This window comes from Anguilla rostrata, chromosome 5, assembly GCF_018555375.3.
Source record: "Anguilla rostrata isolate EN2019 chromosome 5, ASM1855537v3, whole genome shotgun sequence".
Classification (NCBI taxonomy): Eukaryota; Metazoa; Chordata; class Actinopteri; order Anguilliformes; family Anguillidae; genus Anguilla; species Anguilla rostrata.
In genome coordinates, this window is record NC_057937.1 from 12901957 (window position 1) to 13046135 (window position 144179).

A 144179-nucleotide genomic window follows, 5' to 3' on the forward strand; every position below is an offset into this window, starting at 1 on the left:
GGCACCTCTTTTGAAGGCCATGATAATTCATCATAATGCATACCATAAAAGGCAGACTCCACACATAAAGCTACCGTGAGGACTGTGACATAAATGCAGGGCTATCTTCATTCACAGAAATAATCTGATCTGCTCTGACAAACAATTAAACAAATTCAGATTGTGAAAGCAACTGAATGGGGGTGACCAATCATCTTAAGTCAGCTGGACTGACGTGGACCAAATATTTCACACATCAAATCATGCATTCAATCATACAAGCAAGTACGTACTTGACATGAAAATACAATAACACTCAAAGAGAATAGAATGGAGGAAAAACAATAGCAATGGTCATAAAAGTGAGCACGCAACACTTTTTAAAGTGAAGTCTTGTTCAGACAAAGCAAGAAAATAATGGATCACTTGACTTTAAAAAACCACTGTCAAAACCACAGGTTTGGGCAGGGTGTGTCATGGACAGAACAAAATATTTTTTTTCAAATTGACAAAAACAGAAAGCTTGATGAATCACCAGCAAGAGTTATTTGAATGCTTATGGCCACATTGAGAGTGACTTATATCATATGGTTAGTACAACTCTGATAGATAGATAGATAGACGGACAGACAGACAGACAGACACTAAATTGTCCTCCTAAGAGGATATTCCTTCCACAGCTGTGACCAGGGATTTAATCAACATAGATTTGCCCTTGTATACACATATAATATGCAAGAATTTGATTTACAACAAATGATCTTGTGCAAACACAGTTTCAAATTTGTTACGTTTACTGTTTAAAAATGTTTTGGTAAATGGTGTGCAAATGATATGAAACCAATTTGCCTTTATTTCCTTCTGAGCGTCGCTCGCCATTAAAAAGTAAAGATTGATTAATAACTTGCTAATTATAGGTGGAATTGTGTTTTAGTTCTTGATGAAGACACAGTAAGTGGTATGTCAACGTGTCTTAAATGTAATCTGTTATCTGAATGTGTTTTGTCACTTTGTGATAAATGCATATGCATATTGAATGACAGCGATTTGACTAATATCACAGCATGAACAAACCAAATAAGGCTGCCTAACAAGTGCATTTGCATGACAAATGTTTCACTTCACAGAGTAAACTCTGGAATTACATCTGTCAGGGAAAGATCATATAATTGCCCCAAACAACATGGCTTACAACAATGGTTGGTTTATCCAAACAATGGGACAGAGGCCTGCTAGGAGTTTAGATAAGCAAAGCACTGCTCATACAGAAATTTAAATCTTCTCTCAACACTGCTTTACTGTGGATTACATCCTTCAGAGATTAAATCCCCAAAAAAACCTCCTTCTGGCTTAGACCATAGGTCAAACTGCGAGTGTCTTGAAAATGTCTTACTGTCATCTTGTGCACACATCCCTGGAGGGTTATTATTAGTGCAAGCTCCTCTGCTTGGTTGTATACTGAAAGTGCTGAGGGTTTTGGTTCTAGTTAGAATTCTGCCTGAATAAAAGTAAAGAGTGTCTGAGGTCTATGGTGGAAACAACTGAGTGGAATGCCACAAAACATATTCCCTAGACAGCAGTGAAGAACAGAATGTTCTTTTGTGCTTTACTGCTGGTCCCACTATTTCCTAGAATTTGCATTTACTTAAATAGCCCGGCCTTGTGGCATGTATATTTGAAACATTCTATTAAAAATAACGTAAATAAGCACTGAAATTGCTTTAATCTAAATGGAAGACAGATACTACAATTTAAAGATAATCGAATTAAAGGCTTATAACAAGAACTTCAAAGTGCATTGACTTGGTTACCTCAATTATCATGTTACAGGCTAAAGCATTTTTATCATAATTATGTTCTCTTATTCCAATATCTGATCTAGCTTACAGCTTGTGGATTAGTGTCACAGATTCATATGTTACCAGAGCATGTTTAGTATTAATGTTCATTAAAACAATGTTCAAAGAGGAAATCTAGACTTTGAATGCCAAGTAGCTGAGTGGGGATGTATGCCCAGTCACGTAACCACATATTCTGGCAAGGTAGTCCAGAGTTCAGTACATGTACAGCAGCCATAAAATGGAGTGACTCACATAATCTCTAGCTGCTAACATCCTTGGATCGTGGAGCCTGTCACTCAAACAGACCGAAGATCATCGCAAGGGGCTCACATTTTGAAAGATACTATTCAGTATCCCACACAACACCGCTGCAGCTGTAGATTTTTCTACGTGAAATACCACAGCAAAGCATTCTATCACTGCCTTCTTTGATGGGAATAGGCGATAGAATGGCATTGGTATAGTATGTGTGAAATTTTAACGTGATATTATGTTATGTGTACGTACGTACTTTAACCATGCATGCAGTTCAAATAAACTGATCTGATCAACAACTCTCAAAACATTAAAAAGGAAGCAATTCAGAATAAACCTGACCAATCTGTGGGTCTCTTTTTGGACAGCAAGAAATTGTATTTTGTCAGTGTGTTTGATTCTGCTTGTCGTAATTGTTTCTACATGATCCTTTTGTCTTTATTTAAAGAAAGGAAGCAAAACTCTGGAATATTTGGAATGTTTCTCCTCAAAAAATTAGTGCCTGTGTTAACATGAATGTGAAGCTGAATCTAGCTAAATTGGAAAAATATGATTAATCAAACAAAAAACACCTGTTCTGGGAGATAATTGTGTTTTAGCGATAGCTCAAAGCTGCTGTAGTTTCAGGCTTGCCATTGGTGCTTTGGAAATAGGATTTAATTCCAGATTGTGATATGGTTCAAAATTATTATTATTACTATTATTATTAGCAATACTCAAAAAAAATCTAATGATTAAGATTCTTGATATGGCTTGGAGAGATTCCATGTTTTGTTTTGAAGCTGCCTCCACACCGTCTGTCAGTAACATGCAGAAATTTACTGTTGACCTTTGATACAGCTGGATGGAGTCAGGGCTCTGGTACAAGAAGGATAATAAAAACAAAACTGCCAGATACTATTCTGAACTGTTCCAATACGATGCGGTACAGACCCAGCGGGTAATGAGAACGTGGCATGCAGAGAACTCTGGCTTTTCTTATTTGTCTAAGTGACAATTTACGAAGGGCTTGTAACGGACTTATGAAATTACGTTTTCGATTATGATACGCATTATATTTTCAATGGCACAGTGTAATGGGATCTGATCCTCTGTGACTGCCTGCGCATTGTTGCTGGCCTTCGCCGCCCGCGATGCACGTGCGCTCCTTCACTAAATCTTTCATTGTCTGGTAATTCCTCCATGGATCACTGGACACGGATGTAAATACCCTCAAATTAGAGCTGACAGTCTGCACTTTAGCCTCATATTCAATGTTTCATGTCGCATCCAATGTGCTGGAGCACAGAGCCAAAACAACAGAAATTGTGTCGTTGTCCAAGCACTTAGGGATGGCGCTGTTTTTCCGCACAGGCACCGCCCAAAGAACGTCATATACTCAGCGCTGTCTAGGCACGAGTGTCCCTCTGTGCAAAACCCTCTCTCTAGTAAAATTCTCAAAACCGAACGCTCTGCTTTAGTCTGTGTGGAATGTCAGACCCCTGTAAATTCTGCTCTTGTGTCAGCATATGAGCAGGAACCACTTCATTTTAGTCTCTCAACAGATGGGCCCCAGCCGACTGCTGTGCCAAAGGGAAACAATCAGCTAGTATGTTTGGACCTTCAACTGTCAAAGGTTTCAACACACACAAAAAAAAAAAAAAACACTGAAGAAATCCCTTTCAGCAGGACTGAAGAAAATTTTGGGTTACAAGTGAAACTGAAGCACTGTTGTACATAAATACAGAGAGTGGCCTGGAAATAAACTATTGTTTTTACCCCCCACATTTTCAATACTTGTGTTTCAATTCATCAAACGCTGTATTTCCATCAACCAAACACTGCTGCATTATAGATATTATACACTCATGAAGATCCAATTTGACAGGTAAGTACTTGGTCAGACAAGGCTACTTTAGATTTGTGTGTGTGCGTGCGTGCGTGTGTGCGTGCGTGTGTGTCTGTGTGTGTGTATGCGTGTGTGACGCATACGTTAAAAATGTTCAAACCAATGCCAAATTAATAATTCTGCTAATAATTCTACACAATAAACATCAGACTGATGCCTATTTCATATTTCAATTCATGAAATTACATTTCCCAGGAAAAACATATTGTTAATTTAAATGAACCCATGTTAAAGCAAACATATTATATTATCTGACTTGAGAACAGCATATGCAGAAACCAGCTGTTGTCTCTCATAATTGTGGTAAAATGTCGTCCTGTTACAGAGCTAAGTTTTCAATTATATTTACACTGGGAGTTATGAAAGGCTTTCTCTGTTTCCACAACACTGCTTCATATGTTCATTCCTCGATTGTTGTGGGTTTTTAATGGCAATGCTTATTTTCATAATCTGTTTTACATTTCACTCAAACAAATTCAATTAGTGCAAATAATGACCACTACTAATTGACATCTGTCATTTTTTTCCCATTGAATGTGTGCACACACGCTCAGTGCTACATGGTATCTTCAGGCTTTCTCTGTTGCAGTGAACTGACCTAGAAGTGAAATGACTTGTATTTAATACCTGATGAACTAGGTTTGCAGCCTGATGATTCCCAAATTGTATATATATAATACGTGTGTGTGTGTTTGTGCGTGTGTGTGTGTGTGTATGTGTGGGTAACAAGTTAACCTTATTATTGTGATAGCAAAGAACACCTGTAATTTAAAAAAACACCGAAGGACTGTCTCAGGGAAGGCCATATGCTTCAGAAAATGTTGGTGTCTATCTGTGCATGTGCCAGTAGACACTCATTCTCACATCAATAAAAAGAGAGGAGAAAAATACATTTTTAGAAAAATTTATAATTTCAGATTTTTCCTTCATTATTACAATGATAAATTAAGACAATTGCAGTCTGAAGGCATTGAACATAAATACAGGAATAGCTGAAATACATTAAGTTGTTCTTCTTTTTGCCTCCGCTGAGTCTGTTTTCCTTTTAAATTCTGTTAATTAATGAAACCGCAATGAATACCTGCTCATTTTTTTTCAGTTGTGCTTATAATGAGTAACATTCAAAGACCTGTCTTTCAATATATTTTATTGACTAAAATGATGTCACTGGCTAATGTCTGTCTCTGACTGTCTCTGTGGGTAACATCAGTACAGTATGTGCTTGCATTACTGTTAGGTTGCCATCACGACTCTGTTTGTTTGTGTGCGGGGTTAACACGGCTGTGCTTGTTTGGCTAAGGGCTTAATATTGTTCTGTTGTTGTCTATTGGTTTGATTTAACAGAATCTTTTCCCACTGAATGCATGTATGTCAGTGGAGTTGATATTTCTGTGTGTATACAGGGATAACATCACTTTATGTTTGTCTAATGGGCTGACATCACTCTATATTTTTATACGAAACTGCGGACAGGTGAGTCACACTTGTGTTCAAATTCTGATTACACACAATTCTTAAACGAACAATGCTCTCCATTCACCTCTCACATTAAATGCATGTATTTATTTTTACTCAGCGATCCCAAGCTAAAATAGGAAGAAAAAAAAAAAGACAAAGCCTGGTTCAATTTCATCCCCTCCACTTTCACATCCGGACCTTCTGATACTTAGAAGGTAATGACACAATGGTGCAGGATTGTGAAACACATCAAACAAAAACATAAAAGAGCCATTTAACTAGAAGGTTTATCTTCTCATTACTTTTTGCTGTATGCCTACTGTGTGTATGTGCGTGCGCACGCGCGTGTGTGCATATATGTGTATGTGTGTGTGTGCGTGTGTGTGTGGGAGTCTGTTTGTGTAGCACCAGGTTCCCCTGTTCTGCTCACTTCCAGAGGTAAACAGACCTGAAATAATTACCGCTATTTCAAATCAAAGCAGGAACAATGTCCAACACAAATACTGTGAGATCTCAAATGACAGCATATCTAATGAAATATGGAAACTTGAGACTTCCAAGAGTCTTCTGTGAAAAAAAAAAACAATGAATGACATCACCATGCTTCATAAACAGACCAAAAAAGGAAGTCATAGGTAAAAATGATGCCGACCATCTTTAAAACATAAACCTGCGATCCTATACAATTGCATATCTTTAATGTATAATGTCATTAGGTTCTTTGGAGAATCTGAAAGTCATTACTTATGTTTAATGGACTTTTTAGGTTTGTGTACTTACAGAACAAGAATCAATATTATAGAATGAGAATTTTTTTAGTGTAAATCAACTAAAGAAGAACATTAATCTGAGGGCTTGTCTGCCCAAATCAACCTGACCATGCACCTCAATACACTTAAATGCAACTACAAAAAAGCACTGATACTGAGAGATAAAGGGTATATAAAATAAGAAACTGATTAAACAGCATTTCCCTGGAATCTGGAGGCATTCTGTATTGTTTTTCATCTAACTGCCCTCTTTAGTTCAGATCAGTGTTTGACTAAACTGTGAGCTACCTGCACTGTCAAGAGAACTGTCATGAGAACTGAACTCAGACCAGTCCTTGACTCAGTGGTGAGCTACCTGCACTGCCAAGAGAACTGTCATAAGAACTGAACTCAGATCAGTCTATGACTGGGCTGTGAGCTACCTGCCCTGCCATGAGAACTGCGTTTTGGCTGGGCAGGGCAGGCGGTAAATACAATATGTGTGTTCAGCATGTATGAATTGTTCACTGTTTATTTTAAAAATTCAATGTATGGACGTGAAAACCCTGGTAGAGCTCAGCAATATTTTGAAAATTAACAGTAATGTTCTATTGTATTCTTTTATTAAGCAGAGCAGACAGTACACCCCATAAAACATTTTAAACACTAAAATATTTCAATAAAATTGCATCAAATTTAATATAAGATTGGCAATCATTAAGTTGATACAACAGAAAATGTAAAAAGTCAATGCTTCTTCATTAATAATTAGTCCTTATCCATGTGAAAATTTACAAAATATAACTGTCAATTCCCATGTTGCTACGTAGTGCTATGAAAAAGCAACAGCAATTGCATTAGGCGAGTATGGAAGCTGTTGATCATGGTCATACTGTAGCTGTGGTCATGGTTGAAGTTGTGGTCAAGGTCAAACAGTGTCTGCCTTGTGTTTACAAAGAAATCACCGCAACCATGGCCGACCATGCAATAAACAGAAGCTGGGTAGTGGCTGGTGGTCAAAGCCAAAACATTCTGTGGCCTTGCAGAAGGTGAGAATTTGTCTCCCATATGAGCAAGCCAATTCTGTACAGCCAGTGAATGAAAATTGCAGCCAGATCATGAGTCATGACAGGGATAAATTCACTTTTTGAAAAAACCTTTTCCACTCTGTGTTTGAAGACCCTGAATGCCTACCAAACCAATATTTGCATGTAACAATTTCGATTGCTGTGATTATAGCATTGTGGTTCTTTGCCTGAATCACACAAGCCACATTACTTGGGGACTGGCCAGTTGGTTGGTCAATGAGGCATTGTACGAATGGGGAAAACAGGGGACACCATTGATTTAATGCAATGCAAATGTATTTTTTAAAAAACAAACATAAACAACAACAAAAACACATTAAAATAACACCTGTTGATCTGTAAGGGAGAATCATATTCGCCGTTCAAATCTGGGGTCATGATTAATATCTGAAACCACAACTTATGAACCTTTTGAAACCTGTGTTTTCATAATAACATTGAAAGGCAATGAATGAAACTGATATGTTTTAAAGAATGTAGCCCTCTTATGCTTCCTTTCAACTTGTGAAATGACAGTCATGTGAACAAAGTAGGCAACACAATCTCACAGATACATTTTCCTTCCAGGCATATCCTGTGTTCATGAGCATCTGACATGGCAGGGCATGAAAGTAGCTCAGTTTCTTTATTTTTTCCACAGCAACTGTTTCCAGTGAAACTGCTTACACACCCCCTTGCATCTTCAATAAACACCTTGGCATGGGGTGCACTGTGTAGTGCAATCACAAGGCTGTGCCCTGTAGTTGAGGGTACAGGGCGGGGGGTTGACCTAATCCGGTTTTGCACTGAGCATATCACTCCATTTAACCTTGAGCTCATTTGCTGTTGGAAGCAGATGAACAAATGTTAGTGTTTTCTTGTTCCCGAGTTAATTACAGCACAAAGGTGACCTCTATGACACGCACAATAGAAACAGAGCCAGCACATGAAGATATATGCAGTGGGACTTTTTTTTTCAAAGCAACCACTGATTTCCCTGAGGGTGGTCCAGAAAACTACCGATGAGTACATAAACTCAGATAAAAATCATATCTGCCGGCACTGTCAGATAATAGGCTCCTGCTGCACAGAAAAAGAGGTGCCAGTGTGAGAAGTCTACTATCATGCGCTTGTTCTCTCCATCCTCCTCAGTTCAATTCAATGCAATTTTATTTGTATAGCGCTTTTTTGCAGTCACAAAGACACTTTACAGAGTAGCAAGGCAAGAGACAGAGCAAAAATAGCAAATGGAGCAAACACCAGGCCTGAACCCCCAAATAGCAAGAACATGAGGTAAAACAAACTCCCAGTGGGGAGGAAACCTTCAAACAGTGGTGAGAAAAAACTCCCCAATGAGAATAAATCTTGAGAGGAACCCGGCTATAGAGGGGGAGCCCATCCTCTACTGGCCAGCCTGGTGTAAAGTAGCAGTAGAATGGAATGTAGCAGAAATGCTACAAGGGATCTATCACAAATTAAATGTCTGGCACCACTATAACTCCAAGAGATTCTGAGTTCCATTCCAGGTTAAGATACACAATCATAATAATCATCCTAAAAATAAGTATTTCCAGATATAGTATTCAATATGTACTAGAACATTTGTGGAATATTGTTCATACTGTATTTCTGATGAGTCCTTAATGTAACTAATATAGTGTTTTAATTTATATCTGATACACAGCTCTTTTCTCTGAATGGTCCCTTCTCAGCAAGAAAAAAGGACTCCATAAATGACTGAAGGTGCAGTCAATATAATCTACATATGAGAAAATATACCAGCAATCAAATGTTTTTCTTTCTTTTTTTGACGTGCTTGTGAGTGAAACTAATCACTCAGAAAACAAGAAACTCCCTCCCGAGTCCCTCATCCCCCGTCTACCTGTCTGTCTGAGTCCACGCCCTCTTCCTGCCCTCAGGACACGTTCTCCTGGGGTAATAATGATCCTTTGTTTCCTCAATCCAGGTAGGTAGCAGAGGGGGAGGTTCTTCCCAGTGTTGGGCAATGCTTAGAAGGTGGGAGAGAGCAGGATGCTTGCATGTGGGCCAGGCACAATTTCTCCCAGGCCCAAAAGCAGAACTCCTCTCTACCGAGAGTAAAAAGAGTCTGACCGTCGTGAAACAGATGCGCTCTTTGATCCAAGCTGTCAGCATCGTTTGATGTGTGGCACTCATGCCCTAAATAAGATACCTTTGTATCTAGGCAAAGCTATGAACTAATTTTTTTTTTTTGCTCATCCCCCTTGCTTTTCAGAGACTGAACTTCTCAACAAAATTGTGCTGAATGATGTTCTGTTCAGCCTACTGCTCCCACAAAAATAAATTAAGTAGTCTGCGATTGTCTGTGTATCTTTATTCATGTTTACATTAGAGCTTCTGCCACAGTTCCTAATTTAGAATGCCATTAGTTTTAAGTCAAGAATGGAGATGCGAGTGAGCACTGCGTCTTCGTAGGTGAAGACCTCTTGTAGATTTTCTTTGATTATTTTTGTATGCAGTCCTGCTGGTATGTACAGTGTACATTGTGTTGTACCGCTGTAGTCTGTTTTTCCTGAGAAGCATATTCTTTTATCATGAATGGCTTTGAATGCAATGCAAACCAGATGGATGGAGGGAAATTGAAGCTAAAGGCAGCTAAATCCATGTAAGCACAAAACCCATTGGTGGAAGGGATGTCATTATTATATGTGGCACACAAAGGTCACAATGCAAGTGCATGGAGAATTGACAATAAGGAATAAAATATGTCATGTTAAGCATTCAACCAGAAAGGGACTGGACAGGACAGTACATAAATGATCACTTAAATTACCAATGATCATTTCTCATATCTGAATCCCATAGCAGCTATAATATGTTGGCAACCTGCACTAGATCCACTGACCTTATATCTGGTATGCAGACAGTATACAGTACCAGATTATTAGTGGCATCTGAAAGACTCTATCCCGAGGTACGCAGATGAGACAGATGATGTGAAATCATTCGTAATAGTGAACTGTGAAGAGCCTGCAATTAAATGAAGATGCCTGGGTAATTTGTTGGAATTCAGTTGCATTATTGTGTGTTTTTAGCTTGTATTTGTTATTTGATACAATGAATAACAGAGAAACCCCATGTCTGCTGAGGTGCACACAGTGCGTACTCTGCATACAGGTGTGTACCTAGGGAATTGGCAGTTATGATGGATTGATTACATTTAATTCATCCTTAATTTGGTAATTAAGGTTTTCAATTCAGGCTTGTAATTCTTTTTGTGAACAACTTGTTAATTTTTCTGTGAAACAATTATTTTAAAGATTAGAAACATTATATAAATACAATTTTTTAAAAAATTGAACAGAATTTCCAAAAGGTAAAATGTGGGAGGGAAGTAGCCTCAAATTGAATCAAACAAAACAGTAGTGATATTACAAACTAACCCTTTATAGCGCTGACTTTGGATTTCTTCCCGAGTGTCAGAACGAACCATTTTACACACTGTGCGTCTAATAAAAATTCCCACAGCGGTAGGACAGTGAAAAGGTAGGCATCCCCAAGACGTTTCTTCATGTTCAACATGCAGAGTCCTCTCCCTTTTGAAGTGGTGTCAATGTCCAGGCTTGATTACGATTTGAGATTCAACACAATTTGGCAGAGACAGCATTGCTGCTGGCAGGTTTCTACATTACATCTCAGGAGGCTGAGCAAAAAAAAAAAAAAAAGTAAGAACGATCCAGATCTCCTCAAGAGGGGACTTATTTCATGGCAGCGATTAACCCTCTGTGTTACACTTAAAACTGCATCTGGGAACCACCTGGACTTTTTCCTCACCCCCACCCTCATATAGCAGGAACCAGTAAGCATTTATTAATACCATACATAGCGTAGGTGAGCACAGTAACATTTTACAGCAAGTATGGAGTCGGGGCTACAATTGCATATGACAGCAATGTGTCCAGCACAAAATTTGTTTGGTTTAAGAGCTGTACTACAGCAGTACTGATCTCATCAGGATCTGATCAGACAACAGAAGTTGGAATTTTGGAAGTTAAAAGGTATAATAGAAACAACCTTTGCTATTCCATATGTAAAATCTTGAACACTCATTGGACATCCCCTAGCAAAAAAGAAATGTGAAGGACTTGTGAGATAGCCAATCAGAGATGTGAAGAGAATGGGAGTACCATTTAAAAACAAAACTTGAGTCCTTAAAGAGAGATTTGAGTAGGTCTTGAACATAGTAGTAATCATATTGGTCTTCCAGTCTACCACTGAAAATTAAACAACCATGAACACTTTCTTTTTAAAAACTCCTGCTGTTTTAGTTGTTTTTACTTGTGCAGTATGAGAACTTTACAGATAAATATTTCCAAGCTGAACTTTGCACCCACTCCAAATTTCAATATTAACTGGCAGTCCAAGCTTCTAGAACTCAAATTGATACAAGACGGCATTAAAATTACATGTGGGGAAGTATATAGTAAGGTATACAAGAGACATTTTTGAAAGATTTGTGGCCATTACCCTGATCATTGCATTTTTCTAGAGTATGACATTCAAGTGTTTTGTGACGTATTATTAACGTCAACTGGAATGCAAATGAATTATCATTTGGGAGAGTACAGTGAAATGCAAAATGGAAAATCAACAACGCTGGATACGTTTGCTAGGAATGATTTAATAGAGAATAGAAGTACAATAGTGCTGTCAAAATCTGAAAGCTTTTACAGTCACATTGACAGTAACAACAAACAATATGAAATCAGCTACATAAACAAAGTGTACAAACTTTGAAACAAAAATAAGCCGTAATACTCAGGTTAAAAAAAAGGAAAGACAAAGAAAAAAGATAATGCATCTACAACCGTCATGTAAATAATATAACCTAATGCCTAATAATAACTAATTTAGGCATAATGTTAATTTTAATTGACCAAGGGATATTATATCATTTAAGCCTAAAGCAGTTTTGCAAACAGGCATTAACAAACTTCACCAGTATGCATTACTTACACCATTGGTTCACAGGTAGTCTCCATTCTCTGAATGAGGCATGTAAAGACATGTTCAATTCATAGCATTATGGTTTATAACAGAGATAGCTACTTCCACAATGGCTGATAAGAATCTGTGGCATTAGATCTGACACCGACCACAGACACTGGTAGTTCACAAAATTTACAGTTTTATCACTGATTTCTTCCACTAGATGCATCAACCCAATTTAATGCTGTCACAGCACCCTCAATTTTTGTAACATGGCAATGGGAGCTTCCTTTAGGATAAATGGTATATCGGCATTGATGTGCAAAGACAACATCAATTTCAGGCTCAAATAGTAACGTGTGCAATTTAGGTAATGCATGCATAAATATGCAAAATGTCTTTTATTTTTGTAAAATCACATTTAAACAAAATCTTTTGATTATTTATACACTTTCGTCATTCAACAACAACAGGACATTTTCCCACAATATTAGCACTTTCCTATTAGTATAGCTGGTTCTTGAAATGGCATAGCTTGTTTCTGAAAGGGAGCAATGGCAATAACAAGTTTCCAGGTAACAGTATAAAACAGGAAGTTATGACATTCAGGGACCAGTACTTCAGCTATGAGTGCTGGCATATTCCAGGTAACAGCCGATCAGAAAGCCCCTTACCATTATTATTGCATCATTATTAGGGACAATACAAAACAGTCCTGTGTGAACACAATTTCACGACAGGAAGCTTTTAAATTATTTACCATTAACACAGTCCGACGGAGGTCCACCAAAAATTATTAACTGGCCTGACAACCTCTGATAGGATTTTGTACATCAGTAAATAATGCAGAAATCCGAGGCCAAAGTTATTTTTCCAAGCACTGATGACACACAATCTGGTAGCAGTACACTTCTAGGTCGTCTCCTGCCAACATGCTTTTTACATCAGTGGGGAAAACAATGCTTGTCATAATAAATCAGAGCATGATGGTGCTTACACAATGAAAACGTTGAAATGTAAGCTTCAATCAAGACACAAAGCTCTAGATAGTACAGTATCTCACAAATTTGATAAAAGGAAGAAGCCCGCCCCTCGAAAAATATTTTCTTAAAAGCAATGATTACACAATGAACCGTAATTCCTTTCACCACAATGGTGTAATTAAGTCACTTTTTAAAATGGAAAAATATATATGCTGCATTGTTTTAAATAACATCCATAAAACAGTACTTTTTCAGTGCCATAAGACGAAAAACAGTAAGTGTAGCTTTAAGAGCGACTCTTTGCACTTTGAGGTTGACTTCAACATATAAGTCAACAAACATTACATGTTGGATACAAGTCAACAATCATAGAAGTCAACATACATTACATGTTTGAAAGCAAATGCCAATGTGTCTACCTAGAATTTTGGTTCCACACTGAAATACAACGATTTTTGTACATGTGTCTGGTTAACATGTATTTCGAGATAAGAACACTGATTTTTTCATTGTAAGTTCACTGTACTTCAATATGAGTTTTGACATAGTGCTAAATTTGGCCGGGGAAGTTCAAATTGTTTATTGTACGCACATTTTGCGCGCATTTGCAATCAAGTATGGCATGAAATATCCTATACAATACATGAAAAACAGCAGAGTGGTGGAAACGGTTGTTGGGTGGTCCCAGCTCGTTAACCTTTAAGAATCGGCTCGGCATTTTTAACGAGGTTTAAGCCTTTTCCAAAGTCTTGTAGTACTCTTTCAGCACCGTCCAGGCCTTGGGCGCCATGAAGCCTTCCGGAGGGTTCTGCCCCTCCCTGGCCATTTTGCGCATGCGTGTCCCTGAGATGAAGTCAAAGTCCTGGTGGCTGAAAAAGAAAAGGACTTCAGAATTAATTCACTTTAACAACGTACAGACGAAACGCTCTGAACTGTGACACTCGGCTGTCACCGCAAGAAGGTTCTAGACAAAACTACCTCAGGGCCAGAAACAAACGACGGTCTGCGGAGAAGCTCCATGCTGGTTTCCTTTCAGCGTGCATGAAGTGAAACAAACACGGGAGGGGGGCTCAAACGGCTGCTCTTTGCTTTAAGGCAGCAGAAGAGAGGCAGAAATCTAAAACTCTCAGACTTTTGCCTTTAAATTCAAACCTTCTGCTACAACATGTTTTAGCTCTTACAAACGGCTCGGAAATAAACACTGGAGGAAAACGTTCAATAAACACGGCTAATCAAGTCTCTTCAAATCAAATTCAGAAATCGCAATTAAAAACGCTGCAGTCTAAATACTAATCTTCCGTGGCTCCATCGTATTAATGCATCGCATGAGGTAAATCACATATTTGATCCCCCCATTATTATACACTCTTTCATGGAAATGCTGAACATCTTTTAACTAGTCTGTAATGTCAGTGCGCTGCCATAAGGACATGTTTTGTTCATCCAGATTAGACTATTTTCTGGGGGCTTGCACAAGTGTGTCCCAAGATTTCTGGTTCCTTCAGATGTATAGCATACACTACTTTTGGTTTTAATAAAATACTTCAACAGGTAGCTCGATTCAAGGTTCTGACCGCGTTGGGGGAGCATTCCCTAACCTCTCTCAAACACAAACCTGGGTTTCAAACAGGAGCCACCTGATCAGGCTAGAGCTCAATATCTGGCCTGCTTCCTGTTAATACATTCATGTCTTTATTTGCTCTTATGACCAAGTGGTAATGTTTTAGTGCCGTAAACAGCATTTTCCAGCCTCCGAGCCTGTGCTCCAGGTTTTGGCTGGCGGGTGGCAGGAAGCTGCTGGGAACGTCCCCGGGTTTACGGACGCGTCAGGGGGCGGGGACTTCTACAGCCACTCCTGTGACTTTCAGGCATTACGGTGGGCAGCCTTCCCCCAGAGTAGGTCCCCAGGAGCGAAGGGGATGAAAAACATACTGAACGTATCGATTAGCATGTATCCATCGATTTACGGCAACTGCGAGCACGCCTTAACAAATTAGGTCCTGCGTCTCGCTTAGCCGCTGTAGCTACCGCTAGCTCCAAGTCACTGGGTTCTTTAGTTTTAGGAACGTCGTTTTTTTCCCCTTTATCAAGACTCATGATTAAATTAAACTTTAAAAAAGAAATTTCAAAACATCAAAACACTTTCAAAGGAGGGGACACTCCCTTATGGAAATGTATAGTCTCCGCACTTGAACCTCACCAAATACTTGCGGTTTGGATCAAATGGGGCAGTGCTCCAATAGCGCAGACTCCAATATACGTTCAGTGTATTCCATTTTCACGAAGGCTCTGACAGAAGAATGGCAAAGTGGGGAAACTACAGCACATTGTTCTGATGGTATTAATTGCATGGGGGAGAGCAGACCACAGAAACCGTATTCCACAGAGACAACTTAGCATGCAGTCCAACGCGAAACAGCTTGGCTTGATTTGAGCCATTAGTCTACACTTAAAGGGAGACTTTTTAGGGGGATCGCCGGCAATTAGCCTTGGGATTCATATTAATTTTAAATTTGGCACGGCCCAATAACGTGCACCAGAGTGGGAGCTGGGAGACCAGACGGCCTGCCATAAATTCTGCCAGACGCCAAGTTGGAGCCCTTTGAAATTCAGACTTGAGTGTTAGCCTTTGCTCCAACCAACCTCGGCTCCAAGCGAGCAGAAACCGCCAACACACAGCTACGAACCCAAGTCACACAGTAACAGTTTGTTTTATATTTCAAAAGTATATATATATAGTAATAATTCATTCAAAACAGCCCATTGGCACGAAGCACAGAAAAAGAACTTGAAAGAAAATGTTGCTTCAGAAGTGTCATGTTAAACACACAGGCTGAAATGTCTTTCGTTTTTTCATTTCTTTTTTGAAAGTGTATTTAATTTTTTTTTAAATGTGGCGATTACAGGACTCCTTGCTTACAAGAAAGGAGCATGGTCAGCCATATTGTGGCATAGAGCAATATGACCTATGCTGCTATAAAAGGCCTACTCATCAGTACTTCCTAAATTCTGAATCCACTTGAGTGAACAGATTTCTGAGAACAATTCATCATTAAATGGAGCCCGAGATGTTGATAAAAATAAAATGTTTTTTTAAACATCTGCATGCACTGTCTAACTGTTACAGCATAGCCTATTTACTAAGCACAGTTTAACACTTCTGGTGTGAATGTCAAAGGGTATTATATAAAATAAAGTATGTTATTTTCCCACATGTATCTTGCGACCCGCCTCAACCTCTCTCACAGCCCACAGTTTGAGAACTACTGCTACACAAACTCAACCTCAATTCTCCTGTTCAGTACTGAGAAAGAGCACAGAGCATGCCATACTGGCTCAGCACTGGTGCTATGAAACTGCTCCAAATGGTCAGCCAACCATATGTGATGGAAGCTGAGAGGGAGCAGTGCGTGGAGGTGTAGCCTGTTACACACCAAGACAGGCCCATACTACACAGTGAGCAGAGTCACACACTGGCCACGGATGGCTACCAACCCCAGGACAGCAGAGCTGTCTATATTAAATAGAGTTTATCGTCCAGCTTTAACAAATTTCTGAAGTTTTTTTTTTTTTATCCTATTAATTATACAACACCTGAATACCTGAGACTCCCTCTCATTGTAATGAAGCACCTCCGGCACTGCACCTGCATTCCCCCCCCCCCCCCAATCGGCCTTCTGTTTCCCAAGCAGCCCTTTTAGAGACTGAACTGATACTATGAAAAACATCTCCTTCCTAAAGCACGGCAGCACGTTCATATCCAGCGCACTATAATTGTATCTGGCCGTCTGCAATGCCTAGACAGACCTATTGATTGCGCAGCATGAAAAATGTGACAGGAACCTCCTGCAGGAAGTCTGCTCCGAGGATGTTTTTAGTCATCGTGATCCGTGCTAAACACGGCTCATTAACTTTTTCACTTGATAGCGCTGGCAATAGTTAGCATCAGAGCGCTGACAGATCGCATGTTCTTCTGGTACTCGCAGTCCACTGTATCGGAACTCAAATGTGTAATTAATGCCAGGTTCATCTGATTTTCATAAGACATCAAAGCTTCTGGAAAGTTGGGACTCTGTGGGAAAGGCTAAGAAAATAAAAGACTTCCTGTTTGTTGCGTCAGTCTAATTCCCGTAGATCAGGAAATAGAGAAAGAAAAACACAAGTTGATGGCGCACTTCAGGAGTTAAATGAACGACTATTTCCATTAACTAAGCCACTTAACCGTTTGCATCCCAAATACATGTTTCACTGGCTACACTCTGTGACCTCAATTACTCCAAATTAAATTCCTCCTATGATCCATTACACCAATGTATGCTCCTCTTAATTCCTTATACAATACAGCTAATCCCCAGAGTTTTGTGGATTTCCATTCCAGTGTTATTATGGAAACAAGAATGATGGATACCCCTAGGCAAGCTCTTTGGTGCCCTTCCAGTCCCTCTACTGGCAATGGTGCGGAATGACACCATGGTGCTATTGTAAATCTTGTCATTTTCAGAAACTAAGGATGGGTTTATATTGTTATCATCATTGTTTTTGTGCACAGGACACCCACAAACCCACGTAATGCTGTGGATGTGGGGACCCGGAACTGGGCAGTCAAATTCACAGTGACATTGCCGTGGCGACCGCGAGGGATGCTTACTTTTTGGGGTCATAGAAGTCCATGCACCTCTTGGCTTTGTTGTACGCCGCGACCTTGAAAGGCACGATCTCCAGGGTGATGAGTCCGGGCGCCATGGTGAGCACCTTGGCCCCGTGCGAGGGCTCGTACAGGTCCTTGCCCGTGTTGGGGTGCGGCATCCCCGCGGGGTCCCGCCCCACGATGTAGAAGTTGGCCCCGGCAACCATGCGGGCTCTGCAGTGCCACTGCACCTGTGGAGCATCAGAGGATTCAGCCATTAGCAGGAACCAGACCTACAGTCAAAGGTCATTCCCTCAGATTCAGATTGTGGGGTAATGTTAGATAGCCACTGGCAACAGTCATAATAAAAGAAGGTATAAATCAGAGATAAAAGCAGCTTTGTGTGTCGTGCGAAACGTACTATCACTCTGAAAAAACCTTTAAATTGGATGCATATATGTGGTAGGGTGGGCGTGGTTTTGCGTTGGCTGCAGAGAGAGAGTGGGCGGGGCGGCTCTCGGAACTCTGCGCCACGGCTGTTGGGGATTATTAATCAGCACTGATGGTTAATTGTTTGATTGACGGACAATGTGCTGATTACCTCGACAGTGAGCCTGGACGCTTAAAAGCGGGTCGACAGAGAGAGGAAGGAAGAACGGAAGAAGAGCTGACGGACAGTCAGCTGGGAATTGTGTATTGTGTCTTGTGTGTTGTAAATTGCGAACAGAAAGCCGCGTGGCGGCCGTAAAATAAAAAAGACGCAGTCGCGTCCAAAGAAATCAACTCGTCTCTCTCATCTCTTAAACGAGCAGTGGCACTCAGTTGTCACAATATATTTTTTTGTCTTGCCGTTCTGTGAATTTCTCTTTTTAATGTATTGAATGAACCTGCAAAGCCTGTACATTCTTTTCAAGTAAACATTCCAGCATTCATTACATTTCAGAATGGATTACAACTAGGGTCAAAAATGGGTCAGAAACTTTCAGGAAATTTTCCATGGGAAGTCAAGCTCGGGAATTTGGGAAGTTTTGCTCAGTTTCAAGACAAATTTGCTATCGGTTGCTCACGAGTGATGAGCATGGTGCCAGATCCAAATGTGATCATTTCATCTTTGGGGGCAGCACATGCCTGGACATCCCGCTCATAGTCACACAGGCTAATACCCGGCTTTTCTGCGCACTGTGGCCGATTAAAACAAATCCAATTCCTGCGATTGGAAAAAGGGCCTCGGGATTTCAACAGCTGACTCCAGAAGCACTCCGCTCCAACACTGGCAGAGGACTGACGTCGGCGCAGATGTTTCAACCGACGCAATCCACCGGTCAACGAGTTCCTAGTTTCCGCTCTTCAAAGGGTTTCGCACAGGATGGGAATCTAGTGGACAAGCTGGTTTTGTTACGAAACATCTCGAGAGGCACATTACACCTACGGACTGCAAACGCCGTGACAGAACAACCTCTCGGCAGGATAATGAAGGTTTCCACTTGGAAGCGGACCCCTCTGGTGCGCTACGGAGCAGACTTCCACACAACTGCTGGATCCTCCGTCTCACAGGCTGCAGGCAAAAACGACCAGCCTCGAAAGGATGAATGGCCTGTTATCGTCTGACGTACTTGTTATCTCACCTCATCTATTTTGCATTTCCATTATCTGAGCCAGTGAATTACGGCCCGTCCAACGACCACTAATCTTTCAGACAAGTTCCAATAATAATAATGCCGAAGAACGTTTCTCTGGAAAGAAAACAAAGTACTTTCCAGATAAACCTCTTTCCAGATCATTAAGATTATTATTCAGATCATTATTTTAAAAAAAGAAAAGAACAATGGAGTTTAAAAAAGCGTCGACGGAAGCGTCCTGCAGAGGGCGCCGTTTACCTCAGTGGGGCCCGCGTACATCATGGGCGAGGGGAAAATGGCCACGATGGTGGAGTCGGGCCGGAGCACGCCCTCCTCCAGCACGGCGGCGTGCTGCTTCATGCGCCAGGACAGCGGCACGTCGTCGTCCTTGGTCCAGCCGCCCAGCGGGTGCAGGAGCAGCACCGGGCGCCGGTAGCCCCGTTCGATCAGACGCTTGTGGGTGTCCTGCATCAGCAGGGCGTGGCCGTTGTGCACCGGGTTCCGCAGCTGGAAGGCGAACACCGCGTCTGCGGGGGAGACGGCGTAAGTCAGATTCCAAAGAGCTGAAAATCAGCGTGACCACCACACTGCACGACAGGCCAAAACCGCAGCAGGTCACAGTAAGAGCACCGTTACACACGCTGCTTTGCACATGTACACATGCATTGACCCATCACCTCTTGTCAAGCTAATAATTTGTGTCTTATTCAACATGAAAACTCTGATCCAGCTCCGCGTTCGTAACGACAGCCAGATAAGCTTTTCATGTGTGAATCGTGTTTCATGGACAGGCGAGGTCCTTGCACTGCATGCACAGTACACTGATCCCCAGCGTCACTCCTGAACTCCTGAAGAAATACGAGCAATGAACGAGGGGATGAGGGGGGGGTCTGGACTCGTACCCGCGTTCATCTCTTTGAATTTCTGCTTCAGCTCGGTGGGAGTGAGGCGGTAGTGGTCCAGCCCGTCGTTCCAGTAGATCCGGTCCAACACCTGCAGGTCCCCCCCAACCAGCCAATCGCCGCTCTCCATCACCATCTGAAGGAGGGAAAAACGTTTTTCAGGAGGACCGTTATCTCATCGTCATCAATTCATTGTTCTTGGTAAAGTCCATCCATTTCTGAATACGCTACTTAAAATAATCAAATAAATAGAAATGCAGCAAAAAAATTATTTTTTTCCAGGAGTTCATAATATGGGTGGGATATTTTACAATTACGCCCTCACATTGCTGATTTGCCATAGGGTTGAAATTAGGGTTAGGCTTATGTTAGGGATAGGAAAATGGTAAGTGTTAGATTTGAAGCAAGATTAGGGTTGTGTTTGGGAGCTTCAGAAAGAGTTAACACAACGGTTAGTCCTTAATTTTTTCATGGGTGGGATGTAACACTATAGCCTTATACAGTTAAATGTATTGGTACAGAGACACAATTTGTTTCGTCAATGAACTCCAGAACTTTGGATTTGAAACAATGAATATAAGGTTACAGTAGACAGTCAGCAAACATTTGCATCCATATTGTACTTATATGGCTACAAAGTGGTTTTCAATGACTGTTCCATGACTGGAATTTTACTGCCATCTATGAAAGACCCAGCCAAATACAAAACAATATTCCACACACCTAAAAAGGCATTAGATCATGACCACAATGAAACCAAATTTCCCCTTACAGGTGTTCTAACATCCAAAAAGTATTTTAGTTGCAAGTAATTGTTTCAAGTTATAATTACCTGACTTCAACAAAGTCTAAAACCACTGACTGGCACTCAGTGAAACATTAGCCTCGGCCAAAACGTTCAGAAAGGAGATGTTAACGTCTTAACACTTATTAACAATGCTCAGGGTCAGAATCTGTTTTTTTTTTTTAAATGATACACTACCAAAAAAAACGTTCCATCAAAGGCAAGCATAAAACATTGGTGAAATCGGCATGAAGTTGGACATAAAAGCAATTAACAGCCACATAATTTGAGGTATTAAGATAAACACATAAAAGTGGAAAATGACGCTGTCTGATGCAATTCAGGAGTCTCTGGCACTGGAGGGTCTTATCCTCCTTCTGTCTTTGTTCCCTCGTGACCCCTTTCAGCGTACCCAGCGAGGGCGTGTACACTGCGCATGGCCCTTTCTTTGCTGAACGTGGCAAAGTTGCACAGCAGAAATTCAATTAAAAAATGGAGTGAAATGTGGTAGAGGGAGAGAGAGAAAAAAATTTATATATGTACCACAATCGGTCTTAATACTTTTCCCAACATGTAACGTTTCAGTGTGTTCCTGTGCCAGAGAGCGCCGGGTCTGCTTGTTGGCTTTGGAACGGTCCGCCATGTTACGATCCGAAATCCCCCTTCAACTGGCGTGCATGAGTGCGTTAAAAGAGTGACGGGACACCTAACAGCCATCAGGTCTACCTGAAAGGATTGTCAACGCATGCACATGGAAGCAATTGTTCGGTATTTACTCAGAGATGCTTGGCCAGAGAAGGTGGGTGGCTATTGGCAGCGCATTTATTGGAACACAAAAGATCACAGCCAGGAGAACATGCTCATGCTCTAAATGCTGTGCTGACAAAATACAGTTTTTGGGGGGGATAAGGAGAAAAATCTAAATAAAACAGATGTGTGAAATAAAGGAGATCCGGGGATGGAGTCGGCACGTGCGGCTTCTTAGCGTACAAATAACGAGTCAGCTCTGGCCTGACGGGCGGGCAGGGCCAGAGCCTATCCCAAGCTTTATTTACACGTGACATATCAGATTTCTGGACAAATCAGATGTGCCAAATTTAGAAACTGAGGATTAGAACTAAAAAGTTATTGGATATGGGCTGTATGTGTCTGATACATAATGAATCGCATCTGGAGGTAGTCAGGGTTGGATTTCACCGGTATCGGACCTGGATGTGAATGCTCCAGCACGCATCAACTCCAGTCAACGACATTCGACTGACGAATAACATCCCAGAATGAGAGTACGCGGGATTCGCGAGATGCGCCCATCGTAGACCTGGCCTTCGGACTGGACGGAACACAGAGCGGAAACGGAGAAACCCCATCTCGGACTAATGGATTCGGATATGCAACAAATTAAGTGCGCGACAAACGATCGCGCAGATCAGATGCACGGAAATCCATTTTCCGTTTATATATCTCTTCCGTCGGATATGTATATGAACGGGACCCTGCGGGGAGAGTGCGCGCCCGGCCGCGCTCGCGACCCTGCGGCTGACCTTGATGTAGGGGTGGTCCTTGCAGGTGGTGCCCCACTGCCTGGCGCAGCGCTCCTCCTTCCGGTGCTCGTAGAACTCGGGGTTGCGGAGGATGGCCACCCGCCGCCCGTCGTACGCCAGGGCGAAGGCGGTGCAGCCGTCCAGCCGGTCCTTGTCCTCGCCGGAGACGGGCAGGACCACCGGCACGGACAGGTTGATCACCCCGCCTGCAGGAGGAAGGCCAAAGCGGTCAGAGCGGCCAGCCCACTGAAGCCCTCGCTGTGTTACGCAGGGAAGTCCAGGGACTTAAGCGGACAGCATGGAAAACGACCCGATGTTCAGAGGTAATGGAGACGCACCTGCATCACATGGAGTGTGTCACGTAGTCCTGATACTCATGCGTCTGGCTTTGTGACACCAGATTTTTCAGTGACTGAACAGCTCAGCTACTGACTTGTTAGACAGCTAGGTGATTACTCTTCATGTGATATGAAAGGACAATTTGGACAACAAAGTTAAAAACGGGTAACAGTTTTGTTTCCAGGTATATATAAAAAACATCCACGAAACAGCATGGAAATAAAAACATGCAGATAGGCTTATCTTCTGAAATGGCCTGCAAGTGAGAACATTCCTGGCTAATACCGTTCAGTCCTACACAGTCCGACAGAGTTCTCTCTCCCTAAAGCCAAGCTTTTCCGTTGAAGACCATGGTGTTGACACGGCCTGGCTGACTCACTTAGTTCTACACCTCGACTAAACCAACATGGCCGTGCACGTCAGATCCAATACAAATCACACGGCAAATGAAACCATCCTCTGTCCTCAAGCAGTACTGCCAGTTGGTTCTCATAACATTGAACCCGATGAGCATCACAGTTCTGCCAAATTCAAACGCGATTCTAACATGCAAGTGTCCTCACATTCAGGAGCCCAGCACTTCAGTGGAAGTACTTATTTGGACCTTTTAAGTCTTGATTATATCTACTTTGCCCCAAATTCACCCCAATATTAAAAGCAATCATGTTCTCAACAACTGGGGAGATTCATAAGCTTAGGAAGAATCTTAATGTTTGATTCATTTCACTCATCAAATACAAACCCTATTTACACAATACAACACTGAGACAAACGAGTCTGTGATAGTGATTAATGGTAGCAATCTGACTCCAACACTTGAGTTTCTTTGGAACCAGTATTTTCAAATACTTTTAACTCTGATAATCTAAACATGAAGCTCAAAAACGGTTCATCAAGGAAAGAATTCATTCTTTTGAGAGCATGTGCTTGGCAACTGTCTTAGTTTTAACTGCAGTAGTTAAAGTCAATGCAATACAAGCCCAATCTTTAAAACACAAGTGGTAGCTTGAGCAATTTACTTAAAACAAGTAGCAACAAATTAAAATTCACTCCTCCTGGAAGGAAAATTCCTGCTTTATCTTGCAAATGGTTATTTCATAGTTTGCTAAAATGTAAAGGATTATAGGAATCAAGGCTTCAAATACCATGAACAGTGAGTCTAGATACAAACATTATTGCTCAAAAGGACAAATGACCTTGAATTTGTCTATCAGAACCATGTTAAGATTATCGTGTCACTATCTTTGTTTGTGCTTTTACTTCCTCTCTTAACCTTCCTGTAATACTTCTGCCCTTTCTGGCCCTTTGCAAGCTCATTGCTCCCCCTTGTGGTGTTTTGTGCTCCCAACTCATTCTACTCATTCTGTCGTTGTGTTAAAGGGACAGTTCACTTTCTGTTTTTTAATACTACTTCCGTTTTAGGGCTTTATACTTTCAATTCACCAATTTTTGAGTGATGAAGGATAATTTAGATATTGAAGTTTCTGACTAACCGGTTTTAAAATGACTGCTAAAAGGGTATTTTCAGGCTTCTGGTTTAAGGGAAAAAAGAAAAGATACACTTAACTCCAAAACAGCCCTTACAGTGAGGTTATGCCTCTTGAGGTTGTACGTATCCAAATTCCCCAATTATTTAAAATATAAATAAATTACAACACATTACGTTTCATTTTATTTTTGGTAGGAACCATTTTCTGTAGCGCAAATGCCAGAGACTTCTGTTCTAAATGAAAGACGTACTGCTAAAATAGAATATAAAAATTGTCTCATTTTCTCCCCCCCCCCACACTGAGCTCATTTGTAGCATATTCAAACATTAAAAATACTAATTAATTAATACTTTTACTGGTTCATTCAAAATGTAAAGACTTTCATAAGAGTCTTGGTCATACTGCATTTTTGTAGTCCTGAGAATAACACTGATGCATGTTCTGCACTAATGCACATCGCTCTGAATAGGAGCATCTGCTAACTGATTAGAATGTGATATTGTAATGTCCATGCCTTGACGCTCTGTCAATTTTGACTTTTTGTGGATATAATAACTGGTATCAGGTCTTTAAGTATACAGCTTCTTGTAAAAGGACAGAATTTTCAATTAAGGGGAAACACTGACTGTGACTGGTGAAGTAGTGTGCCGGCTGAAGTAACCAAAGGCAAGCTTTCCACAGGAAGTGGAGACGAAGGCACCTCTGGGCAAATTTTCGTAAGACTCACCATCCAATAGGCAATCGAAATGCAGACACTGAAGGTATTCTCGCTCACTCATGAAGCCATTCAGAGGAGTGGCCCAGCCTTCCGCCAGAACCTGAACCCACTGCATGTCAACCTGCAACACAAAACAAACACTCATATTCAGCAAGAAATAAATAAAATTTCCAATGTCAATTTTTCAATAACATACTCTTGACATGTCGTATTGTCAAACAGAGGAAGAAATCCAAGAAGGCTACCTTGTTTATTTGTACGGCTGGTAGTGTTTCAGCGTCAGCCTTGGCCAGGTCGAGCTTGTTCTCTGGCACATACAGCTCCTTCACCTCATAGGAGGCGTCCACTGGCACAATGTCCTGGTGTGAAATGCAAATCAATGCGTCAGGGAGACACCACGCTGTATACATTTGGATGACCTTTACATTTCACTAATTGTTTCAGATTAACGTTCTCATGCTCTTTTAAGAGGTACTGTGGTGTTGTATTTTAAATCTACTGCGAAAATACAGTATTCACCAAACGGTGCATTAAAAACGTTTCCATTAAAGGCAGAGGATTAGTCATAGGGCCACAGTAAACGAACAATAAACTGAAACTTCGCTTGCTTGTAAATATCAGGTGGTGCTTTTTCAGACTTGGCCTAATTTGTTGAAATATTGCTCACATACAAGAGCACATACAAATTACAAGTCAAAGGCATCAGCTCTATGGGCCACGTAACGTCATATTTATCCATCTCGGGCTGAAAACCTGGCCACTCTGATGTGACTGTGCTGTACTACGCAAAGCCCTTTACCCTTTCTTGTAGGAGGTCAATGAGTTGCTGTATGCACTCATTCACACTGCATGAGTCAGTCTTCAGTACCAGCTCTGGAGCTTCTGGTCTCTCATACTCCGAGTCTATCCCTGTGAAACCTGTGGAAGAAACAATGGAATGGCACAAAAGCCCAGAGATCAATACGCTACCAGCCTGACAATAACCATGGCCACAGTCCTCATAATTATGACCATGTCATTAACCAGAAAGTTCCTTCATGATATGAGTGTTTGTAGACAAAATGAGGCTGACAAAACTGTAGGTACCAACTATGACAGTACCATCTTCACTTTATCCAACAAAGACTGCTTTGGTCAGAATTGTGCCCCTCCCAACTGTCCAATAATATTATCACATTCTGGAAAAACAGTAGCATACAAGTACTATTTCTTTTGATCTCTGAATTGCACTTAAGTTATTACATTACAAGGTAATATATACACCTACTGTACAGTACAAAAAGACTTCACCAGTGGGAGGGCTTGGACAAACTGAGATGTCTTGAGGTTAAATTCAAGTCACATAATAGAATGTTTTACCTCTAATCTCTCCAGCTCTGGCTCTTTTGTAGAGTCCTTTCACATCTCTCTGTTCACACACATCCAATGGCGCATCCACAAATACCTCAAAGAATGGCAGGCCGGCAGCTTCATGGATCTTTCTGGCATTCAAACGATCCTGGGAAACATAAATATGGACACCGTTGTGATCTTTCTGCAAGAAAACAAACTACATAGACGGCTTTGGTTCTTTACATAGTGGCTCACCCTGCTGTATGGGGAAATGAAGCTCGCGATGCAAACCAGCCCGGCGTCGGCAAAAAGACGGGCCACCTCCGCGATACGACGAATGTTTTCCTCGCGATCCTCGGGGCTGAAGCCCAAGTTCTTGTTCAGGCCTTGGCGGATGTTGTCTCCGTCCAGTGTGTAACAGGGGATTCCATGACACACCAGGTACTCCTCCATGGCCATACTAACTGTGGTCTTACCAGCCCCTGATAATCCTTTGTGGTAGACATTAGAAAACATGTAATTACAACAGTCAACATAATAATTCTCCATTAAGTTAAATAATTGCTTTATTGACGTGTCGAAACATTACCCGATAGCCAGACGGTGCATCCCCTGAAGCCTCCCCTTGTTCCGACCACTTGTCCGCGCTTGTTTCGGCTGACATGGTGTGCTTGGTACGTAACATTTGTGGCTCTTTGCATTCCCTGCAATGGCAAGTCATCAAAAAAAACTGTCTTCTACCGGAAGGCATTGCCACAGCAACACGTTTATCGCTAGCTAGCCGAGATACTTAAGAATGCATATGAAGATTGTTCAATTACTGCGGTATTCGTTAACACCTCAGACCAGGTCGTTAGCTTACCTAGCAGGTTTGATAACAAATCAATGCAACCAGCCAAATGTTAGCGCTATACAGAAAGTGGCAAACAGGCTAAAACAGTAGTAAGTAACCTAGCCAACCTGCTAAAGCTGGTGTGAAATAGACTGCGCTCCGTGAATGTAGCGTTAGTTATTTGGGTTAGCGAATGATTCATAGTATTTGCACAATGCATACACGTTTAGTTAGGTACAAATACGGCTGTTTTGCGAACAAGCAGAATTTCTAAACCATGCAGTTTGAGAGTAGACACATCGTCCAAGTGGTGGACGTGGCACAGACGGGCTGAATCGCAATAGTGAACTCACCCAATTCTCCGCCGCGTTACTCAGTTTTTGTTTCTTGTGCGAGCTTCCAGAAGTCTCCATTGAAGATTGATGTCAAGGCTCCTGTATAAAATTATGTTTGTATAAAATAGTTTAGGTAATCAATAACCAAAATCGTATCTATACAATCAAACAAGCGCCTTCATGAATAGGGGAGGCTCGGGCAGATTTAGCCAGCTAGCTTTTTCAGCCGACACTTCTGTGAGCTCGTCATCGGAAGTGATGCTTTACTGGCCTGGCAAGGTGTCGCTATGACAACTTCCACAATGTGTCGGAAAGGAGAAGGTATGGACGTGTTTCTGTCGCAGTCTGCAGTTCCGCATTTTAACTGCGGTGCCCGAAACAGCTGCTTGCTTGCCTACTATTGAGTTGTTGTGTACAACCTAAAAACAGCTATTACATTTTTTTCTATCAATAAAAATTTTTTTTTTCTTTAAACCAAAATAGCCACCATTGTAAAAATGCTGGAAAATAAGCTTTTTTTGGAAGAAGCTTTCAGCCCATCTAGACTGGCTGTTAAGACTAAAATTGACAGTCAGGATAGTGACAATGGAGTTTTTATAATTGAAAAGGGGAGAATACAGTTGATAAGTGTATTTGCCAGACCCTGACTGTGGCAAACAAGCCTGCCACAGGCCACCAAAGTGTCTTTCCATGGGGCCCTCCAGCACAGAGACACAGGGAGATGATGTTCAAACAGTCCACGTTTATTTATGAGGGTGGCAAGATGTTACAGCCGACTGAGCAGATGTTAAAAACTGTCATGACAGAGGCTCCCCTTTGTGTGGGTGGGGATGGCAGATTTAACCTGTGCGCACTGATTGCCTCACTACGCACCGGTGTAGCCACCCCTGTTCCCGGGTCCAATTAGCCTGGCCAATTATCTAATTCCTAACCAATTATCTAATTAGCCAGGTCTAATTAGCTTGACCCAGGGCAGGTGTGGCTGCTTAAACCAGCCATCCCCACACCACACTGACTAAAACAACCAAATTCTTATGAATTTTTCAGTCGTCAGCTACTTTACTAAGGAAAGTAGCTAGATTCACAGCTTTTTGCAAACCTACAGTGCCATGAAATGCATTTGCCCCCTTTCCAAAGACAGAACGTCTCAAGTTACGTGTTGTCAAACTGTCTACTGTAAGGGGGAACAGCATCTAACCTGCTGGCAACACGGTAGTTTACAAATAGCCTAGTCTAACTAGCTTGCTAACTAGATAATTATGGCTAATGGTTATAAAGGCAATCCCATAGTTAACTTGTACATAATAATGTTATGGGTTCATATCTCAAGTTAAGTGTTGTTAGACTATAGCAAGCGACAATGAAAAGTTTTGTATCAATATTGCTAGGATATTTACTTGTGGGAGTAGCCTAACCTACAGCAGGTTTGTTGGTTAAATCCATTACGCCTTTGTTCACACAGCATTTGTGCCAACTAAACAGTTAAGAAGCTAAATAGAGGTTTAACGAAACAGTTATTTCAGCAACTTGCTGTTCCCGGCTCATTTCTCTGGTATCGCGAGAGCGTTTTGGAATAAAGTATTGAAAACAAATTATGCACATATATAGCCCATCACAAGAAATTAATTCACTGCAATCATGTGATGAAGGTGATAAAACCTTTAGGGTGGGGATGAATAATTGTAGACGCTGGAGTTACAGAAATGATAAGACTTCAAACTCCGACGAGGTAACACCACTAATATACTTTCGGGTTTTCACTGAAAATGAGACTTTGAATAAACTAAATAGAGTGCCTAAATGGTGACTGTGTGAAATATAACCCGACTTGAGTGTGTGTGCTCACACCAAAGCTTTGAGTTGTTCTGTGGAATTGATACGTTGAGAGCGACAGTGTGTAGGCTATGTAAAAACACACTCCAAGGAGAAGGGAGTTATGCTCTCATAACTGAAAGACTTTCAAGATGCAGTTATCAGTTAAATTCCATTTTATTTGAATTTCAGTTTTTACAGACAGTTGGCACCAGGCCTGAACCCCCAAGACAACAATCAAGTAAGATCCCCAGTGGGATGAATAACAATCAAAACTGTGGCGAGAAAAAACTCCCCAATGGGAAGAAATCTCGGGAGGAACCCGGCTGTAGAAGGGGAGCCCATCCTCCGCTGGCTGGCCTGGTGTCAATGTAAAGATAGGCCTACAGGTAACAGAGAACGGCTGCTGCATGGAGAGATGCAATCAAGTGGTCACACTGTGCCATAGATCCCCAATGCCTCAGAGCTCATAGCAATGACAAGGAACTGGAGGAAGTCCAGGGAGGCGTAGTCCGACAGCGTCCCACTTGGCGGAGTGGCAATGCTATGCACCCTGTGACAAAGGACAAAGTTTGGGAGGGTTTGACACTGAGGGATGTGGGTTGGCATGAGTGTCTCCTGTGTGAGAATGGAAGGGATAGACAGGTAGAAACAAACTTAGCATCTGCACAAGGAGTCATATGGACAGCTCTTAACTTAGCCTGGCTTACCTAAAGCTGTCTTATTGTAACCCAAGTATCAAACTATGCACAATATATTTTGGAGCAATTCAATACAATTTTTGAGACTCTTTCCTCACCATCTTCTCCATCGTGTAATGCTTCTTGTGCTGTTTTCTGGCAACTTGACTTCTTTTTGCTCCTCAATGAGTTCAGATAAGTCCAGAGAGCTGGTGATACATCCCAGTGTCCTGGTAGCTCTGCTGGATCGCCCAGGACCAAATTCATAACTGTAGGCTAGTGGTGATCTGGGATCAAGTTGTAGCCCATTTCGCCTTCTTTGCCCCAATCAATGGTCAAGGCCGGGCTATGGGCCAAAAAAAAAACAATCCCAAATCACCACTCCTAGAGGATGAATATGGCCCCTGGCTGTTGTCCATCCCTGTGAAAGGATGCTAAAAAAATCAATGGAACAACTGGTCATGCTGTTGGTGGAACAAATACATGTTGTACTCTTCGTTGTCTGCGGACAGCATGCTGAAAGCTTTGTCCTGCCGCAAAGAACATGACTTTGTACAAGGTAGGCTACAACTACCTGTTTTTGTATGAAATTTATTTTCTAATGGTTTGATGACGTAACAATGCGCCATATATTTTCCACATGGACTTCTATTACGTCACATGCTGGTAGTCATAACTAAAAATGCATTCCGTGAATGGAAAAATTAAGCAAAAATGAATTTCCGATAAATAAATTAAAAAAAATTATATATTTTTATATTAAAAATTAAAATTAATATTTCAGTTGGAAATGTTGCTTTAAATGCGTTTGCAAACGAATATTGGTTGTATTTTATTAATAAAAATGGCCTATTTAAATGTTTTTTTATTATGATTTTAACTATTTCGAGATTTGAATTCACCTATGATTGCATTCAACGGTTAACATAGCCGACACGTTTGCGCTTCACAAAGGTACGCACTAGACAGGGGAATTTCACTGCAGAACAGTTTTATTCAACAATCCCAAATCTTATACAATTCAGTGAACAATTCTTTACTTATTTTTTATACACTTTGCTTATTTTTTGAATATATAAATTCAATTCCCGAATATATAAATTCAATTTCTGAATATATAAATTCAATTCTGGATATATAAGTACAATTCCCGAATATATAAATTCAATTTCCGAATATATAACTTCAATTCTGAATATATAAATTCAATTTCTGAATATATAAATTCAATTCTGGATATATAAGTACAATTCCCGAATATATAAATTCAATTTCCGAATATATAACTTCAATTTCTGAATATATAAATTCAATTCTGGATATATAAGTACAATTCCCGAATATATAAATTCAATTTCCGAATATATAACTTCAATTTCTGAATATATAAATTCAATTTCTGAATATTTAAATTCAATTCTGGATATATAAGTACAATTCCCGAATATATAAATTCAATTTCCGAATATATAACTTCAATTCTGAATATATAGATTACAATTCCGAATATATATATAACTCGGTTTATAATCAGGCATATCAAAAGACAGCCGTTTTTACTTTTTGAATAATTTCTTTTTTTTTATTCATGGGCTACTGAGTGAGAAAAACAAGTTTAATATTAGCATCAGTAAAATTTGACAGTACAATCAAGGATAAGCAAACAAAAACGTTAAATAATTAAAATTTGAATGAGGCAATAATTCGGACTTCATTAAAGGGTCCTTATTTTCTTGGTATTAGGACCTTTCAAGTAGGGGCACCAAATTTCACAGGGAATGGCCCAAAGAGCTAGAGAAACAGAAAATAATCTCTTAACCAGCGAGAGTTTCATAGAAACCCTTGCTGCAGCATGCGACAGAATACCGTGTTATGGCTCAATGGCAAGCTCCAGCGCACACCAAACTACGGAGGAAGAGGTCTGCACGCTATTTCGCCGAGGCTCTCAACCAGGCGAACGTTTCCCTGCTCCTGTTTACAACCTGAGGCAATTCTCCAAACCGCGCAAAGAGTACAGGTGAGCTGCTTAAACTATTTGAATAACTTGCGATGTTGGTGTTTGAGGTGCTTGGTCCAAGCCAGAATTGTACGAGATCTCCAGTTCAGTAGACAACCACCAGGAAATTTTGAAGTGCAGCTGAAACTGCTTGACTGTCTCTCAGTCTCATCAAAAGAAGAGCATGTGTATCGCGTTAGTCTAAGTAACTACACCAATTAGTTTGTGAAGTTACTTCTAAATTTTAACTAAATCAATGTATAATGCCTCATTTTAATTTTCTTGTCACATTCACTGATTGCTTATACTTGGGAGTTTTCAGACAATGCTGTTTACTAAATAGGCCTACAGTAAATTGACGTAAACCTTTCAGTTTAGATCTATCTTGCGTTAACGGTCGGTTAGCGCTGTTTGTTTTTCTGAGGTAAAATTAAAAAATGTATATTACCCCGTAGTTTTCTATTTAGCAATGGCAAAGATAATGACAGTATTTAATCGGACCATGTTCAAAGACAATGTTTAATCTGGCCGCATTTCTTTTACATAAACGGTCGCTAGCGATCGATAGCCACCGTTGGTTGGCTAGCCAACATAAATAAAAGCTGCTGGCAACGGGCTAGGTAGAGCGAGTGTAACTTAGATCACTTGGATCAGATGTATTTTTGTCTCGTTTTCTTAGTTTTTTTTAAATTAAATTGTGTTTCAGTTATATCGTTTGCATAGAAATGTCGTATTTTTAATAATATTATTGATTATTTTCTAAATGTCCTCGAAATCACTGTCCACCCTGTTATATTGCAGTTATTACCACATTTAAAAAAACAAACGTTTTTCCAGAATGATGCCATAAAGAAGCTGTGTCACATTGGTGGGAAAAACAACTATGGTGAACTAGGTCAGTATCCAGCCTGCTTACTATCTAACTTTAATAATTGTTTTGTTGTTAATATCATGTGGGAAAGCCTAACATGTCAAAACTGTTATATGAAAAGGAAGAAGAAATTGACACAATTTCATAGTTTCAAAATATATGTATATGAATTCCGCCACGATCCCGTGGAGCACAATGACAAATTTTAGCTCAAAGTGTCCAACCTGTCGTTGTCCACCCTGTTATCTTTGTACACATAACAAGGTAGACATCCCATTAATTGGGTGGACATATTAATGCTTGACAGCAATGGGTTGCAAAATATGATGCTGTTACGTTTACAGTAGTAATGTATTGTCCAATTAGAGTATGTGTAGCACATACTACAGTATATAGCTACTATATTCATTATATTACAGTAGAAATAATATATAAATTAATCAGGTTTTTTAGGGATGGCACTACCACTTAGTACTGCTAAAAGACAATGGTAGTATAGAGAACGCCATGATGTAAACCCTCAAAAGAAGAAGGCAGTATTTTAATAAAGAGAGTGAGATGGGAAAGAAGGTAATTAATGAATGGAGTGAGAGAGAGCAGCTTGCAAAAAGGTAGAAGTGGAGAGAGTCAGAAAGTAAATGCCAAGCTGGGGCTAAGGCTAGTGACTTGGTACTCCGGTCCCAAACACCCACCCATCTCTTGAAAGTCAGCCTGGGGCAGGGCCTTCCAGGTTAGGATATGTATAAGATAAGATTGTGAGTTGTACCATGTTACATGATCCCTAGAGTACTCTATACAAAATGAGAAGTGCCAAATTTCCACAGATCTTGGAACCACTCAACCAGATGATAAATAATGGTGTCAAAGACACTGAAACTGGAAAAAACTGTTAAAGTATGGCTGACTAAATTTTAGTGGCAATGTAAATAATAACAGCATTCACTGAAAGTTACTAAAGGAAACTAACAGGCTGTTTCGTTCTTGTGTAACATATCAATACATGTTGTTAGCACATAATAGTAATTCACTGTTTGCAGTTGTGAATTATTGTTATGTGTTAACAAGATCATAGCCATGACTCCTCTCACCACTTACTCTTTGATGTGTTTCCTGTGCTTTCCGTCTCTCTGAACTCTACAGGCTGCTGTTGCTGCCCTCAGTGACGACAGCCTTCTTGCCCCGGCACCCAGAAAAGCAGGAGACAACTACGCATCCACCTCCTCAGGAAGCCTTTGTTCTTCGGGGCTCCTCTTGAGCGTTCAAGACCAAAGACTCCATGGACCTGACACTGCTGCTTGCTTGCGGTCAGCCGACTCAGCAAATTCTTGTTCTTCAGAACCTTTCTCAAGATCCTCCAAGATGCTGTGGGCCAGTTCCAGCTCACAGCGCGAGGGGAAGAGGGTCCGGCCGAGGGCCATTTCCCCCATCACGCAGGCTAAAGACCACATGTTGATCTTTGCTGTGCAGGGATAGACCAGTAGGACCCCAGGAGCTCTGTCGAATCTGAAAGAGTAAACAATTGCAGAGGTAGACAAATTATTTTTAAAACAGGAAGTCTGCATTTTCAGAGCAAATAGCTGTCCTCAGTCCCCGTGCCTACTTCTACACGCAATTTCCACTCAAGATGCAAAAATATTATTGCATATCCAGGTTACTGTTTTGGACTAAATCGTGTTTTCATAGTAAAGTTTCATGCTATTTTTCTTCACAAGTTGGGAATGTTCAATCGTACACAGTGGAGCTGAGAACACATTCTTCATTTATTCACAGCTCTATTGCGCCTCCATGAGTTTAAATTGGGCCTGTCCTAAACTAATACAAAGTGGCCCACATTGTAGGCCAGCGTAATGCTTTCCACATTTTCAAGTGTTTGATGTAAAACATCTTAACTTTTGTAGCTTTGTGGTCTGAACACAATTAGCCTACCCAGGATAACTGAAATCCCAATTTAGCTTAATTTTCTGTACGTACTGCTAGCAAAGTGAGTTGTTTATGTCAAAGAATAAATGTTCTGACATTTACAGCAAATGTCATGCGAACCTGGGCTGAATGTAGGGCATCCACATTGAAGCCAGGTCATGGGCAGTTTTGGCGGAGCCAAAGTCCACCAGTTTTACTCGTAATGGCTGATGGCGCTTGATGTTTTCCTGCTTGATGTCCGCGTGAACGATACCCATATCTTTCAGTTTGGCCAGGGCTGTGACCACTTGGCGAACAACCATCCCGATGTCCCGTATTTTAAACTTCTTCAGCGGCTTTCTGGAAGGCATCCAGGGTCTGGTCCATTACCTCTTCCACCAAGTAAATGTGAAACTCGTCCGCGAAAGCTTCGTAAAAGCGAACGGTGTGGTGATCGAAAGCATTCTCGACCGTTAGAGCAGCGAGAAGTCGTGCTTCTTGAATGCATATCCTCATGTGAACATGGGGTATTCTCTTCACGCCCACCATTTTCTGGTCACTCCGACGCTGGAACCTGGCGACCTCGGCGAACATACCATGGCCTAAGCTCTCTACAAAATCGTACTCTTCGGTGTCTGAGGACAACATGCTGAAAGCTTTGTCCTGCCGCAAAGAACGTGACTTTGTACAAGGTACAAGTAACTTTACTTGTTTTTGTGTGAAATTTATATATGGAATTTCTAACGTGTTGATATTCCACATGGACTTCTCTTGCGTCACATGTTAGTTGTAATAACTAAAAAATGTATTCAATGAATGGAAAACATCAAGCAAAAATGAACTTCCAATATATAAAAAAATCTGTTAAAATTGTGTACTGCTTCTTGGACTCCTGGATAGCAATTTAATTTAACTAAATTAGTTGAGAATTAAATCACTATTCCTACCTATGAATTGTGCCTGGGGTCCAAGTACCACCACCAAATGCTCACATATCACTGTGAATGTCAAGTTTAGAAGTACAGTAAAAATATGCCTGTGACCCCTGCACATGACATTCTGACATTTGGATGTCAGTGTATTCTCTCTACTACCAAATATCAAGTTTTTGAAACTGTAAACGATGCTGATGCACCTTTATTAAAAATAAAAGAAAATGCTTCCAAATGCCTTTTGTCCAGTTTTAATCAGACATGATAAAATTCAAGCTGCTAAAGAAATAGTGCAATGTTTTGCGCATGCTGCATGTGTGTAGAGTGGTGTTGACGTAGTTCAGCTTCCTGGCTGTCCGCTAAGAAATCTCAGCACACCCAGACTGGTTGATAAATAGATTAAGTCATATAAATGTGAGCCAAAATAATTCTGTACACTCAGACCTACAGAAAGTTATGGAAGACTTATTTATAGCAGAGATATTAATTGGGATCGGCAGCAATCAAGGAGGAGCTCGACCAATAACAAAACTCATCAGTAACACGTGGAACAACACCAGTGTTAATTGGTAGTTTCCTCCTGGCTTAAGGGCTGTGTCTGAATCAATTTTTAGTATGCACGAGCAGGATGTGAAAAATATTCTCCAAACTTTTTTTTTAAATATAACTGCACTGTGGAAGTGTCATTTCAAGATGTTCTGCCCATGCGACCATGCTCATGTGTCATTGTTGAGGGAAAACAGTGAATGTGCGCATCATATTTTAGGGACCAAAATGGCCTTTTCCTTCCTGAGAAGTATGGTCCTGAAATACTCAGCGAAACCACAGGGGAAAAAAAGTATGTCATTCTGGAATTTTAAGTACACTACACTTAGAGAAGATTGCACCTACTTCACAACTTTCTCATCTAGTGTACTCCGCACTAATAGTAGGCAAGTGCACTGATTCAGATATGGCCATGGGCTCTGAAAGTGTGGCCAGAAAATATCCACCAATTAGTTTCTTATTACCAGCATACTATAGAGCTCCTCTTCAGTGCATATGAGAAATGGTCACATACAGTAAACTCCATAATGTTTGGGACAAAGACATATTTTTTTCTAGATTTGGCATTGAACTCCATGAAATTCAAAGAGGGACATGTTTGAAACTGATATGCATTCTGTTTTATGGAAAGACAACAGTGCAGCGTTAGCAGTGATTAAGTGGCCAGCCAAATTGAGCTAACGCACGGGTAAGGTACCAGTGTTGTATTTGAACTCAGCTACTCTTTTGCATAATTCTCGAGTGTTCTTTTGTGGCGCAATGCTTACTGCATAGCTTTTATCTTCAATTTGTGTTGTTTGGAAAAGACCTCTGGTCCTTTATTGGTTTGCCAATATTCTCCGATGTTTGCAGTGAAGGTGCACGTGCATCAATACATGGTCAGTTTCGACTTTGTGCTTTAGGCACGATTCAGTTAATCCTTTAACTGAACGGGGTAGCAAACCAGCCATGGTAAGTAGGCTACTGCATGATAGCGAGTGAGCATTGATTATCTTATGGATGGCTTTTATTATTGTGCCATTTGCGTGACTGCTATCGTTGCGGGGATATAACTAGAGCAACTGAGATAGTAAGGATTTTGTATAGGTTTTGAATTGATTTATAGAAAATAAAAGAAGATGGGTTGAGCAGAATTCATCTGAACGCATTTGTTTTCTTCATCCCCTTCTCATGGCAGTTGTAATCCAATTTATTTGTGCATTACTGCCACCTACTGGACTGGCGTGTGGATAAGTTTATTTGGCAAAAAGAAAAGGAAAATTAAATTCTACTAAACTTTCAATTAGACCAGTTTAGAAAGTGAATGATGTGACAAAATATTTTACTTGAGGACCTTTCCAGAAAATTATCTAACAACATAGTATTGTGTTTTGCATCTCTCAAAGACCTAAATAAACTGTTTTGCGCTTTAGTGTATTATCTACATTGAAATATATGTTCCTCTCTTTCTGGCTCATTACATTCTATGCAATTTCCTGTAGGATGCTTACCATTTTTATGTAATTTTTTAACAAGTTACAATGTTTTCTTCCTTCCGATTCCAGACCCTCATTCTCCCAGCACCAATGTGTTTTTCTATTCTGTATAAGTGTTTACCTGTTTCTCCATCGTTGCAGTATTCTTGCCAAGCTTTGTGAATATAAAATTTGATATAACCCTTAGCCTTGGCTCCACCTAGTGGGATTTCAGTGCTTTGGAGCCTTCTGTTTGGCCAGTATATCTACCTCTTCATTTATCTCTACATCAACATGGGCAGGCGCCCAGAGAAAATGAACGTTTGTGCCATTTATTTGTAGTCCATACAATATATGGAAAATATAAAGCACAATATCTTGCCTGCATGAGGATTTGCTGGGTCTGAGACTAGACAGTGCTGAGAAGCTGTCAGAGCCAATTGCCACACTGTTTGTTCTGTTTTCTTCTATCCACTGTAGAGTTGAAATTATTGCTAGCGGCTCAACAGTATATACAGCCAGATGATCCGATACCCTCTTTTTTATAGCTACAGCATGTTTTGTTAAGGAAAAAATACTGCAGCACCTGCATGCACAGAAACAGGACCCTTAGATTTGTCTGTTAATATTGTCAACAGTTTTGCTTAATATATCTCTAAACTACATACATAAGGGTAGAACACCAGAATTTTCTTTCAATTCCTCTTGTAAATTCAAGTCAATGCTTGCCATTTCGAATAACCAAGGAAGAATTATAGAATTTGGAACTGTAGGGCTATACTGTAAATTGAGCAATCTTAGATTGCCAGCTTTCGCATTCCCTACCCACCCAAAACTTCTGAAGACGGGCTTATGTTCCCAGCATTCCTTTAATGCCTTAGTAGGATGAGAGTATTTTTATGCCCTTGCAGATTAACCCAGTACAGAAGCATTGGTTTTACTCACCTGATTCTTCAAGGTATTTCCCTCATTTCAACATGCATTACTGATACAGGGGAAGTTTTATACAAACCAGTGCCAATTCTAAGAGCCTTGGAGAGCACCTCATTTCTCAAGGTTCGTTTCTGCTGCTGACAAGGGTTTCTGCTATGCACCCGTTGTGCCCAGTATATGTCTAGGAAAGATGTTCGATTTGACATCAACCTGAGCATGATTTCAAGTCGCTACTTGGCTCAGATTATGGTCATTTGTCCAATTACTTTTGCTCCTTTAAAATGGGGGGGGGGGGGGGGGGGCTATGCATGGAAAGGGCTGTACAGATCACCCAATATGGATGTAGATACCCTGACATTAAAGCCGACGGCCTGTATTTTAACCTCATATTCATTGTGCTATTACAAATCTAATGTGCTGAAGTAATGAGCCAACAAAAATCTTGTCACTGTCTAAATACAGTGAACTCCATCATGTTTGGGACAAAGTCATATATATTCTTTGTTGATTTGGCTTTGTACTCCCCAATTTTAGATTTGTAATCAAATACTTCATATGTGGTTAAAGTGTAGATTCTCTGATTTTATTAAAGAGTGTATTTGCACATTTTCATTTCAACATATTGAAATTACAGCACTTTTTATGCATGCCCCCCCACTTCAGGCCACCACAACATTTGGGACAAATGGCTTCACAGGTGTTTCTGATTAGTCTGGTGTGTTCAATTGCTTCCTCAGTTCAGGTTTATGGTAGATTTCAGTATCTAATCTTGATTCTAGGTTTTTGATTGCCTTTGGAGTTTGTTATTAGCATTTGTCAGGATCAGAGTTTTGTCAGTGAAAGTCAAGGAAGCCATTATGAGGCTGAGAAGTAAGAAAAAAAATAGTTGAAGACATAGGCCAAACCTTAGGCTTATCAGAATCAACTGTTTGGAATAGTATTAAGAATGAGAGCACTGGTGAGCTCAGCAATTGCAAAGGGTATGGTTGCATATATCTAAATGCAAATGTCACTTTAGTCACTGTTCAAACTTCAAATTGAAATAGTTGAGCAGTCTTTGTGACTGCAACTCCTGCCATATGTGCCCCAATAATGAACCCTCTTTCAAAGTCACTCAGATCTTTTCCTCTTGCCATCTTAATCCAAAATACATACCATAGAGCATGACAGGAACTGCTTAATTGCAGTACACCTGTATGGAAACATCTGCATTCCCTATATTTTTCTGCTAATTTATTCAGGTTTTTATTTTCATTTGTCACCCGTCTGTACATAGGCTAGTGCCACACATGTCTATTCCTTTAATATTTTCATGAATTTACATGTGTAATTTCTTGCCATGCTTAGAAGCATTAAAAGGTCTTTCCTGGATCAAAGTCTTTCCTGAATTTAAATGTTGTCCAAAGTGTGACATTTAGCTTTTCATGCCTCTGTGCGTGAGTAACTTTCAAAGGCTAATTTTGAGTCCCAAAGTAGAAATGTTGCTATTTTCTTTAGGGTAAGGCCAAAATAATGAAACAGTGATATATCGAATAAGGATAAATTGCAACCTGCGGATTCTTTTTACACATTTACATTTATTTAATAAAGACTATTTCAAGCTAACCTATTTTTGCCCTTATAAAGACTTGCGCATGATTTTCGTGTAGGCCTAACTTGTGAAACCTTTGTCCGCCATCAGCATTCGAATATGATGACTCAGTGTCTCACATGTATAGCCTACGTCGTACATGTATCCACTTATGGATTGCTGCATAGTCTAGCTACTGTATTTGTATTACTCATTTGTTTTTGACAGAATTGCGCAATTAGATGTTATGCACCAAAATACGTCTTTCTGTAAAGTAAGTCCAGAAAAAAAACTGCTTTCAATTCAAGCATATTATTATTTGTTAAATTACTTGAAATATGGTAAAAAACCGGCTCTGTGAGATGGATATATCATGCAGCGCTGAATGGGAGAGTGTAGAAGTGTGATGTCAAGCGTCTGGGAGGAGCACGGAGGTATTAGGAGCGCAGTTTCTTTCCTGCTATGTAAACACCAGCAGGAGTGGGAACACAGAAAGGGCCGGGCACGGCGCAGGTTAACTTGCTCACGGTATCAAGGAAGTATCTTAAGGTAAGGTGTCGATCAAATCGCAAGCTGATTGGGTTTTTATTAAAGGCATATTCAAGGGTTTTTGTTTGCGAAACTGTCTTCAGATTTTTTAGTTAACATTTTTATGATATATTGTCGAATAAAGCCTAACACTATGCATTATTCGGTGCTATATAGAACTAAATAGTAGCCCAGCAAACCTCGTAACTTATTTCGCTTTTCTGAACGCAAGGAGTGTCATTTATACCTATCTTTTCTGGGTGTGTTAGCATATGGCTCGGCTACCTAATTCCCATTAATACCAAACAAAATTGGACGATATCACAGTATTTTTGTGAAGACGTTCATGGGACTGTACTATTCAACCACAGTGAATCTGGACAGTACTACAAATGTGAGTACGTTTTCAGCCTGTGCGAACATGTTGGAGGGTGAGATTTGTTCAACCCAAATCCGCTTCACTGAAGGCGATTCTGTGGATCGTATTTGTAAGTATTTGATTTACAAGAATATCCTCGTTCGAACGATTTTTTTTTATTACGGATGCATTCAGTCTGGTACACAACAGTTGAATGTCTCACGGTGCTGTTCTCGCGGACTCGTGTGAATCATTGATAGTTTGTCATATATTCTCTTTACGAATGTGTGTGGTAACTTTTGTGTGGGAGTGCGCTAGCAAACATTCAGTGCCAATGAATGACACATTCTTACAGTTATCTCTTACTGATCCGGAAAGTTGATAGTTCCAATTAAATCAAGTAGATTTTTTTAAAAACTGCATTGCAATTTAAATATTACTGTAATTAGAAGAAAATGCGACATACGTTCTGTTCTGCGCATTTATTTATTGCTGTCTTTATTGCTGATTAAATACTTCGGCACAGTAGGGAAAGATGTCCTAGTCCTACCAAAAACATCTTGGACATTAAATTGCTCAAAATGTTTAGTAGCCTACAACTATAGTAGGCTATATTTTTTCTAGCTGTAATGAGTAGCGGTTATGCAGGTAATGGATGCTTTGAGCCTCCTTGCACTCCTTTTTTAGACTGTGGTAATGACACATGGGGCTTCTGTCCCGTTCCTCAAAAGTAAATGTTTAGACCTCCTGTTGACACACCCTCTGGGCTCTGTAATATCCCAGATGGATGTTCCCACAGCATGAAATTAGCCGTCCTACTGCGGTTCGCCCTTCAAGACGCTGCAGAGCGGCTTCATCAGGGAAACGGTCTTTTCAGCCTTCAAAGGAAGCTAAAGCCACCTCATACAGCACCTCTCGAAACTAAGAGATAAAACACACAAACGTTTTTTTTTTTCGTCCTGTGCTGATGTTGATGGATAGGCACACGTTTCCGTTGTGTACAGTTGTAGCATGGCGTCAAGAGCTTCCGGGCCTTCTTTGGACAATAGCCGAAGGGCATGCAGAGCTCCCTCAGAAAAGACATAGGAGTGTTGCACAGAAGATAGTTTTCTATTCTCAATGCATTGTTTATTAACAACTAAAATTATTTATCACAATATTACTAACTTGCCCCCATTCACAGGACCCCCCATTCACTGCATACAGTCACAGCTGTTGCTTTAATCTGCATCATAAGCTAAAAGGTTGGCCTATACCCTATACTCGACTCTCCTCAGCCGAAATCTTTTGCCAAATTTTTTTCAGTCACATGTTCTCTCTCAGTATATTGTATGCCTGCCAATTGATATTGAATAATTATGTGTCACTTATGCTCAGTCAGACTGTTTGCCCAATAAGGATGCATTTCATCAGATGGGAACTTCAAAAGCAGCATCTGGAAATAAACTGAAAATCTGCTGAATAAATCTTAGGTTGTTTAAACCTGTAGGACTTTATAAAAGTTACAGTTGCACAAATTGCAAGAGGATTCATGCGTTTGTAAGTTATGAGATTGGTATCTTAGGAGGGCTCCTCCTTGATTCTTCTGTTACTTTTGCATTGGGCTGGTCCTAGCATGCTACTCTGCATGTTTATTTTTAATCCTTCCTTTGAAGCTGGGATTGGAACTCTGAATGAGGAAAATGACTGGACAGTGCACTGTAGGCATGTTATTAGGCACACATACAAATTGGTGTGTTCACAGCAGTATGCAGTTTTCTTGGGTTAAATATATGTCCTTGAGGACAGTTGGGTGGCCGCTCAGAATAGCAAGATCAAGACAGGTCCAACAGAGGCAGCCAAGCCATATATTACCCTCTTTGGTCCCATGTGGAATAAAGCTCAGTGCCAGTTTTCCACCGCATTCTGTATCCCGTCAGCAGGACTGGGTGTGGGACTGTTGGGAAAGGGAGGAAAAAAACTGGGATAATTTGCAGTTGTAGCGCACTGTATTACAGAGGACACTGTGGGCTGCCTAATTTTGAAAGAGGACTGCCATTACAGAGTCTCCTGCTGTGAAGCAATAAAAACCTTACTTAGGTTTCTTAAGGTACGGTATCCATATTTACAGAGTTTGAAATAGGCAAGAACATACAAGGTACACTGTTCAAAAAAAGAGCTGTGTTGTTTCTCAACAGGTGTATGTCTAGTGATTGCAATGGCTGGGTATACCCAGTGCATCATTTTATGAAAAGCTTAAAGCGTTTAAATATTTTACTTGCAGCTCCGAAGAGGCGGTCCTTTAGTGCATCTGACTCTCTCACATTGTCCTGAGTGTCCGTTGCTTCGCAGCGAGCGCCCTTTATGGATCTCAAATGATTGTGGCTGAAATACATTTAGCGACACCAGTTAATGGGCTTTTAAGTGGACCGATGCTTTTTGAGCATCTCAGAATGGGAAATAGATTTTCCTGAAAAGCTCTGATGTCATTAGTTATGAAGGTTCAAAGGGAGATTGGGTCAGAAGGACCTGTGTGGAAGAATGTATTTTTGTGCTCGAATCTATGATTTGAGGGGTGGATCAATATGATTAATGAGGCTGTTATGAAAATGCATTCCAGGAATTTATAAAAACAGAGTTCAGTTTCTCTTCTTAACCCTGTGCATTATGGATCTCAGAACCGTATTATTTAATTAGAATAAGTTAACAATAAGTTCTGATGTATGTAGTTAGGCGTGTTATGTCAGAAAATAAATATGAATGAAAAGAATATCTTTGTGTTGCAAACAGAAATGTGACCTAAGAAAAAATATTTTAAAAAATAGTTTATAAAATCTATATATATTGAACATCAATATATGAGTGGAAGTGGAAGTATGTTTATTTTTCTTTCAAAAATGAAGGGATAACTACAGCTGAGTTTTAAAGCCAGAAGTTGGAACATTGGCTCCTTGCTAAATAGATAAACATGTCCCTCCTGCCTAAATGGATGTACAGTACAGTACACTCAACTTACTGATAATACCAATACTTTGTCACAGACCATATTTATACTTTTGAGTCTACCATGTGTGTGCAATGGTGGCAGATCACAGTATGCTTTAGAATGTGCTGTCTGGAAGGCAGTGGTGTTGTTTTCACCACTTCTGTGCTCTTTCTGAATACACTCGAAATTCGCAGTTTTCAGGAAAACATTTTAAAGTAAGAGCAATTTGTTACACGTACAATGGTTTTTTGTTTTTCAGAACCATGTAGTTTTTTTTTCCCCAGAAAGTTTTTTGGCAGGTGCTCTGCTGTGAAGTCATCGTGGATGTTTGCATTTCAGTACAGTGAGTGTTGAAAGGAATGTGAGACATTGGGGTGTGTTAACAGGTTTCAGTGCACATCAGTAATGACTCAGGCATTCATATGCCTCTGCATATTCACCTGTAGCTGTGTGTAATTTCTTGCTGTATGAATAAATTGTGGTGGATCAAGGTGAGTCTTGACCACGTGTAGCATTTTGCTACATGTTTTACCATCTTAGAAGTTATGTGTACTTGTAAATTAAATACAGGATGTAATGCTCCATTGAATAGAAAAGGTGTCCTGGAAGATAATGTTGATTAATGTGTTTATATATACATTTGCCTGGGGCATAAGATATTTAAGCTTTTTTTGTCAATCATCAAAACCACGGATCTTAGAGGGAAGCACATTGGAGCATTCCGTATGATTCTCCCATAATTCCGTGCACTTGTCCAGGAAGCTCAAATATCCTCCTTCCACTCACTTTGCATGAAAGGGAACATGAGCAGACAAGAGACCACACTATTAAATGCACTCAAGCTTTGTGGCCATTTTTCTTGTAATGCACTACATTACGTTCATTTAGCAGATACTCATATCCAGAGTGACATACCGTATAGAAGAATGCCTTCACATGATTTATATAAGCAGTAGTGTCAGGCTTGGATAACAACATGCCCAGACCAGTGTGTACAGTTGCAACATTACTACAGCAATAGTGACAGTTAATTATGCTAACCAAGAACCAAAACAGAAATTCTGAGTGTATACAGCCTACGTATATACAGACCAAGTGTGCACAGCTCCGGTCCTGGAGGGCTGGTCTGCGTGCTGGTTTTTGTTCCAACCGATTACTTTAGTTTTAGTTTTCAGACTGCTCCCTGAACTATGCTGGTTCACTCCTGTATCTGAGTACAGTAAAATGTTTAGGATACACTTGCAGTCTGGCTGTAGCTGGTGCTTATGCGGATCAGTTTTGTAGATATGATTTAGATAATTAAATAATTAAGAGCTCAAGTTGGCCTCAAAACACTGAAATGGATAAGCCCTTGTTGTGGACCCCTTCTATAGACTATGTCCACTGCATGTAATCCAGCGAAACATAAAATGTATGTAGCTGAGAAGTGAATTGGGTAAACAAGGCTAACATTATGGTCTCTAGATTTCATGATCAAGACATTTCAGGATATTTTCTGAAATCGACAATAGTCTCATCTTACAGGGAAATGGAAATGTAATTAGTGGATATTAGTTTAGTGTACTGCCAGGTTTCCTGAAGAATGGGAATTTATCAGAATGACTCATTATTTTAAGCAGACTAGGCTACAGAGATATTGAGCAAGTCAGGCTATTGATTGTATTAAGCAGTGACCATCATCTGATAATTGCTTAAATTTCGGTCTGCATATTATTACTTTTCCATGGCCCAAATTATTTTTTTCATATTTTCACTTCATAAAATATGTTAGTAATTTCCTGTCCTTTTTAGTCATGGAAATAATTTAGTTTTTTTTTAATGTTGAGCTAACCCCATTGAAATGGTTTTCTTCACTTACAGTATCTGTAACAATGTAGGGTTTAAGCTCATATTAAGCTCTTTTTTTGGCTTTAGACTGCATTGTCTGTAGCTGCCTCTGGTTCCATTGAAACGCAATTTGTGTCAGTGCTGAATTGTGATTTGCAGCCATAGATGGGTATTGCCAAGCACAAAATTACAGGGTCATTCCTCTGTCAGACGAGCAGATTGATCCACAAGCAAGTGGCCTCTGAAGCTGGCCAATGAGGGCTCCCCTACGCATTTTCTGAAGTCTAGCTTTTTCAGATGAAATTTAAAGTAACAGATGCATACCTCCCGATTGTGCGGTGGCCTCTGGCATTTTAGCCACAGGGAAACAGCATACCAAAATAGCACCGAGTGCAGTGTTTGTGTTTCGGAAACGTGGCTAATTTATTTCTGTTTATTTTAAAATGACCATTGTTATTTTTACCCTCTGCCACCACGTTCCCCTCCTCCTGGGCAGTCTTTAAAAGGTCTATTAAACGGTGGTATTGTGGATTAAAATAGTTGGCAGTTTGGAAGAATACATGTTCACATAAGCTTACTATGTCATTTGAAGACACAGTTACATTATGCAAGGACTTGGTCTGGGAGTTTGGATTTTCAAAATTATATTGATATAGACCTTGTGCAGGTAGAGCCTGGTAGATCAATGGCATTAGAGTTTTAGAGGCATCCCTGTGTAAAGTGGAGGCTATTCTGGGTTAAAGGGTAAAGGAACTTGTGAAGCTGCTTGATTACTTCGCTTTGGCATGAGCTTGACGAGCAGCATCACGTCATCTGCCTCTTTGTAGAATGCAGCTTTAGGGGATGATTCCAGCAAAATATTTCAAGCACTTTAATCGCTGCTTTTTCTGTTATTACCCCATCTCATTGTTATAAATGAATAATTCATGATGATTTCTCTTTTAATTACCACCCTCTGACTGCGGTTTGTGTTGATTTCAGGGACACGCTCGACTGCGAGACTTCAAGTTAGCTTGCCAGACCGATAAAGCGCAAGACAGTTTTCCGCTTGTTTGGCCGGGCCACTGAGAGTCCAGCGGCTAGGCGTCCCGGAATCATTTCCATTTCCTGGCCTCTTTTTTGTCATGGCATCGCCGGAGCTGCTTGGTGAAAGAGATTTGGTGGAGGCCCGTCAAGACATACACGTGGAGGAGGACCGCGCCGAGCTGGCCAACGGTGTGCCCTGCTCCTCCCTCAATGCCGCCGGCGAGGACGGCAGCGGGGGTCACCACAGTAAGCGGGGTCACCGAAAGGGCATCCGGAAACACCGGGACTACATCAAGATCTCTGTGCCTGAGAGCAGGGGCACCAACCTGCCCCTGGAGTGGTGGAAGACCGGCATCGCCTTCGTGTACGCGGTTTTCAACCTGGTCCTGACCACAGTCATGATCACGATCGTGCACGAGAGGGTCCCAGCCAAAGAGAACAACCCGCCCTTGCCGGACAAATTCTTTGACTACATTGACCGTGTCAATTGGGCGTTCTCTGTGACGGAGATCAACGGGATGGTGCTTGTGGGAATCTGGTTTGTGCAGTGGCTTTTCCTCAGATACAAGTAAGTGTCGTCTGACTTTGGCAGGACTGCACACGTTCCTTGGTGTTGGCACATGCCCGCAAATGGTACTGAAACTGTGTCAAATCGAAGGGTTGTGCTATAGCAGCGTAGCTGCTCATTACTCCACTATTTGTTTGTATCACTGGAAAGCATTTGGCCTTGAAATAAAACTAGGGCAGAAAAAGTAGGCCTTATTGCTACACTGAGTGAATGTAGCTGTTCTTAGAGTAAACATTCGGTTTTATCTTTTCCATGGCCTTGTGACCGATTATTGCGGTTTCGTTTTAATTTTAACAGATTATCTCAGTCTGAATTGCCACTAAAGTTAATCCTTCCTGCAAACCTGCTTCTTTCTCCCCTCTCTTGGTTTGGACTTTGGCTGCTTTATGGTATGACTTAAATATCTTCAAATTGAATTTGAAAATATATCAGCAGGACTGGAAATTCCTTGAACCTTTGCCACCAGGGGTCTTAAAATATGAGTCCTGCTCTTGCAATGTTCCTGCTCTTCATGTCCTTGAAGGCCTATTTTTTACTAGCCTATTTTTACTAATTTATTGGATGTATTGGAGCTATTTTAGGAGTTGGCTGTTGCAAGTTCGAGAATGCAGTAATGCCACAGTCCAATGAACAAAGGCTGAAATGTTCTGAGATGATATATCAATATCTGTGATAGAGAAGTATAGTTTCAACATGAGCAAGCACTTTATTTTTGTATTGTAATAGCACATAAGTAATATAGATAAAAAAGCCTGCTACAATGGCTAGCTAATCTGTAACTAATTCTATGCACAGTCTAATCATTATTGCCTCCCGTAATTGCTGTTTTATCCATAATGCTTCTGTTTTATCTGTGAAAGTGGTATTCCTGAGATTCTGTGGCATTGTCACATACAGTGCGCACGAGGGCACTTCTGAACTTTTACCCTACATTTTCAGAGCGATCGTGGGCAGACGTTACTTCTTCCTGATGGGAACCCTTTACCTGTACCGCTGCGTCACCATGTACATAACCACCCTGCCTGTGCCAGGCATGCACATGACCTGTGCCCCAAAGGTGAGAGCTGCCCAGAGGGGTCTGCAGCTGTGGTGCTTTAAAACGCATCATTGCTTATTGCATTTATCCACCCCTCCGTTGCAGATTTAATATCGAAGCTTGTCACGTGACCCAGTCCTAAAAACGGCATTCATTTTTAACAGCCTGGAACAATATCCACAACAAAAAGCATTTTCCTGGATAAATCAGAGAATATTGAAGCCTTATCTGTCTTTTGGGACAAATCAAAAAAAAAAAAAAAAGAACCTAAAGAATTTTGTTTTAAATACGGCAAATATACAGGAAAGTATGCAGTGTAAAGTAGGTTATGTTTATGGAGCTGTAAACTTCTGTTTATTAATACAGGTTCTGTGAGATGACTGACCCATTTTGATATGTAGTTAGAGTTCAATATGTCACTGTAGAACAACATTAAATGACTCCTTTCACTTTTGTAAGGCAGTGAAGGTAGATTATATTTATATGTCAGGAGACTTGGTGATTCCATTTGATTCAGACAAATCAAATTGAAATGTGAATCAAATTGATCCTAGATCAGTGGTGATCAGGCTATTAATATCTGGAGTTACGTTTTCTAAGCTGTAAGGAACTGATTCTGGATCAGCAGGGATCAGGCCATTAAACACTCTTCTCTTTCAGCTGTATGGAGACGCCCAGGCCAAGGTGCACAGGATCCTGCAGCTGATATCTGGGGGTGGTCTGTCCATCACCGGCTCGCACATCATGTGCGGCGACTTCCTGTACAGCGGCCACACGGTCATGCTCACTCTGACCTACCTGTTCATCAAGGAGTGTAAGTGCCTGACTGAGAGTCAACCCCTCAGAGAACCTTGACTGAAGCACCACTATTCACCACTTCTGCTTTTCCCCACCCCCTTCTTCCCACAGACTCCCCTAGAAGCTTCTGGTGGTACCACCTGATGTGCTGGCTGCTGAGCGCGGTGGGCGTGGTCTGCATCCTGGTTGCGCACGAGCACTACACCGTTGACGTGGTGGTGGCCTACTTCGTCACCTCCCGCCTGTTCTGGTGGTACCACACCATGGCCAACGTTCAGGTGAGACCGTAAGCCGCCCTGTGAGTACGGTTGCATCCCACGGGCTGGTCGGAAAGCGAGCGGTCAATGAATCACCCTTCCTTTGTAATGATGGGGTGAAACAATGGATTGATTACATTTCATATAGAGCTTTCTTCTCTGCACCAACAATCAATTTGTTTTATGGTGCTGCTCTTGGTTACCGTTTTAAATCAGCAGAGGAGGAAAAAAACAACGCTAATGTTGGAAGCAAAGTGCATAGATTCAGGGAACTCTAACTGTATGTAATAGGAAATTATAGATGACGTTACTCTTTTTGCTCCATAAATACATTTTTAAAATCACATAATCTTATTATGTGGCAATACACCCATAAAGTTGAGCACCAGCCAAGTATTATTGAGAAAAATCATTTCAGGAGCTACAGAGTAGTCTGGTCCACTGGACCCACACTGTCACCTGGCTCCAGATGAAATGACGTGGCTGTCTGTATTCCTGTGAATGGTTGTGAAGGGACAGTTTTAGGCTGAGGCAGTCTGGCGAACAGGAGTTTGTTTATCAGCCCTGTGCTCAGACACGCGATACACAGCTATCGTATGTTGGGCGCTGCGAAGGAAGGACCTGAGTGGATTTGCGCTTTATCTCTTTTCTGAAAATAGTCTAAATATTTCAGCATCCCACATCCATCAGTCCCACTTTAACGACAAGACCGAGACGCTTTCTGTGTTTACCGGCAGTGCTGTGTGTGAGTGTGTGTGTGTGTGTCAGCTGAGTATGCTTTTAGCGGAAAAATCTACACGTTCCCCATGGCGCAATAAAACCGAGAACACAAACACTCTCACAGCCTCCTCCTAATGTCTGTTCGTATGACAGGGGCTGCATTTTCACCCATTTTCTCTGTGGCTGCCCTTAATGAATTCTGTGCAGCACGGCAAATTACTTTGAGAAAAAAAAGAGTACAAGGTAAACTATAAAGAGCACTTGCCCTGTTTGCTTGCTCCTGATGAAATAGCTTGATAATACTTCTGTGTCATCGATCTGCTGCAAATATGGACAACTTTGGATGTGAATTATAAGTGCATATCATATGATTATATGACTATAAAAATATGAACCATTATGGAAATATGTGTGAATATGTATTTTGTGACTTTATAACAAAACCAAAACAAAGACTGTAACTGATTAATCATTAAGCTAAAACAATTGTGCCATTCCCTTCAATATTTTCAAACGTCTACCCAGGATCCAAAGTCCAGACAGGAAATACTTTAACAGCCAACCGAGTCACGTTCTCTTAATTACTGCCCTCTACTGGTTTCACAAGTACATCACATGTTCTGCATCTTAAGCACTATGTTCACATGTGCACGGAACCAGGGACGTTTCAGTCATTCAGATGGCTCAGTGTGTTGTCTAAGGCGTCTTTAAAAGCCTGTTAGCCTTGAAGATCAGTGACTCTGACACAAGCATGATTTGATTTGTGCTTTGCATTCTCATATTAAATTCAAATTTCTTGATGGCTAGATGATATTTATCTTAGATCATATTTATCTGCCCTGGGGCTTTGTGGCAGAAAAGCATGACTTGAGGTCTTTGTGCCAGTAAAAGAGAAAATGCAAAAGTACTGATATTTTTGGTGTGAATAGCATTAGGAAAAAATATCATGTTCATGAATGAATTATAGTTTCTGAATTAATGTTTATATATAATTATTTATATCACTTTTATAAAATATTGTTTTAAGTTTAATGAACTGAAACATTTGTGTTGAGTTCAAGGAGCAGGTATTAATTAAAGAGGGCGGCACGGTGGTGCAGTGGGTAGCGCTGTCACCTCACAGCAAGAAGGTTGTGGGTTCGAATCTTGGCTTGGGGCCTTATGTTCTTCCCATGTGGGTTTCTCTGGGTACTCTGGTTTCCTTCCACAGTCCAAATGCAGGTAGGCTAACTGGAGGCTCTAAATTTCCCACAGGTATGAGTGTGTGAGGCGGCCCGTCTAGTGTGTATTCCTGAAAGCGGGTATAGATAATGGTTGGGTATTAATTAAGTCTTTCCTGCAGAAAGTTCGCTTACACTTTTTGTCATACAGATAATTCATTTGCAGATAACTGTCACAAAATGGTTCATTTGTTTCAATTCTTGCAGCAATGAGGTGGAAAGGTGATCTCCTCTGCAGGAGCAGGATTTGGTTTGCTTCTGCTATTTTGCAGTCTTGTGATTTGACTTTCAGGGAAATGTTGTGTTTTACCTGGCTGAACTGTCTTTTAAATGAGATTACGCTAATGTCATTTGTATGAATTGAATCTGTGCCTTTGCTAATCTGCCCTGTAATTAGTTTATTTGTGTATCCATTCCCATTGTTGAATTTCAGTCATTTAGAGGTTTGCTTTCATGCCTGGCTAACATGATTTTAGACTTCCATAGTTTTTCCAAATGCTTTGTATGAAGAACCTAATGAACAAAACATCTACCACTACAGATGTTTTGTTAATTCCCTGTTTTTTGTTGGGTTTTTTTTCTGTTGACAGACCCTGAGATGTTCAGCATACAACTACCTCACAAACACGTGGTGGAACCCTGTGTTTAACTTCTTCGAAAGGAATGTCCAGACTCAGGTGCCCTGTGCATTCTGTTGGCCAATCACCTGGCCTCCTGCCTGCTTTAAGAACTCCTGCAAGAGATACTCCATGGTCCAGAGCATACGAGAAGAATGAGGAAACTACACATTGAGGCCTTCACTACCAGTGTTGCAGTTAGCACGAAGCCTTCTTTGTAGTCAAATCTCTATGATCTACGGGACAAAAAGGTACAGGAGGGCTGCTGAAGCTAAGACCAAAGACAATGCGAAAAGGTATATATTTGTGTACCATTAGAGGGTACCTGTCACATCATGTGAAATTAGCAGTTTTATCATTCTCGTGTAACCCAGGATCCTTTATCTGTTCTATTTTTGTTCCAAAATGAAAACTGAGAGTGTTTTATTGTTTAAAATTTGTTAATTATTTAACTACTGTAACTCAAGTGAACGGGCTTGGCTGCAAAAACAATCAAATTAAACAACAACAACAACAACAACAACAATAATAATAATAATAATAATAATAATAAAAACAGAAGAAAAAAAAATTTAAAAACAACCACACTGTCACATTGTTTACTGAACTTTGCTTCAGAGTTTGTTGTCTTGTACAAAATCTCTTTGGCTGAGCCTGCAGCCACCTTTACTTGGTGCAGTTTGTACAATTATACTATAGGCAAAAGGAAGACACCCCTGTGTATTCTTATGTCTCTGAGTTCTGCAGACAGAAAAGCTTTCAGATCTGTGACTTTCTAACATAAATCAAATAAACAGCTGTGCAATAAGTGGTCTGTGACAATCATCTTACAGCTGAGGCTGATCGTAAGTATAATCATCACAGCCTTGGCAAGCCTCATTGACAACAGAGCAAATGCATCTTGTTTACAAGAAGGCAGTGCTCATAAGTTGTTTTTTAAATGGGGAACACAGAACTGAATTCACAGATCTGTGGCTGAGCAGAAGTCACTCTTTCTGATGCTGTGGGTGCTGATCAAATCCATGCAGTATCTTGCTGGCATTTTTACAATGGAATTGAAGGAACTGAATTCTCATTTATGAATATTATATTTCCTTTTTGTATGCATTTTTAGTTCAGATTGAGAAAATTTTGAACTTTCTCTTGTTACTGTTTCCTTTGTTTTATACATTTTGTCTGAATTTTATTAATTTGCCTTGTTAAGGTATGAATTTGAGTCTGTGTTACATGTTTATAAGTGTTGACTTTAAAATGACCCTTTTCTATAGATGAGCATTTACCTTTTAATTGGCCAAAACATTTGCCGTGTGTCATTTGGTACCTGTATGTTAATATTGATTAACAAACTTCACTTACATCAACATTTTTAGGGAAACAAAAACATGTATTGGAGTTCAGTGTTTTTATAATTTAGTTTTGTCTTTTTGGTATTTAATGAAAACTGTTCAAGCAGTTTGAAGACTTTGGCTAGGAAAATAGTCAATTTATATGAAATGAAGTGCTTTTTACGGACATTTTGGGCAGAAAAATGGCTAAACAAGCTGCACAATTAGGCTTTGGATATTAATTCCTAATGCACATTGCTTATGCCCAAGCTTTAAATCACAGGCAAGTTTAACTTAGTGAAACATTGCACTGGATCATAACATGGTAGTGTATTACTGTGGGCTTGTTGCCTCTGAATCTGCTGCGTCTTTTGACAGTTTTTTTTTAAATATTGAACCACATTCACATAGAAACAGCGCTTATGAACTAATAGAATGAAGCTCTAAATTGTATATTTATTAAACTGTCTGTTATTCACTGCTACAGATTACAAACATACAATGACTATAGTTTTACGCGTGGTGGAGGACTCCATAGAAACCTGAAAAATTCCAGAAAATGAATACTATGTCTTAAGACTATTTTTTAATAAATCTCTTATTTAACATTGATTTTATCTTTTAAGAAAGATATAAATCAGGATCAGTGTTCATGTATTATGTGCCTTAAGAGTTGTCAAATAGTGAACCCATTCTATAAATGAAACTATCAATAATAGTCTGAATTTTTTGTGTCATCAACATACCAATGTGTCATTGCCATTATTGTATGTACTGTATGCCTGAAAAATGACTGTTATGAATAAAATATATATGAAAAGAACCAAGTTTGATTAGTTCATTTTGTAAAGTATAACAATGAAAATAAGTGTAACATCATTGTTTCAGTTGGAACCATGCGCTATAGCCCGATGAGGCCTTGAAGAGCAATCAGAACTAGATGCTCAACTGAGGAACAAGGAAAAGGTCCAGAGATTAAGCTCAAGCACAAAATGAATGTATGCAATGAAAATAATGGCCAATGAATTTGCCCTTTGATTTATTTATTCATTTATTTTGTCAGAATAGTGCTTGAAGTTACATTTTGGATAGCAGAATAACAAACACATATAAGCTTGCTAGTTGGTAACCAAAGCTCTTTCTCTCTCTTTCTCAGTCTCTGGGTACTCAATTTTAGATTTGTATTCTAATCACTTGTGGTTAAAGTGCACAATCTTAGCATTTATTAAGGGAATTTTTATAAACTTTGGTTTCACCATGTAGAAATGACAGAACTTTTAATACATAGCCTCTGGTTTCAGGGTATCACAATATTTGGGACATATTGTTATGTAAATGAAAGTACTTTGTCACTTGTTCTTTGCAAGCAACGAATGCTTGAAATCTGTATTACAATGAGAAACAGCACAAGAACACAATGTGAAATAATAACAAGAAATACCAGTACTATCTAAAGGACTGAAACACACGTCAGAGTGCAGGCCATAGGTATTTTGACAGTGACACAATTTTTGTTTTTTGTTTTTGGCTCTGTACTCCAGCACATTGGATATGAAATGAAATTATGAAAATGAGGTTTAAACAAACAATGTTGGTCCAAGTATGCTGTGCTTATTATGATGAAACAATGAAATCACAAGGTTAAAGTGCTTGCAAGTGCTAAATAAGCTTTTTTAATATATGATTTAAGCCAACCTTTTTTTCGTCACTATATTGGTCGTCCAATGAGCGTTACTGTTTTTCCTGACCAATCAAAAAGCAGATAAGATGCAACGTAGCCACTGCACAACCAAAACAGACATGTCTGCTAGGACTGGAATCCAGTATCTTTTCGATAAACTGATTTCTAAAATATTATACGGATATTAGATATTAGTATTTTAAATCGTGACGTTGAGTAACGTAGTCGCTATGCTGAGGCAGCTATGGCAGCAGCTGCAATGTATTACTTTATTCTCGAGTGTATACTTGGTGGCCTTGGCCGTGTTTTTAGCAGTGTTTTTCGTGTCACACAAATTTAAAAAACGAACATTCTCTAATGTTCCTCCCGGTCCGAAACCCTGGCCTTTGATTGGCAATTTTGGACAGTTTCTTATCCCAAGTTTTGTTTTGAAACGGCGCGGGGGTCGTACTGAAAAACGCGAACCAAGGAAATCCGTTTTTGTATCCCCACAAGTTTTTCTAACGGAACTGTCGAAAAAGTATGGCAGTATCTACAGCCTTTTTATTGGTAATCAACTGATAGTTATATTGACAGGCTACGAAGTCGTCAAGGACGCCCTCTCAAATCGAGCCGACGTATTTTCTGACCGACCTGATGTTCCCGTCGTAACTATTATGACAAAGCGGAAAGGTAAGTACTAAGTAGTCCTGTAGACACCTGCGAAATAGATCTGCTGCTATACGCAAGAAAAAAACGTTATCTGCAGAATATCTGGATTATGTCTACTTTGAATTTCTGTAGTGCACTCTAGTAACGTTTAAGCAGTCCTATCTGCTGTTGACCATTGTGTCGCCTTTGTCAGCTCTGTGAATATGTCCAATTCCATGGCACTACCCGGAATGTATATACATATTGTTTAATAAAATGTAGATATACTACTTCAGGTGTTGCCCAAAAGGATGGTAAGGCAATTTGTAAACACATGGAAAGCAGAATTATGTGAGATGGGACAATGTTGTTCACTTGAAATTCTGCTCCTAATTTCAGGTATAGTGTTTGCCCCCTATGGTCCCGTGTGGAGACAGCAGCGAAAGTTCTGCCATGCAACTTTACGGAGTTTTGGGCTGGGCCGGCTGAGCCTAGAGCCCCGCATCCTGGAGGAGCTGGCAGTAGTGAAGAATGAGCTGCTGAGAATCCACGCAGAGGGAGAGGGGATGCCCGTTGACCTGACACCGCTCGTCAGCAACGCGGTGTCTAATGTGATCTCCTCCATTAGCCTCGGTCAGCGTTTCCACCACGGGGATTCCCAGTTCCGCTCGCTGCTGGAGCTCATGTCCAGGGGCCTGGAGCTCTGCATCAACAGCCCGGCCATCCTCATCAACGTCTTCCCCTGGCTGTACTACCTGCCCTTCGGTCCCTTCAGGGAAATCCGGCAGGTGGAGAGGGACATCACGGTCTTCCTGAAGGAAATTATCGTCCAGCACAGGTCCAGTTTGGACCCGGACAGCCCCCGTGACCTTATCGACATGTACCTGGTGGAGACGGCCCAGCAGCAACAGAGCGTAGGGGCGGGGGAAACCAGCTTCTCGGAGGATTATCTCTTCTACATCATTGGCGATCTCTTCATCGCCGGAACTGACACCACCACCAATACTGTGCTCTGGATGCTGCTGTACATGAGCGTATATCCAGACATTCAAGGTGTCTGACCCATAGTCTTATACTATGCATATTGGAGGCAGTGATTTGCTATGCTATTCTGATGTATTGTAGGTACTGTAGTTTTGGATGGAGATGGATTGCAGCAGCACTAATTTTGTCATCAGCATTTTGGATCTCTTCTGATTGGCACAAATGGCTGATTAGATGTGATGTATGAATTAATGGCTAGTTTGCAAAATGGTGAGAAACATCATATCCTGGTTTGTAACTAAATAGACACGCAGAGGGGGTTGCTTACCTTCCTTGGATGTTTCTCTTTGCTTCACAGAGAAGGTTCAGGCTGAGATTGATTCAGTTGTGGGGACAGACAGGGTCCCCTCGCTGACAGACAAGGCTAGCTGTCCTTTTACTGAAGCCACTATTATGGAGGTCCAGAGGATGACTTCAGTTGTTCCCCTGGCAATACCTCACATGGCCTCAGAGACCACAGGTGAGCACATCTACAGGGTTGCAGTGATAGGACACACAGTGAAGGGACAAATCAATCACATGTCATGAGATACATTTTTTTACAAACCCTTTTGTAATATATATGGGATGTAATAAAATAATACTTTTGATATATCAGAATATGTGAAAGTTTTTAAAGATCATCATTTAAAATCATGCATTTTTGCTAGCAAACAATTATTAGTCTTGTGACTGCACTTCCCTTATTACTTCATGACTGTGACTTTCTTAAAACCAAAAGTATCAAAGTGAAACAAAACTTTTGTAACCTCATCCCATTACATCCCGTTGTCTGTCATTTGCTGCACAGCTGTACAGGAAGTGAAAGAAGGTCTGTTTACCCTGCGTACCCTCAATAAGAATTTTCTTTTGGGGGTTTCCATATAGTGTTTCGAGGATACACAATCCCCAAGGGAACTGTGATTATCCCAAACCTCTGGTCTGTCCATCGAGATCCGACTGTGTGGGAAAACCCAGACGACTTCAATCCCGCCAGGTTCCTGGACAAAAATGGACAAGTTCTGAGAAAAGAATTTTTCATTCCATTCGGAATAGGTACTACTTCCGTTCTAGTTTCAGTGCAAGATATAATGAGCTGTATGATGGTACAAATATATTATCGTAAGCAAGGTAATTTAATTTCTGTTATACAGATAAAAGGTAATGTATGCTTGTTTACAAAAAATGTAAATAAATGAACAAACCTCAGGGTAACCAGAGGTGGAATACTGCAGGTTAGAGCCTGGATTTAATCTTGACTATACCTGTATTGACTAGAGAGCAGTTCTACAGTGTGACACTTAATTTGCAGTCAAGGAAAAAAAAACGTAGTAACAACCCCTCACTTGAATTAAAAATAGTGTTCTCATGACAGAGGTGTAATTTCCTGAACGGTCACAACCTATGCCTAATATTAGTGATCATTCACCACGATAATGGCCTTTTTAAATGTCATCAGCCACAGAAATATTAAAGGTAAATGACGTTTTAAAATGGTAAATACTTTTGAATGTTGGTCATGAGGCCAGACAGGATCACACTGGTGTTGACGCATCTTCTGTTTCCAGGCCGCAGGCTGTGCATGGGCGAGCAGCTGGCTAAGATGGAGCTCTTCCTGATGTTCTCGAATCTGATGCAGGCTTTCACCTTCAGGCTCCCGGACGGCTTGCCACCACCCTCCATGGACGGGCGATTTGGACTTACACTGGCACCTTGCCCTTACACTGTCCATGTGACTCCTCGTCGCTGAGACCTTGTGACTGCTGTTAGTTACGGCAGTATATAATTATATTATTATTATTATTATTATTATTATTATTATTATTATTATTAGCACTTCTAGAAGTATTGGTACATGGTTGCAATTGCCACAAACTAGAAATCAATCAACATTACACTTGCACCTTACCCTTGGAAAAAAAAAGTATTTTCGCTACTTTGAACATTGTTACAAATTTATCAAAACTAGACTTTTCATAGCAGTAATTCATGTGACACTGCTGCCAATTTTGACCTGCACCGACTTATTTATGATAGATATGATTTTCAAGTTGTGTTTTCACATAATCTTGTAGCAAACTTACTTTCTGGGCTGGTCCGTGGGTTATTCTGTGAATACCGATGGCTTATCTGGGAAGTGATATAACGTGTAGTGGACCAAACCGGGGGACTTTGTAGCAAGCAGGAAGTTACGGAGTGAAATCAGACAGGAAAGTATCATATTGACAAGTGGTATGAGTAGTGGCCCTGTCAGATGAACTTTCTCCAGAAATTCTGATATGGTCCAGGTGACCAGACTGAAATATTCAGATTTACCATAAGACTGTGGGTCTATAAGACTTTCAGTTTGGTTTGGTATTCTTGCACTTTAAAGCTGTGTGATTGTGATATTTTTTTAAAGATTGTTGCAATCACTCTGAATGACTGTTTGACTGATGACTCCTAAGGCTCATTGTTTTCAGTTTATACCAATTTTACCGCAGGACGGCTTGGAACAAGCTTCCAGAAGTAGAAAATGGAGAGAAAAATTAGGAGAGCTCAAATGAGCTGCTGAATATGTGTTGAAAAGCACTACATTTTCAGTGTTTGGAATTAAAATCAAAATTTCACCCTGATCTTGGTGTTGTTATTTTTGTGATATGACTTTCTCCTGAATTTTTGCATTAGGCTATTTTTTCAACTGATTTTCATCCATTTTTTAATATATAAAATAAACTGCTAAATTCTTATATTTATTTATTTTATGTTTTTTGAAAAAACAATGAGCCTTAATGGCACCTTAGACCACCTCAAGACTGAAACTTAAATGTGTTTGGGTTAACAGGCTTTAGTGAAACCATTGCTGTTTCATTTAGAATTCTGTTCCACTTTGAATGTGCTCAGGGAAAGTGGTATTGTTATCAATTAAGATTAATTGAAATATTAAGTAATATTTCATTCTCAGATGCTTTTGTTTCTTAATGTACTTTAATATATTTTGGCTTTACTGTTAAGTTCAGCCAGATTTGCTATTGAGTGAAGTAATGATCTGCCTCTCTACCAAGTTCTAGAACTGCTTTTTCTTACCTAAGGCCGTAGCTTTTAATAAAGTGTTGCCCACTTGACTACCAGTTCAATGATTGGTCATTTTACTATGACATTAAAATTTTGAATATTTAGAAAATTAAACAATTAATTTAAAACAGCTACGTACATGATTGTATAGCTCTTTGTAATCCCTCTTTTTATGTAGTGCTGTGCTGAACGTCTCCGTGAAAAGATCGTAATTGGCTAAATCTGTCATTTAAAAGAAAACTGCTGTATACTGCATATAAATTCAGGTGACCCTGACAAATTATTTTCCTTACATGTAGTTTACATATAGCATAGTTTAAAATAAATAAAAAAATAAAATAAAAGAATATCTTGAAATATTATACGTCTTTACGGTTTAGCCTAAGTTGTTAACAAGGTATTGCGAACTTGCATTGGTCACCAAAGGACAGTGAACTTTGGGTTTTTGGCATGTGTTCTGCTTTGTAGAAACAGCACCGTCCTACCTAGTCTCTCAACACGATCAATCGCATGTCATGCCTCAGGTAATATAATGTGAATCGCTCACAAAATTCCAAAACACAACAGCCACGTAGCTAGCACATTTTGGTTGCATTTTTTTTTTTTGTATCATCGATTGTCTTTGATATAGCATTAATGAACTGTCATACCAACGGGCCAAAAGTAAAGAGGGATAATTTTATAATACTGAGGCTTGACTGAGAACCAGATAAGAAAAGCATAACACGTAGTTATTTCTATATATCTTTTGGATAAAAAAGATGACACTCATTTGGGACAACTGCTGTCTAATGTCAGCCAGCGATCACATTTTAGAATTGTGTTAAAGGTCATGAATGGGATTTAGAGATCACGTGACCAGGAGTTCCGTGACCTTCTTGAGCAGAATAAACGGCGTGTAGTGTGTGTAGCAGTCTTCCGTGCCGTTTGCAGCAGGTTTACACTCAGTATATCATGGCTTTCGTGACACATCGATTTATTAGAACGATCTCCTCCACCACTGTACGGAATGCGGCGATTAAACATGTTACGATCATTGGAGGTGGACAGATGGGCGCAGGCATTGCACAGGTACAGTCATATTTGGCTAACTTTTCACTAGATCTAGTTAGCTCACTTGATAAGAATAACGATCAGAAACCATCTGGCTGCAGCCCAAGCATGTCTTAAGGCCGGCTTGCATGATCTCTGTATTAGCTAGCTAGCTACTTTGCTTGCTTGCTTGCTCGTTCACAAGTTTGCCAGTCGCTAAGTGAAAACGTAGTTAGCTGGCTAGCCAGCTAGTTAAATGTCACGATCTGCCTAAATATTGTCATGTCTACGGATTATGTCATCAGTCAGTTTCGGTAGATGTGATTCCAAACTTTTGTTTTCGTGTTCCATATTATGTTCCTTCATTGTTTTCGTTTGCTCAGATATCAAGTTGGCTAGCTAAATATCAGTAACGTTAGTCTAGTAAGACTGAGTGACAACGTTAGCCTTTAGTCGACGTAGTTTAGATTTGGAAGCTGTGATTTCTTGAATGGATTATAATTGATCTAACGTCTGATCATACGTATTATTATAACTGCTGAATATAACCTTATCCATGCATTTATTCGCAAGCGTCCTCACAGGGCTTTGGTAGACATTTGACTTGAACTCACTGCCATTGCTAAGCTCAATTTCCTTGTATATTTTTGCTGCACGAGCACAGGTCACCTTATTTTCATTAGTTGGTGGCGTTCGCTTTTATGAATGAAGATAATATGACATTGACCGTGAATTATTTAAAAACATGTGCTTTGCATGTGCTTTGAAAGAACACTGAAAGTTCTGAGTCTAAGATGATGATAATGGGTTTCCAATTAAGTTACACATCTGACATTGAACGCCATCCTTCTTTGTAAGGTTGCTGCAGCCACAGGCCACTCGGTGGTGTTGGTGGACACTTCCGAAGAGATCTTGAAGAAGTCCGCCAAAGGCATTGAGGGCAGTTTGAAAAGAATCGCCAAGAAGAAGTTTGCAGACAAGCCAGAGGTCAGTTTCTCATGAGCACATGAACATAGAGCTTTGGCCCAGTAATAACCAGCAATGATATGCCATATTACTTCCTTGTTACTGTACTCAACCATCTGACCCTATTTATTTATTTATTTATTTATTTATTTATTTATTTATTTATTTATTTATTGTGCATGATTATCTTTTAGCTCTTGGCTTTTTGGATTTCTGAATTTGATATTAATGAATGGGTGTCTGCTCTCGGTGCTTCTCTGGGTGCTCCAGGCAGGAGAAGAGTTCATTCAGAAGGTGATGAAGAATGTGACGACGAGCACAGATGCCGCATCAGTGGTTCCTGGCACTGACCTGGTGCTGGAGGCCATAGTGGAGAACCTCAAGGTCAAGCAAGGCCTCTTTGGTAGTCTGGACAAAGTGGCCCCTGAGTGAGTCCCCTTTTTCTGTTCATCTTTCTGGAAACTTCCACGTAATGTTCATGCAGTCCCATGCAATGTGTGTGATTATCATGGTACAATGCACATACTATTCAGAGTAATTAATGACACAGTATTGGTTTAGATAATGGTTATATAGGCTACATGAGGTTTCTGAACCCTGTGTAATACTTCAGTACCTTTGATTGTACTTGTATGTGATATTTCTTACTGTAATGCATAACATTAGAGTAGAATGCAGTAAGCTGTAACTTTTCAGACACCTGACATCACAGTAATACCTAAGATAAATGTTATATGAGATGTTTCTGAGACAGAAAGATAATCATGGTATATTTGACTTGTATCCCCATAATCCTTACTATATTTCAGATGATAGTTGTATAAACTATGTTTCTGACCAGCTGTTGCATTTATTTTCTGCTGTTCGTCAGGCACACTATATTTGCAAGCAATACCTCATCTCTCCCCATCACTGACATTGCCAGCTCCACAGCCAGGCTGGACCGGTTTGGAGGTCTGCACTTCTTCAACCCTGTTCCCTTGATGAAACTGGTGGAGGCGAGTTTTACCTTTTCGAACATATACACAGGCAAATCTCAAAAGATTTTCAATAAATTTTTTTATTAAAAAAATACCCAATTTAGTTTTCATATTTGCCACCAGCAAGGATAAAAATAAAATAAAAACGCTATTGAAGAAGTTTACACAGACAAGGCTTTCTCACAGACTTGGGTTCAGACCAGTTGCACATGAATGTATGAACCCCCGTGATGAGTGAAGTGTTTCCCACAGATTGTTACAGTGACCAAAAGATATTGATGTTATTTTAAGTGCAAGCAGATTGATGCTTGCTCTGTTTAGGTCGTCCAAACACCGATGACGAGTCAGACAACCTTCGATGCTCTCCTTGACTTCAGCAAAGCTTTGGGAAAACATCCAGTGTCTTGCAAAGTATGTATATATTTTTAATTAAGATATGTTCTTAAAACACCATTATCTTTTTGTCATGTTTATTCAATTAACTGCACGGGTGTTTACCTCTGTGTGCTATATGTGATCATTTGTATTTTGGAAGGACACTCCTGGATTTATCGTGAATCGCCTCCTGGTGCCTTACATGATGGAAGCGATCCGACTACACGAGAGGGGTACACTTGGCTGCTGATTGTACTTTTTGTATTTTTTCTAATAAAAACACATTTATTAAAAAGCACCTCTTCACAGAACGTTTCCATGCATATATCTGGTCCCTGTGTCAATATGACATTCTTTTTAGCATTATTGCTGTTGGTGCAGTTGGCCTGTTAGTGCGAAATGTGTTTTTACCACTACACCTACAAGGCCTGAATGTGCAAGTGAAAAAAAAAAAAAAAAAAAACATTATTTTCCTGCTGAATCTCTTCTTCACTCAGGCCATGGGTCAAAGGAAGACATTGATGTGGCCATGAAACTTGGTGCCGGCTACCCCATGGGCCCGTTTGAGCTCCTTGATTACGTTGGACTGGACACTGCAAAATTCATCATTGACGGTGAGTTGTAGTGGATATTGTAATTACCAACAAGAATGTGATGTTACTGTTGCCTTTCCCTGAAAGGAATAGTGATAATAGTGAATAGTGTATTTATACTTATGTTTAACCTTAAATGCAAAAGGTGCAAATAAAACTGCCAAATACAATTCTATTTGTGTTGTAAGAACCCCCTCAGCTATGCCAAACAACAGAAGTATTATGGAGAACCAAAAGTTTACATAATGCTGATCCAGTAGGATGTTTTGCAACTGAGCACGGTCTCTTTATCACACCTTGTCATCACCTTGTTTTCTTTTGGGGGTCTGATATGGGGCACCTTCTGTAAACCACCCTGCCTGTACATTGCATTGCATCAGTATCAGAGTGCAATGTTCAGAGCCTTAGCTAGCATTTTTGGTATGTGGCAACCGTGTTTAGCTATTTATCTTAAAATATACTTTGTGAACGCTCAGTGATTTATTTTGCAAGGATTGCGCAAATTGAGTCTTGGGATTTCCCATAATGATTTTTTTTTTCAGATTTGAAGGCTGCTTTTGTTGATGTTATCATCGACTGAGAAAGAATGTTGTCCTCATTCCAGTTTTACCTCTTACTGATGTTACTGCGGTGTGGTCTCCATTCCAGGCTGGCATGCTATGGAGCCTGAAAACCCGCTGTTCAGTCCGAGCCCCATGTTGAACAAACTGGTGGAGGAGGGGAAGTTCGGGAAGAAGACCGGCGAAGGGTTCTATAAGCACAAGTAACACTATAAGGCACGACCAGCTGCTGAGCATTAGTGATCAGCCTGAGGTAAATTTGCACTAGCCCACAGCTGGAGGCCAAGGAAGTCAAAGGCTGTATTGTTGAAATAGTGAAAATTCAGGTGCAACACAGAGTGCCTTCCTGAACAACGTAACTGTTGTCATTTGGTACACATGTATGAGAATGAGTCTTTCTATCATGAAATTTAATATGAAATTAAAGGGATTTTTTTTGTCAAATGTCTACTGCTTATTGTTAGTAATGTGTCCAGATACGCATACACTCAGACTACAGTGAAAAATGTGATCCTCCACAATTTGAAGAGGAGCACAGTACATGATGATAACACAAGAGGGAGTCAAAATACCAAAATGTGAACTTTTTTATTTACCCAGGTGTGGGACGTTTTTGCAAATGCGTTGCTTTTTTATTGTAAATGTATACATACCAAGATACTTTAAATGTACCGTATCACAGTCAATCTTATCATAAATATATTTCAAGAATTACTTAAAGAAGCTGCTTTTGTGACAGTGGAGTTCGGACAGTTGTGTGATAGAGGGAATAAATGTATAACTTGTGGGAGGAGGGAACTGGCATGATCTCTGAAGTTAATCGATGCCAAGCTTGTGCATTCAAAGTTAACTGTCAACCGTTTTATAACTGGGTGTGATGTGAAAATGACTGCAGTGGCAAACAGGTTTTTTGATACAAATACATTGCCAAATATAACCAGCTGTGGTTATGCTTCACTTTCACACATGTGCACACAGCTTATTTTTGTACTTGGTTTGGGTGCTTTCAAAATGACTACGCAAAATTCAAAACAATTACTTTGCAATCATTTCCCCCTTTTCCTCATTCCTTCATGAAGGAAGCATATTAATGTATTTCCTTGTAAATGCCATCCACAATAAAACGCATAAATTTGTTACTGAGCCTATCATATCCTGTAGATCTCTTCAGATGTATTCCAGGCAACAATAGCCTTAGAATTTACAAAAGAGAACGGTGCCATTCTTGGTTTAGACCATTTCGGTTAAGCACACCTTTTAAAACTGAGGCTGTAGTCACTCCCAGTCAATGGCTGGACTCCTGCCAATTCTGAAGACAGTCAGACTCCTGTAATGTGTATGGAAGGATTTAAATCAATAATTGTGTGAACCTTTCAGGAGTTGCTGTAGTACTGCACACTTTCCTCTTTTGGGTTGAATGACCAGTCCAGCTTCTCATAGTCAGCGTCTCCCAGCATCATCTGTTATGGGTACTGCAAACAACCAAAAGAGCTCTTTTTGGAAGTAAAAGTAGGCTGAGCTCAAACAAGAAGGGGTTCTTAATACTTAATATCATTCATATTAGTGAAGTGTGCTATTTACTCAATTATTCAGGTAAATTGTTTTAACAGTTATAAATGAATTTCATAGCAAATGCACTTAAGTGCTATTAATTTACCGCTAGGCTTTGAATTCAAACCTGGTGCAGCATTAAACAGCATGATGCCCCAACGATCAGCTGTAGCACAATGAGTGAAATATTTCTACAATCAAAAATGTAATCGGTTATAAATCCTGTTAGGTAAAGAAAACAGTATTTTATTCTTTTGACAAAATTGGACAACCCAAAATTTACATAATGAGCTCCCTCAGGTGAGCAAGAAAGGCATTGTTGAGAACAACACTAGATAGTTTTTTTTCACATTATGATACTAATTAATGGAATAGTTTACCAGAAGAAATAAGCATAGACCTCCGGCTTGTTCAAGATCAGGATTCAGTGCTTGGCCCCCTATTGGATATTGGTAAAAATTCCTGGCTGTGTGGAGCAGAATGGCCTGCTCTTGACAATGAACTGTATTGGGTTTTTTTTACCACTAGATGACACTGTTGACACATAAAATAATGTGCTACGTGTGACCCTATTGATGAGCACAAGATGTCATAATACTGAACATTTAATTATGTGTGAGTGTGTGTTGGTTGGAGGGGCAGGGCATATTTAATAAAACTGAGGAATACAAATTACAAAAACTAAACCCTTATAAGCAAAAGTGATAGATTTATGACAAACATTTTGAAGTTCAGAAATAACTCAAGTCAATGCTGCCTCTTTTATTTTTTCTTAAAAAAACAAAACAAAACATGTTTAAACACATATCAAATGTGACGACTTGGGAGCAAAGTGCTGTACCAAGGTGACAGAGATTCAAAAATAAGACATAGGGTAAAAATGCATTAATCAGTAATTAAATCAGTAAGACATTACAGAAAAGCTTGCATGGAATAAACATGGCAAAAGGACCACACTATTAACTACCAGAAAGAGAAAAGATGTACATTGCAATAAAATAAAGGCAGCCAAGTGCTGGGGTTAATATATATTTATATATATTTGTTTCATTTTCAGTTTATAACAACAAAATATAGGCTTCTGAACACCTACTTCCTGTCTTTGTCCAAACATCACCTGCAAAAATACAAACACAGGTAACCAACATATTCTGAAATGTTTATTATTTTTTTAAAAGTACACATACTGAACTCTATTGTACATATATTCAGAAGACTCAGAAGTCACTATTTGTTACAAATAGTTTTCAAAAGGACCCTTTTTTCATTTCTGCAATTATGCTTCAATTTGACAGGAAAACGAAAAGAAAAGCTTTTCTCCAAAGCTTATTTTAAAATATTCTGATATAAAAATAAAAAATAACAACAAAAACAACAACTGAAAATATACATCAATGAAACAATAAAAAAACAGTTCAAAAATACAAAAAAAAAAAAATCATTAAAACGTTTGAACCTAAAATAAAAGCTTGTCATTGGCAATGATCATTTTGTGCACCGATGTGGACTTTTAAAATGTAATTTTTGGGTTTTGGGTCTCCTTGAGAGTACATACATTCCCGTGTTCCCCACGACGGTCTCGAGAGCTGAAACCGAGATGGGCGGAGCTTCTTGGGCGTGATTTCAAAAGTCCAGAGGGAATGAGGCTGACGGGGCGGCGTGAGGGACACAGTGGGACCGAACAACAGGACAGAGGTGTCACATGACTTAGAATAACACACAAACAGCCCTGCGGACTGGACAGAGACTCCGGGGGCTGTACTCAATGAGGACCAGTGACTGCGAGAAAAAAACAAAGCATTTCCTGCGAACGTGTTCGCTCGTGCGTGTGTGTGCACTAGTACGGGTCTTTATAGCTGTGACTGTCTTTGTTTAGCGCGGGGTGTCCAGGGCGACGGCCACAGGAGGAACGTGTCGTCGATTGCGAGGGTCCTCTCGGGTTGGTGGTCGTGTGGGATCTAGCAGGCTTCCATCTCTGGAAGGGGGCCCGTAGCGGTTGCCTTCGCTTTGCGTGATGGGAAACCATAGCATTTTGCTCCTACAGGACAAAGAGACATACGAGATAAACATATATAATACATTATAAAATATTAAAATAGATGGGTTAACAAATTCATGACTGTCCATGACCCTCTCTGCAACTGTGCAGCAAAATGTCAACGGAATGCATGAAATATCTCCAGGACACCAATATAGCAGCACACACAATCAGAATCAGAGGGGCAGGCCTCTTCCTCAGAACCTTCCTGCCTTTAATGTCTGATGTTTTGAAAGGGGAGGGGGAGGGAGGGAGGGAGGGTCTGGCAGATGGAACGGTTGCGGTTTTTGGGGGTGTGTGCTCATTGCTTTTCTTCTGACTGGGAAGACGGTCAGTGTGACACAGACAGGATTCTGTTCTGAGACACACCCAGGCTCCCTTTTTGCATTCACATACTGATATGGGCCTTTGTGCCTGGCACTTTCACAATACAGCAACTAACAGCAAACCACGTTCAGTTAATTTCCATTAAAAAACCCATTGATTCATTTCCCCAATGTACTGACAATCCAAAAGCCAAAAGCCAGTTTTACTTAATGATCTTATCTATAACACATGCAATATGAACTCAACTTGACCATTTTCAGCTGCTAGACTTTAACTTGAAGAAAACACTTGATCAAAGTCAAAAGTGAAGACCACGCCTGTCTGTTTCAGGACAACAGCTTTGATTTGACACTGTAAGTGGCAGTACTACAATTCAACCCCAGAAGAACCTGCGCTGACACAGGGGTCACATGTTTCAAGAGTCGGTCATGAGTTTTTTAGAGACCAGCTGGTTCGTTCTGCTGCCCCCCCCCCCCACAGTCTGGATGAAAGGGGCCAGCGCCAGGGCTACCGTTCCTAGTGGGAGCTGACCCTGAGCCGTGGTACTCCTCTCTTCCCACGTGGTGATCGCCCCTCGAGCGGCACTTCCTGGGAATGCTGACCCTCCGCCGCAGATGAAACAGGCCGGACTTCCTGTCGGGAAGGAGGTCGGGGCTGACTTCTCTCACCCTGCCCGACGCTAACGGCGGGGCCCGAGGGCTTCTCCCCATTAGCGCTCAGGAATGCCGGCTGCCCGCGCAGGAAGTGGAACGCTCCACTGCATGGTCCTCCCGCGCACGCAAGGGGGGGGGGGGGGTTAAGATAACCGGCACACCCCATGTCTCTCCAACTCATGATTCACCTCCACCGGCGAATCAACCAGCTAGACCGCTCCCTGCCTCCTGTCTCCCCTCTCTCTCTTCTTTTCTTTCCTTTTCTGCTGTCTTTTAAAAAAGCTCTGGTCTCCTCTTTGGTTAAAATGTGCCGAGAAAAGCTTTGTAAATAAATAAAATAAGGGAGTAGCCCTTTAGGTGTTTCAGCATGTAATGGAATTTATGATGAACCACCATTTATGATTTGGGGAAAAAAGGAGGGAAAAACATTTTCTCAGATCTTTCCAGAAAGGAAATACCACAGCATTTATATGTTGTTCCACTTTTCATGCTCAGTCATCATGGTTCACATTTTCTTCATTCCAGAGTAATTTCTTTTAAAAAAAAACCCACCAAAAATAAAGCTGTGAAATGAGCAGGTCATTCATTCCCGACAGGAATGCAAAGTGCTGAATGTCAAGTGTGATATTTATTATTTCTGAGCCATTCGGAAAATGTTCCTAACGCAAAGCAGGGTAAACCTTCCTGGGATAAATCTTTACAAGATTCTTCAATGTCAGGAAAGAAGTAAACAGCACTCAGATATGACATTCAGACATTCATATGCATGTACAGAGCCCAGATATTTGGTAACCTCTTAAACCTCATGCTGAACATTTATGAATACCTCTTTAATCATCCGCCTCATAGAAAGCATAGAGCACTCTCAATAAAATATAATCTGTTCTGAACCAGGAGAGACAGAGAGCAAATAAATGGAATGATAAAAGTGCACCTGGAAGTTGATGTTTTAAAACAAGATCTTTTAATTATCTCAGACAGTTAATTACAGCCTGAAGACACAAACACTGAAGGGGAAACCCTGAGCCACTATGTCTCGATACCTTAACTCCTAGAACAAAAGTCACATGGATCCAGGTCTCGGGGCCTTGGAAACTCTAGCAGACTGTAATGGGATGAGGGGGAGGAGGAGGAGGGCGGGGGGGGTGTTGAAAGGAAAGCAGTAATCCGGGGCTGAGTCTGAGGAGCGGCGACGCCTCGCGAGCGAGGATCCGTCCCCCCCCCCTAACCACAGGCATGCGCCGGGGAGGCAGGGGATTGCCCACATCTGAGGTCCCTCTGGGTGGGGGGTGAGGGGGGTGGAGTGGGGCGGGGTGGCGAGGCCAGGCACGGCGTGTCCCTGCACAGCCCGAGCTCCCAGCCCACAGCCGCACAATCAAAGAGCGCCGCGGCGGCTCTCTCTTCTGCGCCCCGGCTTCAAAGGCCCAGGCCGGGACCCGCAAGGGGGGCGGGAGGGGGAGGGGAGGGGAGGGGAGGGGAGGGGGGCGTGGACCCGGGCACGGAGTGGAAGCACTGCCCACTTTTACAATAGGAGACAGATTTGTTCTGGAAATAAGCTACAATCGCCAGAGCAGAGCACTGCTTGCGTTTTCTCCTCCCTTCTCTTTCCCTTTTCCTCTCCCTCTACTCTCTTTCCTTCTCCCTCCCCTCTCCTCTTTTCCTCTCCCTCTGCCCTCCTTCACCTCGGCCCTTTTCATCCATGGACAGCAATAACAGCGGGGTGCCATGGGGTCAATCCACAACCTGATGCTCACGGCTTGTGGAGCCGCTGGCGTGGGCGGTGGGGGAAGCGGGTGGTGGAGGGGCGACAGCACACACACACACCCAGGGGCTGTACCAATCGCTACCAGTGCAGACAGTCCACTTCACAGCACAGCTGGATTCAGCCACAGCGCAATAAACCCCACAGAATTCAAGTAGGAGATACGACCACAGTTGGCTTGCAGCTACGATATCTCTGCGCATGGCATATAGGTGCTGGGGCCAGATGAGGTGAAACTGGAGCAAATGAGAGGTCAGAGAAATAAGATTGCCAGGTTTGTCTTAAGAAGGTAAGATCTGTAAAATTCAGCGCTAAGGGTGGCTCCATACTCTTTAAAAACGGGTGCCAATATTAAATTCATAACCCTCCAATAAGTCAATTGACACAGATGACACAAAGAATTAACAGCCTGTTACATATGGCTACAGCCAGCTAGAAAGAGAGCTAGAAAACAGACGTGTACCAAAAACAAGCCTTAATATACAAATATAACAACATGAGGGGCATGCCAACATAGAGAAGCTCCAAAGAACAGATTTACCCCTCAAACAATGTACCTTCAGATTAATAGCTTTAAACCAATGTGAAACCAAAAAAACAATTCTACCTCATTAACTCTCTGATATGGCAGAGGAAGAAATGATGACATTTAAATGTTTTCGAATCAATAAAGGCAAAATGCTTTATTATTTCTTGTTCATGAAACATGACTTCATCTTCGTCCCATCTATCAGAATTCCCTCACTTAAAAAGCAGTAGACAGATTCAATCACAACCAATGTAAAAAGAAATCTGGCGTGATCACACATCAAAACATAATGCACTGCTGGAAATTTTTGTCCAACTAACGCTCACTCATTTAATGTCCTGTGTCAAGTTTATTGTAACCCTGGGAGGAGTCTCATTTTTTAAAAACTATATGAATTGTATTAACATGGATACGCACCATCACAATGACTATGCCACAGACCTTAGAATGAAGGAGGACAAAGAGACAAAAAAAGTTCATTTAGGGAGGTTTTCTGGAGCCTCAGCTAAACTAACCTCAATCCAGCTCATAGGATATGCATAAATTGAGAGCTTTTGAATTGCTCCAGCATTCTTGGCATTATGCATATGAGTTTAAGGTTGTCACAATGAATCAGCTAGGTCCTCTCTCAAGACTCGACGAGGTATTGCTAATTATTGGATCAGAGCTGGGGTGCTTTGAGTTGAGCTTTCTTATTTAAAAAAAAAAAAACAGAATCTAAAAACTGCAACTGTTCCAATTTAGGTTCAGAAGGAGTCACTAGGCCATCTATCAATAAAGCCTCCAGCCATCCTCTAGCTCCCTTGATTTAATTAAAGAAGCAGACGTGTCTCGTTGGTGCGACTTTAGCAGGAGAGGGAAATGGAACGGAATGCATAAAAAAGCCCCTGGCTAACCCGGCCAATTATGCAGAATCTTGATGCTCAGCTATTTACTTCACTTTAATCAACTAACGCCAATGTAGGAGAAAAAAAAAGGAAAAAAAAACACTAATCTTGGTGGCTCCCTGATTCACATTTAGAGTTAATCTACTCTGGAGCAAATCTACTCTGCCCAATAACTTGATGGGTTTTTTAGGAAATAATCATTTACAAGAAGCGTTTTGCTGGCATTGAGCTACACAGTTTGGACTGGCAGCGATTTCAGTTTATACAGATCAATTCTAAGGGGCTTCCAGCTCTCCTAGAAAGGACAGATTTCTTACACAAGAGAATAAAACTAGTCAAAATCACCAAAACATGGAGGTACACACCTTTCCTCAGGAAAACGATTATAATAACGGTATCCTTGGTTTTCACAGCTGGAATTACAGTTCTGGACCATGGATTTTTGCACATCATCACACTTAATCTGATATACTGTGACACAGTGTGCATGTCACTAAAATCTCTAAACTGCCTATATACCAATTGTTTTGTTTCTAAGATATGAAAAGTATTTGAATCTCATTTTATTAGTGTGCAGTTTATATTATTTTATGATGACAATCATAACCCCATAATTAAGGTTCTCTGATTATTAATTTAGTGCTTAACCACAGACCAAACAAAGACAATCCTTCACCCACATCAATGGCAATTTCCAGCCATGCAAAGCCATCACAAGGGCATTAACTGAACATCTCTCTACAGTACTTACCCTGAGATAAATCAGTCCACTTAGCGGATAAAACGTAGTCATTACATATTTAGTTCTTCAGACATACAGCCAGGCCAATTATTACATAGCCCACTGAAACCATTGACATTTGCCGTCCTAATATTGACTTACCACACATTTCAATAGGATGGATTTTAAGGTGGGCATTTAGGATTAGTCTGGAAATGTACATTTGTCACATTTAGCATTTTGAACAACGCATCAATTTGTTTAGGTTATTAATCTAAAGCAGAGTGAAAGGTAATTGACGTTGCTTCTCTTACCACTGTTCAGATGTACGCTGTTTTCATTCTCTGTCCGGTACCTGCAGAAAAGTGGATCTTTAACATCTGCTGCCTTTCAAACAAGTACAGTACATGTTCTGCAAGGCCTACTGTGCAGAGAAGAGGAGCCGGGATGTTCCCAGTGACAGTCAACACGTTAACACATGACGCTAGGCTAAAGTCACACCACAGAGCTACAGGGCTCAGAGCAAACAGAATACACACTTCCGTGTGGTGGCCAGAGGGCATCGGTCGAGATTTTGGATGAATACGGTGTGAGGCCTGTAGCAGCAGACTGGACTGTTCACAGACTGATCTTGAAGTCAGTGCTGTGGCACAGAGGGGGGAGATGGGGGAGGGCAGTGCACTAAAAATGGACCAGGGTGGTAGTAGCAGGGTGGTACACTCCTGGCAGGACCCAGCAGCACAGTGAAATCTATAGGCCACATCCATGCAGTTCTTATACTGGACACTGCTTCTTCTGCACCCCCCCAAAAATGGCAAGGCAACACACTAACATGGCAGTGCTGCAATGCACAGCATTAGCTCACTGTTAGCTCACCACTTGAGCTAACGGCCCAGCCTGCAAGCACACATCGGCCCACTGTCGGCACATCTGTCGACACACTGAGCATTTTGCAAATATGGCGGTTAGCCATCAAGGTCATAATGAGGATGTTTGGAACTGTTTAGTGAAGACAAAGGAGTTGTTGACTGGTCTTGCCGCTGCTCGAGCAGTGAACTTAATGCCACTTTTTGGTAAACACTGGTGCACCGACAGCTGTTACCAATGGTGGTTTGATAGGTGCTGGCTTGCTGGGACTTTTGAGGTTTAGAAAGGGGAAAAGTAATAGCAGTCACCTGTGGCCGCCTCCTGGATCTTCTCCCTCTTCCGCTTCTTCTTCTTTCCCTATAAAATATCCAGGTGAACGCTTAAAGTGTGGCTCCAGCACTCACATTCACTAGACCACTTCCTGCCGTTTGCCATGTTTACTTGCTTACCCTGCTGGACACCCTGGGCACTGACACCTTTGCATTTTGACTACTGACTTAATTGGAAAGAGTATGGAGACAACAACCCTTGTGTGCTGACTCTGAATCCGTGCAATTCAAATAATTGTTGCTATGATTAGCATTGGATTAGCTGATCTTGGGTCAGTGATTATGAGACGAATGCCTTCAACGCTTCAGCTTTTTTACCTTCAGCGCTCTATGCTAACATCAGATTTGACCTATTTAACACCCTATGCAACTGATACACTGAACAAAACTATGCAACTATGATTGCCAATATTAATGATCATAACAAAAAGGACAGGAACGCTGGTCTTAACTTAATTTCCATGAAGACTCCCAAAATGGGTCTAGCAAGCCATCTAATTTATTCTGGATTTACAGCTTACCGCAATCCACAGGGAATAACTATAGGTGTAGATAGGAGTACACAAAGTCACGTTTAGTAAAATATGAGGCACGGTTTGGTCTCCTGCTGCAAATTCTGATAATCCACTTATTCTGGAGTTAATCCGCGTTGCGGTTGTGGTACTCGTCAGACAGCATGAGCGGCAGGTTTGTACTGTGTATAAAGCAGCAGCGATCCGTGCAGTCTGCTTGGAGAGCAGCACCAATACTGTCCGTTTCTGTTGCTAGGCAATCACTTTCAATAAAATAAGCTGCTTCTCTGAGTTCATTTTTGGCTGATCTGTACGTGGCGCAAAATATTGAAATATATATCAAAGTGAAATATTGTTTTTGTGTTTCCACATGATTGTTTTATTAAGTACTTGCAAAAGCATATCCTGTGACGGAAATATGGGAAGTGCAATAGTTGATCATTTTCCTTCGCTTCATTCGGTGAGGTAAAATTTGAACATAGGTGCCAGTCAGGAGATTCCAGGGGTGTCCAAGAAGAGGCAGATAAACACCACAAACCACGCCCTCCGATGGAATAGTGAATGTGAGTGCTGGAGCCACACTTTTAATAACGTCAATCACTCCCACATACTCTCCCAAACACACACACACACACACACATAGCATTCAGAATACGAATAGCTCTCTCCTCTCAAATTCAAAATCGTGCACGCTCTTATCGGCGGGGCTAACGTTTCTGCACGCGCTCACAGTTCACACACCTCTCAGCTGCCGGACTGTTCTGTTCATACTTACATAATTGTCTCTGGCGGACCAGCCAGGATAAAGCTGCATGTGAAGCTGCCTTTCCTTGCGGGCTAATTCATAATACTTGGCCTGCTCTTCGCGAGATAAAGCGTGCCACTGTTCCGTACAAGAGAGATTGGGAGAGGGGGGAGGAAAAAGAAAGAAGTCAATTACTGGCATGCACTTTCAAGTTCCCTCCAAAGAGACACGTGCCAGTATTTTGGTGGGGGGAAAAAAATCCTTTTTAACTTCTAAATGATTTGTTTTAAAAAAAAGGGGGACATGATGAAGAGATTAACAAATGCAGGGAAAACTTTGATTTCATATCAAAACACTGGTTCCAATTTAACTGAGCGATTAAACAAAAAAAAAACCAAAAAAAAACGAAAGAACGATGTCAGCGAGCAATTACTCTGCGTAGCCGCAAATTGTGCTTTGCTGTGGCTCCCAGCCCGACCCACCAAAGCTTCACTTAAAGCATTAAACATGTTTAGTGGTTTTCTTTTAAATTCACAAAAAGAATATGTTTTGTCATCTCAAACCCGCCATTATCCAGGAAGTCTTTAAGCTAATTTCGCTTAAACGTCCGTTTGTCGACCAGTGCGCGCGCCTAATAGTTTGAGGCAGAGAAAACGGTTGCGGCTAATCCCGCCTGCCGGTCCCCCCGCGGAGCCGCTGATGAGGCCCAGGCCGGCGGCTCCGGGGAGCCAGAATGGCGGAGGATCCACCCACCCTCCTTCCCAGTATCTGGTTGATGGCGGCGCTCTCCTTCAGCGTGCACTCGGCCACCACGTTGGCCCGCATCTCTTTCATGTACAACATGAAAGCGTTGAGAGGCTTCTTGATGTGAGGTCTTTTGGGCTCCTGCTCTTTTCTCTGTTCGTGCTGGGGTTTCCTACACAAACACATGAGGGGAGAGGACAAAAAAAAAACCCCAGAAAGTGTAAAAAAAATAAATAATCACCATGGCTAACAATGGCTATTGTGGGCGTGTGGGGCTAGGGGGGTGGATGTGAGGGGGGTGGTGCAGCCGTGGCGACAGTAATTCTGGGCCGTGTGTGAGAACGGGCCCGGCTTCCTCTTTGCCAGTGCGTGAGAGCGCTGCGGCGCTAGCTAGCCATGTGTCACCCTTTAATTGCGTGCAGTTGTGTGCCTTCATGCAGAGAGATTACTTTAGCGGTAATGGCAAGCCAAGCTTTTCCCAGTCACGCTGCCAGTTGCTCGCTGGTTTTAACTGCCCTTGGTGAGAGAAGGCCTCTCTCCGCCCCTATCTCTGGGACAGCTTTGATTGCTGCCTGTGGGTAAATGAAGCGCAGCCTGTTATCGGCTGTGTGGAGCAGTAGGCCTTATCTCCCGCTTCTATCGTGGTAAGGAAAGTGCAGGTTCTGCAATCTGCTGGGCCTTAGTCTTGCTTTCACACACTCATTCTCAAATATATAAAAGTTTGCATACAATTATGCATACAGGGAAGAGATGGTGATTGGGGTGACTGAGCTCAGGGTAATTTGGGGTACTCGTCTGTACATTTGATGTGTCTGTTTTGTGTGTGTGTGTGTGTGTGTGTGTGTGCGTGTGCGTGTGTGTGTGTGTGTGTGTGTGTGTGTAGGTGAGTGTGTGCGTATATGAAAGTAATCAACTAAATCTCTACAGCCAGATAATGTATGTGTTACTGAAATACAAATGTTCAAGAAAAGACAGAATAAAATTGCATACTGCGTGGACACATAAGCAGATGTTGAGAGTCATTCATAACAAAGGTAAATATAAACATTATGTCAAACATTTCAGGGCTAATTGTCAGTGCTCCTCAATAATTCATACATTGAGCATATAAAAAACACAAAGATATGCCCGAGAAAAAAAAACAAAAAACTATGAGTTGTCCTGTAGACAATGACATCACAGTGAGGGGTAACTCACATGTGCATGAGGTCACTGTCGTGGTTGGGTTCCTGCTTCACCTGGGGGTTGACGATGGCAGGGTGGGGAATGCCCGTGGCATGGGGACCTGGGGGGCCGGGCATCATGTGATGAGGAAACCTGAGAGGGAAGAGAGGAAAAGGGTGTGGGGAAAAGGAGAGAGAAAGAGATATTTATAGACCATCTCACAAGGTCTCTTGATGAAAAAACAAAAGCAATTTCAGACAATGCAGAAAACTCCAAGGGAGCTACTCGTGTGTAATGAGCTCAACAAGAAGGAGAGAAAAGACTGAAAATCCACTCAAACACTTTCCAGCGCCGGGAGTGAGCAGAATGGCTTGGAAGAACTTTTTTAAATGGTTAAACTACTGTACTATTAAGCTACCGTTTTTTCACATCATGTACTTTGAAGAGTTCTTGTGGAAATAAAATACATTTCTTGGTATGGAATAAAAACAAAAAAGCTGAATGAACTCCTGTTTTCTTAAGTATTACAAGCGAGGGGAAAGAAATCCCTCTATCCATGGAAAGGGACAGAAATAGCACTCCCAAAACCACAAGTTTGAAACTGTGGCTTACTTTACCACCAGCAGGCTGCTTCCATGCAGTACACTAACCTGCTCCACAAAACCCAGAAGTGGGGCAGACTACAATGAGAGCACCATTTCTACTTCTGCTGTCCTCTGTAAGACATTCTTCGTACAAAAATGCATTTTGAATACAGTTTTTAAAATCTGCATTGCATTGCCACCTGGTATACTATGTTGTATCAAATGAAATCTCAGTGTGTTTGTAGTGAACAAGCTTGCAACAACAATCTGATGTGAATGGCTGGTAGAAACAGTTTAACTGCAGCTAAAATTCAAATGTGTGCACTAGGCTGAAGCAAGGCAACTTGCCGGGAAAGCCGTGACAATTTAATATAGCCAATGACAGCGCTGTACAATTTTAAAATGAGTTTATAGCGAAGACAGTCTCAGGTAAGCACCCACACATCCTCAGACCCCAAAATCACCAAGTGAGCTTGAGATACAGTGAGCAGATTTGGGTTCTGCTAAAGCTACCCTAAAGGCAAATACAAGCGCTGGGGGAGGAAGCAGTCTAGTGGGAGTGGGTGGGATTGGGAGTAGGGTGGGGCAGCCAGCTCCCCCACCCAGCTGAACCAGCCCACCTACCTGGCTGCAGGGTGGCCGACTGGGCGAGAGACTGAGCAGTGATCCCTAAATCCTCCCAAGATGGGGTACCCAGGCAGGCCCTGTGGGCCCGGAGAAATAGGGGTGGGGGGGTGATAAATACCAGCCTGCCTCCTCCCTCTCCTCATCCATCCCCCCTCCCCGACTGGATTCTGCCTGTCCCATTCTGTGTGGAATGCCAGTCGTGAAAATCTTCAATAAGACCATGTTTCTATTGCGCGGAAAAAAACAGAAAGGGAGGTTTTTTTTTTTGGAAGGAGAAATTCTACTGGGCCCTTTGAAAAATCGAGTTGAAAAGGCACGGTCTTAACTCTGGGGGAGGGGGGAGGGTGGTCTGCTTGACATGTGGTTAACAATCTCAAGTCAGTGAAGTCAGGCGCTGGAACCTTCGCCTTTTAATATGCAGTGTTCCTCATCTGAGAAAATGTTCTGCTTGAAAATTCTCCATGATGCCGCTTACATTGCTCAACAGAATGAGGCACCCATTTAAAAGCTGAGGGGGGGGGGGGGGGGGTTGACCCCAAAGACTTACCATCCCAGTGGTGGGGTGATCTGGCCCACTCCGCCAGGAGAGAGGGGGTAGAAATTGGGCATGTCAGGGCCGGGGTGATGCCTGTGCATTCCTGGAGAAAGACACAAGCCCCTTAGACACCTCAAAACCCCACCTTTATCTGAACATATTCAATGCAAGTGAGCAGTAGATGTACCAGGATAGATGAAGATGTACTATCCCTTTTTATGGGTCTCAACACCACATAGTCCAGGAACCACATAGTGTCTGTTAGTTTCATTACACATTCCTCAGTTATTTATTATGATCTATACACTTTTAGTATAATGCAATTACAAATAATAACCACAAAAACAGTTGAGTGAACCACCCATTACACTCCAGCCCACCCATGTAAAGGAGTGTATTCTAATCAGCTAGCTAGCAAGACACAGTAACAACTTAGGCTGAGCATGATTTCAGTGGTGCTGAAGAAATAGTCTACTCAAGGAAATGTACATAGCTGAATCAGAGACTTCTTGCACCTGCTTCAGAGAGCTTCCCTAAGGGTGCCTATGATTGGGAAGTATGTGTTCAGATAAGAATGTGCTTTTTTATTTTATATATAAATAAATAAATAAATAAATAAATAAACACTAACGCAGTAATAAAACTATTTTTCAGGTTTTTTTTTTTTTTTACCGGTGAGGAAACTGGCACTGGCCAAAGCGTTAAATTCTGCTTTGTGAAGAAAAGCCCACCTGATATCTGTATCTAGCAGGTAAGCTAAATCAATGGCTAAGCAGATTGTCTTATATTAGAGGACTCACATTTTGTTAACAAGGCAAACAAGATTGTTAAAAAACCACTAACACTAACCCCCCACCCAAGGAATTTTCAGGTCCCAAGCCACTTAATAGATCTGCTAATTAACCACTGAATTTTAGAAGAGGAAAGTAAGTAGGTCAATTCAAGATCACAGGCACAAACACAAACAATAATTTTTCTAAAATAATTTTTTAGATTGTGAAGCAGGAATATAATGATGGCAGTAAACTTTGATATTTTATCAATGTAAATGCATTTTCATTATAAGCAGCAACGTTTTTGTTGCTGCATTGCTGTTTAGAGGTGAAGCAAGAACTTGACTGGAGGGTGGGTGCCGGGTGGAGGTTGGAGGTGACCTAGATGGTGGGAGTTGGACTGCTTGGGTTACAAACTTTTAAAACACCGTTCCGGAACAAGTAAGTGGAAAGCAAGCCCAGCGCAAATATAAGTTAGCTGTGTCGAACAGAGAAGAACAGGCCCTTCTGCACTCAGAATGGCTGAAGGGAAATGAGAGCTCTCCTGCTTTCAGATGATTCCCCTCAGACTACAGAGCATGAGGAAAATCTCCACCAAAGCCGATCACTGGTTAATTAAGGCTGGTTTCTTGGTACCATAATGCTCGGGCTTGATATGATTCATTTGGCCCATGACTGTCACTCCAGTTTGCACTAAGCTCTTCGTCAAGGCCATTCCTCTGGGCTTCAAGGTCAAGAGCTTTCTGCTTGTTGTAGCATTTAACGGGCAAAAATAAGGCCTGCTCTGAATGGATTCATCAAACTAGCATCCCCATTACAGAGCCCAACAGCTCTAAGAAAAGAAAAAAAAAAAAAGAAAAACTCAACCGCCTCAAGATTAATGCAGACTCATAATCCCAACTGGATTCAAGATTTTCTCTGCCCCTCTTTTCAAAGTTGAGTCAAACAGCCTGCCCCCACGGAGAGGCGCACCAAGGGCTTTTATCTCCAAAGCCACTGTAGCAGCCCAGGGTTCCAGCATGCAGCACTAACCTCCCGCCACTAATCCCCAACTTGGGTTTCCCAGTACTCTGTTCTGGGCTGAGAAAGAGAGATGGAGGGAGGGAGGAGAGAGGACAGAAGGAAAGAAAAAGAGAGGAAAGCAGGGAGCATTTCAAAATTGCACTGCCATTCGCAGCGAAGGCCCGTAATTACTACTTTTTACAAGACCGAGGCAGGAACCTCCAGCCACCAGCCACTTTCCTGGAGGAATACAGGATGCTCCTGAAACGAATTTGCTTTTCCACGAGGAACACTGCAGCAAAAGTGTAAATCAGGGCAATGAGTGCACTCAGCCAATAGCCTGGTTAAACAGGAGCAGTTGATATCTTTAAAACAAGTTCTTAAAAATATTTAATCATTCTTCTCTTGCTGGAGCCGAAAGCAAAACCTTTTTGGACATGTATAAAAAGTAGACAGCGGCCATGTTTGCTGGAAGAGCCAAAGAGAAGGTTGAGAGATGAGAAAAAAGGGAGCGAGGGAACGAATGGGAAAGGCTTCCACCAGTCTCATTTTCATCATTACAGGGTTCCCATCTTCTTGCAGTTAAACGCCAGGGGACTTCATTTGCAGCTAATTCAAATGAAAGATTTATTTTAAATACACTCTTTGCTGAAAAAGCTGACTGGAGCCAAGGTCCCGAGGATGCTGATCGATTCCGAATGAGGGGGGGATCCCTCTTGACTTCTCTCTACTCACATACTTACCAAATCGCAGACTGCCACGGCTACAGAGAACCATTAGAATATATCTTAAAGTAAAAGTTTCTCCCAAAGGGATTAATTTACCTTTACAGTTAGACATGGACTCTCGCTCTCACTCTCTCTCTCTCTCACACACACACACACACACACACACGCACACGCACACGCACACGCACACGCACACAGGCACACATGCACACACACACAGACACACACACACACACACATGCACACACATCTTCACTGCAACATAACATCCTGTAAGGTCTTTCCTGCATTTAAGTGCTCCTGTGCTTGATGTCAGTCAGAAAGGAAAAGGCTCATATGGAGCTGCGTGTGTGCTCTTGTGTATGTGTATTTGTGCATGTGTGTGTGTGTGTGCATTTGTCTGAGTGTCTGTGTGCACGTCTGCCAAACAATACCCGGAGTTGCTCTGAAATGCCCCGCCAACGCACCTTGTGTGCTTCCAGTGCCTGTCAGTTTACCTTGACATTTACTTAGAAAAGAAAAACGAAATAAAAGGCATGCATTGTTTGCTCAAGTGCAGAAAGCCACACACACTGAAATCGGGGAATGTGTTTTACGCAGAGGCATGGGGAATGACACGGTGGAAAATGTCAACTGTCCTAACCCTCCTCTTCTCTGAGCCATTCCGAGCAAACTCCCCGCTTCCAACTCTCCCTCTGCAAGACTCTCCTCAGTGAAGCGCACTAAGTTTTGTTAACATGAAAGTGACCCACGTCGGCCCAGTAACAGTCAGCTGCCCTTCATATCCAACGGGAGAGATGCTTGACAATGAATATAAATTCAATACAATGAATATTACCAGTCCTTCACACTGGCAGCCGAGGTTCACCAGGACCTGCACGCACAGCTGAGGTTCACTGTGTGTTTACACCTGGTGTTTACTCAACCCAGTCCCCACAGCTGATATTCACTGTAATTTACCCTATGGTGTCCCCACAGCTAGGGTTTAGTCTCTCCCCTCCCCACAAATGGGATTTACCCAACCCTGTCCTCGCAGCTGAAGTTCATTGGTCGGGCCAGCAGAGGCACAGGAGAGTTTACCTTGTTTGGAGTTCATCTCTGGGGGGTGGTGTCCTGAATGGGGCCCGGGGGCAAAGTGTTCATCGCTGTATGTGATCAGAGGGGTCAGGGGGTGGACTGCATGGGACGGCTGGACCACGGGAACCTTGTTGGACTGCAGAACACAGAAGGAAAGGAACGTTGTCAAAAATTGAACACTTGAGAATGGTTATTTAAACCTTCAGGCGTAATATCACAGAAAGACTACTGTATCCACAGCTTGGATGAGTATTCATTTGCTGTAATTATTAAAAGGCATGGAAAACATTTGAGGTTCAGTTCTTTGCACCATTTTTCACGAGGGACAATCAAAGAACCGTCCACTAAATAAGACAATTCATTGATGTGCTGCGTTTTCCCGCCTGAGTGGGAGGATCGATTTTTTTCAACCATCCACAGAATGCTTGAATATCAAGCAATTCAAAATGTACATCCTTAATCTGCTTTGGCATCTATCGCCATCCGCCTCATTAACCGCCTGCCACCTCATTATCTCCTGTGTAACATGGCCTCAGGCCTACTATTCTGCTACTTAATATCCCACACTATATGGCCAGGATTTAGCAAGCAACTACAGCCCCCACAACTACAGCAAGTGCTACACACCATGCATTAAAATTCAGCCATGTTATTTTTATATATATACTTTTAAACTCTGATTTTCCTTTCAGTTTTAAAAATAATTGCTTTCCTGGTACACATTAAGGCAGCGTGTGGTGTACATGCTATAAATATGCAACAGCCTTTCCCCTACACCACCAAACTTTGTTAAGGTCCAGAGCAGGCAGTTGAGAGGAAGGAAAATGGTTTATTTTAAGGAGGATAATGGCCCAGGAGGCAGACCTGGAGCAGAGGTCTTAGGTTTGTGATCAAAGCCCATCATTAGCAAGCGAATGATTCATTACCGGCACCCAGGACAGGGTTTAAGTGAAACGTCTCCTGTGGAACTAAGTATGGATAATCACGTCAGCGGCGGACCAGTCACACACTCCCGCCCTGGGGCTGGCCAACAAAGGCAGGACCTAAAAATCCAACCAAATCCTGAGAGAAATATTTTGGAGTTACCATTTCATCACAAATCTTCCACGAGGGCGCACATTTCTTTGCTTATCCGTACACATAAAATCCACCACAGAGAGTTGCCATTTGAACCAGCGTCCCCCTTCCACGGTGGTTTCTGATGTCTACCTGCATATTGTTATGTTCTAACCTAATTTCCATTCTAAGGACAAACACCTGTGCTTATGCAAAATTCTGACCACACAAGAGAATGCCAAGTGTGCATGCCCCTCCCTCATAAAAACACCCCCATGCATGGGAGGATTTTCAGCTTCATTGTGTGATTTCTGGACTGTTCCACGCAATTGACAGGCACCACCTTTACATTCATCATCCATTTACTGAGGTGCTGGAGCCTATAACAGTAGACAATTGGGGGAGAGGCAGGAATACACCCAGTTTGCAAGTCCATCACAGGGTACACACACCCATGCACTCATATCTAGGGGCAATTTAGACTCTCCAATTAGCCTAACCTGCATGTCTTTGGACTGTGGCGGGAAGCCCATGAGGACACCGGGAGAACATACAAACTCCACACAAAAAGGCCCAGGCCGGGATTCAAACCCAGGACCTTCTTGCTGTGCGGCAACAGTTCTTCCCACTGCACCTTCACAGCCTACCTACCACCTTTACAGCCAATCATATAACCCATTCCATCCATTCCCATACATCATGTGGTCTTCCCAAAAAGACTGCTGGTCTGCCTCACCCTTTCTGTCTGTGGGGGGTGGGGGTGTGGGTGTCTCTCAATGTGCTCAGTTGCTTGAACATCGTTTCCACAATGACAGCTTAAGACATTAAACATTGGGTGATCAGTGCTTATTTGTAGGTCTCTATGTAGAGAGTAATTTTTTTTTTACCAAGGATTAGTTGAAGAGAAACATTCCCCATGCAGCTTAGCTGCACGTTAGGACCAGGCAATCTAAGGAAGCTAACTGATGACAGATGACACATTTAAGCCTAGCCACATTAAAATTGTGACAATGGGTCTTCCTGGACCGAATAAAACCTTCAGCTTTGATACTTTGGAGCCTAAGAATCATCTGGAAGACTGGAATCTGCCTTGGGGTGTGAATGAGTGCAGCACATCTACCAGAACAGACTATTAGAGAATTATTAAAACAAGAAACAGTTATTAGGCAATGAATAATGAAAAATTATGAGGACAAACTGATATGATGTTACTAAGAACATCTAAGAACAAAACCTAGTTCACCACATTGTTTGTAGTTCTACATAACACTCTAAGCCAGTGAAAAGCAAGGAATGCATGATGTCAGCCTCATCTGTCAGCCACAGCACAGACGTAACCAGCCCTACACCCCTGTGAACCAGGTCAAAGGTGGAAAAAAAATCATCTGAGCACGCTAAAAAAAGCGTAGCTTTAATAGGGCTTATCCTACCTTAAGAAAACGTATCAGCGACCAGGGCCTCCTTATTAGCGTCTGACCCACGCCTGGAGAAGCACCCGCATGCCACCGGTTGGCTAAACGATAGCATCCGCGCTCCTCTAATTTCATGCCTTTCAGCTCACATTTGCTTGCGTGTGGGAAGCAGATAAGAACCTTGAGGATTTTCATTTAAGCTTCAGTCTTGTCTTTGACTGGAGAAAGGAGAAGAACATGAAGGGGAGGGGCCGGGGGGGATCTTCTGCTACCAGCAACATATATGCAAATAAGCTTCAGCCTCATGCTATGGCACTTTTCTGCCAGGCAGGAATAAAACAGCACAGAACCACCCCCCCCCCCCCAAACCAAAAACCATATACGCACTTACACACAAGCCTAAAACCACACAAGCAGATGTGTACACAAAGTTATTTTTCTTGTAAACAAGGTTTAAAACTTCTGTGCTTGCAAAGGTTTGTGCTTGCCTTGCCCGTTTGGATAGATTGTCTCAACATACGTTTCTGTTGCGGCTGTTGGCATCCTCAACTTTTCTCAATTTAGAATGCTTCTACATTCTTCTTATTGATTTTTACTTTCAAATTAAGATTTGAAAAGATCTATTTGTTAAAACGCCAAATAGACATTTCAAAATACAGAATTAAAACAGGAACATGACTAAAACTTTTTCATAATCTTTCATTTAAAAATGTTGCAAGTTAAATCTGTTTTGGGCCCTCCAGCAGCTCGTTAGCATAAAGCCTGAGGCCAGTACCTTCAGCACACCCAGAGTCTGAGATGAGCAAGACAGCCCAGTCGTTCAGTGCTCATGCTGATCTGGGTCGCCGCGGGAAACCAGACAAGAGGGGTTCCTTGTCTCAGGGAGCATAGAGTGATAGCGTTCCCTGCCCCTAACTGAACGGGTAAGGGTCCTCATCTTCTTCCTCTACGCATAGGTCTACCTGCCTAGATTTGACACGGTCTGTGAAATTCAATATGCTCCTCCCCCCCTCCCCTCCGCCCCCCTCCCTACTCCCCCTCCACTCTCCTGCACTTGACAAGGGGAAAAAAAACACTTTCCTAATCATTTTGGATTAATCCAAACAGGCTGTGAATGAAATGAAAGCGGCCCTGGGGAGAGGCAGGCGCGCGGCTCCGTAGCCAACGACAGCACCTCGCTTTCCAGACACACGCGGGGGAGAAAACACACCCGCGGAGGCTGGTCAGAAACCGAGGAGCGGCTAGCGCTTCCAGATGCTGCGGCCCTGCGCCTCAGACCACCGCACGGCTCATCGCTAATACCGCCGCGCTTTTTCCTCATTCCTCCGCCGCGGAAAGGTGTCGGACGGATACGGCCGACCGCGGCCTCGGGTCACACGGTGTCACGGTGACTCATCTTCGATTGCACCAGATGAGGCAGAGGTTCGAGGAGGGCCGCGGGAGGAGGGAGGGAGGGAGCCCCGTTTTTTTGCGAAGGTCCTTTTTGTCTGTCGTTGTCGTCGAGCTAAATAACAGGCTCCGGGGTCCTCCTGTAAGTATTTTGGGAGAGGCGGCGCTGATTGAAAAGGAATGCGCCGTTTCGTGTTTTATAACTTGGCCCGGCTGCTCTGAGGTCCTTCAGATGTGGTTTTGGGGAGAGACTTCATTGTGCGGAACCGAAGCTGGCCAACAGCCGGCGGGAAACGCGGGCCTCGCCGGCCGCCTGGCTCCGCACGAAGAGAGACGCGCTCCGCCGGGCTGGGAGTGAGGGGTGCTGCGTGTGTGTGTGTGCGCGCGTGTGTGTGTGAGCGTGTTCGTGTGTGTGTGCGTGTGTGTGTGTTTGTACGTGTGTGTGTTTGTGTGTGCGTGCGTGCATGTGTGTGTGAGCGTGTGTCTTCGTGTGTGCGTGCGTGCGTGTGTGTTTGTGCGTGTGTGTGTGTGTGTGTTTGTGTGTGCGTGTGTGTGTGCGTGTGTGCGTGCGTGTGTGTGTGTTTGTGTGTGTGTGTGTGTGTGTTCGTGTGTGCGTGCGTGCGTGTGTGTTTGTGCGTGTGTGTGTGTGTTCGTGTGTGCGTGCGTGTGTGTGTGTTTGTGCGTGTGTGTGTGTGTGTGCGTGCGTGCGTGCGTGCGGACCCTCCCCAGTCTCGCCCCAGGCGGCTCCAGGGCAGCCGGGCGTTCCGGTATCGGCTCGGGCGCAGACCGCGGTTTTTTATCGGCCCTCCGGCCGGCCGGCTCCTTTCATGTGCCGGGAGGCGGACTTCCAAACGAGCGAGAGCGCGCTGGCATGCCGCGAGGCGGCGGGAGAACGCGGCAGGGGGGAGGGATGGGGGGGGGAAGGGGACTCCCGGGAGCCAGGATCAACGGCACTAAGCCCTTCAGAAGTGGACCGGTTGGCTGCGGGGATTCTGGCTGAGGCGCTCAATTACAGATAGGGCCGGAGCTGGGAATCGCGGCCAGACTCTCCGCCACAAACCCACAGCCAACCCCCTCCCAACGACACTCGCACTCCTCAAAGTTTCCCCCCCTATTACCAGCCCTTTATACCGGAGTCAATTATCCTAGTTTGCGGAGTGGGAAATGGGAAGCCAGATTTTAATAACAATTACTTCCCAGTTCTGAAATTTATATGCAATGAGGGTTCCTCTCGCCAGTGGCTACAATGAGCACTAAACCATGCAAGGGAGTTTTTTTTTTTTTACAGTTGGGAGTACTGAGGCTACAGTACATTCTGATGTTGGTAAATATTTCTAATATCACTCCTCATGCATAATTCCCTTGGTCCTGTAATTATCTTTTCACCCGGTCACTCTCCAGGATTCCCTGTATCCAAGCATGTAGCCCCTAACAGCACTAATTCAGGTACACAGTGCAGTGCCATTGTGCAAGATGGCTTTAAATGTTCTTAGTGTACTAAAGCAAGAACACAACCTTAGTCTCAAAAGAAAAAAGGCTTGAAATATGTACAACAGCTGGGAACATGTATATGCTCAGTACGGCTTCAACATGAACAGCGCTCATGTATTAGAGAGATTGCAAAACTTACAAGTAACAGCTAATTTTTGAATACTGCCAAATTCAGTAATAATTTAGCAGAATTAAGTAGCAAACTTACTGCATGGATTTCAGAGTAAGAAGCTGCTTCTTTGTGACCAGGTATGAAAAAACACAGCTTTGTATATTTTACATGGTGATTATTCCCTGTTTAGCTGACCTGCTGGCAAGCTCAGAGCACCACAAGGCACTCCAGCAACAGCGCAGGCCTCTTCCAGGCCCGGCTGGCCGGAGAGCAGACCGTAGCACCTGTGCTCTAGCTCCACCCGGGCTGTCTGTACGGAGCTGAGTGATGGGACAGATGAAGCGGGCCCGGTCCAGGCTGACCTCCAGAGCGCCCACCCCCCCCCAGACACGTACAGAACCCGACCTGCTGTTTACCGTCATCACAAAACACCTCAACCGCAGTGGAAACAAAAACACGGCGCTTCAGACGGGCCGCCTCAGCACCCCCGGGACGTTTCTGAGCCCTTTCAAATCTCGGCACGGCGCGTTTCCGGGCTCCTGCTGAAGTTCAGCTCAGAGATCCATGGCAACCACACCTGCATGCTTCTTCCGCACCTGACAGGGCAGGTTGCAGGGGTGTACACACACGGACATGTCTAAAGAAAACTAGATGCACAGGAAAATGCTTAATAGGCTTTTCATTGGTTGTACCCAAATATGATGTAATGTACAGTAAATAACTGCTAAGATTACCCAATACCAAAACACTGTCCTGGGGGCAGGTCTGCATTGCCACACCCCCACCCCCACTCCCCCTCTCTCTCTCTCACACACACACACTCAAATACATACACATAACAGCTTTTCACTCCTCCTCATACCAAAAGTGTGACCAGCAAAAGAAAAGTCAGTGAATCACTCATAGAGCAGTGTGAACTCTCGTCCTTCAATTAAATGCTGAAAATTGAGTGTTTTTAATGGCAAGCTGGCCTGTTGGCCTTTGGGTTTAATGCAAAAAAAAAACCAATTAATGGAGAAGAAAGACCCTGCAGCAACAGTGGCCACATGCCCGGGGTAATGAGATGAGCCAGGCGACGGGAAGGACACTTTGGTGCCAAATATACAGGAAAAGGTTACAACTCGGCAGAAATAAGCAACGACACTTAATTCTTGATTTGGTAAACTAGGCTCAAAATAATTTTCCATAAATTTCTGTTGAACGTACATCAAAGCCACACAATCCATGACTTGTGCTTGTGAACATTCACTCATATATTAGAGTGAAAGTAATTGGCAAAAACTCATATTCTAATTTAGGAAAAAGAACACATTCACACTTTCCCAAAAGGGATGAGACAAAACAAAAAATTTGTACAAAAAAAAAGTGAAATCGTAAAACTCAAACCTATGAATCGGGCCATGATACTGAAAGAACACCTGCTTTATCAACAGCCCAGGCACAATACGAACACAGCGCAAACACATCTGAGGCGGCTTTTCTGCGGGGGCAAACAAAGAGATCTCATTTACAGCACAATGCCTTTCCTTCAGTCCGCTCAACCGGAATACGTGGATTACCGCAGTCCTCTCGGTAAAACGAGAAACAGGAAATATGAAGTGTTTCGCAGCGCGCACCACTCGATTGTCCTGTTCGTTCTGAATGCGTGGGCCCCCTGCATTATTCATGGGTGTTTGCTCCAGCATTTTTCCAAGAAATATTTCTACAATTAGACAGCTGAGTTCTCTTTGTGTAATACTCTCAGTCCAAGGACGCAAGGGACCATGGCAACGACAGATTACATTTTTTTCTAGGGTTTTCTCCGGGGGTCTAACATTGTGATATTTACCTCTCAAAAACCAATTCACTATTAAATCTATGGCCACAAGATTGTGAACATAAGATTTCACATCTTTCTTAACACTTGAGATACTGCTCAGTAAATCGCAGAGCAAGACTGAGGTTTTCAAAACGGCCATTTTGAGTTTGAGACATTACCGGCCCTATCTCAAAAAAAAAACACAAACAAATGAGTTACGTCCAACTTTCTGCAAGGAAGCGAGTCAATTTTGTTCAAACACGGGAGGAATCTGGCTTTTCAGGAAGTCAGATGTCACCACCACTCTTTTTTGCAGAATCTGAGAGGTCTTTGTCTAGAAGTGTGTGTCTGCGGGAGTGAGCAGGGTAAAATAACAGGAGGCGGTTCTGGTGTTGGGGGGGAAGGGGGGGCTGGTGTGGGAAAGGAGGGTTTGGCAGGGCAGTCTAACCCTCCCCCGTCAGGCTGTTCACCTTGCGGCGGGGCGGGACGCTCATTATCTCAGCAGGACCTGGTCAGATCAAAAGGCTCCAAAAGGTCAGGCATTCCACTGAAGTGACCCTGTCGGCAGGCCTGGAAGGCCCTCTGATCGCCCCACCCCGCCCCCCCTTTGCCCTGTCACTTAATCACCACGCTCCAATTACAACCCCAGGCACACCCAGACCACGCCCACAGCCAGGCACCTGGGGAGAACCCATCCCTCAAGTCAGAGTTAAACTCTAAGAGCGCAGAGAGAGGCATTCAGTATCCAACTTCCTAGCACAAAATGCTAACGGAAACGCAACATCATACAGACTCTCCAGTGGTACAGTAAAGGGGCTTGCAGCCAATCCAAGCAGATCCCACAGCCTCGGCATCCCTAGTCTGAGCCCTAGGTTATGCCTAATATGACTGTGTGTCAGCAGCGATGGGACACATCTGGCTTTATCCCACTGGGGGAGGGCGGAGCTTAACCCAGCAGGGGTTCCAAGGGCGGCGGCTGATTGGGCACACCCCCTACCACACATCGGGTGCACGTGCTTCTGCTCTCAAAAGTGCAGACCACCCCTATCGTATGCTGTGTGGCCTGTGCTGTGCAAAATAAACACTGGTCAATGCATCAGATTAGAGTGCATTCCCTTCGGCAACAACGGTCACTGCATGGGTGGGTGTGAGTGACATATCAGTGATGTCACATGATAAAATACAATAAAGTTAAATTAAAATGCCAGCACATTTAAGAACTGCAGACGATAAGAAACACGTCACCTAAATATTTTCCTAGTGCGTCAGCTTGCTGACTATTCGCTTTTAGCAGAGCTGACAACAGTGCAGATTATGAGGAGCTGGGCAATTAAAATACTGTCCCTGAGGCCCAGCAAACAGATGTGGAAAGTGAAACTGCACTCTAAGGTGAACATGCAAGCCGTTATTTATCTCCACACCGAATCAAGCGGCGCCCCTTTGAAGGATACATTTGGGAACCGCACCGCGGCACTTAACAGGATGAGTTGTGATCCGGTGCCGGTCGAAATGGGCCCAGTGAATGGCCGCGTTCAGATCAACTGCAGGTGTGGGAGAAGATTTATACAAGAAGAAATGCTGCTCAAACAGACAGGACAGTGTCCATAAACAAAAGTAAAATAATTCCATGCATTAATTCCCAAAAGGCCTAACACCCAACAGAACTGTGTAATCTGTGATGCAGCGACAACCGTAGAAAAAACTCACCCACAAAAAAAAAAAAAAAAAAAGAAAAGAAAAACTTGCAAACATGCAGTGATGACCAGGCAAAAATTTCCCTGAAAAATAAATAAATAAGTCCTAAAACTTCTCACAGTGAAGACTGCGCAAAATCTTGAGCTAAAAAAAGTAAATGCTAAGAGGGATTCTGATGCATGCCTATACAGCCCACCGGAAGATGGATTTGCCTGCTACACCTTGATAGCATTTCCCCCGCTTTCAGGCAGGTATTCTCTGCGTGAATGGCTGTCGGCTTGGATTTGCGAGGGGGTGGGAGGCAGAAAATGGATGTTTACCTGTCCGGGCGACTCAATATTGGCGGTCATGTTGAGTCTGCTCGGCTAATGTTGGAAACGTGGTCTTGAAAAATATGAGCCCGGAGGTAAATATTTAAGCTGGCATCGCGGGCAGTTTGAAGAGAGGGAGGCTGAGGTGAAGGACTGCACTGGGGCAGCCTGTAAAGGGTTCAGTTTATGAGACCGGGGCTAACTTGGACCCAAACGCGCACAAAAGGAGGTTTTTATGAGCTAGCGTGCGACTTTCTGGGCTTTGGCGGACAGCACCTGGTTTTAATTCTTTGCACGTCAGGTCCGACCACAATGTGGAACGAAACCGAGTGCCCAAATTAGAAGTCAAATGGGTGGGGAGGGTGCAGCCATCGTACACTGAGGGTATTGACCATTGAGGAACATTCACCATAGAGCGGACATTAATGGAGCAAGTCTAGGTCTTTACTCACATGCCAACTTGGGAACCCAAGCAGTTTGGACACCATTTGCATTCCGTTGGGAAGATTACACAGAAGACGTGATCCTGAAATGTGTAAACTGCCAGCCATGCGCAGTGAATCATCCATTTTCACCCCTGTCATCACCACCATCATCCAATTCATGGATGTTTGGTTGAGTCTGTACTCACAATAATATCTATTAATATTTAAATATTATGCAATTAACAATATTAAATGCCCTTAATCAGGGATGTGTAACATCAATGGTTGGTATGCGTGGAGATTTTCTTCTTTCTCAGCACTAAAACACCTGATTCATCTAATCAAGGTCTCGACTGTAGACCAACATTAGCTGACGAGTTGACTGAGATATTTTAGTGCTGGGCTGAAACAATACCACTCTGGTCCTTCGCGGATAAGACGGGGCAGCCCAGCTCTTGATCCTTGTTCCAGCCACACAATGGTCCAGAAGTGAATGAAAGCACTTATGTTCAGGCTTGATTTACACATTCTGTCAGGTTCCTGGAGAGAAGAGGTACTGTACACTTTTCCTTACAAGCCAGGTTAGCCAAAGAGTGCTGATAATATTTTCCACCATAAAAGAAGCACAATACCGGGCCCACGATCCGGGTGCATTCCCACAAACCCCCTTCACTCCGCTAATCATCGCGCAGGGAGTCCTCTTCTTCAGGAAAACAATCGCATGTGACTTCCAGCGCGCCGACCCGCGCCGGCTTAACCACATCCTGAGGGATTCACCGGTGAAATGCTAAAAACCAACGACTTTCCAGCGCTGAGGAGAACCGAAGGAACCCACATCTCCCAGCGTTTTCCCAGCTCAAAAGAGTTTTTTGCTTTCGCAGAACTGAATGAAACAGGTATCTCTGCATATGAAACCTCCTCTGAACAAAAATGGCAATCCACAACATCTCCCCTCACGTATATAGCTGCAGCACTTTTCCAGCCAGTTGAGAGTAAGGCAGCAGATGCTGTCTCAATTCATTGTTGAGGCTCACAAACTTGTTTAAACATGCTCAGTGCAGAGCTGTTGCAGCTAGGTGATTGGTGTACAAAATGTGACAGCAATGAATTGATGACGTTAAACAGGGAAAAGCCGAAGCAAAATACTTTCTATGTTACTATGTCTTCTTCCTTTCCTGATTTACTTTTAACTTGCTGCTAAATACTCTTCTCCTATTACCAAGCATTTGCTATCAATACCATATAAAATAAAGCCTCATTCCAGGACTGAAAATTTCCCTTTGCCTCCTCGAGATAAGAGGTTTACCTTTCGGGTGTGTTCTGTACTGAGCTTCCTGGAAGTTTCACATAAAATAAACTAATAGAATGTGTCTGTTCTATTGTCTCTAAACCAAATATTTGGTTATTTTAAAAGTGTATTCTGAAATTTAGACTAAATAAAAGAGGACAACCCTGAGCTGTATTGCACTGGAACTTGTAACTGTAATACACTAGTGATCATAATCTATCCACACAATCAGACATAATGATGAATAAAGTTAAAGTCTTTAATAGTCTAAGAGGTGTTGGGGGTTTATCTGTTCATTGCTTATTGTTGAGTACAACAGAAGTTCAGCTTGTTCAAAGAAATCAAGAGACCTCATTTCCAACAGAGGTGATGAAAGGACAAATACTGCTTCTCACACTCCCCAGAGGCATAGACATATTCGATGTCATAACCTTGTTGACAAGTGCCTCACCATAAAATAGCACAAACATCAATCAAGAAAGCTAAACATTTGAGGGGCACACCTTCAAGAAATGACATGGCTCGAAGCTCGGTGCAAAGTACTATATGAATCCCAGTAAACAAAATAAAAGGCAGAAGCAACATGACCTTTGGGAAAGTAAGGGTAGGAGAAACCACAGCATGGCTAATACGCAGTACGACCCTTCACTTGACCTTTGACGTGACCCCTGTGCATAAAAAGCCCTTGCAGGCGATGCCCTACATGTCTGAATTGTGCTCACCACCCCTGGGTTGTCCAGAGGCGCTGGGGTCATAGCCCAGCAAACGTCTCCATTGGGAGAAGGGTAAAGCCAAGACCTGAGCAGGCCCCTGTCTCTGTGACAACACATCTACAGATGTGGGGCAGGGTCCACTCCCACCTCCCTCAGATTCACCGGTTAGGTCAAATGACCTTCGGTATGCACTTATTGTACGTCGCTTTGGATAAAAGCGTCTGCCAAATAAATGTAATGTAATGTAATGTAAATGAACTCAGAGCCACCATGAGGACTATTGACCCTCAATTACCTGACCCTCACCAGGTCAAAAATCAGGCCAGTGACACTGTTATGCACAGGAATTATTTTATGAGCACTATCTGCTTAACAACAACAGACAGAGAACCTTGTTGCCATGCACTTCACCATGTTGTGGTGGCTAATTTGTTGAAATACCATTTCCAAGGTAACATGGCCTCAGCGTGTTGACTAAAATCAAATAGAGCACCTTCAGTTACCATCAAAGAGGCTGATCAAAGAACCACAAAGGACCATGTACACAAGAGGCAAGGCTGAGGAAAACCGTTGCTGAATATTTTAATGTATTTCATCACCTTGCCTCAAATTACAACCAAAAAAAAAGATTTTTATTCCCTCTGACAACAATGACATCTCTCAGAGCTGCCAATAATGAACCTCAAAAACAAGAATACCAAGAACACACAGCAGGTGTTTTTTTCCACATAAAAATAGTACAGAAGTTTGTTCCACTGAGAGGGCCAAGTTGAACGAAATGATCCCTTATCGACAGGCCTAAAGAGAGCACATTAGAACTATCGAGTCAGAGAGGTTGGACCTTCAGTCCTTTTGCTAAATAGGGAGCAAATGGAGAGTAAATGAGGGGTAAAAAGGAGAAGACAGCTTGATGTGAGCAGCAGAGAACACATGGACTGCAGATGTCCGGTCAGCAAACCGCGGAGGGAGCGGAAACCCAAACGGGAAGCAGGTCGGACCGCCGACCCCAGAAACCGAGCCCAACGCAGGAGCCTCTCTGAGAGTTCCGCTGCGGGCTCTGGCAAAGCTTCGCCGGTGGGCGGGAGCGCGGCGTGGCATTTGGGCCCTCCGAGGTTTCGGGGGGGGGGGGGGAGGGGGGGGGGACATGGGAGAGCGGCCCCGGCACACGCTCGCCGACAAAGGACGCCCTCGCCGCCTCCGTGGCGACCTCTGCTTCGCGTGGCGAGGGGGGGGGGGGGAGGCGGGTGGTGTGGAGATCATCATAACAATAAATACGGGTGCATCTGCAAGTGTAATCGCTCTATTGTGCTGTGATTTTCTGCTCTGTCGGACGGCCGCGCTGGCCCGAGCGCTCCCCGCCCCGCCCCTCCCCTACCCTCCCCGCCCCGCGCACCCCTGTCCCCGGTGTCCTCCTCGCAGCGGGGAGAGATTACAGAAAACCCCCGCTCCACCCTTCATCTCTCACAGTCACTCAGGTAACAGACCCTCTAATCTCCCCGTGTTCAATTACACATAATTGCTTCAGCATAGTGATTGATTTCAGTCTGCAAAGGAAGAAAAAGCACGCCGCTCCCCCTTCCTCCCCTCTCCACTCACCCCCCACTTTTCTAATTCCCCAGCCCCCCCCACCCACCCACCACCACCACCACCACCCCACCCCATTCCCCCCTCCCCCCCACCTCTCCAGCTCCGGCAAACGGCAGCCAAGACTCTCCATCTAGGAGGAGGCAGGAGGCTTTGAAGAGATCAAAGCCAAGGCCGCGAGCAGTTGTGCGCTCTGGGAATACGGAGCCTTTCAGTGCCTCAGCCCCATTTTCCAGCGTCATGTCGGATTGCAGCTGCATTGCATCCTGCCAGCTTTCTCAAAGCTCCGGGTTCTCGCTCTGACATCAGTGATCCTCCTTTTTATTTTTATTTTTTTCAAAATGGGGGAGGGAATAGGAGAAAATTAGGGGAAAAGAGGAGGGAAGAATGAAGGGATGGAAGGAGGAAATATTACGAGGAGGAGGAAAACAAAAAAGGAGAAAGAGCCCGGGAACAAGCAGGAGAGAGAGAAAAAGGGAGGGAGAGCAAAAGGGAGAGAGCGAAAGAGAGAGAGAGAGAGAGCTACGGGCTGATTTTTCTTTTCTTCACAACTCCATAATTGGGCAGTTCAAAGGAAAGGGGGGAAAATCCACCATTTGTTTTCAATTCTGTGGCCGATATGAAAGGAAGAGCAAACTTTTATGGGTTTCCCTAAAATTATAAACAGGCTTTTCTCATATCCAAAGAACAGCATGCTTTTTATAGTCTAGACCACACAAAATTAATTGATGGCTACCCATGCACACTCCCCTTGCTCTCTTGTGCAGGCAGGAAGAGAGTGTGTGTGCACATGCTCAGCCTTTTGTGTGTGCACGTGTCTGTGTGAGGGGTGGGGTGTGCTGAAAAAAAGTTTGATGTGCTTTGAAAAGAAAAAAAAGGCCAGATATGCAGTATCTATTCAACAGCCTTATGAAGCTAGGTAGCTCAGCTAGCTTTATACTATATCTACGTACCCCTTTACATTCATTTTTATACACCAGGGACATTAATATTTAAGAACTGTCAGATACATATTTCAGATACATGTGCCATTCCATAACCAGTGTGCAGGGACATAATAGGCATTTGAAAGCAAATAAAAGAGCTTGCGTGCACACACGCACACACGCACACATATGCACACACACATACACATGCTCTCTCACACACACTCACACACACACAAAACAGACACATCTAATGTAATATACAGACGAGTACCCAAAATTATCCTGAGCCCAATCACCCCGTTGCATGAACTACTCTCTCACTTGTGGGCAGCCGTCTACGACTGACGCCTGGGTCACCTTCACCATTACCCTGCCCAAATTTGACCAGTCACCTCATCTTCCTTGAGCACTGTGAAGACGTGAGGCTGCACCAGAGCACGTCTGTTAAGCCAGAGTGCTCCGACGTCCACAGATAAATGGAGAAGCTCAGCTTCTTTAAAGTAGCAACTCAAATATAAAAACCCCAAATTGGCTCTGCTCCACTCTGAAAGCAAGGCCGAGGTATCATTAAACCAGTGTTTCCCTCCTTCACAGTCCAATCCACCAGTTCTTCCGTTAAAAAAAACAGCTCTACCATAAAATGTCTGTGGACACTTCCAATTAAATAGCATGAAAGGGGTGAGTGAGGTATTACACCTGCCAAATAACTGGCCTCAGAGGACATGGTTTAAATCTATGTTCTTTTCAGCTGAAAAAATTGGTCAAGGCTACAGACATAGAGAAGAAAATATACACAAATTAAAAAAAAAACTTACAAAGCAAATTAAAAACAAAATGGGACTGATAATTGATAAAGGACTGATTGGCACACAATGCCTGTGTTTGTTGACTGAATTGCTGGAGGGGCTGTTCAGAACAGGTGACATCGGTCAAAGTCCGCGACCTTCCCGAGCCCCCAGCGCGAGAAACCTGGCGTCCGCGCGAAACCAGGCCGCGCCTCACGCAGCTGTGACGAACCGAGGAGACGGCGCACAGCTGGGCCCCCGGCGGGCATTGTGACACGAGGGTGGGGGGGCGGACGCTCCAGCCGGCCCTCCGTCCTCCCTCCTAGCCGCGGCGCTAACCTAGCGCCCTTCCTGGCGGGCAGCCCTGACGCGGCTAGCAGGGCCGCCGGCGCGAGGACCTCCTCAAAGCGTACAAAGGGACGGAGGGAGAGGAGGCGCACGGCTCATTGAGCTCAAACCGCGCGGGCCGAAACAGTAGGCGCATTGTGATGCCGCTAACCTCGATGACGTCCGACGGAGAAGGCAGTAGACCGACGCCAACGCACACACCCGCACGTGTGTTTTCCCCGCGCATGTTCCCGCGAGCCCTCACACCCTTATGGGAGCCCACACCATCACACACAAAGACAAAGAGAAACATCCACCCGCCCCCGCCACCCCCAGTGCAGAAAGAAGGCCTTCAGCAGGTGCTGCTGTGGTTTGGTATGGGCTGGGTGGGGGGGGGGGCATCTGCAGGAGCTCTACATTCTTAATCTCCACCCCCACCCCCCCCATAAGAGAATGGCTGGAGTGTGCCAGACCCATACACACACATGCACATACAAACACACATAGACCCAGAAATATGCACAGAGGCACAGAGACACACAAACACGCAGAAACCCATACAGACACAAACAAAGAAACAGAGACACAGACAGGCAGAAAAACTCAAAAATAATCCCTACAGTCAGTTTTGATGGCTTATTTCAAAGCCATAAAATTTGATTGTCACTGCCTACAATGTATGCAAGGCATTTGCTGACTACAGAATTTAAATACAATGACATATTCTGTCAAAGAAATTGAGGATATGTGCACTGCTTCACAATAATGGCAACACATTATTATACACAAACACACACACACACACACACAGTGTAAGATACAGAGGGTAGAGGCACACTTTACACAGCGTCACAAAAGGCCCATAAAGACCTGACTTTCTTTGCATTTTTCACACTTTCTTAAAGTCTAGCTTCCCAAAACTACTTCAGTACACACAAGCTGGGTTGTTACGACGTGACCTTTCTGAAAAAGGCCACTGCTTTGAAAAGAGACAATGTCTAAATCCTAGTTTAGTACAGGAAGTTGCCAAGGTCATTTTGTACAAATACTTTTTAATGGTGTTGGGAAAATTTGTTTTGTGTTTATTCATTTCACGAGGGTCTCATTTTCCAAGACAAAATTATGAAAAGCACCACCACACTGTAACACAACCATCGGAGACTGCACAGCAATTAACAGCAGTTTCTATTCAGTGCACAATGTACTTTTAGACAGTACTGTGCAAAAGTCAAAGACCACCCTTTCGTTCATTCAGTTTCCAGTCAAATCAGCCATTGAGACACATGAGATGTGGAGTAAGGTTTTATGGGCCGATGAGTCTAAATCTGAGATTTTCTGAAACTAGAGAAGGCAGTATGAACCAATGAAAGCTTCTCTGAACCGTGTCTACAACCATCAGTCAAGCATGGTGGAGGAACAGTGCAAGTTTGGGGGTGGATAACAACATCTGGAGTTGGTGATTCTGTTTTGATTGAAGGCATCATGAATGCTGATAAATACAAACAAATCTCAAAATATCATGCAATACCCTCTGGACAACATTTTATTGGGATAAAATTCCTTCTAAAGCAAGATAATGACCCCAAGCACACTGCTAAGGAGATCAAGCTGCTGGTGTTCCCAGAACAATGGACTGGCCACCCCAGAGTCCAGACCTCAGCGTCACTGGATGTGTTTGGGATTACTTGGAATGAAAATGCAACCAAGTTCTTAGACTGAACTTCTAAGACTGAAGGAGTTTACAATAAACATGAACAAATACCCTCTCTGAAAACGATCTTTGAAAAACTCTAAGCATGTTTCCCGAAAAGAATGGAAGCTGTAACAAACGCACACTAAATGCAGAAAGATGAGATATTATACATAGTTGTGGAGGTTTTTGTGTACTTTTGCGTTAAAATGCATTTGCTGCATTGTTTTCTGACATTGAAAAATTAAACTAAATTTGCACCTAATGGTTGTTTTCACTGGAAAGCAAATAAAAGAGCGGTCTCCTGACTTCAGCACAGTAGTGCTCATATTTCTTTAAACCACACAGGCCTCAGATGCTAAGAGTCTGAAGACAGTAACTAAACAAGACAGGCCTCGTCAACATCAAAACATCTGTATTTTCAGGCTCTGTGCACAGGATTGCATTCAACACTTGCATGTCACATTATGTGCATAAACATCCCCCATACTTTAAGGAAAAGGGTAATGCACAGGGCAACCTCCTACTCTAGGTGAAAATGCAAAGTCAATGCAGCCACCTCCAAGACACATGTGGGAGGCCCTTTCTGAGTTCATGGGAAGCAAACATAGTGCAGTATATACAGTGAGAAAGCCCATAGAAATCCAACATCCTTCATCCATTCTTCTTCTACCGTATCAGTACCGAGGGGTTGTACAGACTGATCTTGTTGTGAGTAAATATATGAGGCAAAATAATCATCAATATCATATAAGTTACAAAGTCACAGCCTGGGCCCTTAAAAATAATTCCGGTGGATTAATTTACAACAAATTCACCTACTGTCTATTATGATCAAACAATTTCATCACAACATAATTTCTCATCTTTATTTATGCTTACCATTTCTATTTTATTTTAATAGGCGTACTTCCTTTTCATCCACTGTTAACCAGAAAGCCTTCCCCTCTCACATCGCTCAATGTTTTTACGACACGTATACTCAGACTTGCAATGAAAGCTGCCCGAAAATTCAGTCACGGGGGGTTAAAACAGACCGAAGGCAAAAAAGGGGGGCTTTAGAACTGCGCAACACTGAGAAATCCCACACACGGCAATAACATGGCAACACACGCTATGCACATTAAAATGGCACATGCCTGAGATCATGTGACTGCGTCACAGATGTTTTCAGAAGTCGAGAGACCACACCGCGAACGATTACACCTAAAGCCGGCGTCTGCGATCGGGCTAAGCCCACAGGACTCGGATGAAAGTGAATTAACGGCGGAGCGTAGCGCGGACTGTCGCGGCAGACCCAGGTGCTGAACTGCGCGCTGCGCCGTCGGGAAAGAGGAGAGCCCGGACCGTCCGGCACAGCTGCGGAGGACACGCTCGACTGTGGAAATCCCTTTTCCGTAAGGCAGGGCTTGCAATTCCACGGCGCGCGGAGAGCTGCCGAATCCGTCACGTTTCACATCAAAGAGCGGAGGAGGTTCACCCCCGGCCCTGCTCCACCCGCGCCGCCAGGGCCGAAAGTCTTCAGTGAAAAGAAGCAAAGTGCTTTTCGGCTATATCAGTGCTGGCTTATTCGCTTAGACTGAGAGTCGGGGAAAGCGGTGGTTAAATTACCACGAATGTGTGGGCCGGTCCTGGACGTTCACGTTTCTGTCATGTTAATTCAGGCCATTTTTACTCTGTAAATACATTTGATATGCTATGCATTTAGGTATCAGCATCAACAAAAACATTTGATACATGTGTCATATTCAACATTCTTGGTGCAAGTTGAACCATTGTAGTGAACTAGGCCTATTCCACTAAATTGTGTCACGGCTATCAAGTTCTGACTTAACTCAAGAGGAGCATGACATAAGAGGACAACGTGTGCATATTCTGGTTACATTCATGCTCTCCCTCCAAAGGAGCCTTGTGTTATACTCAAGTTTTTCATCTAAAAATAAGACAGAAGCATGTTCAAATTCAAGCAAAATGGTACTTGTTTTGATATATAAGAATGCATATCTCAACCAAAAGTGTGACACTGACAAACGCCCCTTCAGAACAAATTCAGCATAAGAACTGGTTGGTAAGAGTGCTCTTGATTACCAGGGCTTGCAAACATCCTCAAATCCTTGGTTTGAGTAGATTTGGTATGAATGTGCCGTAAGCATTGTCTGCAATACAAAACAGTGAGCCGGTAGGTTTGTGTCAAAGGACATGACAATCATACAGCCCTGATCTTGACCCGGAAACTTCTTATGAGGAAGACGCTCCACAAAGAATAAAAAGGCAATCTTGTACATGGTGGCTTAAATACACAGCAGCCCACTAAAATGCTAAGTGTATAGGGGTAGAAATGAACCATACACTGGCATTTAAAACCACGCTGCCTGTAAGATCAAACTACTGAAAAAAAACAGACGCAGACAAGCTAATGCTGGATGAAAATTAAACTGTCCAAGGAAAAGCTGATAATTATAATTGCTTTTGGGGGAAAAAATGGCCTGCCTTCACATCTCAACTTCCAAAATAATCACAAGTTCCAAAAGCTGATGATTTTCTGGAGTGCAAATCCTAAGATGATCCCTTTTTAAAATGAAGTTTTGGGGCAATCCTATAGATTGTCCTGCTAAAGTATGATACTAAACATTAATTTCCAGACTGTGAAGATCACTACATGCTGATAGTGATTGGCTCAAATGTGCTCGATGTTCAATGACTGTTGGTTGTGAACAGATTTAATCTGGAGGCATCTCTGTTTCTATATGCAGAATTTTGGCCCTCCATTAGTTGAGCCAATCAGAGAGCAGGAGGGTGTAACTTAAGAATCATGTAAGCTTCCACATGAAATAGACACTGGAGCCAAAGCCTGGCAGTGCTTTCACCATTCACATAAAAAAGGAAATTCAGGGGTTATATCCAGACATCAACTTTTTTGTGAAGCAGTGCATATATCCTCAATTTTAATTGCACAATTAAATTCAATACCGGTAATCAACACTGCTTTGCCTTCCTGTCTATGGCCACTATATCTGATATAGTCATCGTTGCATCTGACGTAGAGTCTCAGCTAATCCGGGGCAAACTTCTTCATGTCTAAAGACCCCGGTCAATCAAGGATAGCAACAAGATCGTAACTGTTACAGTTTCTGATTTGTGTACAAGTGTATATGAGTAAAATGAAATCTCTGTCACTGACCAATTTCTTGTTCAGTAAAAATTCACTGTGAAAAAGTGATTTCACAAACTACCACACATCCCAGTGAGTATGCAGTACAAGCATTGCAATATTTATTCCTGTTTTATTTGTTTGTTTGTTTTTTTGTTCTTTTTAAAAGGCAATCCAAAGCAGATTCATGAAAAGAATGACGTAGCCACTGGAAATAGATCTGACCTCAAAAATGAAAGCAGAACCAGCCTTGATCTCAATGAACACAGGTGTTAGAGACCCCAGGTGCTGTATGCTTTTCTCGGATTAAAAAAGCATATGACTAGCAGTGAGCACTTCTGCAGTTCAACATCATATTGAAATCCATTTAAACATATCTGATTTCTACTGAGTTTTAGGAATGCAATAGAAATTAGTCACAGTGCGCTACTGTTATGTGGCCTCCAAGCCATTAGAGGGAGATGAATTTCATGAGGTCACCTACCAAAGAGTTTCCACCCTGAGCTCAAGAGGGCAGCCGTACACGGACAAAGCAGCCAACAGTGTTACACAGTCTCCAGCCCTGTTTAATTGAAACAATATGAAGAATGTGCATGCTCAGGTACTGCCATTGGCTGCAGGCACGCTGAGGAACTGGGTACCCAAAAGTAGTGGTGGGAAAACTTGAGAGACAAAAGGAGTTGGGGAACCCTGGATGAGTTCAGTATATAGAACGGAGATGGAATTTGTGTTACTTTATATCCTTCAGAGAAAGTTCAAACCACCACATCCCAACTGCAGAAGCCAGTAAACCAGCCAACCGCATTCCCCAAAAGGGACTCATTCACTGAATCCCTCTGGCCTCCAAAACAGCTCCCAAATGAATTTCTTTTTTCAGGTTGCTTCCTTAAAGTGACAAGTGGTATTTTTTGTGTAGGCACCTGCATTTGTCCTTTGGGAAAATCACAGAGCATGCAAAGGAAGTGCTTCACATTGTCAGCAGAACAATGACTCAAAACATACAGCTAAAGCAACCAATGAGTTTTTCGGGGCCAAATATTTGAATGTTCCTGACTGGCCAAGTCAATTACCCGTCCAGAATTCAATTGAACATGCGTTTCACTTGTTGAAGACAGGATTGATGGCCAAATGCCCCAGAAACAAACAGAAACTGAAGATGGCTGCAGTGCAGGCCTGGCATAGCATCATCAGGAACGATATCCAGCATCTGGTGATGTCTATCAGTTGTTGACTTCAGGCAGTCATCAAATGTAAAGGATTTGCAACCAAGTACTAAACATGACGACTTTATGTTAAATTGTCCAATTCATTTTATTCATCTAAAATGGGGGGACTACCAATAAAAAGGGCTGTAATTCCGACAAAGATCACTCGACGTGCAGATAAATGCCTTCCAATTAAAGCTGACAGTCGGCACTTTAACCTCATATTCATTGTTTTATTTCAAATTCAATGTGAAAATCCAGGGTTCAAATTTGTACAGAGCCAAAACAACAAAACTGTCACTGTCCCAAAACTTTTGCATTTAACTGTATGTCACTTAAGCTTATTTCTGTTTTGTTGCAGTCTTTAAATATCTATTTTGCTCGACAAAATTACAGTATGCTTAACCTGCATGTTGTACACCTACAGGCAAACAGTGAAACAGGAAATTATTTTTTTGAATGTATAAAATCCACCGTGAAATTATTCACAGACTCAGATGAATAATTTCAGTCTACTTCAAACTTTCCAAAACCGTTCATTTATATATGTGCCATGAAAAATTCATCAGCTAATTTGATACTGCCAAAGGATTCGAGTTTTGAACGATAACAAGGGGGGAAAAAGTCTCCCCTAAAGCTCTCTGCTAGCAGGGTGCTAAGAGAACGCATAGCTCCTGGCTTTCAGAGGCATTAGGCCATGTCGAGCCTGAGTGTCTTCCCGGCACACAAAAAAAGCAGAGAACAGGATTAGGCTGGACAGCTGCTCGCATGCTCGTTTTTAAATCTGCCTTTCATTTGCCTGAATCACATGTAGAATGCATGCTGGAACTGAGCAGACGGGGAAGATGGAAAATGGCAACATTTCAACCAGCAGCTCTCTTAAACACATCAACAACAACATGCGAAATCAGCACACCACAGCGTGTGCAACCCCTTATGTTTTGACAACTTTCTTTGCAGTGAAAAGTAGGTTAGAATTATTTTCTTTGAGGCCATATTTTTATGTAAATATACTGTTGCTAGACAGTAAGGTGTGCAATTCAGTTTGACTAGATGTACTATGAACGTGCAACGTTTTCTTCAGGGAATGTGTGTATTGAAGCTCTCTCAGCGTGATCAGAGCACCAGTTATCAACAGTCGATCAGGTAGCCTGATCACTTAGGGAAAGAAACTCATCACACAAGATATAAGAAGAATAATGAAATGCATAATGTATGCACGTGTGTCACACACACACACACACACACACACACAGGAGACTCACCATTCTGGGCATTGGTGGGGAAATGGAGCCATTGTTCATGTAAGAGTCACTGTTCATGTTGGACATCATGATGTAGCCTGGATAACCTTGGTAAGGATGTCCTTTGCTGTAGATATCTTGATGCTTCCCTGAAACATTGAAAGAATTAACAGTGAACAGACATCCAGTCAAAGCACCAAGTATTTCAACAGATTCAGTCACATGGAGAAGATGTAAATGGTAAGTGAAGAAATCAGTTACATTTCAAATTCCAATTATGCATACCCCTGTAACCCACTGGAAAGAAAATAAATATTTAAATGTTAGTCAAATATTCCACAAAGCCACCCCTAACTTATCCTAACAATTCTGTCATAATGGGAAAAAACTGGGGGACAAACTGGAATTCATTCTGACAACTTACACTTTTTTCATGGAATATTTATTTGCCTTCATCTCTTGTTAAACTGCTCCTTTTCTCTTTAGGGGTAGGGTCATTATTCCAGAAAACAATGGAGGTGCTCCACGCCAATTAGGGCCAATTAAGGGGAACACACGGATCATGTCAGAAGAGGAGGACACCCCACTGTTCTCCGTGACCTTTGACCCGAAAGGCTCTTGCTCCCAGAGGCCAGCCCACCTCATCTGGGAAGCGATACGCGTGACTCCCAGAGGCTGAAGTCCGCTGCCCTTCCCGGGGCTCGGTTAAAGGGCGTCCTGCTAAAACACCTCAGGAGGACTAAGAGTCGACCCGCATTCTGACCTGCCGCTCTACGCTCGAGGGTGAGCAACGACAAAAGCACCAAACCCTCCCTGCACAGCGGCCACATGTTTTCAGTGACAATATCAGGCGTATTTGCACGTGTGTGTAGGGGGAGGGACACACTTTGGACTACTCTGTCTTCTCCCAGAGTTAAGAGCAATACTAGTCACTCCTTTAGCGTTTTCGATTTTTTCACACTTGTGACCAGGAAAATGTGATCATTTATTAAGTGAATAACTATTCAGCTTCATCCTCAATAGTGCATCGCCATACTTACCCAATAGAAATAACATTGATACTCCACATACTTAATCATACTTCTTCCCACCCATAAATTTCAAAAGCTAAATGCCAATTCAACACACAGCAATCGAAGCAACAACCAATCAAGAACTGAAGGCCAAGTATCCGACCATTTGTTTATAAATTTAGATTTTTCTCCCTAAATCTAAATAGAACTAATGTTAAATATCTGTAATTATAATGTCATTTAATTCAAATGCAATGTATTTCTTGGTAATGCATGTCAGTTTGACACTGCAATGCCTGTATTCTCCATGCATTCACTTTGCATCATTCAGCTTACATCCCAGTGCTTCTACTGCTACAACTCAAAACAGGTCTAGGATGATGCTATTCAGTACCTTGTGCCTATAGGCATTTACATTATGGCATTACAAATAATACATTTCTAAATAAAAACCGAGAGTGCTGAATTTATGGAGGAAATTATAATGCAGCTTTGACACATAAAATGAAATACAGATTTGAAACCTTTAACCCATGACTGTGGACAAGGTGTGTTTTATTGAGAAAATTAACAGGAGTAACAGTTCGGACTTACCATTGTCGGGATGGTCCCTGTGTTTTTCATGGTATGAATCCTGTGGTAATTGAGACTGTCTATCAGCCTGTTTGAAAATAGCAGAGAACCCTGGTCATTGTGTTAGTAAAGAAAGGCACAGAAACAAACCCTGGCACACAGCAACAACTTCAGCTTCAAGGTCACTGTATTCTATACACCTTGGAAAAATGGATGGTGTCAGTTCAAAAATAAACCAAATGGAGGTTAAATAGTGTTTCCACTCAAAGCAACTCTTGATTAGATTCCAGTCTTAGAGCAAATAAATAGTTGTGAAGGCTAACAATTCTCAACTTTATGAATTGTATTTATGGAAAAAGGTGGAAACTGAGTGTTTTTTTTTTTTATTCCTTCATATATCAGCTATACTGTTTTACATTGGCAGGAAAAAAGGCTGCCATATACCAGATCATAGAAACATACAGGCAGCAGTTTCCTTCCTCCTTCCTCAATCAGAATTTCTAAAAGCCTTCCCTGTCAGGGTTCGTTTCCCTTAGGGTGCCTACCAGCAGAGTCAGTGAACTTTACTGGATTCACAGTTAATATTCACCCTTTCTCATTTTTCCTAATGACAGTTAACGAGGTGCAAGTCAAAAGATAATGAATTCCAAAACTCACGTTCATACATACTACAGGGTACATAATAATTGTTAGCCTATCAAAAGTACATTCATAAATGACTAGGCCATAGTGATGCAGGTTCCCTGCTTAAAATGGTATTTAGCGAAGCAGATTTCCCTATTACTGATTTTTCATCGGAAAAGCCCGATGCTTGAGATTATCGTACATATTAGTTTATTCACAAAAATTCGAGTGTGTGGCGATTTATAAGAATTAAAAAAGGACACAGCACACACATAGGCCTGTACGTTTTTTTGTATAATGTATGTTATTATTTTTGGTACCAAGACTAACAGATAAAAGCTCAGTGCCTACGGGTCAGTTAGTTAACGAGACTGAATGTGGGCGTTACGGGATAGGATGCTGGAACTAGTTTGCACGCGCCAGTTGTTGGACAACAATGACCATTAGAAAATGTTTTATTCTCTTTCACCAAGCTACATATTCAGCTGTCTAAAGTGGCGTGTGTTATTTCTTCACAAACCTCTTTTCTACATTAAAATCCTTAAAAAAAATTAAAAAAAACAAGTCGCAGTTCAGATGTTTTGAAACGGACTCGAAATAAAAAATACAAATGAAATACCTTGAAAATTGCATTTAAATAAAATAAAAAAATATATACACTTTTTTTTTATTTAAAAAACGGCCAACTCCCCATTTCTAGCAAAGCAAAATACAAAAAGAAAGTTGAAGAATAAACATTTACTACTTTTTTAAACTACGTACCTCATACCATTCTACAACCATTTTTTTAATTATTGTGGCTTGTGGTTAAATCATTACTGGTGAACGTAAATATATTCCTTTAAAATGTACCTTTATTGTATTAACATGTTAAAATTCTGATAATGGAAATTATAATTCGAAATCGCGTTACAATGCCTTCATTTATTTATACTAAATAAAAGGCTATGCCTAACAAATAGTTTCCTTTTTAAGTCTGGGCTCATTTCTTCTAAAACACCCCAAATAAACACATTTGTTTATTTATAATATAGATTTAATTTACAGGAAATTTGTTAAAGAGATATGGATGTTCCCACGTTCGTTTAGGTGTTTGTTTCGCTCACGTGGCCTTTTTTTTTTTTTTTTTTGCTAACCAATTGCTGTATTTTTATTCGGGCTTAAGTCTACTTCAGAAGTGAAAACAATTGTAATTTGAACAATATGAACTTCCTAAATGTTTAGAATGAGCTATGCATAATTAGGATTGGATTCCCCTCCCTTGTTTGTTGGACCAACTATAGATTGTATTATCATTAACACCGTAAAATTAGCATTCCTTTTACTTATCAATACATCAAATTCAATCAATCCACTCACGTCATGGCTGTTGCTTGAGTTCGTCTCCGACTCGTTCACTAAAGATGACTTGATATCTGCCAAATCCCCTTCTTCCTCCGAGTGACTTATTTCGGCGAATATCTGCTCTTTATGTGGATCTCCTTCGTCTTTGAAAGGGATCATTTCATCGGTCGCGCAAAGTTCTGGATCCCCGCCGCCACCTCCGCCAGCTAACTGTGGCATTTTGGTTCAAATGAATGTAAGTTGCTCAAACAAGGCACCTCTAACAGTTTTGTTAATAATCTAAATCCCCCAAAGGAACAGGAAAACTTCAGAAAACGAAATGTTTGCACACTTGGAGCGTTTCGTGAGTGAGCAGTCTGTAGTTGGCTGCAAACACGCGTCTTCTGTTTTGACTAGAGCAACAGGAGAGCTCTGTGTTATGATTGTTTAAGTAGGCTATTGTGGATTTTTAAAGTAGTCAGAAAAAAAGAATAACCGACACACCTGAGTAGTCGGAAATGTTCGCGGCAAAGTTAGAGCACATTCATTGTGCAAGAATCTTCTGTTCGCTGCCTTGTAACTTCAGAAATCACCAAAATTATACGTAACTCGTATATGCCTTATAAATTAGAGAAACATGCGGGTGTTTCTTTTTGCGGCGACCCAGTAAAAAATCAACAAGCCAATACCGTATTACAATAAGTGAAACTTAGAATATTTCCCATTTGATGCTCCGGATGCTCATATGTCTCCTCGGCGAAAGAAAAAGGGAAAAGACAGCAAAGTAAAAATAAAGATAAATAAATAATTGGATTGTTTTCACAAGCGACTCTGGAATCCCGTCTTCCTCTGTTAAGTACGCCGTGGTCTGCATTTATTTCATCTTACGGAGGCTAGCCTACTTTAGTAAATACTCTACATCCTTTACGTGAAATAACATAAAGCAAATCTAGGTCATAAAGTAGTTTAAAATAAAATATTTTCGATGTTTACAGAATTAGTTATGAGCCGCAGCTCCTCTCCGTTAAGTATTGTAGCACTTATGAGTGTGTCAGTGAATGTAGCTCTCTTTCTCCCCCCTCCTCCGCTCTGCGTCTTGCTATGGCTGTGGGGGTAAAGATGAAAGCGAAACCGCCGCTCTGATTGACACCACACCGATTGACACTCCCGAGAGAGAGAGAAGAGAGAGGTTTATAAATCGCACACGGCAAACGGGCAGACAGGAAAAAGAGCAATGGGCGGGGGGAGCGGTGTGTACGAAGCAAACACCAATCAGTAACAAATTACTACGATGATGTAAAAAAGAGAAGGATGAAGCTGAATTTAGTTGTATAGGCTACTTTTTGCGTGATGGGCTACAGAGAAGCGTAGTGTGCGATATGAATGTTTAAACCCAACACAGTAGCCTATGCCATATATTATTTATAATCTCCAGGAGCGCTTTATATATATCCTTTATTTCCCAGATTTTAAAAAATTCTGAAATGTTCATTTAAATTATTTTATAATTCATTGCGTGAAATTATATGTCAGTGTCACTATGGGTGTATTTAATTGAACATGTGCAGTCATATTTATATTCTAACTATTTAAAATGTACAAAATCAAAATTGCTGTCAAAGACCAAATTGTATGAAGTGAAACGTATATTTGCATGTAGAAAATGCACTGACTTTTAATGTAGCCTATTCTACATTAAATTGACATTGTATTGATGTGGTGCTGTATGTTGTAAATTGGGCATATATTATTTGACAGGTCAACAGAATTTTAGACTGACAGAATTGTTTTTGTTTTTCACGAAACCCATAACTATAATTCAAGTGATAATTGTTTATGAAATGACTTAAATTCAAACCTGTGGTTTTGAAAACTTCAAACGAATGCATGTGTGCATGAAGCCTGATTGAGATTAATTCATAGTATGACCTATGAATTAATCTTAATCAGGATTAAGTCCTAAAACAGGGATAAATAAATTTCCTCATCACGTGGGTGGTGCTTGGGTGGAATGCAACAGCAGGAATACTTGCTGAAAATGTATCTCACTTGGTAAACAGGAGAACATTGTTTTGTGATGATCTTTCAATTAGTATAGAGACCTGAAAACGTCAATTCTGGCAAATTTTTGTTTGATATCCTCGTGCCAAGCAAAGGAAAGCTTCTAAATAAATTGTAGCAATTGGAAACAAAAAAACATTCCAACATAATAATGTTGTAAATATTGCTAGGGTTTAAATAGATGTCATGCAAATATTACAGCTTGTAAAGAGTACAGTTTGTCATTTGTAATGTCAGTTGGTAGGTAAATATTTTGTAAATAATAATGAAATAGCAGGTTGTGTACTTTTTGGTTGGCTTTTTGATGTTAAATACCTGCTTCTCTGTCACGTATTTCAGTATCGTTTGAGTTTTACTGCAAATAGGCCTACGGGATATGGTCAAAAGCAAATTACTTTTTATTTTATATTTCCTGCAGGCCTCCCAGCCTGTTCTTTTGTCTCGATATTCATGTACACATTCAAATGTTCTGTATTAAATCAGCTCTTATAGAGTATATGCTCTCAGTTGGGCGCATATGTATTCGGTTAGAGTTGAACTAAGTGAACACTGGACATTTTCCTGTGCATACATCTACGTTTTTATGTTTAGGACGTAAATGCGTGTGTTTGTGTATACATTTATACAACGTAGGATATCAGAAGCAACACTACAACCGCCCTTTTATTCATTTATTATTATTATTGCCTGTATGAATGAGTAAATACATACAAGCGAGCTCCATCTTGTCGGAAATATTTCAAGAGACCAAATTCAAAAAAACTAAGGGAGAGGGCTGCTGGAGACATTGCGTGAGAATAACTCCGAAGTAAGAGGCAGATCTTTATAAAGCACGGAGGTGGGGTTAGCAGGCGGAGCTGCGGCTCCCTTTGATCTTCTGGCGGCAGTCCCTTTCATCCTTGGCCCCCCTCTTCTTCCCAATGCCTTTGTATGACTAAATTTGGTAAGAATATGGAGAGAAGCCAGCATTTCCACGTGTGCGCTCATCCCAGCTGAGAGAGGGGGCAAGGTTTTTCTTCCGGGTAAGGAGACAGCGAAAAGATCAAAGGCTTTGGATCTGGATTCGAATGTGGACGGAAGGGAGCCAAGGCTGGCAGCATTCCACAGTGTAGCGGAAAGCCGCCGCACAAATGCGCGCAAAGAAGTCGCGCACGAGAGCAACTAAACTCGTGGAAAGCGGGTGAAACCGTACTGAACAACTGCCTTCTTTCTATTGGTGTCCCCGTGTGTTTGAAGGTGCTGACTTTGGCTTTAAAAAAATATGCCAATTTCTGAATAGTTATTTTATTGGGGTTAATCATTTCGCACGATTCTTCGCTGTCCCTTTGAAAAAAAAAACGTATTTATAGTTGTAAATTAAGACAGTAACTGTAAACATTATCTATATTTAATATATGTTTCTGCACAGAAAAATAATGTCTGAAAACAGGGGCATGTGTGGAAATTCTTTGCCCCTGAAAGAATATGCTCTTGGTATAACGAGCCATCGATCTCTCATGTGACAATTATCTCCATGAGGAGAGATTCAGGTAAACGCACCATCATTCCCAAACATGCGCGTGATTGCACTCTATTCCTCATATTCGACTGGTTTTCCTTGAAGGCCATTGCACAGATAAAACTCGTGGCACAATTTCTCTATGTATGTGTTTATTTATTTCGCCTACTTATTTATTTCCTGTTACATTGTGGCTGCTTGTGTGCATTTGTATCTTCGCTGGTCAGTGATGAATAATGAAAACACTCGAGCACAGCCAAACAATGAGTCTAGTCCTCATGCACGCGGCTTCCCCTAAAACACAAATATGCCATTACAGTGGACAATGAGAGCCACTGAATATATGAATGTATGACAGCAGAGCCACAGCAAAGGGGCTCAGCTGATTGGAGCCTGGAACTTGAAAGGCATAGTGCAAGGCACAACGTTTCTGCTCTCACCCTTGTGTTAAACATTTTCGCCCGTATGATGTATTGGTAAGAGGGAAATGAAGAGGGTAGATGTCTGCAGATATGAAAAATGGGGACTATGGCCAGAATTCCTGGGGAGGCAGGGGTTTCTTGGTTGCAGATATCTCCTGCTCTGGCCTCCAGTGGAGTGTGTCCTACAGATTGCTGTTTCATAGTGCTTGCGCTGCAGCTATCAAACAGCAGGAGATGCAACTGATAAAATGGCCATACCTCTTGCATGCATTGCACACAGCATTTGGATCGCATTGTTTTAGTGCTGTGATCTTAACGGGGCACGTGGGGGGTTGTCTCAGTATCATAGCATGCTGCTTATTAATTTAAAACAGCACATGCATAATTTGTGTGTCCTGCAGCAATGCTATTCCCAGGTCTAGATTTTGATTTGTGTAACAGTTGGGTGTCCTTAAAGGGACGGCAGAATGGGGGGGAGATCAGGTACTCGCTCGTCCACTGTGGCCTCCACCTTGTGGTGATACCCCTGCAATGCTACAGGGAGGAATGGCTCTGTTTGAGCACATTAGCTCCCAAGGGTGTGACAGAATAGATAATAGGGTAGTTATACACTGTAGTTTCACCATGTAGAAATTACAGCACTTTTAATACATAGGCCCCATTTCAGGGCATCAGAATGTTTGGGATGTATTAATGTTACGTAAATGAAAATGACCATGTTTAGTACTTTGTTGCATATACTTTGCATGCAATGACTACTCGAGGTCTGTGACCTTTAGATATCACTAGGTGCTGAGTATCTTTTCTGGTGATGCTGTGCCAAGCCTGTACTGCAGCCATCTTGAGCTCCTGCTTGTTTCTGGGGCTGGTTGCTTTAAGTTTTCTCTTCGGCATATGAAACGCATGTTCAATTGGATTCAGATCGGGTGAATGACTTGGCCATTTAATAATTTTCCAGTTTTCAGCTTTGAAAAACTCCTTTGTTGCTGTGTGTTTGGGTTCATTGTCTTGCTGTAGGATGGAGCACTGTCCAATGAGTTTGAGGCATTGAGGTTGAACTTGAGCAGATAAGATGCTTCTATGCACTTCAGAATTAATTCTGCTGCTACTATGAGCAGTTACATCATCAATGAAGACGTGAGCTGTGGCAGCCGTACATGCCAAAACCATAACACCCTAGTTCCTTTCTTGGGCAGTTCCTTCAGACCTCCACACTTTGATCTTGCCACTCTCTGACACAAGTGAATCTTGGTCTCATCTTTCTGAGTGAAAAATTTGACTTAACAAATGAAATATTTAAAATCAGTCTAAAGCAGTGACTATCTTGACTATTATCTTAATTAGGCAACAGACTGCATACAATACCTTTCAGATTCAGTCCCAGGTATTATAGAATGCTTAATGTCATATTTGTATTGAATCACCCTTCTGTTTAGCAGATGTTTAACATGAGCCTCAACTAGCTCACAGTGCTTTATTTTGTGAGCCGAGATATGCTATTAATTTCTTACAGCAGGCATCAGTCATAAATATCTACTGGATAGAATGGTAATTCACTCCCATGATATTGTACTTTGCCACTGAGCCAATGAAGAGATAGCTCTTCCTTGCTTAAATGTGTTTCTGACTGCTGTTCTACAAAAGGAAGCAGAGCTCTGGTCTGTAACTACCTTAAGAGAGTGATCGTGTTTGGCTCACCCCATTAGACACTAGATTAATATTTCTCAATTCTCATTCAAGGATCATAGATAGATGAAAAAAACTGGACAGCACTCACTAGAATATTTTGAATTGCTATTTTTATTGATACTTGAGTTTATCAAGTATCAAGTTTGTGAATTGTCTGCGTTGGACTGTGTACAAGAAATACAGAAATTGCGATGTCCTGTTCTTTTCCATTTATTTGTAAACTTTATTTTTTTATTTGGGTTAGGGTTTTGATGTTAATTGGTTAACAGCAAAGCAGTAAAGCTATTTTGTTTTTCTGTGAGTTCATGAGACTTGGTAGTGTGAAGAGGGTCAGGGGACATTTGGAGGAAAAACATGTAAATCTGATCACTCATATAAAAAATATGAATAAACTGGAAAGTCTCCAGCTCTTGGTGATGTGATGAAGGTGACACAGATTGTTCCATTAGAAGCAGAGTGAAACCGTCCGATTATTGGTAAACCCCATTTCCAGGCCAAAGAAGAGGAAAGGATTTATTGCAATGGCACCAAATAGCATTGCATTAGTGTAATTTGGTTTGGCTATAATGAGTTCTATTAATACATAGAAGTTGAGTAGACCCAAATTTCATGCCTTTGATCATATTCTGATATTTCCTCATACCTTAACTACCTCACTCCTACACTCTACACTTCAGATTTAATAAGCTCTTATTTCTCCATACTGCATTCTGGTTTCAAAAGAGGCTATTTTTAAATATTTGCAATAGTGTATCCAGTATTGTGCTTAATGAAATCTGCACATGACATATGGTAAAATTATTATCTGTCAGTACTAGTCATGGTGGTTCCAGCAATGGTCATGGTTTCCTTTTACAAAAAAATGAAATAATCCTACAGCTTTGGAGATACACATACCATAGCCAAGTTCTAAATTTATGAGCTCAAATAAATTATCAGCTGCAGCTTTCTAGTTAGATCTTGAAATGTAAAATACCTAGTTCTATATAAGACCTTTGACTGTACCTACTGTGGCAATTAAAGAAATACACATTCTACATGATAAGGTTGGCTGGTGATTGGCTAACAAAATATTAGAAATTTAAATTCAAATGGCATGTAATCTTATTAACAACAAAAATACATTTATTGCCAAAAGAAAGTTTTTCAAGGACTCTTTGTGCAATGGTCATGCAATCATCATACATACTCCAGTGTCTCTATTATAATTCCCTTTTTGAAATATCCACCCATAAATTAGCTAAATGAATGAAGTATGTGTCCATTATAATGATCAGAATTTTAGTCATAATTTACAATCTGAATATTCTGTAAAGTAAAATGAAAGCCAGCCAATATTTATACTCAGTGAGTGCTCTGCGGTGGTTCGGTTGCCATGCTGTTGCTGTGCTGTGCTTTATGTGGGTTGTCAATCAAATCCTTTGGATGCACTCGACATCCTCTCCCCTCCAGTGTAGAACGTTGGCAGGACATGGAGTCTAGATTCCCCCTGCCACGGTTATGACATCTCGCTTGATCTACAATTATAGCTGCAAGCTCTGAGCCTTATCCATATAAAGTACAGGAAACAAACATCAAATTAAGATGAAACGGTTTTGCGATAAAAGCATTAGAAAGTGGCCGTTTATCAGCTGTGTGCATCAGACAGGGGAGGTCTAAGGTGAATTCAGATTTTTGATCCTCTTTGATGAGAGGAAAACATTAACAGACAAGCTTTTGAAGAGGAGAAACGCATCTCTAAAGCGATGGTTTTCAGAGGCCCAGATAGGTGTGCCTTGTGATCTGTTGATTTATAAAGACAGCAATAAGTGTGTGGCATGGTGTTATTAAAAAGGAAGCGATTCTATTGATGCAAGGAATTGAATTGAGGGGAATGTTTCAATTAATGTCGGAGACCTTTGAAACGTGTAATTTGCGAATGCAGTTTGCCAACACAGAGCCTCTTCCAAAGCGCGCACACACACACACACACACCTTGCAGATATAAAAACACTGAAAATGCATTCACAATTATAATCCTCCAGCCATTCTCTCTCTCTCTCTCTCTCTCAGACACGGTTGAGTTTGTGGACTCTAAACACCAGCAAGACTTCACGGTTGTGTTGTGTAATGTAGACAGAGCGCATTCACATCTTACTCCTACACAACGCTACAGGTGCATCAGGATGCACACAAACGCATTATCCTCTTGTCATTACTTAAGATGAATAGTCAGGTTGACACTCTGCTGAACCCTTTCCTTTGAGGAAAGCACTGCCATAGCAGAGAAGGTTTGCCTATGAACTTAAAGTTCTGTGAAGTTCCCTGTTCGCTATAGACACATCCCTTAATGCATTATGAGTCTATGTAAACCACAAGAGCCCATCGTGAAGCCTTACAAAGTTCTCCCAGCCTAATTAGAGGGGCAAGATCTTCACTCCTTCATTGAATGTATTCTTTTTGTGTGGAAGGCAGCCCTGTTAATATATCTGCAATCGGGAGAAATCAAATGAGCACATAAGAACTGTCAGAGCAAGAAGGAACCTCGGGATCTCTGCACACCATTTTTTTTTCTTCCATTTTTATCCCTAAGTCAACACCGCCTGAAAAACACAAAAAAATGATGTAAATGATGTTTCTGTGATGTCGTAAGAATTCTCGGTTATTGCAGCAGCGTTACATCAACATGGGAGGACGGGGTGTCACAGACGGGTCACATTTCCCCTGGGAAGAGACTGGGGGGGATGTGGGTGGGATGCGGTGGGGGCCGCGAGACCCACAGCGCTGGCGATTCATGTCTCCGGAGGTCACCGGGGGCAGCGGTCCCGCATGCGCGCGCTTCTGACGGCGCGTCGCAGCATGACGGACCCGGGGGGAATCTCCACGGTAACCTCGCGCGCCGCGTCGCGCCTTTCATCTGCGGCCACGGCCGGAAAGAGGAGCAGCGAGCCGGCGACCGGGGGCTTCGGGGGGGTGATACGCACGGGTCTGCGCCGACCCGCGGAGAGGTCAGCCCGGCTCCCGTCCGGCCTTTAACCGCCCACGCGACCGCGCGGCGCGCGCCCGCCGTCTCTCTGACCCACTCCCCCCGCGTTCGCAGATCAAACGCGCTCGCCCACGCCCCCTACCTGCCAGCCAATGCCGAGCCCACGTGCCTCTTCACCTCCACCCTATCAGAGCCAGCACACAGGTGTACACACGCGCACTACTACTTAGTAAAATGTGCAGTGTTAATTTAACTCTTAATAGAGTACTTCTGAGTCCAATAGGGACCATGTGTACTCTGTGAGTGTTGATTTAACACTGAACATTTTGTTGTGTACAGCCATGAATTGGAACACGGAATTGCTGTGTATCCTCTGCCTTATCGCCTTTTTTGAAAAATGTGTCCAATTAGTTTTAAAAGTTCACTGGGCAGGGGACCGAGATAATAGACTCCCTTCTCACCAGTCCATGAAACTGGATAATCACGCTGTTTTCTTTTATTTGAAAATCCCTGACATCCCTTGGTGTAAATGGAGGCCAAGCTTTTCCAAAAAAAAACAACAAAAAAAAAAAAAAACAGCAAATGCAGCCAATTTGAAAGGTTTAGTCAGGCTCACTTGACCCTGCTCCTTAGTGCATTTAAATAGCAGATTCATCAGAGGAGTCTCATTCAGGGTGCAGGGTGAGACAGCTCGCTGCTTTCTTTTTTGCTCTGGGTTCATCTAATTCCCACTTTCCTAAAGTCTCATTTCTCAAGGTCATCTCTCTTCAGTAGGCTTCCTGCGCACATGTGTGGCACTGTGAAAATGCCAGTGTATTAAAAAAAAATGTGTGGACTACTGAGACATGATTTATTCAGAAATTCACTGTGTATACAAGATTATAAGCATTTTCATTCAAGTTCCTCAGAATATATTAGGGTTGCATGACTGGTACTTCAGTTGTTCCTACAGTTCATGTACATATTTATGCCTCTATATGATAACAAGTGTGTGTGTTTGTGTGCAAATGTGAAGGTGGTGTGTGTTGTTTGTTTGCTTGTGTGTATGAGTGTATGTATTTCTGTTCACATGTGCAAGTGTGTGTGATTGTGTGCGTGCATTTGTGTGCATGTGTGCAATTGTTTGTGCATGTGCGTAAGCATGTGTGAGTGTGTGTTTGCATATGTGCATTTGTGTGTGTGTGTGTGTGTGTGTGTGTGCATGTGTGCATGTGCGTAAGCGTGTGTGTGTGCATGTGCGTAAGCGTGTGTGTGTGTGCATGTGCGTAAGCGTGTGTGTGTGTGTGTGTGTGTGTGTGCATGCATGTGTGCATGTGCGTAAGCGTGTGTGTGTGCATGTGTGTATGCATGTGCGTAAGCGTGTGTGTGTGTGTGTGTGTGTGTACATGCATGTGTGCATGTGCGTAAGCGTGTGTGTGTGTGTGTGTGTGTGTGTGCATGCATGTGTGCATGTGTGTAAGCGTGTGTGTGTGTGCATGTGTGTGTATAGAGAGGGTGGGCTGCGAGAGAGGATAAAAGTAACCACAGTGCTTACCACCCCGCTGAGTTCCTGGTCTCTGAAATAGGAACCTTATGGTTCTGCTTAAAGATGTGGAGCCATGTCTGGAGCCCTGTAGAATGGTCACAGGCCATATTCCAAGCAGTGATACTTTGAAAAGCAGTGGCTGGAAAACTGTAGTATGATTCCCAACGTGCCTCCTCCCTGTCCTGGCCTGCACCTACTGTACTCCACCCATAGCCCACAGCAGGGCATGCCCTTCACCCTGGTCCCTGCTCCTACTGTACTCCACCCATAGCCCACAGCAGGGTATGCCCTTCACCCTGGTCCCTGCTCTACCTCCTCCCAGACCTGCATCAGTCCACCTATATCACAACGCTCTGTCACACATGCTGTGAATCAGATACGTGAAGGCCTGCTGGTCTAGAGACAGAACACAATGAAATATGACCTGGTTCTTATTAGTAGAATGAACATTCTGGGACGTAATCCCATGGGCCCCAACACACACACACACACACACACACACACGCATACACACACACACACACACACACACGTGCACACACACACACACACGACCCACACGACCGACTCCCCGATTAGTTTGTTGTCTTTTGTAATTTTTCAATTTCATCCCACAGCTCTTTGGCTTTGACACTCTGTAGTCTGCTTTGATTTGAGGCCCTTGCCCTGGCAGCATAAAGATCTGTGCTGGAATTTTTAGCATGTTAAGTCATTACCCTGTACTCTGATTAATTCAATGCAGTCAGGGGTCACGGTTTCTGAGCTGATCCAGGGAGTGGCCGGCCAGTCACTTGACATTACCATGCTGACAGAAGAGACTCCCTGAGGATGTCTGATTCATAATACAAAGGTTTCCTTGCAAAATATAAAACATGTGGCCGCTTCCTGTCTTTGTGGAATGCTTCTGTTTCAAGCCGAAACTGAAAAGCATTTCTGTGCTTTTATTAACCCTTGAACATCATTTACAAAAAAATAGCCACATTCAACTGGCTGAAATTCAACTCATACAAAGCATTTTAAGGATAGGCAAGGCTTACCTTTTGATATGAAAACATCTTTTTTCTGTAGACCTCAATAGAAAAAAAAGTAATTTTGTTTTTACAGCAGACCGAGCAGGATGCTTGCGAGTTATGGGATGGAAATGATTTATTACTCATATGACATCTGAGGGGACCAGAGGAGCGACACGGTTACTTTTCTCGTTTTCTGCCAGAAACAGTGAAACAGAAGAGGGAAGGATGTCTATTTTAATATTTATTTTATCTGAAGTTGTGTTGCGTTAGATAAGGCCGAGAAACTGGAAACTCAAGGGACCTGTCGGAGTCATAACATCCATACAGAAAGATCTGGAATCGCAACATCCTCCAGAGATGAAAGGGGGGACATGGAGGCGTGGGCAAACACAGTCTGCGCAGTTCCGTTGTTGTAGTGATTGGCTGATAAAGTGCAAGGGCCTCAGCTGCGCATTTGGGCTGCTTTGACTGCAGTGAACACCACAGTGATATGGCTCTGGAGCCTGTTGTCTCCCCCAAAGCAAGACTGTGACTGAGAATTTTTTACACTTTCCATAAACCTGATTTTAAACATTTCACTTTCCTCACAATGAAAATAAATACATTGATAGTTGAGATCTATACAAAGCAGTGGCAAGCTGATGCCTTAACCTCCTACATTTCCCAGAGTGCATTTCCAGTGTTTGCCAGTAGTATCCATACAGCACTGAAGCTTCAGGGAGCATAAAGACATGTGTTGGACTCACACACTGGTGCCACATGTATAGGAGTTGAACACTTCAGAGCAAGACATTTCCAGGACACTATATTTGCTTTACAAAGCTTCTCTTCGGCATAGATGCAACAGAAGCTGGGGTGTAGCTAGGAATTCTGGGCCCCATGAATTGTCACTACCTTTCACCTCAATAGTGACAGCCCTGAACAGAAGCCCAAGGTTCGAGTAGCATTCCAGTCTTACCTGTAAACATCAGTCCGAATCGCTGCTAGTGGCATTCAGCGAGCAGGCATAATGCCGAAAATTATCCTAAGCATCTTGCATGTTGCCTTTTCAAGTGTACAGCATGAACCCTTACAAGCTAAGGCTGCACCTGGAATGTTCTTTTGACTCTCAGTCCTGCTGTGTGCGCAAAAACTTTGTTGGAGATTTGCTCTGAAAATAGCAAAAGAAAAAAATATCTTTCTTTCTGCATTCTTCCAATTAAATAAAGATCAAATGTTTTGATTTCTCAGTCCTAGATATCTTTTCAAAAAGGATAAATGTCAAGACAAAGCAAAATGCTTTGAAAAATTCCTTTATAGCAAATCTTTTTAATTTATAATTGAAAATACTAAATAAATTATAATATCCACCCCCGTACAAAACAACGGTATGATGTAAGCTCATATAGAACCTTTTTGACATTTTGAAAATCATATGCAAAGTAAAAAAATGGAGTGGCTAATGATAATGGTTTTCTGAAGAATTAATTTAACACAGAAAAAATGTCTTCTTTAACTCTGAATCACTTTTTACAGCTGGTACTATTGGCTAGCTCAACCAATATGCCTTTGTCTGATTGCTTTGGAATTGAAACTGAAAACAATGCACTGCATTAGAAATGTGTTTGTAAAATTCAGAGCCAAATCAACAACAGCCAAGGAGCATAAACAAAATATTTCCAGCTAACATATACTATCACAGACTAACAAACTGTAACTTGTTAAATGAAAACAGAAAAATACAAAACCCACGGCTGCAATCATATTCACCATCCTAGTTACTCAGCTATCAAGCTATGCAACATGTTTTTATTGGTCTTGTCCCATGTATTTCATTATGCCGGTCTTGCAAGTTGCTTGAAATAATGGCAATCAAAGTTATAGAAAGTATTAAATTATCTATAAAATATATATGATAATATAATTACAGTGACAGTTATTTATTTGTTTGTTTGTTTGTTTTGTTCATTTGGCAGATTGCCTTATCCAAAGCAACTTACAAGGCTATCATGTCAAGATATATAAAGTGCATATTTAGCCAATTAGCTCATGTATCTATTTCGATTCCCTAAGGCTCCTGACCACAGGAGCAATTGAGCATAGCGTTCAGGGCATTCTTTCCACATGCGACGGTAACAAACATGCAGGTATGAAAATCTCGTTGAAGTTTAACAGCGGCAGGGGCAATGAAAGATGCTGAGAGCTACATGGCCCACTGCCACCATCACATTGGACAGCATATCTGTTCAGCATTTACCGAAACCAAACCGTTTACAGAAACCGACCGCTCGCAAAGCGCAGGGCGTACAACCGCAGCGAGCGAAACCATCAGCTCTCAAACGGTCACGCTCGAGCGTCACCGCGAGACCAATAAAAACCCGGCTCGCTGGCGCGCGGGTCCGCGGCGTCCCCGCGGCGCGAGGGCCGCCTATCGAGGCACGCTGCGCTTGAAGGTCCTCTGGAACAAAGATACGAAAATAAATGAAAGCCAAGGAAAAAAGAACCCCCCCCCCCACCCCCCGAAAACAAACAAACCGAGAGAGCCGAGCCCTGGGCCCTGGTCTTTTGTAGGGATGGTGCCTTCTCCTGGCTGTCTCGTGGGCGAGCCGGCCCATCTGGTCGTGTGGGGAGAGGGGTGGGCTGCCGCGGAGGGGCACCCTCCCCCATCGGGGGGGCTTGCTGAGGGCACAAAGGCAGAATTAATACAGCTGCCAGTCATATTAAGATCTTCGGCAGGGCCCAATGCATATTTCTTAAGTCTAACAACAGAACATCATAAGCCTATTACAAAGGGTCCTCTGCAGCTCTCGGTAATGCGCCAATAACTAAGAATGATGCCAGACATTAAGACAGTGGGCCAAAGGGTTATCAGTGCATTAAACATTTTAAAAAAAAAAACATACTTCTTTACTTTTGCATCATTTCATTTCCGATTAAGTATTGATGCTGATTAGTGCAGTACTTTGTTAAACTTACTATAGATTTCTACATCTGCAGTTATGGACAATGCACTGTTCATAACAGTTTTGATGCATGAAGGTCACTCAATGAGTGACCTGTAAAAACATTCATATAGAAGTGGCAGACATGTAAGTATAACAGTTATAACAGGCTTTGTGAATCTATCAGCATGTTATATTCTGCTTTCTTTGCATTAACTGTTTCTGAGTGCAAGATACTATTAAGAAAGCTAAAAAAATAAAATAAAAAAAAAACATCAAATCATGGGTATTTAGACAAGGAGAATGGTAGGTCTTTGATGATGAATGAACAAGCTCTTCAATTTGAAGAAATGTTAAGGGATTTTATATCAGAAGAAACTTCAAGGATTCTCAGCTTTATTTTTTCCTTTTTTTAGATTCTCTTAACACAAAAAGCCTTTGAAACTTTCATTTCTTGAGTACAAGTTCTTCTCAAACAGACATAAATAATACTCATCCAAACTGTATCTCTGTGGTTTTACCCTTGCTGTATAGTGTCTTCACCTCGTCAGTTTGTCGTCATCCCTGTAAAACATGCTGTCCCCTCTTCAGTTAAATTTACCATATCTCTTACAATCGGACCTTGTCCCCACAGAAAAACATAAAAGGTAAACCACAAAATTGAATGTCCATGATATCCTTGCATCAGAAAGGATAATAGTATAAAAATGTGCGTTGATGAGACTTACATATAGGGTTTTTATGAACATGGGAGACAATAACGTGAAGCTTGAGGACCACAAGTGATGTTTAGAAAATGCAACCATTGCTCAATGGTTAAACCGTTTGGAGAAAAAAAAAAGGTGGATAGGTTTTACTTGAAGGTGCAAATCCTGGCTAAGCAAACGGGGGTAAAACATCTTCAGGCGAACGACATCTCTTTCACTCAGTGTGTAACGAAAGAGGAATGCATAATGAAGTGCAGTGAGTGAACCATGTCCTAGCTGCGTGGTCTGGCTCTGCATCTCTGGATGGTCTAATTTAAGAGGGGATTAGGAAGCCTGGAGAATACAGCCCTATTTTCTCTCTAATTGGAGGCTTGTAATTGAAAAGCTTCCAGATACTGCATCCATTTTTCATCTCCAACACCAAAGGTGGGTTTGGAAATGACAGAAATTCAGCATTTATTTCTTTATCCATAATACCCTCAGTGTTTAACCATGCAGCCTCAATGAAGAATATTAATAATTGTTACGTTTTTTTTTCTCAAGCCTCTGTTTGTTGAAAGGGAGACTATACAGTGTGAATACTCAAATGAGAAATGAATTTCTTTCAGGAATTCTGTATCCACATCCACCTGGTTTGTTGCACTAAATGATGGCCATGAACCGATTTTCAATGGATTTAGCAAATATCCTTGATTAATGATCCAAGCCCAATTTAACTTAAATCTATATTTAACTTAAATCTTAAAGCTATATTGTTTACCTCTGCTAACTTCCGCTTTCTTGAAAATAAAATCAATGAAGAATTGCTGAGAAGCTATTGTTAGAACACAGGCCATACATAAGACAGAATATTACTCTGTGATATAGAAATATAGTTAATCTTCTGAGGCCCCCTCAGGTTTACTAGTGTTGTGGCTTCACATACCTGTCTTACACCTCTCTTCAGTAAGCCTGGTAGAAGCTGTGTGATTTGAAATGAAGGACTGTATGCTTTTTGGAAATACAGTCAAATATGACTGAAGGTGGGTTGACAAGTGGAGTTGTCTTTTCAAGCCACAAAGTAAAAAAAAAATATTTGTCTAAATAGATTTACTCCAGCTTCAGAGTAGCTTGCTTAGAAAGTAACCTGGCTGTTCTGAAATAGTTCAGCAATCAAAAGGAAATCATTCTCAAAACCGATCATAGATGTACTTTGAGTATGTAGGAGAGAATGCAGTATTGCCAATGAAATTCCTCATAGTGTACTCGGTGAACAATGATAAATATGTTAGCTCATCAGGAGATAATGTTGCTGGAACATGAGGCAATGGGAAGTGAATGAAAATCTAAAGGAAACGTGTGTCATATAAGCAGGTTACAGTTTTGTGAAACTGCAGTCCAAGAAGCTGATCATTGAAAGCTACCACATCTATGGCATGGTGCAAGCTACTGCTATGTACTGCTGCATTGTTCCTAGATAGTAAGTTGGAAATCTTTCCAGTTCTCTTCATTTCTGATCATCTGCAAGAAAGTATGACTGTCATCCTAAAAATGGCCATGAACCTGCAACTGCAAACTTCTCAAAGGTTCTGGTTGCCATTTAAATTACTGGCCATTGGTGGATTCCCTGACTGCTTTTCCAAACAGGAGCACACCTCCCCCTTCAGCCTCAACATTGTAGTTTTTTGAACACTGTTTATTCAGCTAAAATATTATGCAGCCACATAATAAAACTGTTGTTGGCTTGGTTACAGTCATGCCACGGTATGGGTGAATTGGTTTGGATTAGTGCACTGTGGCCTTGCTACAGTCATCTGCAGCCTATAAGGCAAGCTAGCTATTTAGAAATCATAAGATTGTTCATCAAGAACACCCTCTAACATTTTTTGTTTTTAGCAAACATGCATTATCATCTGAAGTACTATGGTCGCCAGCTAGCACAACTTTATATTTGTCATAAAAACTAAGATGTAAAGAAAAAAGATGGAAGGTATAAACTCCACTCTAAAGAAGGCAACCATCTTTTTTTTTATAATTTGAGGACTTTTCACTGCCTTCAACTCATCTGGAACCACAAATTGCTGCACAGGCACCTTACACTGCAGCCAGAAACCCCCTGCCAATTCCCCGTTGACGGCCATGCATGGCTTGGTTCTGGCAGAGCTTAGCTTGGCAAGATGATGTCATTTGTGAGGAAAGGGAAGAAATAAGGTCCAAAACAGCTCCCTAAATATCGGTCAGGACAGCTTGAAAGGCAGGACTTGGTCATTCTGCTTTCTGACCATTTAATGTGAACATGGTGTATCAGCTACTCCTTGGCACTGATCAGATGTAAGATTCAAACTTCAAACTGAACTGTGTCTTTATTACTTTCATAAATTTATTTCCCTTCATTGAGGAAGACACGGTGCTTGTCATTTTCCCTCCTAGTTAGTTAACCTTCTATTCATCAGATTATGCTTTACATTTCCAATACACAGAAATCAGTATTACAGAACCAGAGATAGATAGATAGATGGATAGATAGATAGATACTTTTGTTATATATCTGTTTATGAGCAAGGATGTAGCAATATAGTCAATTGAGTTGTAAGTAGTAATGATGACATACACCTCATAGAACAAAAAGAAAAAAAGATAGCAGAACCTAAGGAGGGACATTTCAACATTTCTGAAGACATGCCTTTTTACGATTGAAAGGTCAAAGATTGGTCATGAACATTCATTTTGTCTGTGTGTGTGTGTGTGTGTGTGCGTGTGCGTGTGTGTGTGCGTGTGTGTGTGTGTGTGTGTGCGTGTGAGCACGTAGACAATGCCTCACGGAGCATTGTTAGTTTTAACAGGAGAACATTCTGTGTTTAAAGAAGCATTGGACCAGAAAGCCACTCTCAGTTCAAGAGTACAGTAAGTTCCCCCTATAAGGCTGTAATAAGACTGTTTCTTTCCTATTTGATTGCATGTAGAGCTGAGAGAAAAACAGAAGTAAGAGGACTGTAGGTACTGAGACCAGCATGAATGTGCCCAGTAGGTTTTTGTCAGAAGCTTAATGAGTTCCTGAGGGAAAGAGACCCGTCAATCAAACCCACTTTATTTTACTCCAACACCAGCATCTCCTCTCATATCATAGAACCAAAGGGCTTGAAATAATTAGAAACAGCCAAGTTGCTTCTTTATACTACATGAAGCAAAAAGCAAAGCAGGGGCCATTGGTTAATTTACATGAGAAGGTAGCTGTGCTGTTTAAGAGATGGAACACTTGTGGAAATGTTTTTCATAAAGCAAAGCAATTATGCTATTTATCCTCCTTGGTACAAGGTACTTGAACATTCTGTGGAATAAAATGACCTCCTTCCTAGAAATGAGGGGGCATGAAAGTGCCTGTTCCTCAGTGTTTGTGAATGGTATTGGCACTGTTATGGTAGCAGCCTGGGAGGCTCCTCTTCTGTACAGAGGAGAAAGGTTCTTGGATCTGGGTTATTGTTAGCTCGATATTCGACACAAGGAATGGTTGAATGAAAGGCGGATTACGGGGAGAATAATACTAAATATTGGTATGAAATATTTATAAGCCTTCTATAGCAAGGGGGAAGGTTTATTAAGTGTTTGGATTATGAAAAACAACGTTTTTGCTCCTCCTCCATTATATTATGGCATTTTGTTGTTTTAGTGGAACAATAAAAGATTTAACAAAAAATTGCAATCATAGAATGGCAATCCAGTCCACCCCCACTCTTCCACACACACACATACACACTCACACGCACAAAAAGAACAAGATGGGATTTAGCATTATCTGCATGTGAATGGGGGCTGCCCTCAATATGACAAAGGCTGGGCCATCTTTACGCACTTGCTAACACACCATGGGAGAAAAAAATAGGACCCAGAAAATGCCAGATAGATAGAAAAGATGTGCCTACCGATTTAGATGGGATTTGGCACATAACCACTGAAGACGGTCTTTCACTAATTATGCTAAATAAATTAAATAGGTACACCCATGCTTTCAGATTGGGGAGGTCCCTGGATTCAGAGCTTCATGTATTCAGGAACAGAGATAATTATTATTCCAGATTTTCTAAGGCTGAGGACAAAACCTGTGTTTGTGTGTGTTTGTGTGTGTGTGCATGTGTGTATGTGTGTGTGTGTGTGCATGTGTGTGTGTGTATGCCTGCATTTCATAGTGAATACAGTGAATCTGTTATACCAAGGGACTGTTTATAATAATAGAATTTATGGTCCCTTTATAGATTTTCCACAATTCATCAATCTTTTTTCGAAGGCAAGTGGGGAATTTGGGGATAAATAAAATGCAGTTCTTTCTTGAGAGAAAAATCAGGGGCTGAATCCTACTGTCTAATGTGGTGACATTACCTTTACATTACGTCCATACCCTTAAGATGAAAATTTTAAATTCTCCTATGAGCAATGCAATCAATTGAAAATTGAGTGATCCTTTAAAAAATATTAGATGCTCAACAACATTATCCACAATCATTTAAATCATTTAATATGCATATTTCTACACAATTTAAAAAAAATATTCAATAACGATGCATAACATCATCTGAAACAGTAGAATTCTATACAACATATGCAAAATATATGACATATATTGGAACACATTCCTTCTCTGAAATGTGTATTTATTATTTTACCAACAATAACAACAGAATTAAGCAATGTTCAAAAAAGTACTGGATAAAGATGTATTAATGACAATAATAATTTCTTTAATTGATTTCTGTGCAATTATAATCATATGCAACTGTTTCTTCATACAAAGAGAAACCCCACTACATAAAACTAATATTATTATTGCCTCATTTTAACAGCTGTGTGTTCTGATTCATTGTTCTGTAATACAGGCATTCTGAAGCAAACAATGGTACAATGATTATCCAAAATAAACACATCACAGATCAGAGCATGTTTTTCATGTGATTCTGTGCCTTTCTCTCAATATCAGACCTGGTAGAGGATAACTTGGTTCTTAGCTCTTGGTTTTACATAATGTGGTTCAGAATACAAAATTATTCAGGTAAGACAACATTTGTACATGACATATATCATAAACCACATCAGCCATTTTTGACCAGAGTTCTGCTTTATTTCATTATCTGATAATTGAATGATTTTATGATAGGATCTTGACCAAGTTTAGCATGAAGCTTTTAGCATGAAGCTGATGTTTTAGGTTTGAGGCATTATCTGTGGAAAGTCTGAATACAGCAAAGTTGTTATATTATTTATTTATTTATTTATTTATTTTATTTATTTATTTATTTTTTGAGTTGGTTACTCAGCTGGTGGGCCAGGTATGTGGTGTTAGTCCCCAGGCAGAGTGGAGCAGGCACCTCAAACCCCAGGACATAATTTCACTTAGGGAGTTGGGAGGGGTGGGTGAGCCCGGCCCGTGCAGGTCAGCCAAACTTTGGCTGCGGATCAAACGCCGCTCGAGAGGGATGCGGATGTCTGCGATATCGGCGGGAACCCGGCCAGCTTTGATCTTCCCAGCGAGCGCACAGGAGCGAGGCTCGTGCCAGAAAGTATTCGAGGACAAGGACCTTTTGCGCGAGCTTGTTATCTGATCACGGCTCGGGAGGGCAGGAGCTCACCGCTGGCACTCCCATTCCTCACCGCAAAATGGAGGCGCTCTCAGCTTGAACAGGCGCTCAGGCACGGTACATACCTTATATGTCCAGCGTCGCGATATCAATTGCAAGGCACACTTGGAACCCTTGATAATCACATCGGCATCACAAGAGGCATCACTTTGGGCTTCACCCTCAGACAGAATCTGATCTCCCTGCCTACCCTGCCTCCTGTGGCGACCACCGTCATAACCATGGATTTTGCAATTTGCAGCCTGTGTTAGGAAGCATGTCCACCAGTCGAATAGCACAGTTGCTAGTAGCAGTTAACGGATTCATCGCTCTGTTCTACATTGTCCTCTTAAAGGAAGTTCCTTCACATCCATGACAAGTCATTGGAATTAGTGAGAGAAAAAAAAATCAAGACGAACATCAAAATGAAGTGAGGACGATGATCAGCCCTCAGTCAAGCCTGCATAGAACTGAGGTGGAGTATGACTTTTTATATATGGCTTTAGCATGTCCACGGGTGCCTGATCAACAGGGGTCACTAGAGAGTGATGAAATGCTGACCCCTAAACGACTGAACGTTTCCTTTCCTCAGGGTACACAGTCAGCAATTATGCGCCGTGCAATGGGACAATCGGCCATAGTCGTTGCTAGCATGGCTCAGATTTGATTCAAGGACGGATTTTGATTCGTGGGGATTCATCCATGCACCACAGCATGGTACCTTAACCCAATGAACCACATAGCAGCCCAAGACTGTGTATTAACCCAATGAACCAGCTAGCAGCCTAATATTGTGTATTAACCTAATGAGCCGCCTAGCCGCCCGAGACTGTGCATTCTCATGTTGCTCTTCCAGATCCTTCCAGCCCGGACATTCCCTCCCTCTGCTCTTGGTTAAAGCATCGTGCCCTGAAGGTGCACTCGTCACACTGATGGAGAGACCTCTTGCACCATTAGAGGCTGTGGCACCTCTCCAGTTTTGGAAGAATAAACATGCCTCGGGGAACAACAATTCCCCAAGGATTGACAGACAGTGAGGTAGTCGCTGAGTATCAGCCAGCACAATGTGCTGAAGGCCTGGGTGTGAATCTGAGTGTGGAGAAGCATGTGTGTGCGCTTGTGTGTGTGTGTGTGTTATTACATGCACATATGTATATGGATGTACATGTGTGCATGTACGCTGGTGTGTGGGGTTGGGGGGAGCTGGAAGTGTGAAGAGAGTGTTCCCAATTTGGGCCTGCATGATGGGAAAAGTTGTGAGGGGGACTCGTCTGGAGTTGGAATAGTGTTCTGCAGTGCCTCATTAAACACAGAGCTGTACTGGATCCACATTAAACGAAAGGCGGTCTTTCAACATGTGCCGACCGGTCCACATCATTGACGCAAATGACTTTGCCTCAGTGAAGAAGAGAAGGGATGGGTTTTAATAATGCCATGTACATGGGGCTTTGACAAGCCCTGCCGTATGAATGGAGAAAAACCCCCCTTCGTTATCCAAGGGCTAAGCACAGAGAGAGCAAGGGCTTTGGTAGTGCGTTTGGAGTACAGCTCAAACACACATGTAGGGGTATAGAACTATGGTCGCCATGTTTGTGGACCTCCCATTGTATCTGCACATATAGTCCATATATCAAATAATGAGACTTGGCTAGGTAAAGAAAAAGAGCAGGACAGGCTGCCAGTTTGCCTTTTGAACGTAAGGGAATTTATGACCTACAGGCCTATTTGCTGGGTCTCATGATTAAAAATACATTGTATTGCAGATAAAAGAAGATAACTAGAGGCTGGAGGATTCTAGTATGGTTCAGTGCAACTCACGAACAGTGAGGCTGGAGACATCAATAACAGTGCTCTGCAAAGTACGGTGCTTCTACAGAGAGGACGGGATCAAGGAATCAACTCTACTTCCTTCCATGTCCCAGTCATAATAGAAGATGCCAACGTAATCCCTTAAAGTCCCTAAACCTCCACTGATGACCTGGGAGAGGCAGGGGGGAGTCCCTGCTCTACTCCCAAGTTGATTAAAGGATCTGGTTTGTTTTTTCTGTTCCTGGGACACTTTGCATCATCGTACTGATGGGAGTTTTTGTCGAGTGCTCATTTAAAAGGGCTCCGTCTTTTGTCTGTTCATGAGTGAGCTTAAAAAGATACAAAAGACTTACCTGCCAGCTTTGAAGTTTTATACCTGTATATCTGTTTATATGTGTATAACAGCACTGCAGCAACTCAACAGTTTGAAAGTGTTCAACTTTTTCATTTTTTATAAAAATGACAGAATATAAACAAAACTAATGGGATGAAAATGTTTTAAAGGCAGCCAGCTAGGTACACTGCCATTGTACCCTTGAGCAAGGTACTTAATCAGCATTGCATATATATACATAGTATATATCCAGCTGCATAAATGTATGTACAATGTTGTTTAAGTCGCTCTAGATAAGAGTGTCTGCTAAATGCCTACAATGTAGTCACAAAATAAAATGTGGCCACAATAGCAACTCAAGTTGAATTGGTTAATTCCATTATATATTTCACTGGTATATCAACATTTAAGGACATATTTTCTTATAAAACGTCCTTTTTAAATAATAGGTTTGTAATCAGTTAAGTTAATCTTTCCACACGAGTCGCTGTGCAATAAGTTGAGGTCCTGCTTTTGCAACACACCGCATAACACAATACGTGTCCGCACACATTCACTCCGGTGAATTGTAACGCTTGCGCTTTTGCTTCAGAATCTTGAAAATAGAGAATGTTGTCCATACTTGACTTTAAAAGAAATGCAAATAATCAAAGGTTTTGGGTACAGTAATTTACAGCCTCATCCAAATGTGTCACGTGTATTTCTATTTTCTGTTTCTGCTTATTCCATTTATATTTTTATACTCGCTCTAAAAATTAATATTTAATTTTTTTCTGTAAAACCTGTCAACTATGCTGTTTGAAGCTCTGAACTTCTATTGCATGTTTGTGACACTCCTGGATATATAAAAAGATAAAAATTCTCTACTGTTGAAAACTTAGAAAGGTAAACATATATTTAATACCTATTTACAGAGACTAGTAAGACGCCACAATGAACATTTTAAGGTATGTCTTGCTACTAAAGGAGCCAAAAACAGGATAATTGTTTTAAGGTGACTAATGGTTTGGAATTAGGAGACTTGATGGAAATATGTGTCAATCACTTCAAGTCCTCAAGCCCAGTATGCAGACACCAGTTAGCTTAATTATGTGCAATCAATTGTAAATAAGTTGAACATAGCATAATGGCATAGCAGTTTACAAATATGCTCTGAACCAGTGGTCTCAAACTTCAATCCTAGAGGGCTGCAGTTTGCCAGCTTTTGAGATTTTCTTTCCATCAGCGACCAGTTTAGGCCTTGAAAACAAGCTGTGCAGACTTCAGCCAATCAACAACTTAAATGAAGTACTTGAGTGCAAGAACACATCAAAAACCAGCAAACCAAGCAGCTCCCCAGGATTTGAGTTTGAAGTCCCTGCACTCAGCCACTGTCAGCGATTAGCATCAACCCGGTGTACTGTAAATAAATGCATGTTTACCTGTCCCTTGATTCATTTATTTTCCCTAGCCATATTGAGTTCTCACGAGCTGTCCATGCAGAGTAGGGATTTTGATCTGTTCAGAATGCTAAAATGTATTTTCTATTCAAATAGATTAGTGACCGTACAAATGAACTATTGCGGTGTTTCCATGGACCAAAGTGGAAGGATAATTGAAAAAAAGAGTTCTATGCTATGACTTGAGAGTGAAAAACATGTAATCTATGGCAAGGTGGTTAAACAAAAGTGAAAAAAATGAAATTGATGCAAAAAAAAGAAAAAGAAATGAATTTTGTTTTTACACTGCTGCAATATTCTACCATTCTTTTATTTTTTTTATTTTAATTTGACTGACTTTCAGTGAACTGTCATAGTTTAATTGAGACAATACCTCATCTGCAGCAACACTTTTCTGTATTTGAGAGGAGTGGAGTTTTTCTCAAAAAATACAGTCATCGTTGTGGGAATGGTAAGGGAAGCAAACACTCCCTGCCTTTCCTTCCCTTTGTGTGAGAGGACACGGATGTGGGGCTGGCTCTTCAAGACATTGCACACTAAGGCAATAGCTGCTACTGTCAAACTTCCCATGTTACTTTCCAGTCATAAGCTTACACCAAAAAAATAGAGTTTTGTATTCTCTGCTCACGTTGGTGGATGCGTTTCACAGAATAGGTCCTACAAAATAGTGCATATCTTGTGTGCAGATCTTTAGAGTGTAGGAAAAATATAAAAAATTGTTTTGCACCCATTTATCTGGTATTTATGAGGTGGTAAAGAAGGAAATACCTCTTAACGTCAGTTGGTTTGATTGAATGATTCCTTCTGTCTAAAATCTGAATATAGGGAGCTGACACTCTGTCACTGCCTGAAGGTAAGGTCAAAGCCGGTCTTCCAGCTCAAAAGATTCATAATTTACACAACCTTCTTATTTGTGTGATGCATTGGCTTATGAATTGATTGGCAACATCAGCCACTTGAAAACTGAGACAGGATATTTGTGTGCATGGAAAACATAATCTTATTCATCATTATTAAAAAAATACATACGCTAACATTTTGTGGAAAGTATTTTTTCCGTTAAAAATATTTCAACTGGACAGCACTGAAAAATATTATGACATCATGTTCCCATTTAAAATTAAGCCTGGAGAGGAAATTGAATTTCTAGGTTGGTTAAAATTATAGCCAGAATTGGTATATGTCCTTTTGAGGGGGATGATGCTACTTAAAACCTTTGCATATATCCTTTCATAAGAAAGCGCGACACACAAAACAGCCAGCCTCTTGTGCATGAGAAGGCACTGATGTGCTTTCTGTTTCCATGCCAACATACATTCATCTTTCATCTTTCTTACCAGCTCATTCTACGCTTCAGATGAATTAGGTTTGTTACCAATTCTTTTGAAGTAGAGAGGGCCAGCCCCCACCCCACCCCACTTCAGAGAAACAAAACAAACCAAAAAAAAAAAAAAAAAAAAAAAAAACATACACACAGAGGGTACATGTGTAAGCCAATAATCTCAGTCATTTAGGCTCCTTGGCTAACCACTGGATACGGCACACAGGAAATCTCCACTTCATTTCAATCTGGAATGTTCTTCAGTGCCTCCTGTGTTGCATGCTCAGCTGTTGGGGGTTTCAATGTACCATACAATTAATTTTCATTATAGACTCCTTGCTATTAAAGAATGCATTGTACATTTCAGATCAGTAATGATCTTCAATTAGACTGCCCTGGGCCTGAAGAGGCCCTCTACAGTAGGTGAACCATGACTTGGACAAAAAAAAAAAAAGAAAGAAAAAAATTCAAGATGGAGCTTACAGCCACAGACAGACCTTTTGCAAAAAATCAATCATGAACTGCAGTGCCGGGACAAAAACACTAAGGAGTGTTTTCTATCCGAGACACCGTTGACAAAAGCAGCAAGAAAATTAGAAGGAAAAATCGAACATATATGGATATGCTGTGTATTGTGACCGTACTTTGGTAAAATTCTGTGTTAAATGGTTTGGCGAAGATGAATTCCAACTGCAAAAACATATGGTGTTTGCAAATATATTCCGAGTTCCACTCTGACGCATTTATATTTGAAGCATTTATATGATTGGGCCAAATGTAATCATTTTCATTGTTTTACTGTCATCAGCTTTTGGAAAATAAATAGCCTAAAATTACCACACACACATGCACAGTTACACACCAGCTCCTGTGCTCGCTAACTTCAATATATAGATGTCCGTAGCACAACTCACCATGCAGTCACTCTTTGGTGATTTATTCCGACTATATTGTTGGTGAGATAATAAACCTTTTAGCTTCTAATTATTTTTCAATTAGCATTAAAAAGAATGCTGTTGTAGGGGCTGAAAGCACATCGGTTTGATCTATTAGCATCATAATGCTGTGCATGACACGCATGCCATGCGCCTGAAGACCCCATGCGCCAGAATAACGTTGCGCAGAAATGCTTTCGGCTCAGGGCCCGTAAGCACAGAGTCGTTTCACCACTGCGAACTTCGGGCGCGATATTTTAAGGATTTTACTTTAATTCAGGCTGCTAAAGATCCCGTAAAGCCTAAATTTATTAATAGCAGATGAATTCATTGACACAGTGGGACAACAGAAAGCGAGAACAGACTTTTGACTAAACTTCACATTAAAATCAGAAATTCGCTGATGAAAGACCTAGTCAATACTGCACTTGAAGTCATACTTCAAGACTGAAACTCCTGAATACTGATACTCCTGAAAATTAAACTTTCATAGTCCCCTCTTTAGCGACAATATTTTCATTGTATTTGGCATCAGGAGGTTTTTGTAGCCTCCTTGTCTAGTTTTAGTCTTTTATAGATGGACTTATAGATACATATGCTTTTTGGAATGTGTAAATATTTTATGAGAGCGGGAGCAAAAATTTTTATCCTTAAGGTTCTTAAGGCAACTCATGAACACTAGCTAGCTAACTGCCCAAAGGTTTTCTAGTCACAACAGAGGGCAGCTTGCATAGATATAATAAAGAACACAACCCATAAATGTGTCACTCTGGTAATTCACAATAACCAGGTGATTGTACTACTCCTGATGTAAAGTTCTCATACACAGGCAACAGTTTGTTCTCAGGTTGTTTGTTATTTATTCCTCGTTCTGTGAGAAAACAACACTCAACCGCATATTCTAAATACATTGCTTGTGTTAACAATATGTAAAATAAAGGAGAAATCAAAGGTAGAGCACCAAGCTTAATATGTCAAAAATACATTTTTATGCAACCATACTGACTCATTAACTTCAAAGAAACCGATAGAAGTTTAATTAAAAATAAGTACTGCATTGAGGCAGAGATAAGTAGTTAGAGCAGAGCCTTACACTGTATTTCAGAACTGAAATTCACCATTAGTAATGCAATCAAGGCATACTAGGATTTTTAAAATAATATTTACATCTATTGGACATATATTACTTGAGCGATTTTAGTCTGTAGACCCTGAAAAAGCTTAATCATTGTGAAGCACTTCTGCATCAGTCATTCAAATAATGTCTACAATTAGAGTTTATTTTTAAATTGCAAAAATAGTTTTTTAGCAAGTATACGTATGACCCATGTGCATTCTAGTCTGCTGGGTTTCTGATTGATGTCCCATTGAGATGTTTCTACACTTGATGATACCTGTATAAACAGATAATTAGATGGTTTACTTCCTGTTCAGTTAAAGGTTGTTTGTGGTTTGCCCAGGCTGTGGTTTTGTGTGCGATGAAGGATATTTTAGGTATTTACCGAAGTTTCTGACCAGTTGGTTTTTGGGGGATTTTGTGGCTTTGTGGTTTGAAGCAAAGAAAACACACTTCAAGTGACTCCAAACCAACTCGTACAGTGACATTATGCTTCCAGAGATTGTAAATATGAACACAGTAAATGTATAGTGTTTATTCAAAAAATAAATGTATACATCAGTTTTCATATTCAATATTATTTTCCTCGAGTATGGCAGTCTTCAGTTGCATGTGCTGTTCAAAGTAATTCACATCAAAAAAAGATTGAATGTTTAAAAAAAAAATCAGGTAGGTCATCAGAAACTTAAAAGTATCTAAAACATCCTTCATTGCACACAAAATCTGTCTGGCCAATCAAAAGCAAAAAGTAATATTTTTTTAAAACCCTAAAAGTGAACTATTCCTTGAAAGTCTGGGTCTTTTGAGGACAGTGAAATGAAACGCTGGGTAATTCTAGAGAGATAGAGAGAGGACGATGGACGATGCTGTGCCTTCTACAGTCACCGGTAAAAATGGGAGAGAGCAGGACTTATAGGCCCCATAACAATTCAGAGAACAGAGCTATAACAGAGCTGTCAATCACTGACTTGCTTTTGAATCAGTCAAAAGGCTATTATTCTTAGCAAAAGAGGTACGGTAAGTTCAAGTCAACAAGTTGCTGATAACACAATGGCAGCTCCACCCGTCTTATAGTTCATGAAAGCTTCTCTGTGCTAACCCTTGTTGCGATGACCTGCAGTTAAATTAAATCAGCTCCCATCTGGCCAGCTCCCATTACAGCACAGCCTCTGTTAGTGCTTGTGAATGGATACGACCAGAAATATGTCAAAGGAGAGGGCCGATCCATTGCTGCTGCTTGTCTCTGCCCTGCAGCCGGTACTTGTCCTTAATCATTATGTCATAATCAACAGTTAGATCCAGACCATAATTTCTCACTCTGCAAATGGCACATACTGGGGTAGTGGAGATGTCATGATCTCCAGTGTTGTATGAGTACTGTAAATGTGAGCTTCCAGGAAATAACAAAGAAACCTGTCACTGTTCCTTCAGGTTCCTACGGTAACACTGCTGTCCTTTTCCTAGTCTGAGAACACCCCTGAGGGGATCAGCATGTTTGTGTGTGTAGTTCGCTGGTGTTTGAGGGTAACCGTGTGTCCTGTGTGACCTCAGAAGTCTCCCATACGCCCCTCTATGTGTAGGTGTCATGCGGGTCCCCTGCTTGGTAGCGATCGATGGCAGCGGGAATTCTGGACCCCCTGAGGGGGCAGCCGGATTGGGAGCAGATTAAATTTGGGCCGTTGCTAACGCCCCCAGTTAAAGCCCACGCAGACACATCAGTCGGCGCCCCAAACCTGGCGCACCTCCCAGCCCCAGGACGCCACTCCTTTGTCTGCAGGTAGCAGGGGCTTGGCTCTCTGTGTCTGCCCCTTTCATGTGGGTTAGGGAATTATTTACTTTAGAAGTGTGTGTGTGTGGGTGTGCGTGTGTATGCGTGTCTGTGTGTGTGTGTGTGTGTGTGTGTGTGTGTGTGTTTGTATGTGCTTGCTTGTGTTTGTGTGAGTGTTTGTGCATGCATGTAGGCATGTATGTAAGGGTGAACACGTGTTTTCTGTTCGTTTGTGTTTATGTATGTGTGTGTGTGCGTGTGTGTGTGTACAGTGTGTGTGTACCTGTGTGCACATTTGCACTGTTGCATGTCCATTCTGTTTGCCTAAGCATGATTCATGCAAAGGTAACGCTCTGGCACCAGGCCAGCCTCCTGTGAAGAAGCCTCCAGTGAAACAGTGAATTAGATATCTGTCTCCTGGCACTGCTCAGCTGAACCTCCAGGGAGCCGCTACATCCACTGTAGGGCAGCAGGGTGGCATAGTGGTTAAGCAGCTGGGCTCGGAACCAGAAGGCTGCAGATTCAGAGGCACTGCTGTTGGGCCCTTGGGCGATATATTTAACCTGAATTGCTTCAGCAAATATCGAGCTGCTAAATAGATGTGAAATGTAGTGTAAGTTACATGCAATAAGTCACAATAGAAATGGATGTCTGCCAATGAAAAAAAAAAGAATTAACAAAAATAAAAAGATATAAATACACTGAAGAAGAAGAAGAAGAAGATCATCTTACTATAATGTTTCCAGGGGCACCCATGACTGTGGACCTTGCTGAAAAGAATACCATGATTGTGAGAGCTTTCTCCAGAGCCAGAAAGGCTTTTTTTGAAGAACACTGCAGGTTGGAGCCTGTCTTTGTGACGGTACGGGTGCTGGGACCCAGGCGCAGAGTGGAAAAAAAAACACGAAACTCAAAAGGGAGAAAATTAACAAAGACTTTACTTACAACAGGTGAACAAACAGGGAACAGACAAGGCCACAATGGGCTAAAACACAAACTCAAAAAATAATCTAATGAAACAGAAAACAGGAACTCAAAAACACAGACAGGGCAGAACACGGGAAGGCAGAGCACAAGGGAAGGTCAAAAACACAAGTCAGGAACAAAATACAGGCAGGTGAAACACAAACTCAAAAAATAATCTAATGAAACAGAAAACAACAGGAACTCAAAAACACAGGCAGGGCAGAACACGGGAAGGCAGAGCACAAGGGAAGGTCAAACGAAACACAAGTCAGGAACAAAATACAGGCAGGTACAAACGGTTTGTAACAAATAGAATTCAGGAACAAACACAACTCGGGGACAAACACCAGTCAGAACAAACGCAACTCGGGGACAAACACAAGTGAGAACAAACGCAGGCAGGTAAATATGGTTTGCAAACAGAGATAGGAAACAAACACAAGGAACCAGCACCCGAGTCAAGGGAACAGAGAACTTAAATAGACAGGGGTAACAAGACACAGGTGAACTCAAAAAACAATCAAACCAGAAGGAGGGGATAAGACACAGGTGGGATAACGAGACAATGAAACAATCATACAATTAACAGGGAGGGATCAGGACACAAAACAGAAGTGCCGCCATCTGGCGGCCCAACAGGGGAAACACAGACAGGAACACAGGACCATGACAGTACCCCCCCCCCAAGGGACGGCTCCTGACGTCCCAGGAGGCCGACCCGGGGAGGGAGTCAACAGAGGGTGGGGTTGGAGACCGGATTCAGGACTGGACAAGACAAGAACAGGGACAGAACACAGGAACAAGACTCTGGACCGGACTCTGACGGGGGAACAGGACTCAGACAGGAACAGAGACTGGACACAGAACTGGGGCAGGAACAGGACAGGAACGGGACAGGACAAGACTTGGGGCAGGAACAGGACAGGAACAGGACAGGACAAGACTCGGGGCTGGACTGGACAGGAACGGAACAAGACAAGACTCGGGGCTGGACTGGACAGGAACGGAACAAGACAAGACTCGGGGCTGGAGTGGACAGGAAGGGATCTCGGGGCTGGAGAGGGACTCGGGGCTGGAGAGGGACTCGGGGCTGGAGAGGGACTCGGGGCTGGAGAGGGACTCGGGGCTGGAAACAGGACTGGACAGGAACAGGACTGGACAGGAACAGGACTGGACACAGGACTCAGGGCAGAAACAGGACTGGACAGGAACAGGACGGGACTCAGGACTAGAACGGGACGCAGGACTCGGGACTGGACTCAGACGGGGGAGCAGGACTCGGGACTGGGCAGGACCCGGGCAACACGGGGAGACTCAGGGCTGGGCAGAACCCGGGCGACACGGGGAAATTCAGGGCCCGCACATCGGGCGACACGGGGGAAACTCAGGGCCCGCACATCGGGCGACACGGGGGAAACTCAGGGCCCGCACATCGGGCGACACGGGGGAAACTCAGGGCCCGCACATCGGGCGACACGGGGAAAACTCAGGGCCCGCACATCGGGCGACACGGGGAAAACTCAGGGCCCGCACATCGGGCGACACGGGGAAAACTCAGGGCCCGCACATCGGGCGACACGGGGGAGACTCAGGGCCCGCACATCGGGCGACACGGGGAAATTCAGGGCCCGCACTCCGGGCGACATGGGGAAATTCAGGGCCCGCACTCCGGGCGACACGGGGAAATTCAGGGCCCGCACTCCGGGCGACACGGGGAAATTCAGGGCCCGCACTCCGGGCGACACGGGGAAATTCAGGGCCCGCACTCGGGCGACACGGGGAAATTCAGGGCCCGCACTCGGGCGACACGGGGACTCAGGAAACCAGGGGGGACTTGGACAGGGGCAAGGCAGACATACAGGACAGGACTGAGACGGGGCACGACAACACTGGACTGGGTTGGACAAGACTGAGGGGGAAACAGACTGCCAGATACTGGCACAATCGGGAGACCTACAAGGACAGACACAGGGACAAGCAGGCGGGGAGGCACACAGCGACACCGACGGACACACAAAGGGACAGGCAGACAGGGAAGGCGAGGGGGGAGCCCAACAACTGACATAGGGACTGACACACAGGCAAACACGACAAAACACACGTGGACTGGCACACTGACAGACAGGCAGACAGGCGGGCAAACACGTTGGCCGATGGGCTGACGGCTTGGGGGGCAGACAAACAGGCCAACAAACTGGCTGACAAACATACGGGTAGACCAACAGACAAACAGGCGGGCAGACAATTAGACAGGGGGGCCGGGGAACACACGGACACACGGTTGGGAGGACGAACACCAAAGGGAGAATGGACACCAGGGGGAGTGACGAGACCGGGGGAGGGACGACCACTGGGGGGAGGACGGACTCCGGGGAAGAGACGATCACTGGGGGAAGGACCGACACCGGGGGAGAGACGACCACGGGGGAGCGACGAGACCGGGGAGGGACGACCACTGGGGGAGGACGGACTCCGGGAAGAGACGATCACTGGGGGAAGGACCGACACCGGGGAGAGACGACCACTGGGGGAGGACAGACTCCGGGGAAGAGGTGACCACTGGGGGAAGCGACGACACCGGGGAGAGACGATCACTGGGGGAAGGCGAACACTAGGGGGCGAGAACACTAGGGGAAGCACGAACGCCAGGGGAAGCACGAACCCAGGGGCAAGGTGTGACACTAGGGGGAGCGAGAACACTAGGAAAAGAACGGATGCTGGGGGCGTGAGAACACTAGGGGAAGCCAAACGCTAGGGGAGAACGAACGCCAGGGGAGCACGAACGCTAGGGGGCAAGGCAGGCGGCTTAGCCTGCGGGCGGCCGAGAAGCCTGCGGCGGCCCTGCGGAACAACACATGGGACCGTTGTCCTCTCCGGGGCTCTGGACGGCTTGGAGGCCTCTCCGGAGCTCTGGACGGCTCCGGAGGCCCCCCGGGACTCGAGGCGGCTGCGGAGGCTCCCTGGGCTTGAGGCGGCTCCGGAGGCCCCCCGGGGCTCGAGGCACAGTACAGCCCGAACTTGGGTGTAGCAGGCGGCCTCCGCGGAAGGGTCAGAGCAGGCGAGGCCTCCGGGGCTGGAGGCGGCTCTGGGGCCTCTCCGGGGCTCGAGGCGGCTCTGGGGCCTCTCCGGGGCTCGAGGCGGCTCTGGGGGCCTCTCGGGCTCGAGGCGGCTCTGGGGGCCTCTCCGGGGCTCGAGGCGGCTCTGGGGGCCTCTCCGGAGCTCGAGGCGGCTCTGGGGCCTCTCCGGGGCTCGAGGCGGCTCTGGGGGCCTCTCCGGGGCTCGAGGCGGATCTGGGGGCCTCTCCGGGGCTCGAGGCGGCTCTGGGGGCCTCTCCGGGGCTCGAGGCGGCTCTGGGGGCCTCTCCGGGGCTCGAGGCGGCTCTGGGGGCCTCTCCGGGGCTCGAGGCGGATCTGGGAGCCTCTCCGGGGCTCGAGGCGGCTCTGGGAGCCTCTCCGGGGCTCGAGGCGGCTCTGGGAGCCTCTCCGGGGCTCGAGGCGGCTCTGGGAGCCTCTCCGGGGCTCGAGGCGGATCTGGGAGCCTCTCCGGGGCTCGAGGCGGATCTGGGAGCCTCTCCGGGGCTCGAGGCGGATCTGGGAGCCTCTCCGGGGCTCGAGGCGGATCTGGGGGCCCCTCCGGGACATGAGGCAGAGCAGGCCGTGATGGCCGCTCCAGGACTTGGGGCAGAGCAGGCCGTGATGGCCGCTCCGGGACTTGAGGCAGAGCAGGCCGTGAAGGCCGCTCCGGGACTTGAGGCAGAGCAGGCCGTGAAGGCCGCTCCGGGACTTGAGGCAGAGCAGGCCGTGAAGGCCCCTCCGGCACTCGGGGCAGAGCAGGCCGTGAAGGTCCCTCCGGCACTCGGGGCAGAGCAGGCCGTGAAGGTCCCTCCGGCACTCGGGGCAGAGCAGGCCGTGAAGGTCCCTCCGGCACTCGGGGCAGAGCAGGCCGTGAAGGTCCCTCCGGCACTCGGGGCAGAGCAGGCCGTGAAGGCCTTTCCGGCACTCGGGGCAGAGCAGGCCGTGAAGGTCCCTCCGGCACTCGGGGCAGAGCAGGCCGTGAAGGCCCCTCCGGGACTTGGGGTGGAGCAGGCGACAGGAACACAGACCACAGCTGTAGGGAACCCGGCTGGGCAGCCGGACGGGACCGGCGGGACCCCCGCGGGCCGGACCCCGGAAAAATGGCAAGCCGAGACCCCTCAAAAGGGTCAGGATCCGCCTGCTGATCAGCTGGAGGTCCGGCCGACCGGGAGGCAGCCCGACCACGGCGCCTCCGCGACCGCCCGCCCCGGGCACTGGGAGGCTCAAGATCCCACCACCCCAATGGCATGTTAAACAATAAAAATAAATAAATAAATAAATAAAATAAAAAAAAAAACTCTGCTGGGTCCCACACTGGCTGGTTCCTTCTGTGACGGTACGGGTGCTGGGACCCAGGCGCAGAGTGGAAAAAAAAACACGAAACTCAAAAGGGAGAAAATTAACAAAGACTTTACTTACAACAGGTGAACAAACAGGGAACAGACAAGGCCACAATGGGCTAAAACACAAACTCAAAAAATAATCTAATGAAACAGAAAACAGGAACTCAAAAACACAGACAGGGCAGAACACGGGAAGGCAGAGCACAAGGGAAGGTCAAAAACACAAGTCAGGAACAAAATACAGGCAGGTGAAACACAAACTCAAAAAATAATCTAATGAAACAGAAAACAACAGGAACTCAAAAACACAGGCAGGGCAGAACACGGGAAGGCAGAGCACAAGGGAAGGTCAAACGAAACACAAGTCAGGAACAAAATACAGGCAGGTACAAACGGTTTGTAACAAATAGAATTCAGGAACAAACACAACTCGGGGACAAACACCAGTCAGAACAAACGCAACTCGGGGACAAACACAAGTGAGAACAAACGCAGGCAGGTAAATATGGTTTGCAAACAGAGATAGGAAACAAACACAAGGAACCAGCACCCGAGTCAAGGGAACAGAGAACTTAAATAGACAGGGGTAACAAGACACAGGTGAACTCAAAAAACAATCAAACCAGAAGGAGGGGATAAGACACAGGTGGGATAACGAGACAATGAAACAATCATACAATTAACAGGGAGGGATCAGGACACAAAACAGAAGTGCCGCCATCTGGCGGCCCAACAGGGGAAACACAGACAGGAACACAGGACCATGACAGTCTTTGACTGATGAAGACTGGGATGGTTGCTCAGTCCTGCAGCCTCAGAGGACAAGCAGTGCTGGAAACAATATGAAAAGAGAGG

General features: G+C 42.4%; 5 protein-coding genes and 2 long non-coding RNA genes across 13 annotated transcripts; 4 read left to right on the top strand and 3 right to left on the bottom strand.

Moving 5' to 3' along the window:
• Positions 1-11877: 11877 nt before the first annotated feature.
• On the bottom strand, positions 11878-27994 carry papss1 (3'-phosphoadenosine 5'-phosphosulfate synthase 1). Its single transcript, XM_064335185.1, has 12 exons — positions 27726-27994; positions 27130-27244; positions 26796-27031; positions 26568-26706; positions 26008-26126; positions 25454-25567; positions 25218-25329; positions 22662-22867; positions 20337-20472; positions 19693-19961; positions 17837-18066; positions 11878-14057 (listed from the first exon to the last, which is right to left on the bottom strand). Exons 1-12 carry the CDS (start codon positions 27783-27785, stop codon positions 13919-13921), a joined length of 1875 nt encoding a protein of 624 aa, XP_064191255.1. The 5' UTR covers positions 27786-27994; the 3' UTR covers positions 11878-13918.
• Positions 27995-31938: 3944 nt separating this feature from the next.
• Positions 31939-35835, top strand: LOC135254743 (uncharacterized). Its single transcript, XR_010329954.1, has 3 exons — positions 31939-32216; positions 33033-33090; positions 34207-35835. It is a non-coding gene; the product is annotated as an uncharacterized LOC135254743 (long non-coding RNA).
• A 1527-nt stretch (positions 35836-37362) lies between these two features.
• Positions 37363-52905, top strand: sgms2a (sphingomyelin synthase 2a). 4 transcript variants are annotated; one of them, XM_064335189.1, is made up of 6 exons: positions 37363-37394; positions 47060-47672; positions 48612-48729; positions 49369-49522; positions 49618-49784; positions 52294-52905. In XM_064335189.1, the coding sequence occupies exons 2-6, from the start codon at positions 47203-47205 to the stop codon at positions 52477-52479; spliced, it is 1095 nt and encodes a 364-aa protein (XP_064191259.1). In that variant the 5' UTR covers positions 37363-37394; positions 47060-47202; the 3' UTR covers positions 52480-52905. The 4 variants fall into 4 exon arrangements, with proteins under 4 accessions (XP_064191259.1, XP_064191257.1, XP_064191258.1 ...); XM_064335187.1 differs by lacking the exon at positions 37363-37394 and adding an exon at positions 40812-40949; XM_064335188.1 differs by lacking the exon at positions 37363-37394 and adding an exon at positions 40963-41416.
• LOC135254747 (uncharacterized) lies at positions 52892-60574 on the bottom strand. The gene is made up of 4 exons (XR_010329956.1): positions 60173-60574; positions 58484-58742; positions 57831-57980; positions 52892-57470 (listed from the first exon to the last, which is right to left on the bottom strand). It is a non-coding gene; the product is annotated as an uncharacterized LOC135254747 (long non-coding RNA).
• LOC135254744 (cytochrome P450 2U1) lies at positions 55557-60163 on the top strand. Its single transcript, XM_064335186.1, has 5 exons — positions 55557-55998; positions 56356-57009; positions 57299-57460; positions 57868-58035; positions 58548-60163. Exons 1-5 carry the CDS (start codon positions 55557-55559, stop codon positions 58727-58729), a joined length of 1608 nt encoding a protein of 535 aa, XP_064191256.1. The 3' UTR covers positions 58730-60163.
• A 309-nt stretch (positions 60575-60883) lies between the features above and the next one.
• Positions 60884-64983, top strand: hadh (hydroxyacyl-CoA dehydrogenase). The gene is made up of 8 exons (XM_064335191.1): positions 60884-61104; positions 61924-62052; positions 62302-62459; positions 62903-63029; positions 63333-63422; positions 63547-63619; positions 63884-64000; positions 64628-64983. Exons 1-8 carry the CDS (start codon positions 60988-60990, stop codon positions 64744-64746), a joined length of 930 nt encoding a protein of 309 aa, XP_064191261.1. The 5' UTR covers positions 60884-60987; the 3' UTR covers positions 64747-64983.
• A 1849-nt stretch (positions 64984-66832) lies between these two features.
• lef1 (lymphoid enhancer-binding factor 1) lies at positions 66833-109999 on the bottom strand. Of its 4 annotated transcripts, none has more exons than XM_064335195.1 (11): positions 108869-109999; positions 106907-106973; positions 105321-105448; positions 82698-82830; positions 79127-79217; positions 77402-77521; positions 76214-76376; positions 75491-75598; positions 74183-74222; positions 73322-73362; positions 66833-68128 (listed from the first exon to the last, which is right to left on the bottom strand). In XM_064335195.1, exons 1-10 carry the CDS (start codon positions 109070-109072, stop codon positions 73328-73330), a joined length of 1089 nt encoding a protein of 362 aa, XP_064191265.1. In that variant the 5' UTR covers positions 109073-109999; the 3' UTR covers positions 66833-68128; positions 73322-73327. The 4 variants fall into 4 exon arrangements, with proteins under 4 accessions (XP_064191265.1, XP_064191264.1, XP_064191263.1 ...); XM_064335194.1 differs by having other exon boundaries at positions 74183-74225; positions 108869-109998; XM_064335193.1 differs by having other exon boundaries at positions 74183-74231; positions 108869-109998.
• Between the last annotated feature and the right edge of the window lie 34180 nt (positions 110000-144179).

Coding starts and splice junctions, on each gene's coding strand:
- papss1 (XM_064335185.1), bottom strand. CDS start 27,785: ATGGAGACTTCTGGAAGCTCGCACAAGAAACAAAAACTGAGTAACGCG. Junction 25,568..26,007: donor TTGACCTCCTACAAGAAAGG/GTAAAGGGCTTT, acceptor ATTTCACACCAG/GACATTGTGCCAGTGGACGC. Junction 18,067..19,692: donor TGTACGCGGGCCCCACTGAG/GTAAACGGCGCC, acceptor GATGCTCCACAG/GTGCAGTGGCACTGCAGAGC.
- sgms2a (XM_064335189.1), top strand. CDS start 47,203: ATGGCATCGCCGGAGCTGCTTGGTGAAAGAGATTTGGTGGAGGCCCGT. Junction 47,673..48,611: donor TGGCTTTTCCTCAGATACAA/GTAAGTGTCGTC, acceptor CTACATTTTCAG/AGCGATCGTGGGCAGACGTT. Junction 48,730..49,368: donor ACATGACCTGTGCCCCAAAG/GTGAGAGCTGCC, acceptor CTTCTCTTTCAG/CTGTATGGAGACGCCCAGGC.
- LOC135254744 (XM_064335186.1), top strand. CDS start 55,557: ATGCTGAGGCAGCTATGGCAGCAGCTGCAATGTATTACTTTATTCTCG. Junction 55,999..56,355: donor TATTATGACAAAGCGGAAAG/GTAAGTACTAAG, acceptor TCCTAATTTCAG/GTATAGTGTTTGCCCCCTAT. Junction 57,461..57,867: donor CATGGCCTCAGAGACCACAG/GTGAGCACATCT, acceptor GTTTCCATATAG/TGTTTCGAGGATACACAATC.
- hadh (XM_064335191.1), top strand. CDS start 60,988: ATGGCTTTCGTGACACATCGATTTATTAGAACGATCTCCTCCACCACT. Junction 61,105..61,923: donor TGGGCGCAGGCATTGCACAG/GTACAGTCATAT, acceptor CTTCTTTGTAAG/GTTGCTGCAGCCACAGGCCA. Junction 62,053..62,301: donor AGTTTGCAGACAAGCCAGAG/GTCAGTTTCTCA, acceptor TGGGTGCTCCAG/GCAGGAGAAGAGTTCATTCA.
- lef1 (XM_064335196.1), bottom strand. CDS start 109,072: ATGCCACAGTTAGCTGGCGGAGGTGGCGGCGGGGATCCAGAACTTTGC. Junction 76,377..77,401: donor GACAGTGACCTCATGCACAT/GTGAGTTACCCC, acceptor GTGTTTGTGTAG/GAAACCCCAGCACGAACAGA. Junction 75,599..76,213: donor ACCAGATACTGGGAAGGAGG/GTGGGTGGATCC, acceptor TGTACGGAACAG/TGGCACGCTTTATCTCGCGA.